We start from the raw sequence: 144,179 nt of genomic DNA on the forward strand, positions 1-144,179 counted from the left end.
CAACTCTTTGTGACCCCATGGACTATAGCCCGCCAGGCTCCTCTGTCCACGGGATTCTCCAGGCAAGAATACTGGAGTGGGTTGCCATGCCCTCCTCCAGGGGATCTTCCCAAGTCAGGGATTGGACCTGTGTCTTTTAGGTCTTCCTGCTTTGACAGGTGGGTTCTTTACCACTAGCACCACCTGGGAAACCCAATTCTCCTCCCTACATGACCTCAAATTTGTAATTGTTGATCTGGTCACACACACATACCATAATGTAAATACTATATTTGTAACCTCAAAGTTGAGAATTTATTGATATAAGAGCAAGCATGCTTCATGTGTTAAGAGTACTATAACAATAATATAATATATAATAATTTGAGGACTGAAAGTACCAAGCCCATTATATGTTATAGCTCATTTTTTTCATATAACTATATATATATATACTCTTGCTTTTTCTGTTTTGCAAATGAACAAAATCTAAGACTAAGACTGTTGAGATAAATTGTGTAAGGTCATACAACAAGAAACAGGCAAAGTTAGCATGTGAATTCATATTTTTATGACTTCAGAATCTAAGTTCTTTACCAGTATCTGCTGCAAACTTAGGCTCAATAGAATCGTGGGATGAATAGAGGTACTATTCTATCTAAGCCTGTATTCTCCTTTAAGGCCTCCAGCTAATCTTTTTTTTTTTCACCTGGAAATTACATTTTTAAAAATCAAGATCCAATCAGATTGACACTTATTCTGTGATTATGTCTTATATAGTGCCATTCTACTACTGTATCTGATGAAAGTGGGATAAGTATAAAGTCTAAAGAATCAGGACCTGTGACTTTATACGGAAATAACTGTTTTGCTTTATCTTCATGAACAAATTTAAAGATGATGTACTCCATGAGATTGAAAGGATCTCAGAGAAGAGCTGACAATCTTTCAACTCTCCGGCCTGTATATTCCTGACAAGAGAAGATCTAATAGAGCTCAGGAACTTACTGCCTATCAAAGACTATGATTTTTGCCCCTGAGTAGTAGAGGAATTCTAATTCTTACTGAACACAAACTATCCACCTAAAATTCTGCCATATGACCTTGATTATACCATCATAAGAAAGCAAGGGAATTCCAGAAAAAAATCTACTTCTGCTTCAGTGACTACACTAAAACCTTTGACTGTGTGGATCACAACAAACTGGAAAATTCTTAAAGAGATGGGAATACAAGACCACCTGACCTGCCTCCTGAGAAACCTCTATGCAGGTCCATAAGCAACAGTTAGAGTCAGACATGGAACAATGGACTGGTTCCAAATGGGGAAAGGAGTACTTCAAGGCTGTATATTGTCACCCTGCTTATTTAACTTCTATGCAGATTACATCATGCAAAATGCTGGTTTGGATAAATCAAAAGATGGAATCAAGATTTCTGGGAGAAATATCAACAACCTCAGATATGCAGGTGACACCACCCTTATGGCAGAAAGCAAAGAGGAACTGAAGAGCCTCTTGATGAAAGTGAAAGAGGAGAGTGAAAAAGCTGGCTTAAAACTATCAAACAACTAAGATCATGGCATCCAGTCCCATCACTTCATGGCAACTAGAAGGGGAAAGCATGGAAGCAGTAACAGATTTTATTTTCTTAGGTTCCAAAATCACTGTAGAGAGTGATTGCAGCCATGGAATTAAAAGGGTGCTTGCTCCTTGGAAGGAAAGCTATGACAAATCTACATAGCCTATTAAAAAGTAGATATATCACTCCTTTGACAAAGGTCCATATAGTCAAAGCTATGGTTTTTCCAGCAGTCGTGTACAGATATGAGAGTTGGGCCATAACAAAGGCTGAGTGCTGTAGAATTGATGCTTCTGAGTTGTAGCACTAGAGAAGACTCTCAAGGAGATCCAACCAGTCAATCCTAAAAGAAATCCACACTGAATATTTATTGGAAGGACTGATGCTAAAGTTGAAACTCCAATACTTTGGCCCCCCTGATGCAAAGAACTAACTCATTAGAAAATACCCTGATGCTGGAAAAGATTGAAAGCAAAAGGAGAAGGGGGCAGCAGAGGATGAGATAGTTGGATGGCATCATCGACTCGATGGACATGAGTTTGAGCAAGCTCTGAGAAATAGTTAAGGCCAGAGGAGCCTGGTGTGCTGCAGTCCATGGGGTAGCAAAGAGTCCAACATGACTCATGGACTGAGCAATAGCAATAACAATACCTTCATGAAGCCAGAGAAGAGTTTCCAACTTTTTACTACATGCAATCCTTCAAATATTTGAGACTAAGACAACAAAGTATTCTCCATGTCATTTTTTTCAAAGTAGACATGACTGGTTCCCTTATCCATTTCTCAAAATGATGCTTTTAAAATGTCCACACTATCCTAAGTGCATTTGGCTTTGGTTTTATTAAATCTCAGCAAAGTTTAATGGGTTACTAAAGACAGAACTTGGCAGCCAACTGGGAACCCCAACTTTTCTAAGTTAGTTTTTCTGTCAATTCCCAGTTTACATTGTGTGTGTGTGTGTGTGTGTGTGTGTGTGTGTGTTTTCTTTTTTCTTTCCTTTTTCGGCTATTAAATTATATGTAAGTGTAACTAAATCCACATTTAAGATGCCTAAGATGATTTCAATAGATGCTACATGCAAAGCCACATCTTCCACCTTGGCTATTTTTGCTGATTTGACAAGATGCGAGAGGAAAGGTAATTGCTAGTCTTTTGGTTCTGACTCCCCTTTGGTTCTGACTCTAATAATTGCTAGTCTTTTGGTTCTGACTCCCCTTTTGGTTCTGACTCTAATAATCCCTGATTGAAGACAATAAAAAGCCATGGCTGAGGCTTATGGGTTTTGGTACCTAACCCCAGATATGCTCCAGATACTCATTAAATAAATAATATGTAGACTTATTCCCAGGTGGCAGTTGTGGTAAAGAACCAACCTGTCAATGCAAGAGACAGAAGAGATGTGGGTTTGATCTTTGGGTCAGGCAGATCCCCTGGAGGAAATCATGGAAACCCACTCCAGTATTCTTGCCTGGAAAATCCCATGGACAGATGAGTCTGGTGGGCTACAGTCTATAGGGTCACAAAGAGACAGACACAACTGAAGCGACATAGCACACACGAATGCACACACAATTAATTGGTACAATATTAAAAAAAATAAGGTCAAGATATTCTTGCCTTTAATGAATACAATAGGGATCAAGTTTTATTAAATTATATTTAAGAAAGATGAATTGAAACTGAGGAAAAAACTTTAAAGAGAAAACTTTGAAAAGAAATCTGATTAACAAAAATTAAATTGGTATTTTAAAGTTATATGCAAAATATAGTGTATGTTTCTTCAGAAAACAATTTTATCATTTCATCTTAAAAGTACACTTTATAAAATAATTTTTTAAATGATGAAACAGAGTAAGGCATTTCAAAACAAGGAAAAAAAAGTTGTCATCTCACGACTAAACAAATCAGGCTATTTATTTTCTTGTTTTCTCTTAGTCTTGACTCAAATACATAAGTAATGTAAACATGTATTTTAAAATATTTTCTTTAATTCCTCAACTATTATCTTGCAGAGTATGACTGACATCATGTCAGGTGCATAGTTTTAGAACACTGGAAATGTAAAGCAGCATAGGAGAAAATAAAGCTTCGCCTGCCCAAATGGTTTCAGTTTTCTGAAGTTACAATTCTCAGTTTAGCTTTTCATCTTCTCCCTGTTGGCACTTTAGACTGGATACAGGAGCTGAAGCCCAGCCATCAGCACTTGAGCATCACATTTACAGAGAAAAGCAGACATCAAACTTCCAGCCTTCTGTGCGCAAATGTGCCAGGAGGGAAAACAGTTGTCTGTGTGGCCTGTCCCCAACCTTTCTTCTGCAAAACTGTGCATAGAAAAATTTTCAAGGTCTTTGGAATCCCAAGGGAGCTAGAGGAGCCTCATAACTAGGGCCATTTTGCCCATCTCTTCTTACACAGAGAGAAGGTACCATTAAGGGAAATATTCTGCTTAAATACCTCAAATGTGAAGATGGATTTTCAGCACTTCAAAGGTAAAGGTGGGGGATTGTACAGAAAATGGGATGGCCATGGATGTGATGTAGTCCAGCTCACGACTGATGTTTTCACTTGATATGTCTCTGAGTATCTAACACAGTGTACAGTGAATGATGAATAAATCTTAAAAAAAAAAAAAAAAAAAGAGGGAGAGAGAAGACTACCTTACATTTAAGGAGAGGATTTTTGCAAAACAATTCATGCTAGAGATGTTCTCTGGACTTACAAGGAGGACCTTCACAATACTCCACGGCTATAAATGATATAATGTGTGCTGAGGTCTCAAACATTCAGTCCCTATTTAAGATTTTGTATCAGTAACTTACTTCTTACAAGAATTTAAGAATTTACAGGTTAATAAAATAAACTTAGACATGAAGGAAAGAAAGCAAACTTCCAATTCTCTTTGTTGTTGTTGTTCAGCCTGCTGACTCTTTGCCACTCCGTGGACTGCTGCATGCCAGGCTTCCCTGTCCTTCACCATTTCTGGGAGTCTGTTCAAACTCATTTCCATTGAGTTGGTGATGCTTTTTAACCATCTCATCCTCTGCCATTCCCTTCTCCTTTTGCCTTCAATGTTTCCCATCATCAGGATCCTTTCCAGTGACTAGGCTCTTCGCATTAGGTTGCCAAAGTATTGGAGCTTCATCTTTAGCATCAGTCCTTCCAATGAACATTCAAGGTTGATTTCCTTTAGGATTGACTGGTTTGATCTCATTGCAGTCCAAAGGACTTCCCCAGCACCACAATTCAAAAGCATCAATTCTTTGGTTCTCTGTCTTCTTTATGGTCCAACTCTCACATCCATACATGACTAAAGGAAAAACCATACCTTTGACTATACAGTCCTCTGTCAGGAAAGTGATGTCTCTGCTTTTTAATATGCCATCCAAGTTTATCATAGCTTTCCTTCCAAAGAGCAGCAGTCACCATCCACAGTGACTTGTGAGACCAAGTAAATAAATCTGTGACTGCTTCCACTTTTCCCCCATCTATTTGCCATGAAATGATGGGACCAGATGCCATGATCTTAGTTTTTTGGATGTAGAGTTTTAAGCCAGCTTTTCACTCTCCTCTTTCACCCTCATCAAGAGGACTAAAGAGACAATTTTCTAATGATGGTGAAATGAATATATTTTCTATTTTGTTCTTCATGAGGTTCATTCTAGTAATGGGGGTAATCAGTCTTTATTTGAATGTGTACTATGAATGAGGGCTTCCCTGATGGCTCAGGGAGTGAAGAGTCTGCTTGCAATGCAATAGATGCAGATTTGATCCCTGGGTCAGGAAGAACCCCTATAGGAGTAAATGATAACCCACTCCAGTATTCTTGCCTGGAAAAGCCCATGGACAGAGGAGCCTGGGGGGGGCTAAAGTTCATGGGGTCACAGAGACTTGGACATGCCTATAGTCTCTTTCACAGCTATTACAAGTAGCTGTGAAAAGAAGAGAAGCAAAAAGCAAAGGAGAAAAGGAAAGATATTCCCATTTGAATGCAGAGTCCTAAAGAACAGCCAGGAGAGATAAGAAAGCCTTCCTCAGTGATCAATGCAAAGAAATAGAGGAAAAAAACAGAATGGGAAAGACTAGAGATCTCTTCAAGAAAATCAGAGATACCAAGGGAACATTTCAAGCAAAGATGGGCTCCATAAAGGACAGAAATGGTATGGACCTAACAGAAGCAGAAGATATTAAGAAGAGGTGGCAAGAATACACAGAAGAATGGTACAAAAAAGATCTCCATGACCCAGATAATCACAATGGTATGATCACTCACCTAGAGCCAGACATCCTGGAATGTGACGTCAAGTGGGCCTTCGAAAGCATCACTAGGAACAAAGCTCGTGGATGTGATGGAATTCCAGTTAAGCTATTTCAAATCCTGAAAGATGAGGCTGTGAAAGTGCTGCACCCTATATGCCAGCAAATTTGGAAAACTCAGCAGTGGCCACAGGACTGGAAAAGGTCCATTTTCATTCCAATCCCCAAGAAAGGCAATCCCAAAGAATGCTCAAACTACCACACAATTGCACTCATGTCACATGCTAGTAGAGTAATGCTCAAAATTCTCCAAGCCAGGCTTCAGCAATACGTGAACTGAGAACTTCCAGATGTTCAAGCTGGCTTTAGAAAAGGCAGAGGGACCAGAGATCAAATTGCCAATATCTGCTAGATCATCGAAAAAGCAAGAGAGTTCCAGAAAAACATCTATTTCTGCTTTATTGACTATGCCAAAGCCTTCGACTGTGTGGATCACAATAAGCTGTGGAAAATTCTTAAGGAGATGGGAATACCAGACCACCTGACCTGCCTCTTGAGAAACCTGTATGCAGGAAAGGAAGCAACAGTTAGAACTGGACATGCAACAACAGACTGGTTCCAAATAGGAAAAGGAGTACGTCAAGGCTGTATATTGTCTCCTTGCTTATTTAACTTCTATGCAGAGTACATCATGAGAAACACTGGGCTGGAAGAAGCACAAGCTGATATCAAGATTGCCAGGAGAAATATCAATAACCTCAGATATGCAGATGACACCACCCTTATGGCAGAAAGTGAAGAGCAACTAAAAAGCCTCTTGATGAAAGTGAAAGAGGAGAGTGAAAAATTTGGCTTAAAGCTTAACATTCAGAAAACTAAGATCATGGCATCCAGTCCCATCACTTCATGGGAAATAGATGGGGAGAGAGTGGAAACAGTGTCAGACTTTACTTTTGGGGGGCTCTAAGATCACCGCAGATGGTGACTGCAGCCATGAAATGAAAAGACGCTTACTCCTTGGAAGGAAAGTTATGACCAACCTGGATAGTGTATTAAAAAGCAGAGACATTACTTTGCCAACAAAGGTCTATCTAGTCAAGGCTATGGTTTCTCCAGTGGTCATGTATGGATGTGAGAGTTGGACTGTGAAGAAAACTGAGCACCGGAAAATTGATGCTTTTGAACTGTGGTGTTGGAGAAGACTCTTGAGAGTCCTTTGGAGACTGCAAGGAGATCCAACCAGTCCATCCTAAAGGAGATTAGTCCTGGGTGTTCACTGGAAGGACTGATGCTGAAGCTGAAACTCCAATATTTTGGCCACCTCATGCGAAGAGTTGACTCATTGGAAAAGACCCTGATGCTGGGAGGGATTAAGGGCAGGAGGAGAAGGGGACGACAGAGGATGAGATGGCTGGATGGCATCACTGACTTGATGGGCATGAGTTTGAGTAAACTCTGGGAGTTTGTGATGGACAGAGAGGCCTGGCATGCTGAGATTCATCGGGTCACAGAGTCGGACACGACTGAGCGACTGAACTGGACTGATAGTGACTGAGCACACACACTCAGTATGAATGAAGCAGTTTCTACACATTTTATTACTTATTCTTAATTATAGGTATTAAAGGTATATATATATATATATATATATATATATATATATATATATATATTCCCATTTTGAATTTAGTTTGTTTGAAACAGGTCAAATAACTTGTCAAAAAAACAAACTGCAGACAAGCTTCACAGTGGAAATTTGGATTCAGATTCATTGATACTAACTCTGAAAACATTTTTGGTTCTGATATGTGAAAAATAAATACACACACACACACACACACGCACACCTTACAAATTCAAACAGGGTTGGCACACATTTTCTATAAAATGAAAATTTCTGTCATAGCTACTCAATGTTCCAAATGTAATGTGAAAGCAGCCATGAACAATACAGAAACAAGAGTATGGCGTGTTCTAAAAGTAGTTTATTTACAGCAAAGTTTGAAGTCCAGACTTGGTCTCTGAGCAGTTTGCTTACCCTTGGCTTAAATTATCATAAAAAGTCATTAAAATGTTAACATAATTCTATAAGTAATAAGTATGTGGTAGAGAAGCAACAGAAAAGCAGTAGCTTTAGAAGGACAGAATACCAAACTATCTAAACTCTTTGTAATATTTTATCTCTGGATTATGCAGTTTTTCGTAAGAATAGATATAGTGAATTGAATTAAAAAGTAATGGAAAACCCAGTAAGGACAATATCCATAGTGAATTAAAATTAGAAGAGTTCAGAGACATGTAACCAACATGAAGAAAGGGAATCTTAAAAGTTCTTGTGGTAAAAATAAAGCTATCTAGAATCTAAAGAACCACATAATTGCAATAAATGTTTCATATTATGGTACATCCATAGGAGATACTGTCAAGCCACTAAGTATTAATATTCTTTCTCTCCAGACCAAGATGAAGTAAAAGGGACTGCACTTATACTCCAACCTGAAGCAACTGAAAACAAAAATATGAAACAATTTTTTTTTTTAGACATTAAATGCAATGTAGTGTAGTGAATAATCTCTGAGAGAGCAGAAACTAAGGAAATGGGTCAGACAACTGTTTCAGTTTATTGTCTGGAGAGAGCAAATTCCAGGCTGCAACAGAAGTGAGGGGAACTTAGGTAGAGCCTAGTGGGCTTGCTTAGTTGAGGAAGTCAGAACTAGGTGCCAAGTTCACAAGAGTTTACTTAGCAGAATGTCATAGAAGAGAAGGTTATACAGAGAGAGCTCCAGAGATTTGTCCAAAGGGCACCTTAGACCATTTAGCTGAGAGTGAACATTGTTAGGTAATGATGAGGAAACCATCTCAATCCAGTGAAAGAACAGCGGGTAAGGATTATACAGTTGAACAACACAGGTTTGAATTGTGTGGGTCCAATTGTATTCCAATTTTTTTCTTCAATAAATGTACTATTTATAGAAGCACATAAAGCCATTATCCTCCATTAAAATTATATATATATAAATACAAAATCTATTCATGATAAAAACTTTCAGCAAACTAGGAACGAAGAGGAACTTTGTTAAATTGATAAAGAACATCTATATAAAATCTACAGCTAATATCATACATAACTGTGAGAAACTCAAAGCTTTCTCACCAAGATCATGAACAAACCAAGGATCTTCTCTTTTATAAGCGCTTATAGCATCTTCCCAGAAGTCCTAGAAAATACAAGGGTCAATTTACCAAGATAACATCATGATTCTACATGAACATCAAAATACATGAAACAAGAACTAACAGAACTGAAAGGAGAAGAAAAATCAATTTAACTGGTGATTTCAACACCCTGTAAATGTTAAAGAAAATGAATTTGTAAATTAAAAACTTACAAAGAAATAAATAAACATTTGATAAAGTACCATGAGAGTTACAATGGATTGAATCCACAGAACCATGGATGGATATCGAGGGCTGAGTATAAAGTTATAAACACATTTTATTTCATTTATTTTTATTAGTTGGAGGCTAATTACTTTACAATATTTTAGTGGCTTTTCCCATACATTGACATGAATCAGCCATGGAGTTACATGTGTTCCCCACCCTGAACCCCCCTCCCACCTCCCTCCCCATCCCATCCCTCATTTTTTGACTTAACAGAAAGTTGGCACCCTTTAATATCAATGTTGTTAAAAGACCAACCTCTTTGCCACTTAATCTAAAACAAAACCAGAATCTGAAATTTTTATTTTTGTTAAAAGCCAAAATGTAAACCAACAAAGAGACCAAACTACCATCTCGTGATTTACAAGTACAGTACTTTACAGTACTCAAGTATTTTGACTCAGTAGTTTGGCAAAATTGGTCTTAAATTCACAGCTACTCTGGTCTCATGTAGTGGTTTTTGAGAAAAAAACTCCAAAGGCTCAATCTTTTTCAAAATAATTTAACAATGTCTCAGAACAAGATCAAAAAGGTCTATATGGTTGTGAAACTATCCAACATCAAGAAAACAATTCACATCAGCTGGCATCTGATAAAAAATGATCTGTATGTAAAGAAGTGTTTCCCAGGTGGCATTGTAGTAAAGGATCCCCCTGCAGTGCAGAAGAAGCAGTTTCAATCTCTGAGTTGGGAAGATCCCCTGGAGGAGGAAATGGCAACCCACTCCAGTATTCTTGCCTGGAGAATCCTATGGACAGAGGAGCATGGATGGCTTACAGTGCATGGGGTTGCTAAGAATCGGACCCAACCGAGCATGCGCACATGCACACCTGATAAAGGCACCGCGATATGCCAGTTAGAAACTTATACTAGAAAAAGTCACGTCACGAGTAAAGTAGTATCTGTCCTGCTTCAGATGACAAAGTTAGGACAGATTGGTAGCTGATTAAAAACTCAGCTTACTTTAAAACCCTCCAAGGGTTTGGTGGATTCTTTGTTTTCCTTACAGGGGACTCCATGATAGGTAGGAAATTAGGAAACAATGAATTAAAAAACTATTTTGAGTCTAAATATTTTGTTGTAATGAAGTAGTCTTCATTACTTAATATTGTCTACTTACTAAAATTCAGTATCTGATAAGAAGCTAATTCTAAAATATAGTATGATCCATGGGGTTTTTAAATCTCAATACCAGTAAAACATTTTAAAATACATAACTTATCATGTGTTTATTAGCCATCTGTATGTCTTCCTTGGAGAAATGTCTGTTGAGTTCTTTGGCCCATTTTTAGATTGGCTCATTTATTTTTCTGGAGTTGAGCTGGAGGTGTTGCTTGTATATTTTTGAGATTAATCCTTTGTCTGTTGCTTCATTTGCTATTATTTTCTCCCAATCTGAGGGCTGTCTTTTCACCTTGCTTATAGTTTCCTTTGTTGTGCAAAAGCTTTTAAGTTTCATTAGGTCCCATTTGTTTATTTTTGCTTTTATTTCTGAAATTCTGGGATGTGGGTCATAGAGGATCCTGCTGTGATTTATGTCGGAGAGTGTTTTGCCTATGTTCTCCTCTAGGAGTTTGATAGTTTCTGGTCTTACATTTAGATCTTTAATCCATTTTGAGTTTATTTTTGTGTATGGTGTTAGAAAGTGTTCTAGTTTCATTCTTTTACAGGTGGTTGACCAGTTTTCCCAGCACCACTTGTTAAAGAGGTTGTCTTTTTTCCCATTGTATATCCTTGCCTCCTTTGTCGAAGATAAGTTGACCATAGGTTCGTGGATTTATCTCTGGGCTTTCTATTCTGTTCCATTGATCTATATTTCTGTCTTTGTGCCAGTACCATACTGTCTTGATGACTGTGGCTTTGTAGTAGAGTCTGAAGTCAGGCAGATTGATTCCTCCAGTTCCATTCTTCTTTCTCAGGATTACTTTGGCTATTCGAGGTTTTTTGTATTTCCATACAAATTGTGAAATTATTTGTTCTAGTTCTGTGAAAAATACCGTTGGTAGCTTGATAGGGATTGCATTGAATCTATAGATTGCTTTGGGTAGTATAGCCATTTTGACAATATTGATTCTTCCAATCCATGAACACGGTATATTTCTCCATCTGTTTGTGTCCTCTTTGATTTCTTTCATCAGTGTTTTATAGTTTTCTATGTATAAGTCTTTTGTTTCTTTAGGTAGATATACTCCTAAGTATTTTATTCTTTTTGTTGCGATGGTGAATGGTATTGTTTCCTTAATTTCTCTTTCTGTTTTCTCATTGTTAGTGTATAGGAATGCAAGAGATTTCTGTGTGTTAATTTTATATCCTGCAACTTTACTGTATTCATTGATTAGCTCTAGTAATTTTCTGGTAGAGTCTTTCGGGTTTTCTACGTAGAGGATCATGTCATCTGCAAACAGAGAGAGTTTCACTTCTTCTTTTCCTATCTGGATTCCTTTTACTTCTTTTTCTGCCCTGATTGCTGTGGCCAAAACTTCCAAAACTATGTTGAATAGGAGTGGTGAGAGTGGGCACCCTTGTCTTGTTCCTGATTTCAGGGGAAATGCTTTCAATTTTTCACCATTGAGGGTGATGCTTGCTGTGGGTTTGTCATATATAGCTTTTATTATGTTGAGGTATGTTCCTTCTATTCCTGCTTTCTGGAGAGTTTTAATCATAAATGGATGTTGAATTTTGTCAAAGGCTTTTTCTGCATCTATTGAGATAATCATATGGTTTTTATCTTTCAATTTGTTAATGTGGTGTATTACATTGATTGACTTGCGGATATTAAAGAATCCTTGCATTCCTGGGATAAAGCCCACTTGGTCATGATGAATGATTTTTTTAATATGTTGTTCGATTCTGTTTGCTAGAATTTTGTTAAGGATTTTTGCATCTATGTTCATCAGTGATATTGGCCTGTAGTTTTCTTTTTTTGTGGCATCTTTGTCTGGTTTTGGAATTAGGGTGATGGTGGCCTCATAGAATGAGTTTGGAAATTTACCTTCTTCTGCAATTTTCTGGAAGAGTTTGAGTAAGATAGGTGTTAGCTCTTCTAGAAATGCAAATCAAAACCACAATGAGGTACCATTATATGCCAGTCAGGATGGCTGCTATCAAAAAGTCTACAAGCAATAAATGCTGGAGAGGGTGTGGAGAAAAGGGAACCCTCTTACACTGTTGGTGGGAATGCAGACTAGTACAGCCACTATGGAAAACAGTGTGGAGATTTCTTAAAAAGCTGGAAATAGAACTGCCATATGACCCAGCAATCCCACTTCTGGGCATACACACCAAGGAAACCAGATCTAAAAGAGACACGTGCACCCCAATGTTCATCGCAGCACTGTTTATAATAGCCAGGACATGGAAGCAACCCAGATGCCCATCAGCAGACGAATGGATGAGGAAGCTGTGGTACATATACACCATGGAATATTACTCAGCCATTAAAAAGAATTCATTTGAATCAGTTCTACTGAGATGGATGAAACTGGAGCCCATTATACAGAGCGAAGTAAGCCAGAAAGATAAAGACCATTACAGTATACTAACACATATATATGGACTTTAGAAATATTGTAATGATAACCCTATATGCAAAACAGAAAAAGAGACTCAGATGTATAGAACAGACTTGTGGACTCTGGGAGAAGGCGAGGGTGGGATGTTTCAAGAGAACAGCATTGAAACATGTATATTATCTAGGGTGAAACAAATAACCAGCCCAGGTTGGGTACATGAGACAAGTGCTAGGGCCTGGTGCACTGGGAAGACCCAGAGGGATCGGGTGGAGAGGGAGGTGGGAGGGGGGACTGGGATGGGGAATACATGTAAATCCATGGCTAATTCATTTCAATGTATAACAAAAACTACTGTAATGATGTAAAGTAATTAGCCTCCAACTAATAAAAAAAAAAATTTAAAAAAAAATACGTAACTTAAAATGAAACATAAAAAATATTCTTCAGTGAAACAGACTGAATGATTTTGAATTAAATTTTGAAAGCAGAATGTATGCAACTTCTTTTTAAAACTTTTTCCCCAGAGTGACTTTTATAGAATTATTAACAGCAGTTAAATCAAATATGTGTCAGTGTCATGAGATTGACATATTGTACTTCAAAGCAGTAAAACTGATTCATAGGCTTTCATAAAACCTAAATCATTGAAAATATTTCACATAATATTTTGAATATTAAAAAAATCCCACAGACACAGTTTTAGAAGTCCATTGATTCAGAAGAGTATTCATAGGATTTTCTAAACAGGTGCTTATCTTTTTAAACAGATTTTTAGTTGTCTGAAGCCAAGATCAAAGTTTCATATTTTACTTTATTAATTAGTAGAAGAAATCCTCCTATATTTGAAGAAAATATAGAATAAGAACAGATATGATCTAAATATTATAAGAAACCAAGGCCAGTATTCTAAAAAGGAAATAGGATCTTGGCTAGGCTTCATCAGATTGAAGTTTAGTAAGCTAACAAAGATTTTGAGAGGAATCTAATTTAAGGTAACACTAAAGTTGCCATTACTTAGACAATCCAAATAAAAGACTCAAAGAAAGACTTAATATACAAAAAAATTTTCAGGTGTGAAACTGGTTCAATTGAGATGGACACAATTTTTAGAGCATATTTGTTAAACTGAATGAGTGGACTGCGTGCTAAGGTGCTTCAGTCATGTCTGACTCTTTGCGACACTATGGACTGTGGTCTGTCAGCCCCCTCTGTCCATGGGATTCTCCAGACAAGAATACTGGAGTAGGTAGCCATGCCCTTCTCCAAGGGACACTTCCTACCCAGGGGCTGAAACCTCATCTCTATGGCCCCTGCACTGGCAGGCAGATTCTTTACCACTAACACCACCTGAAGGAGCAATGAGATATAAATAATATAATCTTTGTATAATGATAAGGTAGCAGTAATTACTGTGCATCAACTAGGCATTAAACATTGCTAGAACTGAATCCTGTTACTCAGTGGGATTAAACAAGTGCAGACTAAATAAAGCTTTTAGAATAAAGCTAAAATATTAAAAAAAAAAAAAAGCTCAGAATTTCAACTTGTATTCTCTTGAAAATAAGGGGGAAATGTCATCTGTACTAATGAATTACATTTGTGGAAAATACTAACTCTAAATCTAATATCATATGTTAATTATAAAGTTAAGCATTGTAATTATCATAAATCAATGTTCTAAATGTTAAATCTTTGAAATATTAATCAAAACCTGAGTAATTGTAAAGAAAAATCAAAAGGGTGAATGCTTATGAAGCAATAGGGCAAAAGATCCATGTGTGCATATATTTAAGTGCTTATAAATCAAAAAAGGAAAAAAAAAACGAGGTACTGTTGTAATATTGAAATTTCTACATTAAAACAAGTCTAAATTTTAAACATAAAAGCCCAGATTATATAGCACTATATTTTAAGGAAAATTATTCTAAATTTTATCAGTAATATAGTAGCAATTTAGTTGTTTGAGAATTGAAAATTACATAATGTAAAATGTTTCTGTCTCCATAGGGACACTTGATTTTTTGGAGACATTTTTGTGGACTATGTCAATCAAACTTTAATCTATCTAACATCTATCTAGGTCTCTGTTCATCTGTTAATATTATATATGTCATCTACTACTATATTATAAAACATAAATACAGAGACAAGGTAAAATACAAATAAATAAAAGTACTTGTTGAATTGATCTGTTGCAAAGAGCATTGCCTGGGCAATGAAGATGGGAGCGGATGGCTCTGCTGGTAACTGAAGCTGTCTTTATCTCAATGAGCTCACTAACCTTTATGGTTCTTTCAGATTCTACATTTATTTAATTCAGGAAATGACATCATCATCGTTGCCTCTTTTAAATCAAAGGTGATTTGATTTGTCAGTTCTTTTGGACACATTCCCTAAGGCAGAGATTTTTATTCAAAGTTGGCTTCATATAAAACTCTTGAAAGCTAAGACATGGATTCTTCCAGTTCAGCAAAGACAAAGGAGAAGATCCTGTACTCTTTTTCAAAGTCACTTTAATTGTCACAGCTCCATGACATATACCTGATTCCATAAGCCTCTTAAACTGCACTGATGTGTGATTAGTCTCTCAGTCGTGTCCGACCCTTTTGTGGCCCCATGAACTGTAGCTTGTCAGGCTCCTCTACCCATGGAATTTTCCAGGTAAGAATACTGGAGGTGGGTGCCATTTCCGACTCCAGGGGATCTTCCCAACCCAGAGACTGAACCTGCCTCATTGGCAGGCAGATTCTTTACAATTAGTGCCATCATGTATTTAGGTTCAAATGCCTAAAACTCAACGATCTTTGAGAGCATAACATTGGGACAATATAAAAGGATGCCATTCTTCATTTTTGGTTCAGTAAATTAATAAATAATGCATTTACATTGCATGATATTTGAGGCCAGGACTTCCATATTCTTTTCACAGGCCTAACTTCTTGCTGCTTATCATCTCAAAATAGGATTATGAATAGTTCATAATTAAGATGGTAGATTAATTTTGAAACTGTGACATCAGTTAAAAAGTTGATTCCTCTTCAAATGCTAAACTAATAAATATAAATGTGAAACAATTAATGGACTAAAGTACAAACCATGCTATTTTTTGTTCAGTTAAAGTGTCATTATTACTATGTATAGTGGTTCTCAGGAAAAGGATTGATTATCATTTCATCTTTAGTTTCTTAGAATCTATATAAAAGATGCAACCTCTAAATTGGGACAAAACAAAAAAAAAGGTAAGTAAACTTTAACCTAGATGTCACAGTAGTTGACAATCTTTCTATAAGTAGAATCTTTCTATAATATGAAAGAGGTCATCTATGTGACAAAGCTTTGCTGCTAGTACATTTCAACAAAGCTTGAATTTCCAATAGAATAAACATCATCCTTCAAGTTGGGCCATCTCTGGTTAATTCATTCTGATTCCATTATATTATGTGGTCAGTGTCAGGGGCCAGTAGTAGAGACTTGAATTACAACATGCAGTCTGTAAAAGTTGTGTTTTATTTTGAAATATTATTTTTCCTAAAGAAATATAGTTATTAATACTTTTATCACTTGGCAGAAAATGATATAACTGGGTAACTAAATGCCTGAAGCACTTTTCAGGATTCAAGACAATTAATTTGAAAACCAAACTCTTTGCCCATATCAGCATCTGTCCAACAACTTTGTTTAGGGTAAATTAAATTCTGACTCATTCCTGGTTTGTTTTTTTTTTTTAAAGAAAAGAAGAAATTCAATCTAACCCTTCTCTTTCCATATGCCTCACATAACCTGAAGCGCTTTGATAAGTTTTCACATAAAGAGAACAAATTTTAAAATCTTCACCTTAGATGGTCTAAACAGGAAACACCTATAACTATCAGTTGCACTTGTATCTAGCATTTTCTCTTCCACTGCTTCTAAAATTCAAGGTAAGAGATAGCTCAATAAGATCAGGCTTAGTATATTACAAAGTTTTCATGCAGGCATATACTGATAATCAAGACAATTTCAAATCATCTGCTCAGAGAAATTAGGTAGAACTTCATTTAAGCTATCAAAGTAGTAAGTTAGCTCCATCAGCTCATTTGCCAGTAAATCCCTAATTGCAACTAAATATGCAATCTAAATGTGATAATGTGATAGGTGAAATAACATTACAAAAATCTACACTGTGATGGATGTGAACTCTCAAATTTAGAAAATAATTGAACAGTTTTTGGAATTAATCTAAATTCTTAGCTTGATTTATATCAAGGCATTTACAACTTAACTGAGTTATTCTAATCAAAATCATTATTAAACATTTATAAATTGGCCCCATTATTATGAATAGATTCAGAGAAAATGACAATAATGCTCAAGGGCTGGGATTACATGAAGGTTTATTTTCTGCCTTTGTACTTTTCTGTATTTTCAAAAATATTTAAAGTATGTATATGTAACTTGGTATTCTGGAAATGAAGTATTTCTTTGAAAAGAAAGATCTCATTTTCTAGAGTACTGTCTGTGATCAGGCTGAATAATATAAGGTGTAGCTCCCTGGGACACACACTAGCATTAGATTCCTTAAACTGAAGAGTTTGAGTTTAACCGAAGAGTTTATTCTTCTGTTTATAAGAATAAACAGAAAGCAATATGTGTGCATAGAGAAAGAATGGCAACTCACTTCAGTATTCTTGCCTGGGAAATCCCATGGATAAAGGAACCTGGCAGGCTACAGTCCAAGGGGTCACAAGAGTCAGACATGACTTAGAAAATAAACAACAATGAAACATGTGCAAGCATATGACAGACTCACTCTATAACTGATTTTGACTGAAAGCAGGTCAGGGTAAGACTTCTTAGGGTCATGGGATGATCTGACTTGAAAGATGGAGTATGACAGGTAGAGAGGAGTAGGAAGGAAGATGTTTCAGGTTAAGATTATTATGTGGATGAATGATTCAAGGTTGGAATAGTCTGAATGTTAGTGTGGATGAGAATGCCCGTGTGTGTGTGTGACAGAGAGAGAAAAACATTGTTGTACAGAAGCAGAATATACTGGAGAGAAATGAGGTGATCCTTAGATGCAGTAGTTATAAGTCAGCAGAGGACATTTTTTAAAGTGATTCTTTACTCCTTGAGGTCAGACATCTTGTAGAGTTTTACTATGTTGATTTTTTTTTAAAATTTTCATAATTATGAGAATAGAACTAAAACTAGAAATATAACTGAAAATCCCAATGAGTATCTTCTTATCAAAAAGTATGATCATGGGACTTGTGGAATTTGATTTATTGCACCTTCTCCCACTTTAATATATAAACATCCAAAGACATAGCATCTTAGAAGCAGGAAGTATTTAAAAATCACCTGAGGATACAGAAAACCTGACTGCTTCCTCAGATAAATATGCATGTAGCACATATGCTGGACTCTTGAAAATGATCCTTCCAGGGCCTTAAGAATCCTCAGATTCAGGCCCTGCCCTCAAAAGAACTTCAATCCACAGGAGGAGTTTCTACTTACACAAGTGTATTTGCTTAGACATATAGTTTACTTTGGAGTGATAGTTACAAATATCTTCAGGTCACATGATTGGATGCACATATGAGACTTCTGTTTCATTTGACAAAACATCCAACAATTTGACATAGACACTTGACAAGGAGTTTCCAGCATTAAGCTTACAAAATATGCTAATATGCATGCCAAAGTCCATATTTTCTTACATAAGTTGATCTTTGTCTTCACACAGTTTAAAGGCAGGTAAACTGAAGATAATATGCCTGCTTTGATGACATTGTGGAGAGCAAGGTGATTCTATGGTTTTCTCCATTGCACATACTTCCATGTCAGACTTTTCCAGGGAAATTATAAACTTTTTATTAAATCATACTATTTTTCATCAAAGACAAAAACAAAACAAAAAACTACACTAGTTATTAGCTACTCAAGTGATTATGTAAATCTAATTCACTTCCACTTTTTTCTTAACACAATACAATATTCTAAGCACTTCAGTTTGAAGAAATAATGGATTAGTGGCAACACAAAATGGGACATTACCAGAAACATTTTAAACATTCTTTTTTCCATAAAAGTAAAAACAGCAGCAACTAAAACACTGGCATATTAATATCTTCTAAATTATAGGAAGAATAAATTTCTATTCTAAACATGACTATTCAAAATAGTATCAACTGATCACAAATAAATGTATATAGAATCATATGAAGTGATATGTGAAAGTCTTCTTTTGTGAATAAAGATAGGGAAAACTAGCTCTAATTCCTTGAGAGTATTTCAGAGAAGTTAAATTAGAACAGGCTCCAACATCAGAATTTATTTCCTTGATTCTAAGATTAGACCAAGGGACAAAGGGGGTGCCTGGAGCATCGCCAATATATGACATTCTTTAAAACAGACTACAAATAATAATGTGGTGTGACTGCTAAAGGTCAGAGGATCCAGGAGAGATCCCCAAAGGTGACTCCTGCTGGAAGGATGTGCATCAACCACCTATTTCAGGCATTTGCTTGATGCAAAACTCACTAAAATTAATAGAATTTCTACTCTTCTCCTGTGATGTCTCTCTCCCTACTAAGTCATTTAAAACTTAAAAAACCAAAGGAAACAATAGCAGAATCACAGCAAAAAGAGACAGAAAGGCTCCGCAGAATAAAATACAAGCCTTGTCAAGGTCCCCATGGGTCCTTTTCCACCAAGACCTAAAGAGGAATGCTTCATGTTACTTTTTCTTTTAATATCTAAACTCTTCTTTTCTGAAATAAACTACTGGCTGCCTTGTAATAGCAATGTAATACTTCTACAGAATTAAGCTATTTAAAATGTACAGTCATAAAAAAATAAAAATAAAAAAATAAAATGTACAGTCATTCTGAGCTGCCTCTGTTTAAATAGACACATGTTTACTCTCTTTGACCACCGTTATTTGTGTATACCTTAAATAAGTTTCTATATTGGTTACATTATTTGTGCCATTAAATTGCATTTTACTGAGTTTACCTGCCTTCTCCTGAGAGGAAGAACCAATTGTAAGATTAAATAGCTTTCTTTATGCGATTTGACAGTTTAAAAAAGCAAAATGCTTGCCTTTTGCTGAAGGCTGAGTATTGAGATTTCTTGGAGGACTACAAACTCAATCTAATCAGGGCCCTAATGCACATTCACTATGGGAAAATTATGAACTAGTAAGTGCAATAGTGCTTCAGTTGCTAAGTTTGCTAATGGCAAGATGACAGAGTCAAACTAACAAAAAAAAATTATAAGATTTCATACTTAATTTGGGAGGCTTTATCTCTATAGGTCTATCATTATATACTAACAAATTTTTAAATTGCAGTTCACACATTTCTTTCCTTTAAAACAATGCTGAATCTTTTGACCTACCAAAGGAAAAATAGCAACTTTCAAGTAATATATAATGCTTAATCAAGAAGCTCAACCTCATGATCCCCAAATTTGATGGGAGTAGGGAATAGCAGCTAATTATGAATATTGCTAGTCTTGAGCGGGGGCTTTCATTGTGGTCCAGTGGTTAGGAATCTGCCTGCAATGCAGGGGACACCAGTTCAGTCCCTGGTCCGAAAATCCTGCATGCCACGGCAGCTGAGCCCATACACTGCAACTGTTGAGTCCACAGTCTGCAACTACTGAAGCCCACAGCCCTGGAGTCTGCAGTCCACAAAGAGAAACAGCCACAGTGAGGAGCCTGAACTCCACAGCTAGAGGAAAGCCCATGCAGTTATGAAGACCCAGCGCAGTCAAAAATAAATAAATATATGTCTTGAGCTAAAAAAACTTCCTACCATTGGTCACCACTGATAAACCAAGCAGTTTTTTTTTTTTTTTTTTTCCCAGCAGAGAAACGAACTTATCACTACTGCTTCTTGTACACAGGTCTTTTATTTTTAACTCTTATGCACACTAAGGAACCTGTATCTTAGTTATATGTATTCAAGAACTCCTGAAGGAAAGGAGGGAAGCAGAAGGAAGAAGAGGAAAAAAAAATTAAAAAGAAGGTAAAGAAGAGGAAGAAAAAGTGAGATAAAGAGACAAGGAGAAGAGAATAGCCTTCTGTTAGAAGCATAATTAAAGCATAATTTCCTCTTGAAAAATGAAGCTCTAAATAGCACCATATTCACTTTCAAATTTGTTCCCAATGATAGTTTGCTATGGGTGTCCAGCAGTATAAATAAACTAATCACACTAGACTAAAAGGTATGCTTTGATTCTTTGTGTTTTGCATTTTCAAGACCTATTCTTTTGGTTTTTCTTGTTATTGTTGATGATGATGAATTGTCAGTAAAAGGATAATTTAAGGAAGAATCTATCACAGTCTGCATACTCAATTTAAATTTAACAAGCTTCCTATGCAAATTAACTGTTAGGAAAAAGCCATTCAAATTTTTGTGCTAATATGTACATTTTTAAATTAAAAACTATCCTTTGTCATAAAAAAATACAGTTAAAAAAAAAAAGGTATTTTTCTTCACCTAATTTAACCATTGGTAAATATTCTGGTAGCCAAGAACTGTAATGTTTTCTGAGACAGTCAAATTATAGCATGTTCAAAAGGCAAACATACCTTTGTAAGTCTAGAAATTTTCTGTTTTGTATATTATTACATTATCAGGTTTACAAAATATATTTTTATAATAATTTTATCATATGTTGACAAGCATCTGCCTAAGGGTACAATTTTGAATATTTCTTTTCTCTAGAAGAATAATACTGTGATTATTAAATTTCAGCTCTAGAGATAAAGGAAAAATATTTCAAAGAATTACTATGATTCAAAATTTTTGTGGCTCCCTAAAGAGCTCACTGAAAAATAATTATATACCAACAAATGGTACAAGTTATAATGATATCGAAGAACAATATATTTTGAAAACAATATATATTTCATTAACTTCATAGGAAAACAAACAAAAGAGTAAATAATATATGTTAGTGAAATTCAATTTTGTGAATGTCATCTATATTTTACACGCAGATAAAGACAAATTAGAAAATTAAGGTTAAGCAAGCAATCTCAATGCCGAAAAGAAAGCCTCAGATTGGTGTGCAGGGATAGAAAACATTTTTCCTTCTTCTCTTCTATGTTTTTTGGTTGTCTTAATATTTAAATAGAAAAAGATAGAATACCAGAAGAAAAACAAGTTTAATTTTCTCCAATGTAGGTTCATAAAATATGACACTCCTAGGCAGCCAGGTAATTGAGGTTTACACAACATTCCTGAGCTAAGAAGAAAGGGTGGGGCTCCAAAGGGGAAGACAATTCCCAGGAAGATAAGAAGAGCAAATGCTTGGTAAACAAGTATTCACCTGCTGTGCAGATAAATCTTTCACCTAAAAAAAGTTATTTCTGATAATGCGTCCCTTCCTTATAAGAGAAGGGAAGTTAGACACCCTAACTAAATTTCTCTAGGCAATTAAGGAAGAGGCAAAAAGCTTTCCTGAGCGTGTTGTTGATATTACTCTGTCCGGAAGGTGTGTCCAATTCTTCGCAACCCCATGGACTGTAGCCCACCAGGCTCCTCTGTTCTCCACTAGTCCTGAGTCTCCTGGGTTTTAATTGCCTTCAGCTCAAAACAATCCACATGCCAACATGATACATTTCAGGGAGGCATAGTCTGCTCCCTCTCAGCTTATAGGAAAAAATTAAATACTCGTAAATTCCCATTTCTTATGACAGTTTCCTCTATAGCTGTCATTTTCTTTTCTGCCTCCCTTCAGTGCACAAGTAGATAATGTTTCTATTCATGAAAGTTCTATCATTTAAGATTATTTTGTTTCAAATTAGCACCAAATAAAAACAAAACAAAACAAAAAAGATATCTGTTAAAAACAGGGTATACAGAAACAAAGGTATCCCAGACGGCTCCGTGGTAAAGAATTCACCTGCAATGCAGGAGGTGCAGGTTTGATCCCTGGATCAGGATGATCCCCTGGAGAAGGAAATGGCAACCCACTCCAGTATTCTTGCCTGGGAAACCCTATGTCCAGAGGGGCCTGGTGGTCTACAGTCCATGGGATCACTAGTCGGATACAACTTAGTGACTAAACAAGAATATATTGAAGTAATATTGTTGATGTGGGATTAAATATAGTGTTAATATTATCTTCACTCATACTTTTTTACAATTTTAGTGGCTATTATAAAATTTTAAGTTACCTATGTGCCTGCATGTGTGACTTAACATTATATTTCCAATGTACAACATTGCTCCCAAAGATGTGGAAACTAGGTCCTGGAAAGGAAATATGATCTGTCCACAATTACTGGGAAAGATGGGACAAGAGCTAATATCAGATTTAAGTTATGTGACTCCATATCCACTCCGAGAGTTCTCTTGATCCTGTTCTTCAGTAAGTATTTTCAATTGAAGGATGCACACACACACACACACACACTGTATATTGAAACATACAGTTACAAAGAACATGAAATAAAAGGGCTTGAATACACTTTCCTTGGTAGAAACTGCTCCCTATGTAATTATTATTGTAATTTTCCAATTTGTTTTATTTTTAATGTGTATGGAGTTTCCCAGGTGGCTCAGTGGTAAAGAATCTGCCCGCCGATGCAGGAGACGTGGGTTTGATCCCTGGTCTAGGAAGATCCCCTGGAGAAGGAAATGGCAACCCACTCCAGTATTCTGGCCTGAAAATCCCCATGGACAGAGGACCCTGGCAGGCTACAGTCCATGGGGTCACAAAAATGTCAGACATGACTTAGTGAGTAAACCACAACAAAATCTATAGTGTGAGATAATTATGGCCTTATTAAAAACCTCTTTTGCTCAAATACATTTTAAATCTTTCATAAGAGAAAATAAAGCTAATTGAGGCTGTAAAACCTGTAGCATAAATAGAAGCAACAAAAATTTTGGTGAGTAAGCATTTTTACTGGATTTGTGAAAATAAGTTATCAGTGAGTAACACCACTGCAAAGTGGCTAGAGTTACATGTTTGGATTGAAAGAAATAGTCCACAGGAGTCACATTTGCAGATTTAAGATGTTCTTCAAGTGTGCCCTTTTCTTAGCTAGGAAAGTCAGAAGTCCTCTAGAGAAAGATAGTATCTCCTACCTAGAAAAATGTACACTTGCAAAATCTTTGAGATTGCAAACGATACCAAAGGACTCATTCCAGCCTCTGTCTTCTGACTTTCAGATTCCTGGGGTACAGGTTAAGAACCTCTTCATCCTACCCTAGTGCCCCTAGTCACCAAGTCTAAGCAATAAGTGTCTACTTAAAGGTGAATTATGTGACTTTTTTCTGTTTGATGCCTAGATGATTGAAAGGAATACATACAGAAAGTAACTACTACAGAAAGAATAGTCTCTGTCCAAATATTATCAGTAAGAGAAACTGAAAATACAGTTTTATTGATTTGAAAAAAAAAAAACAGCAAGTTGCAAGGGTATAGAAAAATCAGATAGAGTAGACTTCAAAAGAAGGAATATTATCAGTTGTATAAGGGAACTTCATAGTGATAAAGCGAATAATTCATCAAGAAAACAAACCTAAGAATGTATAATCCTCAAAAAGTCACTTCAAAAACAAGGAAAAAAATGACAGTACGAAGCCCTCAAGCCATAGTTGCAGAAGTTTTTATTTTAAATTAAATAAAAGCTTTGATTTATACTATCACAGAAATTGATCTAATTTACATTTATGGAGCACTTAAATAAAAAACACACTCATACATAAACACACTGTTTTTTTAAGAATATACACCGAGATAAAAAAAATACTGGACATATGTATATTTACAGCTGATTCATTTTGATATACACCTGAGGGCTTCCCGGGTAGTTCAGCTGGTAAAGAATCCATCTGCAATGCAGGAGATCCTGGTTTGATTCCTGGGTGGGGAAATTCCCCTGGAGAAGGGTCAGACTACCCACTCCACTATTCTTGCCTGGAGAATCCCTATGGACAGAGGAGCCTGGAGGGCAACAGTCCATGGGGCCACAAACAGTCAAACACGACTGAACGACTAAGCATAGCACACAGATACCTGAAACTAATACAACATTGTAAATTAACTATCAGTTCAGTTCAGTAACTCAGTCATTTCCAGTTCTTTGTGACCCCATGGACTGCAGCATACCAGGCATCCCTGTCCATCACCAACTCCCGGAGGTTGCTCAAACTCATGTACTTTGAGTCAGTGATGCCATCCTACCATCTCATCTTCTGTCATCCCCTTCTCCTCCCACCTTCAATCATTCCCAGCATCAGGGTCTTTTCCATGAGTCAGTTCCTCTCATCAGGTCGTCAAAGTATTGCAGGTTCAGCTTCAGCATCAGTCCTTCCATGAAATTAACTATTGTCCAATAAATTTCTTTTTAAACTAGAAGGGGTAAGAGGTACAAATGAGTATGTATAAAAATAAATAAGCTACAGGGATAAATTGTATAACACAGACATATAACCAAAATTTTATAGTAAGTTTATATGGAGTAAAATCTATAAAAGTTTGAGTTTCTATGTTTATACCTAGACCTAATATAATTATGTAAATCAACTATTCTTCAATAGAAATGGCCATAAAATGAAAAAAATGCAATCTTAAAAATTATCATAAGAATATATAAATAAAAGGGCAACAAACAAAATCATAATTCCAGATACAGACCCTCACATTTATGGTCAAACGTTTTTCCAAAAAGTCCCAGTTCAATTCAGGTCAGTCACTCAGTCATGTCCGACTCTTTGTGACCCCATGACTGCAGCACGCCAGGCTTCTCTGTTCATCCCCAACTCCCAGAGCTTGCTCAAACTCATGTCCATCGAGTCAGTGATGCCATCCAACCATCTCATCCTCTGTCACCCCCTTCTCCCCCTGCCTTCAATATTTCCCAGCATCAGGGTCTTTTCAAATGAGTCAATTCTTTGCATAAGGTGGCCAAAGTACTGGAGTTTCAGCTTCAGAATCAGTCCTTTCAAGGAATATTCAGCACTGATTCCCTTTAGGATGGACTTGTTGGATCTCCTTGCAGTCCAAGTGACTCTCAAGACTCTTCTCTAAAACCACAGTTTAAAAGCATCAGTTCTTCAGTGCTCAGCTTGCTTTATGGTCCAGCTCTCACATCTACTGACTTCCCTGGTGGCTGAGATGGTAAAGCGTCTGCCTACATTGCAGGAGACCTGGGTTCAATCCCTGGGTTGGGAAGATCTCCTGGAGCAGGAAATGGCAACTCACTCCAGTATTCTTGCCTGGGAAATCCCGTACACAGATGGGCCTGGTAGGCTATAGTCCATGGGGTCACAAAGAGTCAGACATGACTGAGCGACTTCTTTCTTTCTCACATCCCTACATGACTACTGGAAAAACCATAGCTTTGACTAAACGGACCTTTGTTGGTGGCAAAGTACTGTTTCTGCTTTTTAATATGCTGTCTAGGTTGGTCGTAACTTTTCTTACAAGAGCAAGCATCTTTTAATTTCATGGCTGCAGTCACCATCTGCAGTGATTTTGGAGCCCAAAAAATAAAGTCTCTCCCTAGTTCCCCATCTATTTGCCATGAAGTGAGGGGACCAGATGCCATGATCTTAGTTTTCTGAATGTTGAGTTTTAAGCCAACTTTTCACTCTCCTCTTTCACTTTCATCAAGAGGCGCTTTAGTTCTTCTTCACTTTCTGCATAAGGGTGGTTTCATCTGCTTATCTGAGGTTATTGATATTTCTCTCAGCAATCTTGATTCCAGCTTGTGTTTCATCCAGCCCAGCATTTAGCATGATGGACTCTGCATATACATTAAATAAGCAGGGTGACAATACAAAGCCTTGACATACTCCTTTTCCTATTTGGAACCAGTTTGTTGTTCCATGTCTAGTTCTAACTGTTGCTTCTTCACTCGCATACAGATTTCTCAGGAGGCAGGTTAGGTGGTCTGATATTCCCATCTCTTGAAGAATTTTCCAGTTCATTGCGATCCACACAGTCAAAGGCTTTGGCATAGTCAGTAAAGCAGAAGTCTGAGTTTTTCTGGAACTCTCTTGCTTTTTCGATGATCCAACCAATGTTGGACAATTTGATCTATGGTTCCTCTGCCTTTTCTAAATCCAGCTTGAACGTCTGGAAGTTTATGGTTCATGTACTGTTGAAGCCTGGCTTGGAGAATTTTGAGCATTACTTTGCTAGCGTGTGAGATGAGTGCAATTGTGCAGTAGTTTGAACATTTTTGGCATTGCCTATCTTTCACATTAGAATGAAAACTTACCTTTTCCAGTCCTGTGACCACTGCTGACTTTTCCAAATTTGCTGGCATATAGAGTGTAGCACTTTCACAGCATCATCTTTTAGGATTTGAAACAGTTCAACTGGAATTCGATCACCTCCACTAGTTTTGTTCATAGTGATGCTTCCTAAGGTCCACTTGACTTCGCATTTCAAGATGTCTGGCTCTAGGTGAGTGATCACATCATCGTGATTATCTGGGTCATGAAGATCTTTTTTGTACAGTTCTTCTGTGTGTTCTTGCCACCTCTTCTTAACATCTTCTGCTTCACTTAGGTCCATACCATTACTATTCTTTATTGTGTCCATCTTTGCATGAAAATTTCACTTGGTATCTCTAATTTTCTTGAAGAGAAATCTAGTCTTTCCCATTCTATTGTTTTCCTCTATTTCTTTGCATTGATCACTGAGGAAGGCTTTCTTATCTCCTCCTTGCTATTCTTTGGAACTCTGCATTCTAATGGATATATCTTTCCTTTTCTCCTTTGCCTTTCACTTCTCTTCTTTTCATAGCTGTTTGCAAGGTATTCTCAGACAAGCATTTTGCCTTTTTGCATTTTTTTTCTTGGAAAAACCATAGCTTTGACTAGATGGACCGTAGTTAGCAAAGTTATGTCTCTGCTTTTTAATATGCTGTCTAGTTTGATCATAGCTTTTCTTCCAAGGAGAACGTGTCATTTAATTTCATTGCTGCAGTCAGTCACCATCTACAGTAATTTTGGAGGCCAAGAAAATAAAGTATCGCACAGTTCCATTGTTTCCCCATCTATTTGCCATGAGCTGATGGAACAGATACCATGATCTTCATTTTAGGAATGTTAGTTTTAAGCCAGCTTTTTCACTCTCCTCTTTCACTTTTATCGAGAGGGTCTTTAGTTCCTCTTTGCTTTCTGCCATAAGAGTGGTGTTATCTGCATATCTGAGGTTATTGATATTTCTCCAGGCAATCTTGACTCTAGCTTGTGCTTCATCCAGCCTAATATTTCACATGACGTCCTCTGCATATAAGTTAAATAAACAGGGTGACAATATACAGCCTGTGTACACCTCAAAATTCCAATTCAATGCAATTAAAAAAGAATAATTATTTAGCAAATCATGTTGCAATTACTTACTGGATATCCAAATAAAAACAAAACAAATACTCCAAACACCTGATCCCTATTTCTATCAAAATACAAAGAAACTAATTCAGTTGAAACATAGACCTAAATATAAATGCTAAAACAATGACATTTCTAGTGGTGAATGTACAAGACAGTTTTATGACCATAAGATATGCAAAAATGTATTAGATAAGGAAGGTAAAAGCAGTGTTTAAAGATACTATTTCTGTTAGACTTCATCAAAATGGAAAAAATATCTGCTTTGCAAAGGATACAATAGGTAAAGTAAAAAGGCAAGCTATTTTTTATTTAGCAAACTAGAGTTGCTAAAATTGAAAAGACTGAAATATTAAGTGTTGTCAAGAATGTGAAACAGTTAGATAACACATACATTGCTAAACAGAGTTGAAAATGGTCCAACCTCTTTCAAAAACGCATGGTCTGTGTTTCAAAAGGTGGCATTAGTGATAAAGAACACACCTGCCAACATGGGAGACATAAGAGATCCAGGTTCGATCCCTCAGTTGGGACGATCCCCTGGAGGAGGGGATGTAAAACCCACTCCAATATTCTTTCCTGGAGAATCCCCATGAACAAAGGAGCTGGGTTACAGTCCATAAAGTCAGCCATGGCTGAAGCAACTTAGCATGTACATGTGCACATATGTGTGTGCAGATGGGTAGATAGATGCATATATATTTATTAACTTGAGAGAATTAAAGACAAATATCCAAAACAAGATTTACAAGATTATTCTGAGCAATCTTATTATATAAAAGGCAATGGCTAGAAACAATTCAAATGCTATGAACCACTAAAAGAATAAAACAAATCATGGCTTATTCTTACAGTGTAATACCACTCAGCACTAAAAAAGAGAAAACTATTGATTCCAAAAATATAGATAAACCTGAGACATTTCACAAAGTGAAAGAAGCTGGACACAATACAAATGTACTGTATGATTCCATTTATGAAAATTTAAAGCACAAATGAACTTAATCTGTAGTGAAAGTGTTAAGTTGGTCAGTGCGTCCAACTCTTTGCTACCACATGGACTTGTAGCCCGCCAGGTTCCTCTGTCTATGGGATTCTTCAGGCAAGAATACTGGAGTAGGTGGCCATTCCATTCTCCAGGGAGATCTTCCTGACCCCGGGTTTGAACCTGGATCTCCTGCATTGCAGGCAGATTGTTTACTGTCTGAGTTACCAGGGGATATGTTTACTGTTGAGAGAATGTTGCCTGAAAAGGGGCAGTGAGGGAATTTCTGGAGTGATGTAATATTTTATATCTAAAATTTACATATATTTGCCCAAATAATTGAGCTTGAACATTTAAAATTTGCCTATTTAACATGTAAATAGTTAAAAAGGGCTCGAAAAAGTCCTATCTGGAGTTAGCAAAGGAGCATCTCAGTGTGTTTCTAACCATAAGTGGTCTTGTTTGCTGTTTGTTTAGTTCACCACTTAGCAAAGGGTAAAACATGTCATTTCAGGGATCCAGGATCCAGGGACATTTGGGGGGGTGGGGGGTAGAAGATTTCAGGTATCCCAGAACCTTTCTGCTTTCTCTAGCTCCCTGTGTGCATGCATGCTGTCATTTCAGTCGTTTCTGGCTCTTTGTGACCCCTGACTGTAGCCTGCCAGGCTCCTCTGTCCATGGAATTCTCCAGGCAAGAATACTGGAATGGGTTACCATGCCCTCCTCCAGGGGATCTTCTGACCCAGGATAGAACCTGGATCTCCTGTATCTCCTGCATTGCAGGCAGATTCTTTATCCCCTGATCCACCGGGAAGCCCTCTCTAGCTCCCTAAATACTACTATTTGACACTTGTGTTGGGAGGCCTTTGTAGGGGCATTTCCTGGGAATAATTTCCTTCTTGTATGTTGATTACAATGGCAAATAGATGGAAAAACTGTGAAAACAGTGGCAGAGTTTATTTTTTGAGGCTGCAAAATCACTACAGATGGTGACTGCAGTCATGAAGTTAAAAGACGCTTACTCCTTGGAAGAAAAGTTATGACCAACCTAGACAGCATATTAAAAAGCCAAGACATTATTTTGCCAAGAAAAGTCCGTCTAGTCAAGGCTATGGTTTTTCCAGTAGTCATGTATGGATATGAGAGTTCAACTATAAAGAAAGCTGAACATAGAAGAATTGATGCTTTTGAACTGTGGTGTTGGAAGACTCTTGAGAGTCCCTTGGACTGCAAGGAGATCCAGCCAGTCCATCCTAAAGGAAATCAGTCTTGAATATTCATTGGAAGGAATGATGTTGAAGCTGAAACTCCGATGCTTTGGCCACCTAATGTGAAAAGCTGAATCATTTGAAAAAACCCTGATGCTGGGAAAGATTGAAGGCAGGAGGAGAAGGGGACAACAGAGGATGAGATGGTAGAATGGGTGTCACCAGCTCAGTGGACATGAGCTTGAGTAAACTCCAGGAATTGGTGATGGACAGGGAGGCCTGGGCTGCTGCAGTCCATGGGGTTGCAAAGAGTCAGAGGACTGAGCCACTGAACTGAACTGAACTGAACTGATGTTGATTCCATTCCACTTCTTTGGTCTCGGTGTTACCTGCAGACTGCCTGCTCACCACTATTAGGGCTGCATAAAAGGGGTCTTTTCTTTGGGGCTTTCCTGGTGGCTCAGATGGTAAAGAATCTGCCTGCAATGCAGGAGACAATAAGAGACGTGTTCTCAATCCCTGGGTGGGGAAGGTCCCCTGGAAAAAGGAATGGCTATCCTCTCCAGTATTCTTGCCTGGAGAAGTCCATGGACAGAGGAGCCTGGCGGGCTACAGTCCATGGAGTCACAGAGTCCAGTCGACTGGATTGAGTGACAACACTTTCCGTACAGAGGGAGTCCTGTGATTTCCTGCAAAAACTTTAGCTGCTGCAGATCAAATCCTCATCACAGAAAACCTCTAAGAGAGGAAGAAGATGATAATGCTGCACTGCGTGTTTTTGGTCCCCGTAAGTGGCCTGCGGCGGGACCAGCCTCGCACTCGCAGCCACCTCCACTCGAGTCACTCAGGTCACTCATAGTCCTGCGCTGCCTGGAGACTACGACCAGCGCTGGCAGGGGCAGCACGTGGTGTTCCCGGCTCAGCTGCGCGCTGCCTTCCGGGGCCTTGCCTGCCCCACTGCCTTGTCTGTCCTGCCTCCTTCGAGTGTCCTGTCGCTCCTTGCAGCGCTAGAACCGGCCAGCGCTGCACCCTCTCCAGCGGCTGGCAGACAGGGACTAAGCAACACAATGCCTCTGGGAGCCAGGAATCTGCTTCTGGAGTGAAGTCTCCCGAGTCCTAGGACAGCCTTGCAGGCAAGTCCCCGGGTTTTTGGAGTTGCTGCTCCTAAATCCAGAGGGTTCCGGTGTCTCTTGCGCAGGAGATGGATGTGGTCCCGCGCGAAGATGCCCAGGGCGCAGGGCTGCACTCCGGGTAGGTGGTTGTCCACTTGCCCGAGGCTGATCATTTATGCCTGCTGGTCAGAAGGATGCAGAGAGCAGGAGTGGAGGGAAGGGATGGGGGTCAGGAGAGATCTAACCTGCCGGAAGTTGAAGCATGGTATCTGAGCAGGCCAGAGACGGAATTCACTGGGAGACTGTCAGACGCTCAGAGCTGCAGGCAATTGTCTCTCATCAGATTACATGGTGTTTGGAAAGCAGTGCTCTAGAAAGAGTATTTTAAATGTTGTTTGGAACAAATGCATATTGAATTGCATGAGGCAGGTGCTAAAGGGGTGAGGGAATTGGGGAGCAGTAGTGAATAGCATCCAGGATTATAAACTGAGGCAAGATGATGTTTGCCAGCTCCATAACTTGGGGTCTTTTCCCCAGGTGAGACTCATGACGTAGCAATAATTGAACAAAATACATCAGTAATTAACTCAGAGAAAGGCGATTGCAGAATTGGAGTTATGTTTTGCACATTTTTTAATCTGTTCCAAACTTCCTATAAGAATACAGCACTCAATGACCTTTATTTTGAATGAGTGAATAAAAATAACCTAGAGAAAATATATGTCATCTCAAATATACCTCAAATAACAACACGTTGTTACTTGTTGGAGCAAATGTACATCTCCTTTTCAAAGTTTTATTCTGAAAGGGAGCAGTTTTGTCAACTATTGTTTTCTGTCTTTCAGTGAGGTTTCAATTTAAAACATAAATACAGAGCAGACATATGCTGTTAATAACCTAGACCATTAAAATTCTATGACTCTTTTTACAAGCTGGAAACCTGCTTTTGGGAAACTGTAGACTTCACAAGAGACACAAACTAGGCATATACAAATAAACTCACATGTGAATTGCTTGTTATTTGGGTAGAAAAATGGTACCACACTTTCTTAAAAACAAACTCTTGAGACTTCTGCTTCCAGAAGATGGAGCCTTTCATCTTCATATATGTTTACATTTAAAGTTACACTTAGATGTAATTTTCTCACTAAATACAAATGAAAATCCTGTACATTATACATAAGAGAAACATAAGAATTTGAAAGGCAGAGACTAAAAAGCAATTATCATGAGGGAGATCTTTGCTGTGATGAAATATTCTGTATCTTGATTGCAGTTGTAGTTACACCAATCTCTCCATGTGACTAAACTAATATGGAAATTGTATTTGTTTCCTGTGGCTGCAGAAACAAATGATCACACATGGGGAGGCTTAAAACAAGCCTGTTCTTTCCCAGTTCTGAAGGACAGAAGTCCAAATTCAGTGTTGCTGGGCTGAAACGAAGGGGTTGACAAGGCTTCAGTCACTCTAAGTTCAAGGGGAGAATCCATCACTTGTCTCTTCCAGTTTCTGGTGGCTGTCAGCTTTCGTTGGCTTGTGATCATGTCTCTTTCACTTCTTTTTCATCATTGTTTTCTCCTCTTTATTTGTAGATATCACCCTTGGCCTTTCTTCTACTCTGATGGCATGGGTAGAAGAAAGGAACGGGTAGCCATTCCTTTCTCCACTCTTCTACTGTGATGGCATTAACGGCCCACCTGGCTAATCCAAGATAAGTTCCTTCCTTCAAGATCCTCAATGTAATTACATTGTTTGTATAGATTAATATTCAACTCTTACTACATAGTAATATTTTCACATTCTGGGGATTAGGCATTAAATATATCTTTAGGAGGTAATTTTTTTTAAAAAACCTATCACAAAACCACACACACTCATTCCACCAATGTCAAGTTCCTCGTCTTGATAGTATAAGACAATTATGTAAGATGAAGCCATTAAGAAAAATTGGGTGATAGGTACCCAGGACCTCTTTGTAATATCTTTGGAGTTGATGTAAAAATATCATTATTTTAAAATAAAAAGGTAAAAATAAAGCAACAGATAAAATAGAACTTTGTCTCTAAGGTTAAAAAATACATTTTTTAATGATAGCTTTTTCAAATAAAAAGGTTTAGTTTAGAAGGTAATCACTTGATATGCATTCTCTACAAAGATATAAGACCACTATTTAAGATGAAAATGTATACAACATAAAATAACACTAAAACTATACATTTTGTTTGTATAACAAATTTATGTTGTTATCCTATGTTCTCAGTCCAGTCCTATCTTTTTCTACATATCACATTTCTTCTAGTAAACTGACTCTTTCTATGTATACTACTCACTATACATATATGCATATACATGTACACACACATATACACATGCATGTACATATATTCAAATATATGTATATAAAGCATATATATATATACATGTTAATACATGTTTATATTAATATAAACCAAATAGTGAGCAAAACTTATTACATTAAGCCTTTTAATTATAATAATCCTCAGCAAATATTTTAAGTGGGTAGTATTAAAACTAATAAAGCTATACAATTAATACCTTATCTAATTTAATGACACTTAGCAACGGTCATGTCAGACTCTTTGTGATCCTATGAACAGTAGCCCACAAGGCTCCTCTATCCATGGAGTTTTCCAGGCAAGAATACTGGAGCAGGTTGCCATTTCCTCCTCCAGGGAATCTTCCTGTTCTCTTAAGCTTTTCTGTTTCAACATTTTTGAAATAAACTATGGTATTTCACCAGTTTCTTCATCTTTAATACTGCCTATTTCCATGTTTTATAGAAGCTAGTTAGTTAGAATTAGTTGTTCAGTTGTGTCCAACTCTTTGCAACCCCGTGGACTGTGGCCTGCCAGACTCCTCTGTCCATGTAATTCTCCAGGCAAGAATTCTGGAGTGGGTTGCTATTCCATTCTCCAAGAGATATACCCAACCCAGGGATTGAACCCGTGTCTCCTGCATTGCAGGCATATTCTTTACTGTCTGAGTCAGTAAGGAAGCTTTTATTGAAGATACTACTTGATTTTTGTTCTTGTTTTGTTTTGTTTTAAACCAATTTACTCAGAAAAACCTACAGTATGAGAACAGTATTTAAAAAGGCATTAATACATGCTATGTGTGCTTACTTAGTCACTCAGTCTTGTCCGACTCTGCCACCCTAGAGACTGTAGACTGCCAGGCTCTTCGGTCCATGGGATTCTTCAAGCAAGAATACTAGAGTGGGTAGCCATTCCTTTCTCCAGAGGATCTTCCCAACCCACGGATCAAACCCAGGTCTCCTGTATTGCAGGCAGATTCTTTACCAGCTGAGACACTAGAGAAGCCCAATACTTGCTATATCAATTCTCTATTTATAGACTGAGTCATTCAATTGCTTTAACATCTCTTGTTACACATTCTCAAGGCCTAGAAAGAAAATAATGTGTGTTACAGATATTTGTGGGCTTTACTCCACAGGTCCATATAAGATATGCAAGGGATCTGAGCCACACAGTGATAGTTATATGGCTCATGAAATCAGATCATCCAAATATTTCTATACATACTATTAAAGTGAAAACTGAAGCCTCAAGCAAAGTGCCACCCAAAGGTACCTTCACAAAAAGCATCATTGTCAGCAAATACCTGATCCCCAAATTGTTTTAGCTGAGTAAGAAAGTGAGCTAGTTACTGTGTGTGTGTTTACATCAATATATGTGTATATTAATATATTTTTATTTTAATATATGCATATTTATGTGTTTTATATATACCTAATATATACATATTCATACGCTATATGAACTAAACATAAGTATAAAGTATATATATAATGGTCACCTAAAATATTTTGTTCTTTTGCTGGCCCAGTGTCTGTTATCTTACTTCTAAAATAAAAACCGATTTTAGCTTTGAAGAAAAATTATCCTCATCTTTCTCAGTCCTTGTGTTTTTTGTTTGTCTTTATTGTTTATTTATTTCATTGTTTTTTGTTGTTGTTAGTTGTTCTCATGGCTTTAATCGAAGCACGATTTACAAATAAATTTCATATATGTTTAGGTTGTAAAATATAATTATTTAAAGGCATATGATGTTATGATTTAATATACAGAAACACTGTGAAATGATTACCATAATTAATTTAATTAGCATTTCTGTTACCTTGGAAGGTTACCATTTTTGTGTGTATGTGTGGTAAGAATACTCAAGAACAACATTCATAGCAAAGAAATCACCAGGCTGTACATTAGATCCTCTTGTGTTTTAAATGGATTAAAATCACTGCCAATTTTTAGAGGTACATGTGTATCTCAAGCCTAGTCAATCGGCCTATATTCTCCCAAACAACAAAGATAAGGAAAGGCACAGACTTTTATGAGGATCTAAAGAGATATATGTAGAGTTATAGTATGAAGATCCACATAAAATATCCTATAAACCTTTGAAGATTTTCCAGACCACATTGAATATTTCATTTTATTCTATTCTTTTGGGCTTCTGTGAAATTTGAAAGTAATGTCTAATTCATTTCACTTTTTCTCCACTCTATAACTTGTGATTTCACTGCCACGGCAAACCTTGTGTTCATTCAATTAGAGCCCTCAAAATTCAATTACCATACTAAGTCTTACCTAGCATTTCAGTTTTTATTTTTACGATCTTTAGTTTGAGACTATAAACATTGGGTTTTCTTATGTTTCCATGCATTGCTTCATTGCATTATTAAGCACACATTCCCCTTTATTGTATTTTAGCCTATCAAGTGGTTGTAAAATCTGTGTAACATTTAAGCCCGTATCTAAATCAGGTCTTTATTTTTTATTTGGTTATATGTCTTACATTTACATCCACTGTATTTCATTTCCATGCTGTCTAAGGAAATCAGGCTGACTGTAAATAGCTAGCTGGGGTTATGCTGCAATATCAGCCAATTCACAGAAAAATCAGAAGGTTCAAATAAGGAAAGTATTGTAGAGAATGTATAGAGAATACTTCTATGAAAAGAAATGACTGAACAAGCTTCTGTACTAACATTGAATACAAATGTTATTGAAAATAAAATTTGGTCGTTATGACACTCCAAGTATGCAGGACAGAAAATCAAGTAATATACTGTATGGAAAATGAAGCACAAGAAGTTAAAGTAATATGGAAAAGTCACAGTGAATCATGTTCAGTGAGCTGGGATTGTGACACAGAACAATGGCATCCAATTTACTGGTCTAACTGTTGTAACCCCTCTGTAAGCATTCTTTATACTGAGTGCTTTTGAGTTCTCACTCCTATGTGTTAAGCACTGAACAAGGTGTTGTGATACAAGAATCAATAAAATGTAGCAACTCACAAAATGTGGCTACCTGGAATATTTTGTTTTCCCCTCTTTCTTTGTTTATTGGAGCATGGCCTAATTGTTCGTTTTTGTTTGTTTAGCTATAAATGAACTTTTGAAAGTAGGTTTAAGTTTCCTCTTGATTTAATGTCTATTTGAGAAACACTATGGGCTTCTCTAGTGGCTCAGACAGTAAAGAATTCACCTGCAATGCAGGAGACCTGGGTTCGATCCCTGGGTCAGAAAGATCCCCTGGAGAAGGACATGGCAACCCATTCCAGTATTCTTGCCTGAAAGAGGAGCCTGGTAGGCTGCAGTCCATCGTATCACACAGAGTCAGACACAACTGAAGTGACTTAGCAGGCAGAAGCACTACAATCTTTTTGGGGGAGAGAATGGCAAACCATTCTAGTATACTTGCTGTGAGGATCCCATGAACAGTATGAAAAGATATAACACTGGAAGATGAGCCCACTCCAGGTCAGAAGGAAATCAGCCCCGAGGATTCATTGGAAAGACCAACGAAGCTGAAGCTGAGGCTCCAATCCTTTGGCCACCTGATGCAAAGATCTAGCTCCTTGGAAAAGACCCTGATGCTGGGAAAGATTGAAGGCGAAAGGAGAAGGGGATGGGAGAGGATGAGATGGGTTAGCACCATGGACTCAGTGGACACGAATTTAAGCAGGCTGTGGGATATAATGGAAAGGGTATCCTGACATGCTGCAATCCATGGGGTCACAAAGAGTTGGACCCAACTTAGTGACTTAACAAATAGCAATAACAGTCCTTTTTATGGTCTTCCCAGGTAGTTTGGTGGTGAAGAATTCATCTGTCTGTGCTGAAGAGATGGACTCAATCCCTGGGTCAAGAAGATCCCCTGGAGGAGGCAATGGAACCCATTCCAGTATTCTTGCCTGGACAATTCCATGGACAGAGGAGACTGGAGGGCTGCAGTCCACGAGATCACAAAGAGCACACATGCAGAATTATTTTTTACAGCTGACTTCAAAGCAGTGTGCTAGTAATATAGATATCTCTTTTCTAGAGAGACTACAAAAGCTCTAGAAGGATTATACAGAGTGAAATTGGGTTCAGAGTCCCATTGTCTACAGGCTCAGCTAATATAAATGCTTCAGTATTATGGATGATGGGGAGTTGTTTGCTTTTTCCTCTTAATTTTCTTCCTGAATCCTTTCTTAGATATTAACACAAAGCATGAATAAATCATTCCCTCAAAAAAGGATGTATTAGTGAGATTAATTAGTTTTATTTTAATTTTATAATATTCTGATAGGGTGTTGTATCTTAGGAAAGCATAAATGCTCAGCATGTCTGAAAATATCTTGTGTTAGAGGGAAAGGACCTTGAATCAGCAAATATGGGTTCTACTCTGTGGTAAAGAGTGTCCCAAATCCCCCACATTGCCTCAGTATCTTAAAGGTAATTTAAGCCTCCTGACTTTTGTGAAACTTCAGAGACGTTTCAGCACTTCAAAGCTTTACCCGGTTGGTGTAACTAAAATTTGAATTCAGAGAGAGAGTAAATTAAAATGATTGAGTGAATGAAGTGACAATTATCAGCATTGCATTGGATTAGGTATTTCCATCGTCTGCAAAGTGAGGTTGACAACTGCTCTTAATCCGTACGGTTGCTGTGAGGACTAAATTTGACAAGGGTTGCAAACTTCTAAGTAAAGTGCTAATACAAGTGTCACTGTGCTGTCACTCAGTCATGTCCAACTCTTTGCAACCCCATGGACTGCAGCCTTCCAAACTCCTCTGTCCATGGAATTTTCTCAGCATCACACTGGAGTGAGTTGCCATTTCCTCCTCCAGGGGATCGTGCCAACCTAGGGATGGAAACTACGTCTCCAGCATTGGCAGACAGATTCTTTACCGCTGAGCCACCTGGGAAGCCAAGCACCTTGCTAGTATATGCACACTAGTTATTCATGCATGTACGCTAGTAATCTTTACTGTTAATTTTGTTGAATACAGTAGGTGGGGACAGTCATGTTCACATAAGCCTCTAAAATTCCTTCTTTACCCACTACTCCATAGAGACCTGTATTTGGGTTTGGCTCTATCACTCAATAGTGAGAAGAAAAGCGGCTTCTGACATCCAGGACGTGGTCCAGCACACAAGCGGGGATTTGGACTGCTGTTGAACATAAAAATGTCAAAGACAGCACATCAGTCACGATCACTTGTGACCATGATGAAGAAAGACACAAGTAAGACTACATAATAATCATGAGTGAATACAAACATAAACAGGAACATTGTCTAAAACAAACAACAAAAAATGACCAAACCTCCATAATTCATTACAAATATGAGTAACTGCTACTTCTTTATAACTTACTATGCTTCTTTATACCTAGGTCAGAATTCCAAAGAGATCAATTCATAGACTCATCTCTGTTTCCTGGAAGCATAAATACACAGAATTGTTTAAAGGGTAAGTTCAAATCCAGTCTTGTCTGATTTATTCTTAGGAAGACCTCCCACAGTTCTTCAAGGTGTGAGTTTGCCCTCATTGTATGCATGAGCAGTCAGTCGCTCAGTCGGGTCTGACTCTTTGCAACCCCATGGAGTGTAGCCTGCCAGGCTCCTCTGTCCATGGGATTCTCCAGGCAAGAATACTGGAGTGGGTTGCCATTTCCTCCTGCCGGGGGTCTTCCTTTCCACAGATAAAACCCACCTCTCCTGGGTCTCCTGCATTGCAGGCTGATTCTTTACCCACTGAGCCACCCAGGAAGTCCTCTCCCTCATTGAACTAACCAATAAACCCAATTTTATGCTACCCTTAACTGACTAAAAGAATTTAGATAGGGGGCCCGGTCCAAAAAGAGACCTATCACCAACAATAACTAAAAAGAGTGTGAGGTGGCTATGTGAGCTTGGAGGAGCTTAAGAGGACCTGTTTGCTCAAAGTCTTCTCTGTGGCCCCTTGCCTCTGCATGGCATGATGGACATCTGTTTACCAAATATTTGCTCTTCCCATCTTCCTGTGAATTGTCTTTCTTCCCTTTGTAGCCCCAGATCCCTAATGCTTTCTTCTTAGCCCAAGGTGGCATATAAGCCTCAAATCTGACTTTCTGGAAGCCTTTTGTGTGTATGTAAAGCCCTCATATGCATGAAATTAATTTTTTTTCTCCTGTTAATCTGTCTGATGTCAATTCAATTATTAGATCAGCCATAAGAACCTAAAAGAGCAGAAGAAAAAATTTCCTTTCCAAGAGTTCTGTTAATTCATTTATGAAAAACTCATTGTACACTTCCTAAAGTATCAGGCCGATGGAATTCAGTGTTAACCTGATTTATTGATGGCTATGATCTTTAAAGATGCAATAAAATAGAAGCAATTGTTCATCTGTACATTAGTTAATTACTAGAGGACTTTGTTCCTAATACTATACACTTTCCATGACTATTTTATGTGACTTTTGCTGGTTGTTTTCCATTTAACCATTAATATGTTTTATCTACTTTCCCTACCTTGCTCTGTGCTCCAGGAGTCTGACATTTCAGGACAATATCATACCTCCTTGCCATCTAACTTCTGGTAAAGTTCAGACAGTTAGGTAATAGCTTCAATTAGGGACAAGAAGACAGTGAGATTGGGCTATTTATTCCCCTTATTCTTTCCTTCCAAGTTCTCCTTTGTCCCACTGTACATGTAGCTCCACTTCTGAATTCAGGTAACTGCTTTCTACCCATGTTCCTAGCCTGGGAGCAATGGTTTCATTCTATGATTACTTCCATCACCTCCCAAACCTTTGAAAATCACATTTTAAAAATTTACCACAATAATCCACCTTGAATTTGTCATTTGTTTTTTTCTGGGACCCAGACTCTACTGGTTTAGAATTTGTGCATGTTTTTCAACAGAGTCTAAGTTTTTATTATGTAGGTCTGAACTATTACTCTTGACTGCTCTGTTTGTTTTTTTTAATGTTTTAAAATTTTATGTCTGTTTCTTCTTACTTCAAGTTATGTGTGATGGATGACGGTATATAGGTTAAGGGTACATAATTAGAATGATATCCATCAACTCTTAAATGACTATTCTAATAGTCTCAATAGTCTTCAGTCTTTAAACCTCTAGATACCCTAATTTAATATACCTTCAACAGTAACTCCAGAGTAACTTTTTCAAAATATGAATAATTGCAAATCATGAAAATCTAAGTTCCACTCAGCTTTCTTCAAGGGAAAGTTTTATTTTATTCTGTAAGCCTCCTTATGCAATTCTGAACATAATAAATATGTATCTAAGTATTATTATCAATTCTAGAAATTCATATGTAATCACAACTGAAAAAGAATCAAATCTACTCATTATATTCTCACCAATGAAGATAATAATGTTATAAAAATAATAAAACATTGTGCACTCCTTACTATAGCACTGGAATTTTTTCAAATCTGAAATGCTAATGTAGCATTCATAGAAAATATTACCTCATTAGTTCTTTTTCTTCATCCTAATAAAAACCTACTTTGTAAAGGCTAATCATTCTAAGGCTATTACATAAAAGTAATTAGAAATTCACTCAGATTAATGATTATTTCTTTGGGTTATATAACACAAATTATATGTTGATACAGTATCTATATGATGAAGATCATAATTTTGCATACTTTGAAAAAATTTATTATTACATTGCCAATTTAATTGTAGATTTATTTGATTTTTGCAAAAGTATTCAATGATATTTTCAGGAATAATTCTTTAACAAAGTCTGTCAGTATAATTTTACTTGGTGCTTTGGCTATTTTAATAGTTGTAGGTATTACCTACTTCTATGGAGAGCTTCTTTATTACTATTTGTTACTTCAAATATATTGTTTATGCACTAGACACCATATATAAAAGTTTGAGATATGAGATGTTCCTGTATATGCTGCATTTTGATGGTAAAACACAAGAATCATGACTTGGGAGCCTTAACATCTACATATTGATTTGTTGTTAATATGGTATATGCACAAAATCTTATTACCATTCTGAGTCAATTTTTTAGCAATGCTGTAGCATCAATATCTATAAAATTTCTATTTGAAAGCTGAATGAGAAATTATAAAAAGTGAGCAGGTAATATGTTATAGAAGTTATTGTTTCTAATAAAATTGTGTTGATTCAAAGAAAAATAAAAAAGCAAAGGAGGAAATATGGGAAATATATTTCATAATTTATTTGCTACACATGGTCTTTAAGAGCCTATATCTTTAATTTCAAATGTTATTTTGTCCGGGGTTTTGTTGTCACTGCTTGTCCCAGTAGATCTGTACCTACCAAGCAATTGCTTTTTCATCTTATATGAATTGCCTTTCCTCCTTTTGAAGTCCCGAATCACTACCACCAAATTCTTGTGTGTGTGTGTGTGTGTGTGTGTGTGTGGTTTAGATGAAGATGGTATTTAAAGTGAAGTTTTCAGCTGTTTTGGCAAGTGGCTCAGTTTTCTTGGGTCTCTCCCATTTATGCATGTTATTCAACTTTGCTTTGATTTTTTTCCTGTTAATCGGCTTAATTCTTAGATCATCCAGAAGAACCTAGAAAAGTAGAGAAAAGATTCCTCCTTGAAAGCGATCTATCAGAGAGGGTCTAAGCTTTAACAGGGCAACAAAAAAGTGTTTCTTTGCTCCATCTCTCTCAGTATAAGTGTTCAGTAAATGTGTGAATTGTTAACAGTATTGGTGATAGTGAGAAAACAAAAATTCATGGTCCTTCCAGGTTTAAAATTCAATGGTTTTAGAGTATAAATATAAGAAAAAACAAAATAGAAAGCTAGAACACATTACAGTTCCTTTTCCATAGTTTTCTTCTTCCCTATGTTAGAAATTTGGAACTAGCTCATAATTATAGTGCCAGTGAATATGTGATGCCAAATAGAATAAGATAGTATATTGTCTTTCTTGACCCTCATTATTCTGGGTTTTGTGAATATAGATTAGCACAGATTCTGATCTTTTAGATGTGTTATTAATAGCCAGAGAGACAACAATCAAACTATAATCATATTATTTGTTAAAAGATTTATTCTAAGAATTAAAGAATGATATTTCTATTATTTTATTTAAAAAAAAAACTACTTAGAATGTAGTAAATGGCACTTCTTATCACTGAGAATATAGCAAAGAACAAAACAGAGTCCCCACTCTTGGGATTTTATGGGATATTGAGATAATATATCTGAAAAAAAATGTAGCAAATATAATTTTAATTAGTGATGAAAACTTTTAAGAAAACTTAAAAGGTAAATTAAAAATTTAAGAGATTAAAGAGTGAAGATGGGTGGGAGTTTTTTTTTTTTTAAAAACAATTCCCAAGCATAGACTAGATAAAAAGCAATCAGCTAAGTTTTTCAGATTCTTTTTCTAATTTAATCACTGGGCTTCCCTGGTGGTTCAGGCAGTAAAAAATCTGTCTGCAGTGGAGGAGACCTGGGTTCTATCCCTGGGTCAGGAAGATCCCCTGGAGATATCATGGACGGAGGATCACCATATCCTCAAATGGAAATTTAAAAAATTTTCATTTTAAAAATAACTTTGAGACTCAGAGACAGCAAGTGATTGGTTTACGGGCACTACAGAGGTGGTGCAGGCATGCTCAGTTTTGGCCAACTCTTTGAGATCCCATGAACTCTATTCTGCCAGGCTCCTCTGTCCATGGGATTCTCCAGGCAAGAATATTGGAGTGGGTTGCCATTTTCTACTCCAGGAGATCTTCCCAACCCAGGGATTGAACCTGCGTCTCCTACAAGGCAGGCAGATTCTTTACCACTGTGCTACCTGGATTTGCATTAAACATTACAACTTTTCTTGAGACTAACATCAAGGGACATATCAAGAGATCCTCCAAACTCTATGCACACTTTACTGTATAAGCTTCCAACCCATTTTACTTTCACCAGCAAAGTCAAGCCTGCACAAGCTGCACCAGCCCAGGACATCAGATCAATTGTAAAATTGAACACTAATCAAATGTCACTTGGAATGGAGTTATAATGGGTATGGATGGAAAGTTTTTCAAAGACCGCACATAAAGGGTGTCTCTAGTCAGCAAGGAAATCACCTGAAAACAAAGAATGATGGCTCTTTATTGCAGCGCAAGACTGCAGCATAGCAATAAGTGTAGGAGGATGTGAACCAGAAGAAAAGAGACCAAAATCCCAAGGGAGAAATTCAGTTTCTAGTTTTCAGACTTCATTTCAGGAAAAATATGCTAATGTTCTTATCTATTCTAGGAAAGATACTCATGAGCTAGTTATTCTCTTTTTATTGTGTATAAATATAGAGCAAGATATAAAACAGGTGGCCAGATATTATAGTAGTTGCATGAATGTTATCAACACTGCATTAAACATATCTGCTTTGCATTTATATATTACTTGATAATTTGAAGAACACATTTTTAAGCATGCTTGAGTATGCCACCTATGTTAGTTTGCTAGGGTTGCCATAGCAAAATACCACAGACTAGGAGGCTTAAAGAATAGGGATTTATTTTCTTACTGTTCTGAAAGCTAGAAGTACAAAATCAAGTGTTGGGCAGGTTGATTTCCTCTGAGACTTTGTTAATGACCATCTTTTCTTTGTGTCTTCACATGATCTTCCCTCTGTATATGTCTATGCTTAAATTTTCTCTTCTTATAAGGATGGGAGTCAGATTCGGACCCACCTTAATAACCTCATTTTAAGTTAGTTATTACCCTGTTAAAGATCCTATGTGCAAATATTGTCACATTCTGAGATCCTGAAATTTGGAACTACATAAAAGGATTGGGATTAAGGAAAAGATAACATTAACAGAAATAAAGTCTAGCCAGTAATGACATTGAGAAAACTAGCTATTCAAATACATGTAAATAAAAATTGTAAAATGAGTTCTTAGCACCAGTAACAGACAAAATCACTACTGATTGAAAAGCTGATAGAATAATTTGATTTCTGAATACTGACAGAAAGCTCTTGATGACTTTGTATGACATAAATCCTCCAGGGCAATACTGGGATATTTGTTTCTTATGCATTTCAGTTGACTGGACTCACCATTCACCCAAGTGCATCCTAGTTGCCTAGGAAGTCCTCAAGAAGCACACTGGGGCAGTGGCCAGAGGACCTACCCCATGCCCAAGGTCAGGGGTGGCTGCCGAGAGTAGCTACCCCACGTTCAAGGTCAGGAGGGGCGGCCGTGAGGAGACACCCCTCCTCCAAGGTAAGGAGCAGCGGCTGCACTTTGCTGGAGCAGCCGTGAAGTGATACCCCACATCCAAGGTAAGGGAAACCCAAGAAAGACGGGAGGTGTTGTGAGAGGGCATCAAAGGGCAGACACTGAAATCATAATCACAGAAAACTAGCCATTCTGATCACTCGGACCATAACCTTGTCTAACTCAATGAAACTAAGCCATGCCGTGTGGAGCCACCCAAGACGGACGGGTTATGGTGGACAGGTCTGACAGAATGTGGTCCACTGGAGAAGGGAATGGCAAACCACTTCAGTATTCTTGCCTTGAGAACCCCATGAACAGTATGAAAAGGCAAAATGACAGGATACTGAAAGAGCAACTCCCCAGGTCAGTAGGTGCCCAATATGCTACTGGAGATCAGTGGAGAAATAACTCCAGAAAGAACGAAGGGATGGAGCCAAAGCAAAAACAATACCCAGTTGTGGATGGGACTGGTGATAGAAGCAAGGTCCGATGCTGTAAAGAGCAATATTGCATAGGAACCTGGAATGTTAGGTCCATGAATCAAGGCAAGTTGGAAGTGGTCAAACAGGAGATGGCAAGAGTGAATGTCAACATTCTAGGAATCAGTGAAGTAAAAATGGACTGGAATGGGTGAATTTAACTCAGATGACCATTATATCTACTACTGTGGGCAGGAATCCCTTAGAAGAAATGGAGTAGCCATCATGGTCAACAAAAGAGTCCAAAATTCAGTTCTTGGATGCAATCTCAAAAATGACAGAATGACCTCTGTTTATTTCCAAGGCAAATCATTCAATATCACGGTAATCCAAGTCTATGCCCTGATCAGTAACCTGAAGAAGCTGAAGTTGAATGGTTCTATGAAGACCTACAAGACCTTTTAGAACTAACACTGAAAAAAGACTTCCTTTTCAGTATAGGGGACTGGAATGGAAAGTAGGAAGTCAAGAAACACCTGGATTAACAGGCAAATTTGGCCTCAGAGTACGGAATGAAGCAGGGCAAAGGCTAATAGAGTTTTGCCAATAGAACGCACTGGTCATAGCAAACACCCTCTTCCAACAACACAAGAGAAGACTCTACACATGGACATCACCAGATGGCCAACACTGAAATCAGATTGATTATAGTCTTTGCAGCCAAAGATGGAGAAGCTCTATACAGTCAGCAAAAACAAGACCAGGAGCTGACTGTGGCTCAGATCATGAACTCCTCATGGCCAAATTCAGACTTAAACTGAAGAAAGTAGGGAAAACGGCTAGACCATTCAGGTATGACCAAAATCAAATCCCTTATGACTATACAGTGGAAGTGAGAAATAGATTTAAGGGACTAGATCTGATAGACAGAGTGCCTTATGAACTATGGACAGAGGATCGTGACATTGTACAGGAGACAGGGATCAAGACCATCCCCATGGAAAAGAAATGTAAAAAGGCAAAATGGTTGTCTGAGGAGGCCTTACAAATAGCTGTGAAAAGAAGACAAGCCAAAAGCAAAGGAGAAAAGGAAAGATATTCCCATTTGAATGCATAGTTCCAAAGAATAGCCAGGAGAAATAAGAAAGCCTTCCTCAGCGATCAATGCAAAGAAATAGAAGAAAACAACAGAATGGGAAAGACTAGAGATCTCTTCAAGAAAATTAGAGATACCAAGGGAACATTTCATGCAAAGATGGGCTCAATAAAGGACAGAAATGGTATGGACCTAACAGAAGCAGAAAATACTAAGAAGAGGTGGCAAGAATACACAGAACAACTGTACAAAAAACATCTTCATGACCCAGATAATCACGATAATGTGATCACTCACCTAGAGCCAGACATCCTGGAATATGAAGTCAGGTGGGCCTTAGGAAGCATCACTATGAACAAAGCTAGTGGAGGTGATAGAATTCCAGTTGAGCTATTTCACATCCTGAAAGATGATGCTGTGAAAGTGCTGCATGCAATATGCCAGCAAATTTGGAAAACTCATCAGTGCCACAGGACTGGAAAAGGTCAGTATTCATCCAATCCCAAAGAAAGGCAATGCCAAAGAATGCTCAAACTACTGTACAATTGCACTCATCTCACACGCTAGTAAAGTAATGCTCAAAATTGTCCAAGCCAGGCTTCAACAGTACATGAACCATAAACTTCCAGATGTTCAAGCTGGTTTTAGAAAAGGCAGAGGAACCAGAGATCAAATTGCCAACATCCGCTAGATCATCAAAAAAGCAAGGGAGTTCCAGAAAACAACATCAATTTCTGCTTTATTGACTATGCCAAAGCCTTTGACTGTGTGGATCACAATAAACTGTGGAAAATTCTAAAAGAGATGGGAATACCAGACCACCTGACCCACCTCGACAAACCTATATGCATGTCAGGAAGCAACAGTTAGAAGTGGACATGGAACAACAGACTGGTTCCAAATAGCAAAAGGAGTACATCAAGGCTGTATATTGTCACCCTGCTTATTTAATTTATATGCAGAGTACATCATGAGAAATGCTGGGCTGGAAGAAGCACAAGCTGGATTCAAGGTTGCTGGGAGAAATATCAATAACCTCAGATATGCAGATGATACCACCCTTATGGCAGAAAGTGAAGAGGAACTAAAAAGCCTCTTGATGAAATTGAAAGAGGAGAGTGAAAAGTTGGCTTAAAGCTTAACATTCAGAAAACTAAGATCATGGCATCTGGTCCCATCACCTCATGGGAAATAGATGGGGAGACAGTGGAAACAGTGTCAGACTTTATATTTTTGGACTCCAAAATCACTGCAGATGGTGATTGCAGCCATGGAATTAAAAGACGCTACTCCTTGGAAGGAAAGTTATGACCCACCTAAATAGCATATTAAAAAGCAAAGACATTACTTTGTCAACAAAGGTCTGTCTAGTCAAGGCTATGGTTTTTCCAGTGGTCATGTATGGATGAGAGAGTTGCACTGTGAAGACAGCTGAGCACTGAAAAATTGATGCTTTTGAACTGTGATGTTGGAGAAGACTCTTGAGAGTCCCTTGGACTGCAAGGAGATCCAATCAGTCCATCCTAAAGGAGATTAGTCCTGGGTGTTCATTGGAAGGACTGATGCTGAAGCTGAAACTCCAATACTTTGGCCACCTCATGTGAAGAGTTGACTCATTGGAAAAGACCCTGATGCTGGGAGGGATTGGGGGCAGGAGGAGAAGAGGTCGACAGAGGATGAGATGGCTGGATGGCCTCACCGACTAGATGAGCATGTTTGAGTAAACTCCGGGAGTTGGTGATGGACAGGGAGGCCTGGCGTGCTGTGATTCATGGAGTCACAAAGAGTCGGACATGACTGAACAACTGAAATGTACTGAGCTGAACTGAAGGAAGATAGCATTCAGCTCCTAAATAGATCTTAATATCTTATTTGATATTTACAAAACATTTTGAATTTAATTTACTTATATATTTCCATTTCACATATGATAAATTGAAACTCAAAGTGAGAACTGATATTTTCTCAGAGCTATGCAGTGACTGAAACTGAAATGAGTGACTTAGAATAATTCAATAATTGAAAGTCTTAGCTAAGCATCTCATTTTAAACTACAGTCTAAATTTTAATCTTGATGTATTTTAGTATTTTACAGTTCCAAAATTGTTATCAAATCCTTTTCTGTAAGTTAATTAATTTCACTCTGAAATCCCAAAATCATGATCTTTCGCTTCTGAAGAGTAGCAAGCATGTTGACAGGTTTGGAAAAATAAAAAGCATTTCAGCTTTGTTGAAAGTCACATAACTATTATTCAATCCAGTTAGCACCAAACATAAATTGCCTCATCTTGTCACCCTAAGTGCTTCAACTCCAATACATAAAGTCTTCAAGGTACAATTTTTCTTAATAGTTTGCTATATTCATGAGACAGATCTTTGCCTGATTTCACTGAAGTACGAATCTATCAACTGTTCTTTAAACTTATTTCTTTTTAGCCTTCTGAATAGCAAAGGAAGTGAAATGTAGTACATATGACTCTTCTTAAATAAGACACACTAAATATTTTGTGGATATTTAGCAGAACACAACAATCCCTTTATATTGTTTTTTTTTTTTTTTTTTTTTTTTCCTGTAAGTAAAACTGACTATTTTTTTCTTGTTCAGGAGTTAATCAGTCACAGAAGTCTTTCAACTGTCTTGCTCTGTGTTGTTGAAGTAAAATTTATCAGCTCATCTTGCCAACATTAATTTCTCTAAATAACACGCCTCAATTATGGGTCTGTGCAAACTCTCAGATTGTGAGTTTCTTGAGAAAAAATGGTTTTCTTCTATCATTTTGCAAACTTCTCATGGACTCACATGGCCCTAATGATTCAAATGTAGAACTGATTTTCCAGATACCAAGGAAAAGTAGCTTAAAGTGTAGATGATTTCTTCAAATAATTTTATTATGTCCCCCAGGACATGGAAGCAACCTAGATGCCCATCAGCAGACGAATGGATAAGGAAGCTGTGGTACATATACACCATGGAATATTACTCAGCCATTAAAAAGAATTCATTTGAATCAGTTCTAATGAGATGGATGAAACTGGAGCCCATTATACACAGTGAAATAAGCCAGAAAGATAAAGACCATTACAGTATACTAACACATATATATGGAATTTAGAAAGATGGTAATGATAACCCTATATGCAAAACAGAAAAAGAGACTCAGATGTATAGAACAGACTTTTGGACTCTGTGGGAGAAGGCGAGGGTGAGACGTTTCAAGAGAACAGCATTGAAACCTGTATATTATCTAGGATGAAACAGATCACCAGCCCAGGCTGGATGCATGAGACAAGTGCTCGGGCCTGGTGCACTGGGAAGATCCAGAGGGATCGGGTGGAGAGGGAGGTGGGAGGGGGGATCGGGATGGGGAACACATGTAACTCCATGGCTGATTCATGTCAATGCATGACAAAAACCACTGCAATAGTGTAAAGTAATTCGCCTCCAACTAATAAAAATAAATGGAAAAAAAAAGACTTAACTCTTATTTGTATGTATTGACAGATTAAAATAGTGATTGCAATTTATTGAAACCTCTACTAAGTATGGGAACTTGCTCTATGGAATTTGTATACATCGTGTTATTGAATATTTGTGAAATCCCTGTAGAGTCAATCTTACTATTTTCACTTTAGAGTCAAGGAAACGATAGTTCAGAAAGGGTAATAAATGTGCCAGATTCGAATAGCTAAAATAGTTAGCATAGGGATTCAAATCTATTCATTGCTCAGAGGCAGTGCGTACTTAATCAGCTTGCCTACAAAGACTGAGTCTATGTACATGGTGTACTCATGTTTACTGCATCGTATACATGTCATTTTAAAGGATGTTTAATTCAGATAAGACAAATGAGTACATTCAGTCCTTTGACATCTTTCTACCTAGTGTGATATATTTGAATGTAGTGTTGTTTCCTGTAATATTTAAGCATGGTATTTTACTGTATCCAGAGACTTCAGCAATTAAAGACAGAGTTGAAACTCTTCATGTTAATCTGACATCACAGGCAAAAGAAAGCACTAATCCCTTCCATATCATGTAGCAAATGAAACCTGTTTATAATATTTTTAGTCTTTCCAGGTTTATTCCTAGAGATTGGTCTTCAAAGCTGTTGTAAAATTAAATTTTGATAGCATAATTTGAATAGCAGATATGCATACTTATATAAATTTTATGAACAATGTATTCTTTTTTCTCCAAGAAAATCAATATTTTCAGATAAACCATGAATAAGTGTTCAATAAACCAGTTGTTTGTTCTGAGGTATCATGATTTATATGCAGAAAAATTTTATTTTCATTGTTTGGAGGAAAAGCATAGGTTTGGGAGAGGATAAAAGATCAGATTATGAGAATATATTATCTACAAAAGGTAAAGTTAAAGAACTATAAATTTGCTAGAGATTAATTCTGCTATTCAATTGCTAATTTGCTAAGATAAATTCAACATGCTTCCACATACAACTGCATGTGTGCATGCACGCACGCATGCCTGCGCGCGCACTCACACACACACACATAGACTTCAAGGTTTAATAGGATTGCTATGTGTATCAGGATGTTGATCTCTTCTCAACTATTTCTTTAAGGTACAAATTCAAAACTAAAAAGGTATTTGAATTAACCAAAAATGCTAATTTCAATGATGACTAACCTATCCTTCTTAGATTTTAAATTTCAGATTAGTTTGTTTTTATTCAGTATCTAGAAATGAAGAACTTTAAGTTATTTTAATATAACTATAGGAACTAACAAGAAACATTAAAAAAAAAATTGATGGGCCAATTATTTGATCCAATGTACTTCTCCACAATTATTCACTTAAACCACTATGATAAAAAAATTAAATTATATAAATAATGAATAAGATAAATTATCATCATGATAAATTTAATGGGTTACAGCAGCAAAATAGAGGAATATGAATTCTCAGTATATTTTTAAGTATAAAACTGTCACAAGAGGAAAGGAATGATACTATATAATGATAAAAGGGGTCAAAACAATGATAAAGGAAATTAAAGCAGATTAATGGAAAGACAACCAATGTTCATAAATTGGAAGGATTAGTATTTTAAAAATGTCCTTTATACCCAAAGTGACTTATAGAGTCAATGTAATTTCTATCAAAACCCCAATTTCATTCTTTATAGAAAGAGGAAAAAACAATTCTGAAATTCATATGAACATTGAATAGCCAAAATAATATTCAAAAGGAATAAAAAATAAACTGAGTGTATCACACTTCCTGATTTCAAAATATATTATAAAGCTATAGTATTTAAAACATTGTGGCACTCACAGAAAAGCAGTCATATGTATTTATAGTTTGATGGAACAACTACAGTTCAGAAATAAATGCATGTATTTATGCTAACTGACCTCTCACAAGAGTACCAAAAACATATAATAGGGAGAGGACAATCCCTTCAATAAATGGTGTTGGAAAAACTGGATATCCACATGCAAGAGAAAGAAATTGGACTCATTTCATACCGTAGACAAAAATCAATTTAATGTGAATTAAAGATTTCAACATAAGACCAATGTGAAACCATAAAACTACTAAAAGAAAACACAGAAAAAAGGATTCTTGACATTGGTCTTGGCAATAATTTTTTTTTTATATGACTCTGAAATCAGAGACAACAGAGGTAATTAAAAGAGAAGGATAGGGGAAAGGAGGATATGTGCTATTGTACTGCTTCTGTATCATATGTTTTAGCCCTATTTCTAAACATTTCACAACTCATGTATAAATGTGGGACTATACCAAGATGTTACTCCTCTCCAGAGATTCACTTCATGTCTTTTTGTCCATGCTTTCATTGAACATTATATTTTTAAAGTTTTATTGTATTTATAGTTTCATCACAGTCAGTTCAGTTCAGCCACTCAGTTATGTCTGACTCTTTGCAACTCCATGGACTGCAGCACGCCAGGCTTCCCTGTCCATCACCAACTCCCAGAGTTTACTCAAACTCATGTCCATTAAGTTGGTGATGCCATCCAACCATCTCATCCTCTGTCGTCCCCATTCTTCTCCGGCCTTCAATCTTTCCCAGTGTCAGGGTCTTTTCAAATGAGTCAGCTCTACGCATCAGGTGGCCAAAGTATCGGAGTTTCATCTTCAACATCAGTCCTTCCAATGAATATTTAAGAATGATCTTTAGGATGGACTGACTAGATCTCCTTGCAGTCCAAGGGACTCTCAAGAGTCTTCTCCAATGCCATAGTTCCAAAGTATCAATTCTTAGGTGCTCAGCTTTCTTTATAGTCCAAATCTCACATCCATACTTGACTATTGGAAAAACCATAGCTTTGACTAGACAGACCTTTGTTGACAAAATAATGTCTCTGCTTTTTAATATGCTATCTAGGTTGGTCATAACTTTTCTTCCAAGGAGTAAGCATCTTTTAATTTCATGGCTGCAGTCACCATCTGCAGACAGTGTGTTATCATTATTTTTTTTTGCATGTTTTTCTCCCCTGGGAGACTGATGGGTAGTAGGAAGGATGTTTTATTCATTAATCCCCACTAGGTATGGATATCATAAGTGCTCAAAAATGAATAAATGAGTTCTATGGGTATGGAGTTAGTCCTGTGGTTATGTATTGATTGCATTGTTTATAGAAGAGGCATAATAGTCACCATGATTTTAAAAGTGGTGTGTGTAATTTATTGGGATTATTGTATGATGGACAGTACTAGTTTCTTTTCATGTATTATTCTATTTAATTCTCATGACCTAATAGAATATATTGTATTATTTCTATCCATACTTTTCTCCTCCTACTCCTTAATTTTTCAAATACAAAAACTTATAATTAAAAGGTCAAGTGATTTCCTTCTAGTACCAAATTAAAAGGAGTCAAAGTCAAGATTCTGGAATATTTTCCAGTATTTTATGTATCTGAATGTCACATAATTCACCTAGAGAAATATATAGATATAAAGGGGTGTATGTGGCTAGAGATTTCATTGTTAAACATTATCTGTAGTTTGTTGATCTGCAAGTATTCTTCCTTGGGATGGGTTTGCTAGATGTCTGAAGGCTAAGGCGATTGTGGTTCCTTTGATATATCTCTCACTTATTCTTATTTTTTTTAACTGAAACATACATGCTTATGAAAGTGCTTTTCTTTTGATTCTTCAGTTATTTCCTAAGAAGCATTTTAAAACTTGTGTCTTGTAATCTGTCTTGAAGTATTTATCTTAGAGTCCTTGCAAACCAACACTATCCTTTATTGTGGTTAGAAGAGAGGAAAGCCAGCCTGGAGAGCAGAATCTCTGCCAATCACTGATAATAAGTTTGAATTTCTTAAGTTAGTTTTTTCTTCTCTGATTCAGAATGGAAATTCCAGTTGAGCCTGTTATACTCAGATTCAAAGAAAATCCAGAATGTCTTCATCAGTGAATATTTCCTCCTAATATAAGCGGAACTTCAAGTACTTACTCTTGTCCAGAGATTCCAGATCTCTCCTTCCTTGCTGTTGATTTAGAGTATTCAAAAACTTGTCACCGCCCCTCATGCAGGAGCTTGCCACAAGATATGGTAGATCTTGGAGGCCCCAGGAAGAGATTATCTTCCCTCTCAAGCTAATTTACCAAAAACTAAACTCAGTTCCCAGTATTACCACCATGTAGATTCATTCACTCGACTACTTTCACAAGGCACAAACCTGTCAGGAGAATGGTTAGTTAACAACAGGGCCCCTGACATTAGATCCTGGTGGGCAGAACATCAGATAACCTAAGAAAGGTTATTCTGGAGCCTTAAGATTTGATGGTGTTTACCCTACTGGGTTGTAGACCTGTCACACCTTTTTAAAAATTTCTGCCTCTTGAAACAGGAATTCTGTCCTATGTTGTCCCACTATTGCATTTTGGAAGCACAGAACTTGTTTAATTTCAAAGATTAAGAGCTGGAGAGGAATTCTTCTCACAGAGAACTGTAACAAGTCTCACTTATATCTGATTAGAAGATTTTTAGCTGATATCTCAGCTTTGGATTTACGGCACTTGAGTGGATGCTGGAATGAGTTAAGACTTTTGGGGCCATTAGGATGGAATGTATTTTGCATGTTGAAATCTTACTGCCCAATGTGATAATATAAGGAGATGGGGCCTTTGGAGGTAGTTAGGAGATTAATGTCTTTATAAGAGACACCCTAAAAGAGCTCCCTTGCTCCTTCCACCAGGTAAGGACACAATGAAAAATCTGTGACACACAAGAGTCCTTACCCAACCATACTGGCACCTTGACTTTGGATTTCTAGACTCCAGAGTAGTGAGAAATACATTTCTGTTGTGGAAGCTACCCCATCTATGGCATTTTGTTATAACTGCCTGAATTAAGACAGACCTCATACCTTCTTGGGCTTCCCAGGTGGCTGGCTCTGTGGTAAAGAACTCGCCTGCTAATGCAGGAGACACAGGAGACTCAAATTTGATCCCTGGTTAGGGAAGATCCCCTGGAGGAGGAAATGGCAACCCACTCCAGTATTCGGGCTGGGAAAATCCCATGGACAGAGGAGCGTGGCGGGCCGCAGTCCAGGGGGTCACAAACAGTCGACATGACTGAGCATGCACATGCACACACGCATATCTTCTCTCCACTAATCTATTATGGCCCATAGTCATTGAGAGATGAAGCAACAGTGAAAAAATAAATGACTAAAATCTAAGCAAAACTATAAGAGTACAAAGAGAGCTATCTTGGGGCTGAAAAAAAGAGAATATAACAAAATGGGATGGGGAGAAGAGATTTTCTTTTCCCTATACCATCTGAAAAAGACACAGATACTATGTTGTAGTCAGAATTGCATATGAAAACACAGGAAGATGCTGTCTTATATTACCCACTGGGCCAATAATTTCCAAGCAAGTGTGGCATGTGAATTCTCAAATGTGATCTTGCTACCCCATAATCTTTTTCACTTCTACAGCTATTGGCACTAATTATTCTTATACATTTTCTTATTTTTCTGTGAGGGAGTTTGAATGCCTTTTTGAATACCATAAATGCTACAGCATCCTTTCCAACCCCAGGGCTGGGAGGCACAGGATACACTATAATAAGAGGCTATTTATTCAACTCAAGAGATATGATGGTTTTATCCATAAAATGCATTGAGTGGAGTTCAGCTGGAAGCGGGTATGGATATTCTTGAGTGTCTGAAGGGTTGGACTCCAAATTGAGCACATACTCAGCTCATCTAGTTTCATAATGATGGCAATAGAGTTAAGATTTTGAGCTTATTTCTCATTAATTATGTACTAAATATGGATCTTATATATATACTCATCGACATTTTTTCCCATAAATGTATGTCTTTATCCCCACAAGGGAATGGAATCATGTGCAGGAGTGAAAGAGCATGAGCTGTGAAGTTAGCCTGAATTAGAATCATGACCTTTCCACTCACCTTTTTCATCACAGGCAACTTATTAACTTCTCTGAACATATTTCCTTGTGCATACTAAGTCATATACTTCTTTTGTTTTTTTTACTCAAAAAGGCAGAAAATATTAATTTAAGCAAGTGATAAATTCTGAAAAAAGTTAAGAACAGCAGAAAAGGATCTTTGTCCACTACATGAATATCTGTCATGTTTTAGCCACAACTTCAGTTTCTTTTTATATTTAGGAAGTATTTATCCTGTGAGGTGAAGTCTGTTTCCCACTTAAGAAGCAGAAAATATCAGGTATTCACTTTCCCGGCCTCTCTTGACACGAAGGCTCAAAAATAAAATCCAGATTCCTCCAATCACACGGATTGCAAAATTTGAATCAAGAGCTAGTGTCACTCTTTGGAGTGACATTTAATGTTCACAACAACACTCAAGTTCCAGAGGCAACTCCATGGATCAGTGTTGAGGTGTCTGCCATCTGTGCTTATGCCCAGGGTAATAATGTCTCCTCTGAAAACTAGTATAGTGGTTGCAACATTGCTTCTGGCTACACAGGCACTGAGTAAATATACAAGTCTAGGAAAATCTTAAAAATTTCATAAATGGTTAGGAAATAAATCATAGTTTATGTCAAAGTGAAGATTCCTCTTATCCGCTTTGGGGAGGCTAATCAACCCACGTATTGATGTTTTCTACCCCCAAAAGAAAACAGATGTTTGTTTCATGATGCATTAGATAAACAGACACTGGATGGGAGATCATGATTGCTTTAAAGGGAAATAGCTTTTCTCCACAGCCTCTTCAGGATTTATTGTTTGCAGATTTTTTGATGATGGCCATTCTGACTGGTGTGAGGTGATACCTCATTGTAATTTGATTTGCATCTCTTTAATAATGAGCGATGTTGAACATTTTCTCCTGTGTTTATTAGCCATGTGTATGTCTTCTTTGGAGAATCTTCTGTTTAGGTCTTCTGCCCATTTTTTGATTGGGCTGTTTGTTTTCCTGATGTTGAGCTGTATGAGGTGCTTATATATTCTGGAGATTAATCCTTTGTCACTTGCAATTATTTTCTCCCATTCTGAGGGTTGTCTTTTAATCTTGTTTATTACTTCCTTTGCTGTGCAAAAACTAAAGAGAGGGCAGGAAGAATAGAGAGAGTCACATGGAAACATATACCTTATTATATGTAAAATAGATAGCCAGTGAAAGTTTGCTGTATGATGCAGGGAGCTCAGATCAGGTGCTCTTCAACAGCCTAGAGGGGTGGGATGGGGTGGGAGGTGGGAGGGAGGTTCAAGGGAGGCGACATATGTATACCTATGGCTGATTCCTGTTGATGTGTGGCAGAAACCAATACAAGACTGTTTAGCAATTATCCACCAATTAAATGTTTAAAAAGGAAATGGCTAGCTCAAAGAAACAGAATGTCTTTTGTTTTATTTTTGTGTGGATCTACTCCCAAGTTACTTTAATTGGATGGAGTTCATTCAATATGGCAATAGAAATGAGGTCCCTGGTTTGTTTGTTTTGGTAACTCTTAGCTGGGGGCTTCCCTCAGGTCCTAGAAGCCGCCACAGTTTTCTCCCAAGTAGTTCACAACATGACTCTTTGCTTATTCAAGGCCAGTGGGAGAATTTTCTCTTACATGCTAAGGTGGACTTATATAATAGAATGAAACTATGGAAGTGATATTCCATCACCTTGGCCATATTCTGTTTCCTAGAGCTGCTGTGCTGTGCCTAGGCTCACAGTTGTGTCCGACTCTTTGTGACCCCACAGACTGTAGTCCGCCAGGTTCTTCTCTCTATGGGATTCTTCAGGCAAGAGTACTGGAATTGCCATGCCCTCCTCCAGGGGATCCTCCCAACCCGAGGCACAAAACCAGGTCTCCCGCATTACGGGCCAATTCTTTACTGTCTGAACCACCAGGGAAACCCTGTTTACTAGTAGTAAGTCACAAATACTAACCTCCTTCAATGAGTGAGAAAAACACAGGGACATAACCCATCTATGAGGATGACTCATTAGGGTTCAGCTTGGGGTGTGTCTGCCTCAGAAGTGCAACTAGCATCTCCGGTGCTGTTTCTTTCATCACATTTGCAGGAGTGATGGCGGCAGCAGCAGAGCTGGGACATGCACATGAAGGGGGTAAATTACACTGGTATATTTTCCTGTAGCTTCCTGGATTACAGCAGGTGAAGGATGAACAGTGCATGTGGGATCAGGTGATCCACAGGCAGATGCAAAGCTTATCTTGTGTACACTACTGTTCTAACTGCACTACAGAAGGTGTTACTGGGACTATCTGCTAAAATGAAAGACTTCAGGTTAGACATCTAAACCAGAATTTATCACAGTGCTAAAAGTCTTCAGTCAACATCTGTGCCCACAATAGTTTGTGATTGCCTGTGGGATCAGAACAGGCTGGGTTGAAATAATCCCTACAAGCAGAAACTTCTCTGTGCTTTTTTTCACTGTGTAGTCATAACATCTGTTATAGAAAACAATCTTGAACCTGATTAGTTTCATCTTTAACAGATGCATTTGAAAAAATTTCAGTTTATAAAGATAAAGGCAAAAAAGTGAAAGTGTTAGTTGTTCAGTCATGACCAACTGTTTGCAACCCCATGGACTGTAGCCCGCCAGGCTCCTCTGTCCATGGGGTTCTCCAGGCAAGAGTACTAGAGCGGGTAGCCCTTTTCTTCTCCAGGGAATCTTTGTGATCCAAGGATCAAACCCAGGTCTCCTGCATTGCAGGCAGATTCTTTACTATCTGAGGCACCAGGGAAGCTCAATAAAGGCAAAGTTAGTACCAAGTATTAAAACACATAATGATAGCCGTAGTAATAGTATACAGGAAAAGATACTGAACTTCTTTCACCAGAGTTGATGAAATAGCTATTAGTACAAAGTTTGCCATTTATCCTTAAAATGTTGACCTCCTAGGAGCTAAAAAATGTGAATGTCATATATCCAAAGGCTAATAAAAGTAAAACTCTATGTCATTTTCCCAAGGTTATGCAACCAGGAGGAAATAAAACTGGTCTTTAAATCAGTTTTTGCCAGTATACTTATTGTATTTTGGACCAATGATAAAATAGATGTTTTCTTCTGAGAATGCTAAATACAAGGGAGAAGAAAGGGAGAATTGTAACAAAGAATAATTACAAGTCTTATCCTGATAGGAGCAAAGTGAAAAACAGCCAGAGAGCTGAAAAAAAGTCTGTTTCCACAGCACAGGAAATAACAGTTAAAAAAAAAAGATGAGCTGAGTAGCAGGGAAATGTAAACTAAGATAAATTAAAATTGCAACATCTTTGCTTCTGAATCTTAATTTTGGCAGGATCAATAAAGCAAACACATTACATAGAATGTTATAGATTTTCCTCAATCGAGTTAAATTACAAAGGTGTGTCAAAGAATATTAATTTATTTACTTAACTATTTGTCAAACTTCTAATAAATGTACCCCAAAATATGTCAAACTCTACATAAAATGATACAAAAAGACAATCCCTGTCCTCTAGTGGCTTACAGTCTAAGTGGACCTGGGAAAAATTCTTGTAAACAAATAAATGAGGATGCAAATAATCCCAGCTTCTTTTTCACTGTTAGCTTCAAGTTCAACCTGGAATTTAATCAATATTGTCTTTTGGTTTGGTGAAGAGCAGGTGTATATTCCATTTCAACTTTTACGGGAATATCTGCTTACAGTTTACAGATAATTTCTCACCAACAATTGTAATATTTACAAAGGTTTTCTGATGATTAATGTTAACTCTTTGCAAATGCATAGGATGTGCATTAGGAGTATGAGAAATATAAGCCACAATGATGTAAACAAATAATTTAATGGAGCTTTTCTAGTAATTGTGTACTTACATAAAGCAATTGGATAGACAAATGACAAATAGGCACTGAACAAAAATTTGAATATGACTTTGCTTTGTGGATTTAAAACTACCATTAGTTCATTATTCACAGGAAAATTGAGAAAGGCCTGGGTTTTTGATTGAGCCGAGTCTGTAAAGTTGAAACTGTGACTTTGAGAGAACTACTCATATTTCAGAGAACTAACCCTGTGTTTTAATAAATCATATCAAGCAATGCTAAGAGCTATTATAAGAACTAAAGGTGACAAGTGCTCAGTAAGGGTCACCTCTCGGTATTTACATGTCATTGAAAGCTTGCAAGGACACAGAAGAGCTGTTGCCTCAAAGTTACAAGAAACTACCAACCTTGTTTTTGCATCCCATTTCCTTTGCTTTGGCTTATGGATTATCAGCAAATATGAAAATAAAGTGATTTCCAGACCCTTCTCCTACCACCACACGCTCTCACACATCTTAGCAGTATATGCTATTGATTTCTGTTTTTAAATCCATTACCAAAAATAACTTGAGATTTCATCATGCCCTACTCGCAGTTCAAGGGGGAAGAGGCACTCGGAAAAAGTCAATTGGAAAAAGGCTTATGTTAACAAGTATGGATTAGTAAGTTCTTCTCTGCCCAAATCTAACTCCTATATCTTCTAGTTATTAACAGTATAATCTCAGTAAATTTACTTAACTTCTCTGTATTGCACTTTCCTCTTGTGTAAAGTGGAGGTACTAGTACCCACTTCATAAGATTGTTAAAAAGATTAAAGAAATTCATACGTGTACAACCTCTAGACTGGAACTTGACATAAGATAAGTGTTTAAGGAAAAATAGATGTTGCTTTTGTCTTAGAGTCTTCTTTATAATCATTTTTTTAAAAATTGTGGAACCCTTTCTTCAAATGAACTTTTACAGAGTTTAACATATAAACAGATAAAAGCAATGCTGCAATGATTGAAGTGGTTCAGAGTTTTGGACCTGGTTCACTTAGGCTCACCTGTTCTTTTCAGTCACTCTCAAGAAATCATATAGCTACAGTTTTTCTAACTTTAATACGTGCCATGTTGTGTGTTTATTGTTTGCCTTAATCCTTTTATTAATCATTGCAATGTCTCCTTGAGATGGGTATTATTTCACTATTTTAGAAGTGAAATTACTAAAGATCCTCAAGATTCAGCAACTTACCAAAGATTCCAACATAGCCAGAAACTGGCAAAGCAAGACTGAAGAAAACTCTGCCTAACTGTAACCCATAACTTTCATTCATTCGCATATGTGTGTATATCTTTAAAATTTTCCATCTTTGTTGAGCTAGTTGTTGACACATAGTATTGCATATATTTAAGGTATATATGATGATTTGATACACCTATATTGCAAAATAATTACTGCAATATAGTTAACCCCTCTATTACCTCACATAAAAAACTTATAGTGAGAACATTTAAGATTCACAGTCTCTGGCTTCCCTGGTGCTCCAGGGGTTGGGAATCTGCCTGCCAATGCAGGGAACATGAGTTCAATCCCTGGTCCGGGAAGATCCCACATGCCATGGGGCAACTAAGTCCATTCTCCCCAAATACTGAGCCTAGACACCCTTGAGCTCGTGCTCTGCACCAAGAGGAGCCATCCCAGTGAGAAGCCTGTACACTGCAGGGAAGAGTAGGCCCCACTCTCTGCACCTAGAGAAAGCCCGTGCATAGCCACAAAGACACAGCACAGCCAAAAGTAAGTAAATAAATAAAATTGATTATAAAAAAAGATTCGCAGTCTCAGCAATTTTCAAATATATAAAACAGTATTACTATGGTTAACATGCTGTACAAATTCATTAATCTATAACCTGAAATTTGGGCCCTTTGCCCAATCTCTTTTCACTTCCCCTCTTTCCCCAGTCCCTGGCAAATGCCATTCTACTCTGTTTCTGAGTTTGGCATTTTTAGATTCCACATGTGAGTAGGATCATACCGTATTTGTCATTTTCTGCCTGACTTATTTCACTTAGCATAAAGCCCTTAAGTTTCATCCATGTTGTCACAAATATCAGAATTTCTTCTTTTTATGGGGAATAATATTCTGCTGTATACATACCACATTTTCTTTTTCATCTGTCAGTGGTTGTTTCCATGTCTTGGGGAGAGTGGTACCTAGAGAGACTTGGAGGCTCCAAACTCTTTCACCATTACTTGGCCTAGACCTCTCTCACAACTGGCTATTCCTGAGCTATATCTTTTATCATCAACTAGTAAACAAAATGTGTCTCTGAGTTTTGTGTGAGTGACTGAAGCAATTTAATCAAACCCAAGGAGCAGGTAATTGGAACTTCTGATCTATAGCTGATTGGCCAGAAACATTGATGACCACGTGGACTTGTGACTGAAATGGGGTCAATCTTGTTGAACGGAGACTTTAACCTGTGCAATCTGAGGCTATCTCCAGGTAGACATTATCAGAATTGAGTTGAATTGTAGGAAGCTACCCAGTGGGTGTCCGAGAATTGCTCACTGGTGTGGGAAAAAAATACAAAAAAACTTCCACACAATGGAATAGGGAATGGAATTATTAGCCCCTAAAATGAAGAAAACAATGCAGGATTATAAAAACAGTTAATTAACAAGCATGCAATAAAAAACCCTGATTACTGATGAGTACAAAACTTTTGCATATTACTTCTCATCTTGGGTCTATGAATAGCGTTGTAAAAATTTCCAGGACATCAATGAAAACTAAGTGGGGAGATTTCTACTCTCCCCCAAACCAGAACTCTTTAAGGTTTGAGGCTTGAGGTTCCAAGCTCCTAGTAGGTGACATCCTTGAAATTCCCTTGGTAATCACCCATTTCCTCTCCTTTGTAGATCCATTGGCTTAAAGGAATTGCATCAGTCTCTTTACTACTAACAACTGGGAAATTGTTATAAATTGTAAGGTACTCACTTTTTCTTATTCTTTCCTCCCACTGCAGCTTCTACGTGGCAATGAAGAAACTTCCAGATATCACGCTATCTTAAAAATCCTATTTTTATAGCCATCATTCTCTTCCATGACACTGGAATGCTTGAAGACCTTTATCATTTTTGTCTTGCCCCATTATCTTTACTTTTCTACAGTTTTCATGATTTCTCTTTTTTGCAAGTGAACTATTTTATACCAAATACATATATTTTATACTAAACTGTCAGCCATAAGAATACAGTATTTTATCTGAGACTTAACAAATAAAATAAATGTATCTGATTCAATATAAATGTAAAGTAACTATATTCTTTTGCAAATGGTATCTGACAAAATAAGAAGAAAATTCTGAGTTACCATATATTTTCTTCTTTCTGTCTGAAAATAGGATGACAAAATTGTGCTGATATTCATAGATTTTTCTTCTCTAGGATCCCAAATGAGGAAAATTTGTATAATATTTTCAATGTAGTTGCCCCAACCTGAATTCTCATATGATTACATCTAACCCATGTATTCAGGGGTTAGATGACACTTCATCACTTCTTCTCGCAACCAACCTTGTTAGCTAAGGACATCACATTGTGCCTGGTAAGTGATACTGAACAAATTTTTATTATTGTGGACCATGAGCTGCAAGATGGAACCACTTAAGTCAAAGAGATCAAAAATGAAGCTGGGAAGCCATTTGGGAAGTGAAACCTCTACAGGTCCACACCCTAATGCAATATAAACTTTGGACTCAGCCATTCTGAGGCCACCTGGAACTTGCTTTTTTATTCTCTAGAGAATGCAGCTTAGCAACAAATCTGCTACCCACAAATGACTGAATGCCTGCCTGCTGGCACCAATTGTAGTTTTGTAAAAAATAACCTATAAAACTTCTCTGGAATGTCTTTGTCTGTTGCATTTATAAGCCCCACCATTTTCTATCTCCCTTGGAGCACATTTCAGTTGCTACTTGAATCAGCTCTCCTGACTGACAATTCCCGCAACCCCCAAGCTCCCCAAAAGAAACTCTTTTTCATTATTTGCAGCCTTCTGCATTTCTTGATCAACATTGTACACATTTATAGTTTAATGGCTTTAGGTCACTCCCTGCCAAACTATCACACTAGGACATTTTCTAGGACATTGTTACTGTATGTAAAAATGAGATGATTTCTAAACTATTTGCTCTGTATAAAATCAAATTATAAATTATAAACTCTTTTCTGACCAGCTTTCTGGTTACAAGTAAGACTGGATGTGAATCTTTCCTTCTAGGAGCTTGGAATTTCAATAAAAAGGAAAGAAAATAACTTGTGTATTGTTAACCAGATGAGATTTATACAACTGGATGTTTAAGTAAAGAGGAAAGAAAAAGGAAATTCAAAACAAGAGCAAAACCAGGGGATATATTTTAGTGTACTGATAAGAAATTAGTGAATCAAATTGGTGAGAATAGGTTTCTCAAATGCAATTTTGTAAAATAAAGATGGAAAAATTATGAAGGTCAGACTGAGGACAGGTTTGTTTGTAAGGTTAGGGAGATTTGATTGCATTTACTAGATGAATATGAATTAATAAAGGTTTTTTTTTTAAATTTATAAAAGTCTTTTAAAAATAAAGAAATATAAATCCAGGAAATAGTAAAGGATAGGGAAGTCTGGTGTACTGTAGTCCATGGTGTTGCAAAGTCAGACACAACTTAGTGACTGAACAACAACAAAGCATTATTACATTTATTTTGGAAGTAGACTATTTGTTTTCTGAATTCAGTAAATTGTTAAGAACAAGTATAGTAGCTTAGAATGCCACCGTGTTTGGCTATCAGGAAAAAATTGCAAGGCATACCAAAAAGCAAAAAACAGAATTTGAAGAGACAGAGCAAGCATCAGAACCAGATATGGCAGAGATGTTGAAGAATACCAATCTCACCAATTTTGTTTAAGAAATTACAAATAGAATTATATGCACATTTATAATACTTCAACATATTAAATTGTTGTGTATCAGTAGAATTGTGTGATTTTATTTTCTTTACTGCACCCTATTATGAAAGCACATTTCTTTTTCTGTGAGAAGAAACTATAATATAGTATAATAGCCTAATAGAAAACTTCTTGACATTAAAAAAGAATAGATATGTCAATAAAATTCCTATTTTATTAACTACTATAACATTGTACTTGTAATATTTCAGCACATTAACAAACTCACCAAGATACTCAAAACTAACAAAACGAGAATGAAAAATTGCAATTGTGTGACTTTGCTCATGTTTCTGAAATGAATCAGTTATGATATGTTTGTTACGACATTTAGAACAAGAAAAAATGTGCTAAAACAACTTATAGATGTGAGGCTGTGCCATGACAGGCAGCCTAGATTAGGAGTAGGCCTGGTTTTCCAGGGTAACATGATTATCAGGCCACCTGGAACCAGCCAATCAACATGCGCCTAGCAAGAAAAAAGGAACGTATCAGGGGAAAGCTGAAAAGCCCGCGAACGCCCAAGTTTGAAAAAAGCCCACAAAGGTTCAGGCCAATAAGATTACTTTGCAAACATGTAACCAATCTGCTTAAGTCAGCTACCAACTGTTTATGCACACCTTATAAATTGGGTAACAGCTTGGGCTCAGCGCTCTCCGACCCCGCCCGTACCACTGTGTTGGACGCGCGGCAGGAGCCCTGACTTGAGTCAGCAATAAACTTCCCCTTTTTTGCGAGTTGCGTTTTGTCTTGGAAGCCTTCTCTCTTCCTGCTCAGGGATTCAGGACATCGGGCATAACAATAGACTGACGATTCCACTAACAATATAAAGAGAATAAATACCAGTATTTCTAACTAAGATATTTTACTAAAGGAGAGAAAAAGAGAGAGGATTATTAATAAATATTCTTTTATGAGATATTATGAACATTATTTATTTAGAGGTAGGTAAAAATGGAAATCCACTCCAGTATTCTTGCCTGGAAAATTCCATGGACGGAGGAGTCTGGTAGGCTACATACAGTCCATGGGGTTTGCAAAGAGTCAGACACAACTGAGCAACTTCGCTTTCACTTTCAAGTTTTTGTAAGACTGAGTAATCATTGCCAGATATTTTTCATTTGGGGGGATTTCTTTCATTAGAATTTACTTTGAAAAACATAATGTTGGCCAAAAATAATTTTTAGTTCTAATACAAAATGAGAAACATGGTACATTATTCACAAAGGAAAAGACAAAAATGTGTTCACTGACAACCCCTGCTTTTCTAAAAAAATATTCTCCTGTCTTCTAAACTGCATTTTCAATATATCAGTTTATATAGGAACCTTTCTTTAAGATTGCTTGGATATCATAACAATGTGACAGAGCCTTCCTTTGGAAAGAGTAAAATATGAGATGGTTTTCTTAAAACTCTGTAAAACAACAAAATACATGATTTAAGTGTAGAAACTTTAACAAACTAGCTGGGAACCTGAAAGTTTGGTTTCTAACAAATCTATTATTTTAATCCTTGGACTGTAGCCTGCCAGGTTCCTCTGTCCATAGAATGTCTGGCAAGAATACTAGAATAATTTCCTTCTCCAGAGGATCTTCCAGTCCTAGCTATCAAACCTGCATCTCCTGCATTGCAGGCAAATCCTTAAGCACTAAGCAACCTGGGAAACCCACTACGTCTCCATATGCAGTGATAATTTTCATGGATTGTTCTCATTATTGTCAAAATTGTGGTAAAGCCATAACAGTCTTAGTGATACTCTAATGGAGAGACAAAGAAAATTCCATTTTAAGAGACATTTTATGACTATGTATTGGTTTGTAGAGTTAGGTCCTGCATTCTCCTACATTCAAAGATTTTTCTGATGATCAATTTTCCTAAGTGATGCTCACTAGTTTGTTTTACTCATTTGTCTATTTGTTCACTCACCAAACATTTGCTTTAATTGAAGAACTTTGAAAAAATTAACAAGCTTATCATTTAAAACAACAACAAAAAATCTATGTGAGGATTTTCATAAACCCCAAAGGGCCACCTCTACTAACTCATAAACTAATAAACCACCTAAATTCACAAGCTTTGCTGTAGATTGTTTTGTTGCCCATAAATAATTCCTCACTCCACCTGCTCCAACTAGTGAATGCTTTTTGAGGTAAAAAATTTATATTACACTATTATGTTCCATTATTGTTAAAAACAAACAAAAACACTAAAAGTGTTCATTTTTTAGATTTAGCTTCGTGCTGAGTTTTAAAGTCTAGATGAAGACAAATGTTCACAAAATGCTAACATATAGCTAGGAAGGTAATTATAGTGGGCCCATGATTTTCCTCACCCATAATTTTGGATGTGTTTTAACTAGCTTACATGTGCCAAATACATGACTTATTTTGATTGATTTTGCTATTCCGATTCTGTACACTCATTGTCCTTTAAGGTACTTTTTCTTTATGATTTGTGTTTTCCTACTGTGACTAGCAATACCTATGTGTATTGGTTAGCTATTTACATTAGCACTAGGTAATGAGTGACTCCCCACAGACTCATTGACTTAATAATAACTGCAATTTGTACTCACTCATATTTGTTTGCTAGGGCAACTCTGTTAATCTCAGGATCAGGCTTACTCTGTTCTCTGTTGGTTTGCATGAGGACTGGATGATGTTGGATGGGTTAAAGTAGGAGAGTGTTTTAAGTTTCAGATAGATGACTAGGGTCGAAGGATCGGCTTCACATGACTGTCATTCTCTTGGCTGCTATATGCCATGCATGACATGCTCTTCAAAGAAATGGAAGAAACATAAAAAAGTAAGTGGAAATATGCAAGGCCCTTTAAGGACCTAGGCTCAGAATTAGCACCTTGTTACTTCTACTTCTTTCCGTTGTCCAAAGTAACTGTTACGGTCAAGGCCAAAATTAAGAGCTTTGAATGTTCTCTCTTGAAGCTTTTTAAAAGGTAAAATATTACCATAATATAAATTACCCAATATAGAAATAGCCCTGTATGCACACAATTTTGTAAATCATTTGTAACTGCTTTAAATTGAAGTTCCAAAGTTGAACGATTATTCAATGGTGTGCTTTTGTTTTAATTGTCAAGAATAAAATAAAGCAACATTAAAGAATATTGTGAGAAGAGAAATGCACATAATTTTCTCATTCTATTACAGTTATTCTCACACATTGTTATGTTTCTGCTTTTTAAACTACATTGCAAACATTTCTTCTGTACCGTAAGGGCATAACGGCCATCACCATATTATATGCCATCATGCTATATACTGAAGGTTGGAGAAGGAAATGGCAAATCATTCCAGGATTCTTGCCTAGAGAATCCCATGGACAGAGAGGAGCCCGGTGGGCTATAGTCCATGGGGTCGCAAAGAGTCGGACATGACTTAGTGACTAAACCACCACCAAAGGTACTGTGGACTTGATCTGACACCAGCCATGGGGAACCCTAGAGAGTCAGAGAAGAGATCACCAAGAACTTTGGCTTTGGTTTCCTAATAGGTCCTTAGTGTTGATATTGGTGTATCAGAATTGGACAAGGAAAAACCGGTGCCTCTAATCTTCTGGATACATTTCTATTTGCATGCTGTCTGTGTGAAAAAAAATAATTCTGGTCGTAAAGTAATATGAACTCAAAATGTATGTAAATTGTTATTAAAAATCTTCTATTTAACTGTGGTAACATAGCTGCAGGTCTTTCAGTAGCAAAAGACAATATGGCAAAGAAGCACTCTAATGACACTACTTGAACAAGTTAAACCCTAAAATATTAACAAGTTGGAGAAGATAATTTGTTGCCCAAAAGAACCTATAAGAAAATTAACTTACACAATATTTACAAATTCCTCAATTCAATTTTTTTTTTTTATTAATTCTCAACCTTTACCAGAATGATCCTCTTACTTTTTCTCTCTCCCCAGGAATTATATTTTGGGGGCATATGTTCACTTATCAAGAGAAACATCTTAGCATTTACTATTTCTTCATTTAGAAATAAATTTCATCACATTATGTACTTTAGAGTGAGCTGGATAAGTACTGGACGAGAAAGCTTTTTTGAGTTGCTGTTGCCATGCAGTTGTCTAGGCTTCCTGGGTATTAGATGACAATTTTCAATAAACATTTTACCTGAATTACAACTGTCAACAAGTTAAAATTTGTTTAAAAATAATTAAATCGCTCTCTGTACATACTTTCCCTCTTTTCCTAGAATGACCCTTTAAGTCATCACTGAATACACACCCTTTGACTTGCAGGGGAGGAAAACTTTTTTCATTCCTCCCTTCTAGGTTCTTTGGCTTGAAAGGTCTGTCTAGTCAAGGCTATGGTTTTCCAGTGGTCATGTATGGATGTGAGAGTTGGACTGTGAAGAAAGCTGAGCCCCGAAAAATTGATGCTTTTGAACTGTGGTGTTGGAGAAGACTCTTGAGAGTCCCTTGGACTGCAAGGAGATCAAACAAGTCATTCCTAAAGGAGATCAGTCCTGGATTTTCATTGGAAGGACTGATGCTGAAGCTGAAACTCCAATAGTTTGGCCACCTGATGCGAGGAGCTGACTCATTGGAAAAGACCCTGATGCTGGGAGGGATTAGGGGCAGGAGGAGAAGGGGACGACAGAGGATGAGATGGCTGGATGGCACCACCGACTCAGTGGACATGAGTTTGAGTAAACTCTGGGAGTTTGTGATGGACAGGGAGGCCTGGTGTGCTGCGATTCATGAGGTCGCAAAGAGTCGAACACAACTGAGTGACTGAACTGAACTGAACTGAATAATTAAATTGCCATGATACGGATTAACAGAAGAAAATTTTAATTATCTATGTGTAGGAGCCCTGTAGGAATATGAAACCCAAAGAAATGACCAAAGCATTTATATCTTTTAGACAAAGAAACAATGCATTTGTGCTGAATTGACAAAACAAAGAAATTTGGACTTGGGGCAATAAATCATTAAAGAAGAAATAAGCTTTGTTTATATAGTCTTCTAGCTCTAAATTCTTAATTTCTGATGATAAGTATGTCTCTCTACCTCCTGGTGCAGGGAGGATATTTTTCACATGGGACATTTATTTCTTCCTTTCAGGCAGATAAAGGAGAGTCAAAGTGTTTTGTATTGGCTGCTTCGTAAGTCACTTTAATTTCAAAAAATCAATCTGCCAAAGTGACATACTTTGGAGTTACCTACCCTGAACCTCCTTGGCCTTTTACACCAGTTTCTGCCTCTAACTTGCACTTGGTCCTTCAGATTTAACTTAAGTTTTCTTGAATGTCCTGAGCTTGCTTTAGAAGGTCCCTTTACTGATTCTATTACATTCTCTGTTTACATTTAAATAGATCTAATTATCCTTTGTTTCTAGGTTTGTCTTCCTCTCTCCCACTAGATTATACTCTCTGTGAAGGAGGAGAATGTATATTTGTTGGGGTGCCCTCACTGCTCAGTACAAAGGCTGGTCTTGTATAGGTTCTCAATAAATAGTTTTTGAGGGAATAAATTAAATGAATTATGAAGAAACTAATTATCCTAAAATAGAAGAGACTTTATCTGTAAAAATGAAGACTCATAGCAAGATATATCTCTTGGGGTTATTAAAATATTAGATGATTGTTTATGTTTAAAGTGCTTAGAGTAGTGTGTGTGCTTAGAGTACATACTAAACATCATGTATTTGTGCTTGCTTTAACGAATACTAGTAAATTTAAAGATAGGGGACATTAGGATAGTTTCAGTTCTTAAATTTAGACACAAGAACCCAAACACTAGACATGAAGATATCTGAGGGTCAGTTCAGTTCAGTTCAGTTCAGTCGCTCAGTCGTGTCTGACTCTTTGCAACCCCATGAACCACAGCACACCAGGCCTCCCTGTCCATCACAAACTCCCGGAGTCCACCCAAACTCATGTCTATTGAGTCAGTGATGCCATCTAACCATCTTATCCTCTGTCATTCCCTTCTCCTCCTGCCCTCAATCTTTCCCAGCATCAGGGTCTTTTCAAATGAGTCAGCTCTTAGCATCAGGTGGCCAAATTATTGGAGTTTCAGCTTCAACATTAGTGCTTCCAATGAACACCCAGGACTGATTTCCTTTAAGATGGACTGGTTGGATCTCCTTGCAGTCCAAGGGACTCTCAAGAGTCTTCTCCAACACCACAGTTCAAAAGCATCAATTCTTCGGTGCTCAGCTTTCTTTATAGTCCAACGCTCACATCCATACATGACCACCAGAAAAACCATAGCCTTAACTAGACGGCCTTTTGTTGACAAAATAATGTCTCTTCTTTTTAATATGCTGTCTAGGTTGATCATAACTTTCCTCCAAGGAGTAAGCATCTTTTAATTTCATGGCTGCAATCACCATCTGCAGTGATTTTGGAGCCCAAAAAAATAAAGTTAGCTACTGTTTCCACTGTTTCCCCATCTATTTCCCATGAGGTGATGGGACCGGATGCCATGATCTTAGTTTTCTGAATGTTGAGCTTTAAGCCAACTTTTTCACTATCCTCTTTCACTTTCATCAAGGGGCTCTTTAGTTCTCCTTCACTTTCTTCCATAAGGGTAGTGTCATCTGCATATCTGAGGTTATTGATATTTCTCATGGCAATCTTGATTCCAGCTTGTGCTTCATCTAGCCCAGTGTTTCTCTTGATGTACTCTGCATATAAGTTAAATAAGCAGGGTGACAATATACAGCCTTGACATACTCCTTTTCCTATTTGGAACCAGTGTGTTGTTCCACATGCAGTTCTAACTGTTGCTTCCTGATCTGCATACAGGTTTCTCAAGAGGCAGGTCAGGTGGTCTGGTATTCCTATCTCTTTCAGTTTTCCACAGTTTATCTGAGGGTAAACTGAAGAAATAAAGGTACAAACAAAAACTGTGTCTCACTTTAACATATAGTCATATTCATTACTGTCAAAACATTATATATATGGATATATGTGTATACAGATATATAGATGCATAGATATATAAGCATCAATAGGTTCAACCCAAATACAACCCTTTAACCCACAACCAGGAATTTGCCTATGAAACAGTGATGATCTGGGGATAATATTCTGTGCCCTGTATTTTTTTTAAGTAACTAAATGATTGTATTAAAATATATAAATCATAAATTCAAAAGCAAGGACGGTATCTCATTTATTGTTATATTTGGAATCCAGCCATTAATGCACATAAGCATCATTGGAATTGTAATGTTAATATGACATTATTTCTGAGAGGGTGATTGTTATTAGTTTAGTTCTTAGTAAGCTACATGTTCAAGTACATCTGAATTTATTCTTATTTATTTCATTTGCCATTTAGAAGTGACACGACCATGTGCTCAAAGATTTGTTGAAATGTGTCACTGGCAAAGAACAAGGAGACAAAAATAAGTTACAAGGTCATTAATTGTTCTTTCTTCACTGTGGATCCTAGCAGACCTGACTTTTGCCATTCATGTTTGTCCATGACAGTCCCAGGTGTAAAATTTCACACTACAAGTACCATTGAGTTAATAACAATTTCCTCTATTATCTTTTGAGTATCGTTTATCCACCAGCAATTTAGCATTGCTGTAAAATGATATTTGTTAGTTCCCAAATTGATTAATTCAGGGGAAATTAGCCAAAATATCTAAAATTTATATGGATTTTTTACTTTTAAAATGATTAACCATAATAGAACTCAGAAGTTTTCAGAGACTTGGAATTTTTTTAGAGATTATGCCACGTTTCTAGCACCATCTGTTTTCCTAAATGTTAATTAGGTAACAAAATTATTTTTGCTATTTACACCACATGTGTAGTTTTCTTTTCTCCTTGGTCAATATTTTCATAATATGCGACGGAAAGATGTATATCATCTTAAACTTGTCTAAAGCTACAGATTCCAATGACAATACAAATATGCCATCTAAATAATGGCTACATTTGCCCCTTTCTCCTACAGATGCTGTGTTTGACCAGACAGGCATTTGTTAATTATGTCTTTTTTTGTTTGTTTGTTTTTGGTGGCCCAGTGGTAAGGAATCTGCCTACAATGCAGGAGCCACAGGAGATGCAGATTTGATCCCTGGGTTGGGAAGATCCCCTGGAGACGGGCATGGCTACCCAGTCCAGTATTCTTGCCTGGAGAATCCCATGGACAGAGGAGCCTGGACAGCTACAGTCCATAGGCTTGCAAAGAGTCAGACACAACTGAAGTGACTTAGCACGTTAAATATCAAGAAATACTCATGTCAAAAATAGTAAGAGTTGGTTTTGGAATGTGAACTTTGAAATGTATATCATTACATAATATATAGAAAGATGAAAGATGTCTCCTCCTGCAAAGACTGAGATTTATAGTAAAAAAAAGTTATATTCCCATATCATTCCAATAGGTTTTAACTTGATAATGAAATGGGTGGGACCTAGCATTAGCAGCATGTTGGAGACAAGACTTTAGGGGAAGAAAAAGTGGAAATCTAATTACACATTCTGCTTTGACCTCCTGCTATAAAATTGAGAATAATTTTAAGAAACCTAGATAGAAGCAGCCTTTCCATTTAGCGTCATAAAAATCACAATCTTGTAGTAGAAGGGGCTATTAAAAATGATCAGAGAGAAGACTTTTTAGTGGAATAGGAAGCATTTCTGAGCATTTTCTGTGTTAATACTTTCTTTCTAAAAGCTTACGATTTCCTTCTGTAGGATTTGGCAATGGGTTTCTATTCATGTATAACTTTGGTTTCAAAGAACATTTTTCAAAGTGGAGGTACATTAACTTTTAGTGAAAATATTTTTTCTTGGTTAGGTGCTCTCTACTTATTAAGAAAATTTGCCTTTGCCTAAATGTCTTTTCTTTTTTATTCTCCTGGCTGTTCTTGCTATGTTTGTTTTCAATTCTTCATAAATCCTTGCTAACCACAGAGCTTATGTAATATTGATTTTTCAAAATTGTGTTTTGCTGGAAATTGGAAGCATTTTTCAGAGTAGCCATGTACTAATTTTTAAACTGCAAGGTTTTGAGCAAGATGAATTTTCAGCATGATGGAATATCTAGAAAAACTTCTGATATCTGATAAAATACAGAATTTCATAGGTATGGTTGCTAAATTTCACAAATAATATTTCAAACACAAGTTACTAAATGGAAATCACTGAATTGATTCATCAGCAGCAGCTGCACAGGCCACACCCCAGCAGTGCCACCACTGTTTCAGAAACAATAAAGCATGATAGGCATGGAAAAAATAATAATAGTCATTTAAAATAGTGATGATGCAGAAAAACTTAGTGTTTGTAGAATAGCTAGTAGTTCCAGAAATATCTGAGATGGACTCCATTTTAGGACATCATTCTCAAAGATACCACTGATGAGCTCAAAAAAATGATTCCCTCATACATACTTTCATACTGTCCTCAGAACTCTATTCTTGGACTTTACAGAGTCCCTTTATTCCATCACTTATGGTGAACACTTACAATTTACAAAGACTTGTCCAACAGATGATGAATAAAACACAGTTGGAGGAGGAGATTGTTTTTCCCTTTAATACAGGAATGCCAGATTTGGTGCTTGCTTGGCTATTTTCATCAAAACATGTTTGTGTGTGTGTGTGTGTGTGTGTGTGTGTGTGTGTAAATTTAAAGAGACTCAGCACAAAGATTAGAAATTTGTATTTTCTGAAGTTAGATAAGTTCACTACTTTTCCACCATTTGTCATAATATTTGAAGCATATAAAGTAAGATAACAAATTGTTGATTAAAATACAGCCTATTCTCCTATATTAAGATATAATCTTTCATAGCCATACATGAAGACTACATTCAAATTTAGAATTCTTGAATTTAGAGATCTGCATTAGGAATGGCCACAAGAGGAATTCTAACTGCCATCCTCTGGCCTGTGGACCACTAATTTTCCTTCTGCATGTTCTGTCCTTCATCAAAAAGACCTCTTTCACATGTGTATAGGTATCCTAGCTTGCAATCCCAGCTGCACATCCAGACTCTATCTAAAGAACCTCATAAAGCTTCACTTAGCCCCAAAGTTGTACATGATACCATATGTTCAGACATAAACCTGAGGTGGAAGCTCAGGTAGGTTCCAGAAGCAGGAGCAAGCCCATTTGGGCTGAGAATCGTGGTTATCTGTCTCTTCAGTGCTGTTCAAAAGTGAAGCATGGGATGCCACATCCCCGAATCTCTTGGGCTTCTTGTACCATGGGAAGATGCATGGTCAGAGGAGAATTAAGCCAAGACCCTCTAAAGTTCAGAAACCAGGGAAGGGCTCTTTCTTGTTTAAGTCTAAAAACACTACTGCAAAAGGTTTGGTTTAAGTACATTTTACATCTCTCTAAGTCCTGTATCTACAACAGAGCTCTATCTTCCCTTAAAGGTACAAAAATTGATTCCTAGGGAGGTGAACAAAATTTTACTCCTTTGTATATAAAGAATAGATAAACTTACAGTACATAAAAATATATCTGTGTTATTTGAATTTCATGACGACAATAGGTAGCCTGTTTGGAAAGCTCCACTACCCTCTCACCATCGAGAAGGCATCCATTCACATAGAATCCTTGGTAAACAGTAAATGTATCACATGGTGTGAGGGTGCTGGGCCTTTCACTTTACAGATATTTGCAAGGGTTAATAAGTTATTAATAGTGAGATGAAAAAGGTCAGTTTATTTCGGAGTCTTCCTTCCAGGATAAAAAAGTACCCAATATACAATTGTAACACATGTTACTAGTAAATTTTCAATATAATTAACAATTCTTTATAGCATTGTTTTATACAACAGTTTGTTACTTCAGCAAAGCAAATCAACTTGAGGTAATTCCCTCCAAAAATATAAAAACAGCAAAAGACTGTAAGTGTGGGCAAGAAAGTAAAATAAACATACTGGATTTAGTTTGCATATTGACTTGGCATTTTTACTGTTTGTTTTAAAGGTTGAATTCATTCAAAATTACTTTGCATGTCAGAATGTTTGTAAGCTTTCAGAATGAGAAAGAGGTCATTTCTTCAATGTTCCATTATTGAGCTATTGAATTTTGTCAATAGGAAGATTTTCAAATTCAAATGTTTGAAGGCTTCATTTTATACTTGCAATAAATACTGAGATATTATGAGCAATTCTCTGATTACTTTTAGCTTAACAGTAAATAATATCCCCCAGTTAGTGACTGAAAGTTCCTGAAGTAAATCGCAGCCCACACAAGCAGAGTCCTTGAGAGCCTGGATCTGGTGGTCAGGCTGGGTTTATACTTCTGAGCCCCACAGGACATCTGCATAAGGTCACTCCATCAAGACTGGGAGAGGCAGCTGACTTTATAAAAGGGGTAGCTCACAGGAACAAATATAGAGAATGAGGCAAAGTGAGGAGACAGAGCAATATGTCTGAGTCAAAAGAGTAAGACTAAACTTCAGAAAAAGAAATGGAGATATGCAATCTTTCTAATGCGCTGATGCGTCATCACTATAGAATAAGCCTCTGTGATAAAACATAAGTTTGAAATTTGTTTTGATTGAAGACAATTAGTCATGGATATTGTGCATCATTTCCAAGGTTTATGTGGGTGTGCGTGTGTACATGAATATTGTGAAATCTTGTTAAATTGACATTTTACTTTTAATTCACAAATTTTAAGATGTTTAGAATTTCCAAATAAGACTCATTTTTATTGTCCCAAAGTCCCAAAAGAAATTAAATAACTGAAAATTGAATGCCTATCTCTCATATATTTTGATACCTCTAGCAAGGATTACAAGATGGAGCATTGCACTCAGGTAAGTCTGGGTTAGTGGCAGCCTGTTGCTTCTAAAACAGAAAATATCAAGTGGAGGTGAAGGCTATTTGGCTGGATACTTTTGGTGACAAAGAGAATATAAGTTGGAAGTATTAAGTATAAATTGTTGACAACATGTTTATACTGATGGTTCTTGCTATTTGAGCAGCAAATTAAATGTGTAAGAACATGGTTCAAAATGACCAATGCAGATTCTTTGTTTTTGTCTCTGCACGTTTAGACTGGAGATGAAGGCTTTGTCTATGGTTGTTATCCAGTCACTAAGCCATGTCCAACCCTTTGTGACTTTATAAACTGCAACACACTTCCTTCTCTATCTCCTGGAATTTGCTCAGATTCATACCCACTGAGTTGGTGATGCCATCCAACCTTCTCATCCTCTGCTGCCCCCTTCTCCTCCTTCCCTCAATCTTTCCCAGCACCAGGGTCTTTTCCAAAGAGTCAGCTTTTCGCATCAGGTAGCCAAAGTATTGGAGCTTCAGCTTCAGCATTGGTCCTTCCAGTGAACACCCAGGACTGATTTCCTTTAGGATGGACTGGTTGGATCTCCTTGCAGTCCAAGGGACTCTCAAAAGTTTTCTCCAGCGCCACAGTTCGAAAGCATTAATTCTTAGGCACTCAGACTTCTTTATGGTCCATTTCTCACATTCATACATGACAACTGGAAAACCATAGCTTTGACTATAGAGACATTTGTCAGTAAAGTGATGTCTTTGATTTTGTCTAGGTTTGTCATAGCTTTTCTTCCAAGGAGCAATCATCTTTTAATTTTGTGGCTACAGTTATTGTCCGTAGTGATTTTGAAGCCCAAGAAAATAAAGTTTGTCATTGTCTCTGCTTTTTCCCTATCTATTTGCTGTGAAGTATTGGGAATAGATGCCATGATCTTAGTTTTGTGAATGTTCACTTTTAAGCCAACTTTTTCACTGTCATCTTTCACCCTCATCAAGAGGCTCTTTAGTTACTCTTCACTTTCTGCCATTAAGGTGGTGTCATCTGCATATTTGAAGTTGTTGATATTTCTCCCTGCAGTCTTGATTCCAGCTTGTGAGTCTTCCAACCCAACATGTCACATGATGTACTCTACATATAAGTTAAATAAGCAGTATGACAATGTTCAGCCTTGTAATACTCCTTTCTCAATTTTGAAACAGTCCATTGTTCCACATTTCCATGTCTAGTTCTGACTTCCTTCTTGACCTGCATACAGGTTTCTCAGGCAGCAGGTAAGGTAGTCTGGTATTCTCATCTCTTTAAGAATTTTCCAGTTTTTTGTGATCCACACAGTCAAAGGATTTAGCATAATCAATGAAGCAGAAGTCGATTTGTTTTTAAATTTCTTTGCTTTTTCGATGATCCAGCAGATGTTGACAATTTGATCTCCGGCTCCTCTGCCTTTGCTAGATCAAGCTTTGGCTATAAATGAATGTAGTAGCAATACCTATCTCACAGGTTGTTGTTAAAACTAAATGTGAAGTACATAGGACAATGTGAAGTATAATATGTACTGAATAAATGTTAGTTATAATTAGAGAAAGAATGAAAGCTCATTAAACTCTTTAAAGAACCTCTTTTTCCCTGAATAATTCCATCAAATTACCTATAACCTGAATTGCCTTATTACTCTTTTTTCTTTTTTTATAATAGTGACATCTGAATGCTAAAATAATCTGGTGACAGAGCATTTAAAGAAGAAATTAAGTTAAACAGTGTCCTTAGGGTGGTCTGTCATCCAAGGTGATTAGCATCCTTAAAGAAGAGGAAATTTGATGCAGATAAAGGGAATATCATGTGAAGACAGAGGAATAAGATAGCCATCAACAGGCCAAGAAGTAAGGACTCAGAACAAAAGATTAACTTGATCTCAGACTTCTATTCTCTAGTATTGGACAAATTTAAAATTCTGTTGTTTAGGCCACCCAGTCTGGAATTTTTATGGCAGTCTTACCAAACTAATACAGTAGATAATTTTTTAAACTACTACTGAATGAGACACATTTATAAGCCATTGTGTTTGTTTGTTTAATTTTTACTGGAGTATAGTTGATTTACATTGTTGTGTTAATTTCAGATATGCAGCAAAGTGAATCAGTTATACATACACATCTATCCACTCTTTTTCTTATTCTTTTCCCATACAGGCCACTACACAGTATTTAGTAGATTTACCTGTGCTATATAGTAGGTCCTTATTAGTTTTGTGTTTTATATATGCACTTACTCAGTTGCTCAGTCATGTCCAACCCTTTGTGACTCCATATACGGTAGCCCACCAGGATCCTCCATGAGATTTCCCAGGTAAGAATACTGGAGTGGGATGCCATTTCCTATCCAGAGGATCTTCCCAACCCACACTGAACCCATATCTCCTGCACCTCCTGCCTTGGTAGGTGGATTCTTTACCACTGAGCCACCTTGGAAATTTTATATATGGTAGTGACTAAAAGAATGAGTAAACTATATACAAAGCCTAAGCGGGTGCATTGTTTGACATATACAAAAAATTATTTATAAGACAGACATCTTCTCTTGCTCATTCAACACCTTTCAAAGTAGAAGCTCTAATTAAGGGGGGACAAGATGGCAGAGTAGGAAGACCTTGGGCTTGCCTCCTCCCACATACAGACCAAAACAACTACATGTAGAACAATTATCTCTGAGAATGACCTGAATGCTCGCAGAAAAAAATAAGATAAAAAAGAAGAAACCACATTAAAGTTAGTGGGAGGGGCTGAGACATGATCGGGCAAGACCCACATGGCTTGTGTGGTGACCTGCAGGAGAAGGGCAACTGTTTCTAGGTACAATCACACACGAGATACTAGGGTTAGGTTTTCATCATGTAAATTTGTTGGGAAGGCACCATTCTGCCCAAAACATCTTGCTTAGAAAATCATTATCTGTTTGTTTTGCATGCCCTTTTAGTTTGCTGAGGCTTGTTCCCAGCTCATAAAATTAGAAATGCCAGATATCAATTGGATGTACCTATAGTTACTTGGTTAGATTAACTTGGTAGCATGCTTCTGTTTCCTAAACTACGATAAGACCACAATCACTTTTAAATTTTTGCATTATTTAACATGGACATTTCTTTTCCAGAAAATAATTAATTTACTTAAAAGATTTTTATACAGGAAACAAGTAAACAAGAGCCAGTAGCTTCCCACAAATATACTATATAATGTGATATAATTCTGTGGCAGAAATCATGCCTCCCTTTTAATTCCTATTCCATCTATCCTATCCTAGGCACTATTTATAACCCTCCTGATCAATACTCAGTCTTTTCGCTCACTCATTCAGCCTGTAAAGAAGAGAGACAGTATTTCTGCCGTTAGTCCCTTGCAACTCACAGACTGTAAAGGTCGGGTGTAGCAGCAGAGGACTGGAGGCATATTTAGGAGGTAAACTCAATAAGACTTGTCGATTGAAGAGATGCAGTGGGCACAGATAAGGAAAAGATTAAGGGTAACTCCAGCTTTAAAGGTGAAAACATTTATTGGATCATTTTCCATTCTCTGAAAGGAGCCTCTTTTTTCCCTAAATGAACTGGAAGTTGCTTTTGCACAAAGACTATAGCATAGATTTATTTAATCCCCTAAAGCTCTCTACTTATAATAGACACTCAACTAATGTTTAATTAATGAATAATGCATTCAATGGGCTTCTCTGGTGGCTCAGTCTGCAAAGAATCTGCCTGCAATGCAGGAGACCCAAGTTCTATCTGGTTTTAATCCCTAGAACCTATAAATATGTTACCTTACATGCAGAAAAGCTTTTGTAGATAATAAGGAACTTGAGATGGGAAAATTATCCTGGATGATAATCACCACAGTCCTTAAAAGTAGAGAAGCAGGCAGAAGGGATAGAAGATGTTGTGATTACAGAAGAGGTCAGAGTGATGTGATTTGAGAACTCAACTACATAGTTAATATCTTTGAAGATGGAGGAAGAGGACCATGAACAAGGAATGTAAGCAGCTTCAAAAACCAGAAAGGACAAGGAAACAGATTTTCACCTCCAGCATTCAGAAAAGAATTAAAGGAATTCCTTTAGTTTCAGAGTTCTGAGCTACAGAACTACAAGAAAATGCATTTGTGGGTCTTAGGTCATCAAGTTTGCAGTAATTTAGCTGTAGAAAACTAAGGCAGGGACAGATGAAGTCTTCCAGTGATCCAAGCATTCTCCCTACAATTAGTCATTTCAATCTCATTGATAGTACTGAGATTTAAGTCCTTACCTTTCTGGCTTGTAGAACTATTATGATGAATGTCCAAGCAATCACATCTTAGTTTTAGTCTGTTTTAGGTTCCAGAGTTTTTAGGAAGTTTTAAGAAGTTGACAGATATACATTTTACATTTATTATTCTTTCCCATGGCAACACAGTGGAAAAAATAAAAATGTCTAATTAATGAGAAAAACTCAAGAAAATAAATTTATGTGCTTTAAAAATGTAAGTTGCATTCTGAATTAACTGAATAATATTCCATGTTACATATTGTAAATACATAGTTTAGGATCACAATTCTTTTATAGCTAAGTACCTATATTTTGTTTGCATTTATTTATTCATATATCATTTTCAAAATTATTTGACTCCTGGAAATTTGAAGATTTGAAATTTATAAAAATAAAATAAAATAACTTTTAATATATTGACTGTAAACATCCAAAGAAACTTACTGTTACAAGTTGATGCTCCAAAAACTGGAAATACAGATGTACATATTACTTATTGCTTTGGAATTCATAAGAGATCATTTAAGATATTGAATGTTAGGCCAGCCTAATTCCAATGGTATTTTTAGTAATTGGTTATGGAGATTTGCAAGACCTTAGCTAGTGAAGAAATAGAAATCTGACCACCACCATGTTCCTTACCTCTTTGTGATGAAGGTTTCTGGGGAGTAAAGAAGGATTATTATACACAATGACTGAGTCGCAGTGGTCACTTTGTTGTCAGTCATTATACATCAGTGAATAAAGTTTGATTACTGTTCTGTATTAACTGATCTGGCCTCCTTTGCAATGTCATGAACCTCCATCCATAGTCCTTCAGGCACTCTGTCTTTCAGATCTAATCCCTCGAATCTATTTGTCACTTCCACTGTATAATCGTAAGGGATCTGACTTAGGTCATACCTGAATGGTCTAGTGGTTTTCCCTACTTTCTTCAATGTAAGTCTGAATTTGGCAATAAGGAGTTCATGATCTGAGCCACAGTCAGCTCCTGGTCTTGTTTTTGCTGACTCTATAGAGCTTCTCCATCTTTGGCTGCAAAGAATATAATCAATCTGATTACAGTGTTGGCCATCTGGTGATGTCCATGTGCAGGGTCTTCTCTTGTGTTGTTGGAAGAGGGTGTTTGCTATGACCAGTGTGTTCTCTTGGCAAAGCTCTGTTAGCCTTTGACCTACTTCATTTTGTACCCCAAGGTGAAATTTGCTTGTTACTCCAGGTATCTCTTGACTTCCTACTTTTGCATTCCAACCCCCTATAATGAAAAGGACATCTTTTTTGGATGTTAGTTCTAGGAAGCCCTGTAGGTGTTCATAGAACCGTTCAACTTCAGCTTCTTCAGCATTACTGGTTGAGGTGTAGGCTTGGATTACCGTGATATTGAATGGTTTGCCTTGGAAATGAACAGAGATCATTCTCTCATTTTTGAGATTGCATCCAAGTACTGCATTTCGGACTCTTTTGTTGACTATGATGGCTACTCCGTTTCTTCTAAGGGATTCTTGCCTACAGTAATAGAGGTAATGGTAATCTGAGTTAAATTCACCAATTCCAGTCCATTTTAGTTCACTGATTCTTAAAATGTTGATGTTCACTCTTGCCATCTGCTGTTTGACCACTTCCAACTTACCTTCATTCATGGACCTAATATTCAAGATTCCTATGCAATTTTGTTCTTTACAGCATCAGACTTTACTTCCATCATCAGTCAAATCCACAACTGTAAGTCTTCGTAAGTCACATCCTTACAAAATAGCTGAGAAAAGAAGAGAAGCTGACGTCAAAGGAGAAAAGGAAAGATAAAACCATCTGAATGCAGAGTTCCAAAGAATAGCAAGGAGAGATAAGAAAGCCTTCCTCAGTGATCAATGCAAAGAAATAGAGGAAAACAATAGAATGGGAAAGACTAGAGATCTCGTCAAGAAAGTTAGAGATACCAAGGGAACATCTCATGCGAAGATGGGCACAGTAAAGACAGAAATTGTGTGGACCTAAAAACAGAAGCAGAAGAGATTAAGAAGAGGTGGCAAGAATACACAGAAGAACTACACAAAAAAAGATCTTCATGACTCAGATAACCATGATGGTGTGATCACTCATCCTGAGCCTGACATCCTGGAATGCGAAGTCAAGTGGGCATTAGGGAGCATCACTATGAACAAAGCGCCTGGAGGTGATAGAATTCCATTGAGCTATTTCAAATCCTAAAAGGTGATGCTGTGAAAGTGTTGTACTCAATATGCCAGCAAATTTAGAAAACTCAGCAGTGGCCACAGGATTGGAAAAGGTCAGTCTTCATTCCAATTCCTAAAAAGGGCAATGCCAAATAATGTTCGAAGTACCACATGATTGCATTCATCTCACATGCTAGCAAAGTAATGCTCAAAATTCTCCAAACCAGGCTTCAACAATACGTGAACAGCGAACTTCCAGATGTTCAAGCTGGATTTAGAAAAGGCAGAAGAATCAGAGATCAATTTGCCAACATCCACTGGATCATTGGAAAAGCAAGAAAGTTCCAGAAAAATAGCTATTTCTGCATTATTGACTACGTCAAAGCATTTGACTGTGTGGATCACAACAAACTGGAAAATTCTTCAAGAGATGAAATATCAGATCATCTTATCTGCTGCTTGAGGAATCTGTATGCAGGTCAAGAAGCAACATTTAGAGCTGAACATGGAACAGACTGGTTCCAAATTGGGAAGGAGTAAGTCAAGGCTGTATATTGTCACCCTGCTTATTTAACTTATATGCAGAGTACATCATGAGAAACGTTGGACTGGATGAAACACAAGCTGGAATGAAGATTGTTGGGAGAAATGACAATAACCTCAGATATGCAGATGACACCACCCTTATGGCAGAAAGTGAAGAAGAAGTAAAGAGCCTCTTGATGAAAGTGAAGGAGGAGAGTGAAAAAGTTGGCTTAAAACTCAACATTCAGAAAACTGAAATCATGGCATCTGGTCCCATCACTTCATGGCAAATAGATAGGGAAACAATGGAAACAGTGAGAGACTTTATTTTCTTGGGATCCAAAATCATTGCAGATGGTGACTGCATCCATGAAATTAAAAGACACTTGCTCCTTGGAAGAAAAGCTATGACCCACATAGACAGAATATTAAAAAGCAGAGACTATACCTTGCCAACAAAGGTCTGTCTAGTTAAAGCTATGATTTTTCCACTAGTCATGTATGGATGTGGGAGTTGGACCATAAAGCAAGCTGAGCACCAAAGAATTGATGCTTTTGAACTGTGGTGTTGCAGCCCAGGTTGGGTGCATGAGACAAGTGCTCGGGCCTGGTGCACTGGGAAGACCCAGAGGGATCGGGTGGAGAAGGAGGTGGGAGGGGGGACCGGTATGGGGAATACATGTAAATCCATGGCTAATTCATTTTAAAGTATGACAAAAACTACAGTAATGATGTAAACTAATTAGCCTCCAACTAATAAAAATAAATGAAAAAAAAATAATGAACTGTGGTGTTGGAAAAGACTCTTGAGACCCTTGTTACTGCAAGGAGATCAAACTAGTCAATCCTAAAGGAAATTACTCCTGAATATTCATTGGAAGAACTGATGCTGAAGCTGAAACTCCAATACTTTGGCCACCTGATGTGAAGAACTGACTCATTTGAAAAGACTCTTATGCTGGGCAAGATTGCAGGTAGGAGGAGAAGAGGATGACAGAGGATGTGATAGTTGGATGGTATCACTGACTCGATGGACATGAGCTTGAGCAAGCTCCAGGAGCTGGTGATGGACAGGGGGGCCTGGCATGCTGCAGTCCATGGGGCCACAAAGAGTTGAACACAACGGAGTGGCTGAACTGAACTGGTCTGGCATGTAAATTGAACTCTATAATCTAATAACAAGTAAGTTTTATTATAGATGTTAAACTGATATTGTGGAAGCCTTGTATGCTGTTATCATTAGAGGAAACAACATAAAGTGCACATAATATTTCTAGCTTATTTCTTAAATCACATGTGAATCTACAAAATCTATAATTTAAGAAAAATAGTTCATGGAAAAAGGAATTGGAGAAACACAGAGGCTTTATGGGATCTTGTGTAGGTATGACACTTCAAACTATCTAAATCTGACCTCTTATCCTCCCATTTCACAAGTTGTGTGCTGATGGAATGAAAAAAGCTGGAATCCAGTGGCAGCCTATGCAGAAACCCCACAAGGATAGCTTCTTGTAAATGGAGTAAAATCTTTTGTAAATGCATGTTTTGACTCAGCAAGTTAGCACACAGATGGCTAAATGAGAAGTTACTATATTTACAGAGGGGCATCTGCTAAATTACATTTACGTGAATCTATAGAGTCAAGTTTTTTCTTTTCTCACAACCTGTACCAAATTATTGCCAATGCTCTTCACTACATTTAGCATCTCTGTGTGTTTCACATGTTACTGAGTTTTCATCATGAAGAGACTTGTTGTTAAATATGTAGAAACGATCTTCACAGATTCATTAAACTGAGGTAGATAAAGTACTGAGCCAGGACTGAGAGTGGTCACTGTCCCCATGGTGTTGTTGACTGTACAATAGCCCAGACAGGGTCCAGGCTTCACAGCATGTTTGGAGACGTGTGCCTGCCTGTGTGTGATGTGCCTGCCTCCTCAAATTTTATTGTCACTGAAAGTAGAAATTTAGAGTCAGCAGAATTTTGAGTGGCTGAATGCCTGAAGATTTGAGGCATATAGATCTGATTTTTTTTTTTTTTTTGAGCAATGATTCTAGATTATCAGAGAGTTAGAGAGAGGAATGCCTGGTGTGCTATTGTTTTTCATATATTTTATTGGATGCATGAAAGAAGCACAGCTGCAACTTGAACCCAAATCAAGAACTTTCTTCTCAAGGCAGTGGAAACTGTATCTCTGGCTAGACAAGAAGTGATAGATTTGAAATGGAAAAAGAATGATACTTTTGTGTTAATATTAGCAATGCAGATTCCATAACCAAGCAAAAGGTCCTGAAATTTCCCTTATTTGCTATAAATATTTAGCTAAAAAGTTGATATCTTTTTGTAGGTTGAGTTTTTTTTTTATTCTTAAATAAGTGAAGAGAAAATCTAATTCAATGGTTTGAATTACTACTTAAAGACTCTATACCAAAACTACCTTGATGAGCATTTTGATACTTCATTTTCCCCAGTGATTATCTTTTAAATGTTTGGATTTATTCAATTTGGGTTGGACCAATTTAGCTGTGTTCTAAAATACTCATCAGGTAATTCCAATGTGATATGAGGTTTGGGGATCATTGATTTAGTTCCATTAATACTTTCAAATGTATTTGTTATTTCAGTGGCTTTGAATGTCATTCGATTATATCATACAAAGTGATCTTGTGACAAAATCCTACAAAATACATTTTTTTGGTTTGGTCCTGTTATGGAGCTATCATGAATGGAACATGATTCATGTAATTCTGTTTAGTGTGGAGAAAGATAGTGACTATCTCCAGGTGCATAAGACAACCATAGTAGAATTTCCTACAAAGTAATAAAAAATATTACTATGCATTTCTTTTTCTAAACAAAATTTCTGTTTTTACTAGCATAGTGATGAGTTTCTTTAAGCGGGTAATGAACAACAACAAAAAAAACCTGATTTATTTCTCTTGTTTCTGGTAGAGTCCAGGTCTAGTTCAGTTCAGTTTTGTTACTCAGTCATCTCCAACTCATTTTGACCCCATGGACTGCACGCCAGGCTTCCCTGTCCATCACCAACCCCCGGAGCTTGCTCAAACTTGTGTCCATCAAGTCAGTGATGCCATCCAATCATCTCATTCTCTGACATCCCCTTCTCCTCCTACCTTCAGTCTTTCCCAGAATCAGGGTCTTTCCCAATGAGTTGGTTCTTCACATTCAGGTGGCCAAAGGATTGGAGCTTCAGCTTCAGCATCAGTCCTTCCAATGAATATTCAGGGCTGATTTCCTTTAAGGTTGACCAGTCTGATCTTGCAGTCCAAGGGACTCTCAAGAGTCTTCTCCAGTACTGAAGTTCAAAGGTATCAATTCATTGTCACTCAGCTTTCTTTATGGTCCAACTCTCACATCCACACATGACCACTGGAAAAACCACAGCTTTGACTAGATGGACTTTGTTGGCAAAGTAAAATCTCTACTTTTTAATATGCTGCCTAGGTTGGTCATAGCTTTTCTTCCAAGGAGCAAACGTCTTTTCATTTCATGGCTGCAGTCACCATCTGCAATGATTTTGGAACCCAAGAAAATAAAGTCTGTCACTGTTTCCATTGCTTCCCCAACTATAGAAATCACTCTAGTCTTCTCAAGAGAGAAAGTGGAATTAGGTGCTTACAGTTACTATAAGTTGCAGACTTGGTCAGGAAAGGCTAATAGTAGGTTAACTTATAGGTCAATAGAGAATCAAAAAGTTGCTACTACTACCCCAGACCAAGAGATTGCAACAGTGGCTGACCACAGTATACTGCTGCGCAGAAGTAGGCAACTCACAGAGAAATAGCCAGATGTCTGACCAAAGGCTGTGCAGCTGCCTGCTTTAGCCTGAAAAGGTGAATGGTTTATCCCTCCCTTCAACACTGCAAATCTTATGTGAGTCCCTTTCATTGGTGGCATCTAATCAGAATTCTTCTGACAAGAGATGCTGGGAAATGAAGTTTACAATTTTCTGTTCCTGTGAAGGAAGAAACTGCTAAAGCAAAAATTGCATCAGGCAAGACGTTATTCAAGTCTATTTTAGGAAAGGAAAGAAACTAGAGCTCCGTCTGAATTCACCTCCACTGAAAACAAGGGTGGGAGTATCTGTTATGAACTTAACTACATGGAGGGCTTCCCTTGTGACTCAGCTGGCAAAGAATCCACCTGCAATGCTGGAGACCTGGGTTCTACCCCTAGGTTGGGAAGATCCCCTGGAGAAGGGAAAGGCTACCCACTCCAGTATTCTGGCCTGGAGAATTCTGTGGACTACAGTCCATAGGGTCACAAAGAGTTGAACATGACTTAGCGACTTTCATTTTCACTTTAACTACATGGAACACATTGTTTACTGTATGTTGGAATAGATATAGCCAAGGCAAAGTAATTATCAACCTTTTTTGAATACTATTACAAGCAATTACTGTCAGATTCCACTTTAAAGAGGGAAGTGTTTTGAGAACACATAATTAAAATCTTTTCATTTCAAAGGTGGCACTAGGCCTAGGTTTGAATTCTAACTCCATTATTTACTAACTTGTGTTAAGACACTTAACATTTTTGAATCTGTGTTTTTTTTTTTTTTAATATACACGTTGTCAATAAGATTAAATAAAAATATATGGAAAAGTGTCTGGAACATAGTTGGTCCCCGCTAAAAATGACTTTTTATTCTTTTTTTCTTTTCTCATAGAAAATGCCAGTTATAATGGTTTTGAAGGGTAAATATAATTTTAAAGTGAGTTATGTTGAGTTTTTTATGTAAATAATTGTTTAGATTCTACTTTCTTCAGTTGAAGTTTAATCAATGAAAGAAGGATCTGTTCAAAATTTGGTAATTTTGGTTGCATTCTCCTTTTTATGGTTTTTTATCACCCTTTGTAGATTTAGAGTATTAATTTGTATGGTACCATATGTTCAAAAGTTGAATTTGTTAAGTGTGGAATATTAATAGGTTATTATTCTCCACAAGAGAAATAAAGCATCTAGATATTGAGTGCCTTTTCATTGGGATAACAAATGCTGAAATTTTTAAATAAAAATACTTAAATTTAACCTACTCTAGTTCTTTGAGTTAAATCCAATATAATTCCATCAGGGAAAAACTGTCACTTACCCCAAATATGTGCTTTCTTTAATTATAAGTAATAGATGCAGGGTGCAAATACAAAATAAAATTCTTTTCAAACAATATTAACTTTGATAAACTATCTAGTTTTAAGTTTATCTGCAATGCAGATACCAGGAGTTTTGCAAAGGGTGGATTGAAAAGACTGAGGCATATTTGTGGAATGGTGGATGATGCAGTATAGTCTGAAGAGGGAGTGTTGGCAGTGGGTTGAGGGGTTTGGCTGCAAGAGTAGAGATGAGCTGAATATGGGGATCCTACAGTGTCTCGTTAGGAGTTTACACAGAAACACTTACAATATGTTAGATATTTCAGGAGATCTCAGGCTTAAAATAAGCAGAGGTGGGAAATACCAGATTTGAGGGGAAAGATACCTACTAGGAACCTGTTCCTTCCCAGATCCTGTGCCTCCTTCTGCATTACTATTTTCCTTTTGCTACTGTTGCATTTAATGCAGTTCTGAAGCTATAACTCCTGCCTCACCCCTGAATTTTATCCTTTCTTGCTTCAGTCTATTTCTGTTCTGTTGATGCTCTCTTCCTGGCTATTCTGAAGAGAGTTGAGGGACTAAATTTCTCAAAGGAAATATTTTGCATGAAAGGAGAAAATTACTGTCATCCCGGTAGAATAATATGAGAGTGGTCCCACAGGAAGTAGGGCATACACTGTAGTGGCCGTTCAGTATGTTCTCTGTCCTTACCTTAAAGTACTATTCAGGAAAAGCAAGCTTTACATTTATTAATTAGAAATCACAGAAGTTGAGACTTTAAATCTTAACTGATTTTATGTTGGCTCTACAGAAAAGACCCTAATACTGGGAAAGATTGAGGGCAGGAGGAGAAGGGTTGGACAGAGGATGAGATGGTTGGATGGCATCATCGACTCCATGGATATGAGTTTGAGCAAGCTCTGGGAGATGGTGAAGGACAGGGAAGCCTGGCATGCTGAAGTCCATGGGCTTGCAAAGAATTGGACACAACTGAGCAACGGAACAACAGCTACAACAATACAGTAATCCTAGAAGATGAATTCAAAATTACATGGTCAAGTAACATAACTATATCTCAAAACAGTACATGTGATTAAGGTACATGAATTAGAAATTTCAAAAAAATAATTCTCATTTCTCTGTTTTTCCTGAATGCTTTTTTTCCCTCTGTAATATTTATTGGCAACATCAGCAACTCGAAGAGGATTCATACATCAATAGTATAAAAGAAGAAGTGAAGGGACATAAATTTGTTTATACTAAGGGTGTGTTTAGCCAAAAGTTTTCACTTTCATCTTAGGTTTGAAGGATTTGTTAACAAAAGAAACCACTCACTATACACAACTAAATAATTTCATATTTAATTAGAAAATAATCATTAAAAGGAAAGAGAAATAAAATAGCAGATACATCACCAAATTGGGTTTTGACCAACATCCAGACTCAAACAGAGCTAGGAAGTCCTGTTTCACAGCAAGTCTGGAGTCCCAACTGGGAAAAGGCCCCAGATGGTGCATCTGCTCTCTGGGTGCGACTTTAGAATTTCAGTTTGAGGGTTCCCACTTAACATCCCAGGCCACAAACTGATATCGTCATCCATCTGCAAGCAAAGTACAGCTCTGGTTTCATGTTTAATGCTGTTTCTTTTAGCTTGTGGATGTTGATATTCTCCAGGCTCAGGAGATTGGTCAGATCTCCAGGGCTCAGGAGAGTTCCCAGACTCACTCTCTATCTTATCTATGATAACACACAACTGGCTGGTAACAGTCAGTGCCCATGCAGCCAGGCACATAGCCAGGCAGATCAGAAGCATGGTCAGAGACCTGCTCTGCTTTCTTTGTCTACTGAAGCCTGAACAAGACTTCAATTCTAATTACCCTAAAAAGGAGAAAAAAAGAAACGATGAGATAATGCTTTTAGTTGCTGTTGGTGGTGGTGGTGGTGTTTAGTCGCTAAGGCATGTCCAGCTGTTTGCAACCCCACGCCCTGTAGGACATCAGGCTCCTCTTTCCTCTACTACCTCCTGGAGTTTGCTCAAATTAATGTCCACTGAGTCAGTGATGCCATCTAACCACCTCATTATTTGTTTTTTAGGAATGTCAAAAATAGGGCCTGGAAAGCATTTGACTTTCATCTCAGAAAGTTTCTATACACGAAAGACTGGGAAACCATCCTAGAAAAGTATACTTGGAGTAGGTAGAATTCTAAGACTACTTCCAATGAATATCATCCCCGCCCCTTGCGAGTGGGTGAGTGACTTCCTTCAAGCCGGTAGAATATGGCAAAGATGATGGGGTAGTCCCTCTGTGATTTTAGGTGACTAGAAGGAGAGAGTCTCCCATTGGCCTTGGACAAGCAAGATAATGTTTGTTCTCAGAACCACACCAAGCATTGAGTAAGTGCTATTTGTGTTTGTTAAATAAAGACAGAATAGATTACTCAAAATATATTTCAAAAGCTTTAGGTTTCCTTCTATTTTTAGTTCTTGTCTGCTCATAAGTTAGTTTCTTTGATCACAAAGAAGTATGAACTTCCATAGATTATTTAGGCATTTTTCCCTTCAAGTTTTCTGTTTTTCATATTATGTTCACGGCTATTCTTGTTCAGGTTATTGTGGAATATGATGCATGGGACTGGACAATACATTGTGTCTTCATTTTAGAAGACTTTTAAGCTCTGGATTACTCATAATGATTAGTGGCACTACCAACATTTATTAGATAATTGGCAGCAGCAATTAATTTTGTATCAATGACTTTTTTAACCAGAAAAAGATGATTTTTCAGAATTCCATTGTGTGCTGCCATTTGATGAAAACTGTCATAGATTCTTTATCTGATTAACCCACTTTTTCAAAACAAATCTCACTAGAGGAATTTAGCATTGGCAGTTTTAAGGGATATGCTTGTCAGCCCCTTTGTGCTCACATTTCAAAGCCATGGAAAGGTGTGTTCTGAAACATTAAACATTTGACAATAGTCAGGCGATTGTAAAGGGGGTAGAAACACTTCCATCCCGATTCTTCCTTGCTATTTGTTTTGTCTCTACTGAGCTTTAGAAAAGTAAGCTGAGAGCTGGCTCTGGGCAAAATGTCAAGTTCAAAATCTGCAATCTGTCATTCAGAGCCTCCACATTTTGTCCATTCTCTACCTTTCGATCCCAAGTCTGATTATACTCTCATGCCCCAGGTTTTTTTTCTTAGTCTTAGTCCCTTTCAGGTTATCCTCTGAAAGCTTGTTCCCATTTTTTGCCTCTGGCTCTTTGCTCAAATTGTTACTTCTGTCTAGAATATTTCTTTGCCTCTGTGTGAGTTAATGCATTTTCTCCCATATCATCTCACATTTATACTCTGTAAGATGCCTTCCCATGTACACCAAGAATTTTCATATGTCTCTCTTACTTTTCCATAATATAGTTTCCATTTATATTATAACCTTTATCATGATCTTTGAGTCAAATAATTTATTTACATAGAGTTATTTATTTTATTGTGAACTCCTGAGGTTCTCTACCTATTACTATCATCTACTATAATGCTGTATACAACATTTTGTAAAAATCATATATTACACCATGTTTGTTGAATTGAACCATATTGAAATTACTAAGGTATCTTGGTTTGAAGTCTTGAAATCATGTATTATTTTGATCTTTATTTTGGACATGTTAACCTCGATTGAATTTGCTTCACCTGTAAGAAGCAAATAAATCAATTACATTAAAGAGATAATGATGTGAAAGTAGACAATAAACTAGAAAAGCAATATAAGCACCAGTTTTTGAAATTTCATTTTTTTCTCCATTTTTAGGCACTTTCTCTCTTTTTGTCCACTCTTCTGGCCAGATTCCACATCTTGAATTTTTTCTTACTTTATTTACTCTACTGTTAACATTTGCCTTAGCTGTTTCTTAATATGATAATGTAACCTTTACTTGGAAATCTATGTCTATATTTTTAATTTAAATAACTTATTTAACATTTAGGAGTCCACTGGTATTTCAACACATACTTGCTTCTGTTAAACAAAAGGGTAACAGCACTGTAATAATCAAAATAAAAGAATAATATATGATATTTGAGAAGTGCAGAAGTGCTTAAAGGGCAGGAATTTGTGGTAATAGCTATTGGAATGTGAGCTTTATGATCAGAGTATGAGATAAGCTGTGATTTTTAAAAATATAAGAGATGAAGCTGAGTGAAAGTCATTGAACAATTTTTTAATCTATTTTTCTCTAGGTTTTTGCTGATTTTCTACCTCTTTTATAGGGTTTGTGAGATTGTATTCTCAAGTGTGCCTACAGCATTTAAGTTTTAGCTTCATAACTATATCCTACATACATGTTACCCCTGTGACCTAAACCCAAATTCCCATCACTTTGAAATGATAATACATAACTACTTCATAGACTTGTTGAAAGGCTCAAATAAAATAGACTGCTTAAAGTCCTTAGCCCACAACAAACACAATATATATGTTTTTAAATGTTTATAAAAATATGATTATATTTTTAATCATTGCATTGGGCATCTTCTATATGTTATCAAAGTTACTTCTCTAGATTCTAAAGTAGGGGAAAAATGGTTATTTAGGCAAACTATCCTTTATCATTCTAGGGAGCAAGTGAAGCCTTTAACATGTGGCTATAATTTCCTGTATTTTACCAGATATAATTTAGGGATTTCCAGGCAAAATCTTTTTTAATTTTTAATTTATATTGGAGACTAGTTGATTAACACTGCTGTGTTAGTTTCAGTTCTACAGAAGAGTGATTTAGCTATAATAGAAAAATGTATGCATTTTACTACAGGTTAAATAATTTAGACTACTTTATTTTTCTCTTCTTTCACCTCACATTATTTTTGCATTTTATTTGTTTTTTATAATGGTTGCAATCAGTGTACAAAGCTGAAGAAATAGAGTGGAAATGTAGACCAATCCCTCACTGCCTCTTATATAATTTATTTTAGCAAAACGTTCGGGCAGAGTGAAAATGGGAACTAGAGAATAAACCACATTTGGATTCCTTATCAATTTATTTCGTATATATATATGAAATGTTTTCTTCACCATTACTTAAGTTTTTTGTGACTCCACAAATTGACAAGTTAAAAAATACTATCTTCAACAGTTACTAGATTTAGGATTTTGACCTCTGTGAACTTCAGATGCAGAGCCATCCTGATTGTGATGAGTATAGAAATTATACTTCCTTCACAGACTTGTTGAAATGCTTAAATATGATACTGATGTGAAAAACATGCATGATCTCAGAGAAGCCACTGTATATGTTTTCCCTGTAATTGTTGTTGTTGTTATACAAAAGAGATATGCAAGTCCCCCAAAAATGGATGGAGAAAAATAGTTTCCTTAAAAATGTATTTTTATAAGAATTGTAGGTAAAAATATTTCTTTGGGAGCTAAGTTCCGGGAAAGAAACTTCTCTAGGAACATACATGTCTTTTCTAATGTTTTTCTTTTTACTTAACCATTAAAAAACTTCCAAATAAAAGCCACATCTGTGTTGGCAGCTATGTGAAGTTTTAGGACCAGTTTATTCTTGTTATAGCCTCTCATTCCTCTATTCTAAATATAAATTTGTAGTTCCAGAAGTCCTGGATTTTTTTAGCTCTTACAAAAAGTTTACTGTTATAAGCATTCATACTGTTTATAGTCATTCATTTGTCAAATATATACTGAATACTGCTGTATACAGCATTTTGTGCTAGGTATTTGGTGGTTCAATCCAATGATTTAAAAAAATTACCAAAAAATCAGACAAAACAAAATTTCTACACTCAGAGATTATGGTCTTATCAAGGAAATGAACATTAATGAAAAATCAGATAAATCTATGTAAAATTTCATTAAATTACCAAAGACAGATACAGGGTGCTATAGGATCATACACCTGGATAAATGACCTATGTAAGGAATCAAAGAAATGGTGTGGTATAAACATTCCAGTAGACACAACTCTCTGTTATGGTTTTATTTTTCTTTCCAAATCTGAAGAGTTGGCTGCTCCAAGGAAATGAAGAGAGAATAAAAACTACTCCTTTCCTGAGAGACAGGAAAAAAAAGAAAATAAATGATGACTGAGCTAAAAATTTGTAGGAAAAAAAATGAGTCAGCAAAGCAAACATGTGTGTGTGTGTATGTGTGTGTGTGTGTGTGTTTGGCCATTAAAGGGTTGGTTATGTGAGCTGTAAGTAAGGTGTGGGTAGACATGTCAGGTTCACACTCTGAAAGTCATTTTGAGGGAAACCATAAAAACAAAGAATTCCCCTCAGTAGAGGAATAATCAGAAAAATTCCTAGATATTTCTAGGTATAGAAATTCCTAGGTATAGCCTAGTTGTGGAATATAATATAGCTTATAAGAATATGAAGTAGATACCATTAACTTATATATAGGAACACTATTATTATTTTAGTGAGAATCAAAAATGCAGCAAAATATCTACGATATAATCACAATTATATAAAACAGTAGAAAATCGTATGTGTTTATATATGGATACACGGATAGGTATGAGCTTTCCAGGTGGCAGAGTGGTACAGAATATGCCTGCCAATGCAGGAGATTCACAAAATGCGGGTTTGATCCTTGGGTCTGGGAGATCTCATGGAGAAGGAAATGGCAGTCCACTCCAGGATTTCTGCCTGGAAAGTTCCACAAACAGAGGAGCCTGGTGAGCTCTGGGGTGGCAGAGTCAGACACGACTGAGTGACTAAGTACACACACACACACAAATATGTGCATACTGTTTGTAAGTGATCATATGAACATGGAAAATAAGAAAATTTGATACATAATAGCAGATTTCAATGGGTTACCTGAGGGCATACACAACTGATGTGTGTGTGGAAAGGAATAAGAGGATGAGGGAAGAAGTTCACAAGAGCGATAAAGAAAAATGTGGCTTCCTAGTTGGCATTAAAGGTAAAGAACCTGCTTGCCAGTGCAGGAGATGCAGGAGGTGAGGGTTCGATCCCTGGCTTGGAAGATCCCCTGTAGGAGGGCATGGCATCCCGCTCCAGTCTTCTTGCCTGGAGAATCCATTGGACAGAGGAACCCTGTGGGCTACAGTCCATAGGATTGCAAAGAGTTGGACATGACTGAAGCGACTTAGCAGGCATGCACGTAAAAAGACTTTGTTACAAAAAATTTTTTGTACTTCAGTTTCTTTATACTTTAGTACACGTGTGTGTGTGTGTGTATGCATAAAGAAACTAATAGGTTTTTAAAGAAAGGAAAAAGAAATAATCTGGTAAGCATGTAGGATACTCATTTGAAAGGTTAGAATGATTAACAGGAAAATTACTTAAGAAGTTATTATAGTAATCCAGGCTGGAGATGGTGTTTACTTTAATTAGGAATTTGGTGGTACAGTTGGAAAGAAGTGGGCAAAACAATTAAAGTGTACAAAGTAAAATCAGTAAGACTCAGTACTGGCCTATATAAGATAGGTGTCAAAGGCAAGTCAAATTTCTTGATTGTGTAGTTTTACTAAGGAAGGATAGAATATTAGAAAGAAAGAGGCAGTCAAGATGGGAACTCAATTTAAGATGTGTTTCTTTTACAGTGTTTTTGAGACTTTCAAGTGGAAATATCAAGTGGCCAATTGAATGAATCTTTCTAGAGTTCAAAAGTCAGCTCTGACATAAAAATTTACATTCATGAGTGATCTGTATGTAAGTGATAATTTCAGTCATGGACAGAAATGAGATTGCTTAGGGATATAATATATAATGAGAAGAGAATATTATCAAATGAACTTAAATAATACTTCATAACAGGTAGGGAACACCTGAAAAAGAAATAAAAAGAACTAGCTAGAGAGTTTAGATAAAATAAAGAGGAAATTTATGACAATGGACTAAGTAAGAAAGTATTTCAAGCAGAAAAAAAATCTTATGATGTTAATTACCACTAAAAATAATGAAGACTTTAAACATCTATTACATTTATCAACATGTACGAAGGATACTGATAATCTTGGCAGAACTCATTCAGTGGAACTGGAAGTGTGGACATAGACTCTGAGTGGATTCTGTGCAATCACAGGGTTAGGGAATGAAAGTATCACTGCTCATAATTATTTCCAGTTGTGTAGTGGAGGACAGATAGTCCAGCAGCTGATGGGGGTCAGGAAACTATCAGTGGGTTTCTTCTAAGAAGGACTTACCACTTTCTGTAAGTTTGCCTGCTCATTTAGATTTGTGTCCTCAGCTCTTTTATGAGTTAAAAATATGATGCTACAACTAAATACTTGGCAGTAAACACAGATCTGAAAGAATTCTGCCCAGAGGAACAAAGGCCTTCATTGGACCTCAAGGGCCTTGGAAAGCCTGGAGAAGAGCTGTAGAGTGCAGAGATATTTCCCAAGATGCAGAACACAGGATGGTTTGCAGAGCAAATATAAATCTACAGGGAACACCCCTCCAAAAAAAAAAAAAAAGAAAACAGTCAACATAGCTCAAAAATCAGAGAGAGATCTCATACAATTTGGAAAGTTGGTGACTGAGACATAAAAAATAAAATATAGGAAAGGTATGCACTCCTGCTAGTCTTGAGAGCCTAGCGAGAGACATGTATATATTCTGCTTTAAAAAATTTACACAATGCCTGGCTCTCAAGATATACAAATAAGCAGGAAACTGTGACACAATCAAGGAGAAAATCTTCATGTAATCAGATCTACAGGTGGTCAGATATTAAAATTATCAGAAAAGAACTTTAAAATAACTCTGTTAAGAGTTCTGTTTACAATTCAGGAACAGAGAGTCACAAACAAGAATTACTCTCTCCAAAACACTAGAAAAAATTGGATAGGCTACCAAGTCAAGTCATAGTTTTTAAACACTAACCCATGAGCTGAGGAAACAGAGATTCTTATTGAATCAAAATTCAGAAACTAACAAGCCATACACCCGAGAGAAGAGACATTTCCTGTCTTCCGTAACAGAGTGGTTTGAAGAAGAATATTCCATAGACAGGGATAAGTAAAATCCAGACAAACATTTAGCCAACTTTTATGACCCCTTGGGTCATATACCCCATGGGAGCTGTTATAAAGTTTAGAATTCTGTCACAGAGAAACTCTGCACCCACGTACCTACTCTTTTCATTGGACTTTAACTGAAAATGAGTGTCATGCATCAAATATTATCACAGTATAAACTTACTATTGCTTTCTCATTCTTTTACAACCAGTGTGGTTGTAATCACTGTGTACCCTAATAATAATTAGCTTGAAGTTAAATATTAAAACCCCAAGTAGCAGACAAATGTGAGTTTAATGATGCTTCAAGGTGTCCATGACTGCCTATCTGAGGATCATTTCCAACTCCTATCCAAGCTGGGAGTTGTTCTTATTTCTGCAATGAGCCAACTATAAACCATCATTCCCTCTACCCACCATGGTGCCTTCAAAGTCTCTTTTGGAAAGACACAGGCATCTGGATACAGACAAAGACGCAGATCAGAAGGCATCTTTCAGGGAAAGATGAGCAGACATGAACAGAAATGAAAGATATCATTCGCAAGTGATATTGTCAGGATTTTTTCTTCCTAGGCATGTTGAACAACAACAAAAAATAGTCTTAAACTTGAGTTGGTGATTAGGCTGCAATCAAAGATTGAGGAATTACTGACAATGGTGTAATTTTTAATACACTTCTTGGTAAACAACTTGGTGCAGAGGGCTGTCATTTAATCAAAATAAGGTGTGGGACGAGAACAGCAGAGAGTCCAAAGTGGATAATCAGACAGGCAAGACGCACATCCCTCAGGCATTCTATTTGCCACATTAATTTCCTCTAGGGAAGAAAGTATAAAGTAAAGTTAGAAATTATACAGTTAAGTTTGTAGTGTGCAATTAGGTTTAAATTAACTCCATGTTAACTGTGTGTCTAATATATCATGCTCAGACAGGATAAAAGCTCATTATAATATACATTTATAAATACGAAGCTTATATTCTTTTCTCATATTCTATAATTTGCTGTAAGTGTTTAGTGGAGCTTATACAATATAGGTCCCTTTATATAAAGCATCCATTCTACATTAAGCTATCAATTTTTTTTCTTTTTAGAATGAACTAGATATAAATGCATGATGGTAAAGCAGTAGCAGCTTACTTTACTTACTTTGGCAGCTTGTTTCTCTTGAAACTTTCTGATGAAAATAAAAATTTTGCTATAACAGTTGAATCCACATTTCATAATGCACACTGCTTAGTGCTTATACATCAATATATCATGGCTCAAAGCAGATATGCTGTTTGTTTTGAGACTGACTTCTATTTCCAATTCACTGGAAAACAAGTGAAATTTCTTAACCAGTTTGGCCAAGGGAAGATGTTCTGATTTATGCTTCACCTCACATTTGCATTTGAAGTTTTTGCCTTGTACTTTTATTGCTAGGATGTTGTCTACTGGTATCCCACTATTTTTGTTAATAGTGGAATATCTTCAGTCTATGCTTAGCACTTTCACCCTGTGTTTGAGAGACATTTACTATAATATTATCCACTGTTTTATTTGCTTGTTGTGAGATGAATTGGGTGGGATAGGGACTTTGGTGCCTTCACTCTCATTCTAGTTTTCAGATCAATTTAAAATACAATGCATGATGTTTACATGGCCCAGCTTAGTTATTTGTTCCAGGGACTCAACATTTGTCTCCTAGTACCAGTACCTTATTGCAAAATTCAAACTTTTGAAGAAAGTAGGGAAAACAACTAGATCATTCAGGTATGACCTAAATAAAATCCCTTATGATTATATAGTGGAAATGACAAATAGATTCCAGGATTTAACTCTGATAGACAGAGTGGCTGAAGAACTATGGACAAAGGTTCATGTCATTGTACAGGAGGCAATGATCAAGACCATCCCCCCAGAAAAGAAATGCAAAAGGCCAACTGGTTGTCTGAGGAGGCCTACAAACAGCTGACAAAAGAAGAGAAGCTACAGCCAAAGGAGAAAAGAAAGATATACCCATTTGAATACAGAATTCCAAAGAATAGCAAGGAGAGATAAGAAAGCATTGCTCAGTGATCAATGCAAAGAAATAGAAGAAAGCAATAGAATGGGAAAGTCTAGAGATCTCTTCAAGAAAATTAGAAATATCAAGGGAAGATTTCATGCAAAGATGAGCTCAATAAAGGATAGAAATGATATGGACCTAACAGAAGCAGATGATATTAAGAAGAGGTGGCAAGAATACACAGAAGAACTACACAAAAGAGATCTTCATGATCCAGATAACCACGATGGTGTGATCACTCATTTTGAGCCAGATATCCTGGAATGGGAAGTCAAGTGGGCCTTAGGAAGCATCACTACAAGCAAAGCTAGTGGAGGTGATAGAATTCCAGTTGAGCTTTTTCAAATCCTAAGAGATGATGCTGTGAAAATGCTGCACTCAATATGCCAGCAAATCTGGAAAATTTAGCAGTGGCCATAGGACTGGAAAAGGTAAGTCTTCATTCCAATCCCAAAGAAGGAAAATGCCAAAAATGTTCAAACTCCTGCACACTAGCACACTCCTGCACACTCATCTCACACACTAGCAAAGTAAAGCTCAAAATTATTCAAACCAGGCTTCAACAGTAAGTGAACCATGAACTTCCAGATGTTCAAGTTGGATTTAGAAAAGGCAGAGGAAAGAGAGATAAAATTGCTAACATCCGCTGGATCATCAAAAAAGCAAGAGAGTTCCAGAAAAACTTCCACTTTTGCTTTATTGACTATGCCAAAGGCTTTGACTGTGTGGATCACAACAGACTTTGGAAAATTCTTAAAGAGATGGGAATACCAGACCACCTCACCTGCCTCCTGAGAAATCTGTGAAATCTGTTTGCAAGTCAAGAAGCATCAGTTAGAACTGGACATGGAACAAGAGACTGGCTCCAAATCAGGAAAGGAGTACATCAAGGCTGTATATTGTCACCCTACTTATTTAACTTATATGCAGAATACATCATATGAAATTCTGGGCTGGATGAAGCACAAGCTGGAATCAATGTTTTCGGGAGAAATATCAATAACCCCAGAAACACAGATAACACCTCGTTTATGGCAGAAAGTGAAGAAGAACTAAACAGCCTCTTGATGAAAGTGAAAGAGGAAAGTGAAAAAGCTGGCTTAAAACTCAACACTCAGAAAACAAAGATCATGGCATCCGGTCCCATCACTTCATGGCAAATACATGTGGAAACAGTGGCATACTTTATTTTGGGGGGGCTCCAAAATCACTGCAAATGGTGACTGCAGCTATGAAACTAAAAGATGCTTGCTCCTTGTTAGAAAAGCTATGGCCAAGCTAGACAGGATATTAAAAAACAGACATATTTTTCCAACAAAGGTCCATCTAGTCAAAGTGAAGATTTGTGAGCCTATGGACTATCCTAGTTTATGGGATTCTCCAGGTCACAATACAGGAGTGGGTAGCCATTCCCTTCTCACATGGATGTGAGAGTTGGACTATAAAGAAAGCTGAGTGCCAAAGAATTGGTGCTTTTGAACTGTGGTGTTGGAGGAGACTATGGAGAGTCCCTTGGACTGCAAGGAGTTCCAACCAGTCAATCCTAAAGGAAATCAGTCCTGAATATTCATTGGCAGGACTGATGCTGAAGCTGAAGCTCCAATACTTGGGCCACATGATGTGAGGAACTGACTCATTTTAAAGACCCTGATTCTGGGAAAGTTTGAAGGCAGGAGAAGAAGGGGAAGATAGAGGATGAGATGGTTGGATGGCGTCACCGACTCAATGGACATGAGTTTGAACATGTTCTGGGAACTGGTGATGGACAGGGAAGCCTGGTGTGCTGTAGTCCATGAGGTTCAAAGATTCGGACACAACTGAACAACTGAACTGAACCAAACTGATCAGTATTTAGGGACTTCTTTGGTGGCTCAGAGAGTAAAGAATCCACCTGCAGTGTGGTAGACCTTGTTTCTATCCCTGTGTTGGGAAGATCCCCTGGAGAAGGGAACAGTATTGTGACCTGGAGAATTGCATAGAATAGGATAGTCCATAGTCTATGGGCTCACAAAGAACTGGACACGACTAATCAACTTTCACTGGTGGCTCAGTGGTAAAGAATCTGCCTGCCATTGCAGGAGACCCAGGTTCAATCCGTGTATTGGGAAAATCCCCTGGAGAAGAAAGTGGCAACCCACTCTAGTATTCTTGCCTGGGAAATCCCATGGACAGAGGAACTGGCGGACTACAGTCCATAGGGTTGCAGTCAGACACATCTTAGTGGCTAAACAGCAGCAACCAGTAATTAGATGAGCCTGGTGATTCTGGAGGTTGGCTCCTTTCAAGTTTTCAATGTGATGACAGACCCGAAGCCCTTCTGGAGATCCTCTGTTCTCAGTTGCTATGACCCCATCTTACATCGATAAATGTTTCTCCTTAAGGAAACCTAAGATCCCATACTGAGTGGCCCTTCCGCTTTCCTGGAAACTTGTCTTGACCTTAGATAGTATGTGCAGTCTGTGAGGATGACATTTCCTCCAGGCCCTAAATCTTCCTCAGCCTTATCCCAGAGCCTAGCTCTCACCAGTTGCCTGAAGAATCATCCTGCTTGATGTTTTCTCTTTATACTTTCTCCTTATTCAAATAACTTTCTCTACTCTGATTACCCAAATCTCAATTGTGCATCAGTAAATATCCAGAGGGTAGATACAACAATATCTTTATGTCAGTCAGTTTCCTCTGCTTGGGAAACAATACTTCAGAATGTGTACTTCTAGTATATTTTTCTGATCTATACAAACTTCCATTTTTTTTGTTCCCCAACCATAATTCTATCCTCATAACCTCGGTCTCTGTGTATGCTATGAATATTCAATATTGTGTCAATATACAGGCTGTTAACTATTAGAAGTAACTAATTAGAAATAACAAGGCAAAGTTGCGGTTTCTTGGCTGAGCCAATAAGACATAGCATGAAAGGAGCCCCAGGGGTTTTCATTAGTGCCAACAAAATGTCCTTTAAAACAGTGGCATCTGGGAGTATTTACATAGTTTTCCAAAATAAACATTTACTAAACATCTAATAATTTACTGATTTGAATCTCTGCAGCAACATTTTGTATAGAACCAGTTTATTTCAGCATATATATTCCTTGCAAGTTATCAACAGGAAGGAGAAGGATCAAGTCCCATTATTTCTATAGAGCTTTTTCATTACAGCAGTTCTGAGTGGATCGAAACTCTGATATTGAGGGATTACTGAGCGATTTAGAATTAAGGTACAGGTCTTGAGAGACTAACTGAATTCAAGAGGGAAATTGAGAAAACAGGATTCCACTAAATCTATTAGTTTCTCTACCTCAGGGCAGAGGAGAGAGATGTGAAGCTATTATCTAGCAGCGTGCTGGTTACAGAGGTCTTGTAGAAGGTAAAGAGAATGAAATCAGATTTAAAAGAATTCCTGCAGGATAAATATGTTTACAAAGCAAGACAACAGCAACATCAAGTGCTATTCTTCCCGACTCTCCCCGATGTTTAGTCAGGAAACATTAAACCATCCTGGATTGTGATCCTCAGAAAGCATATTATCTTATATTAGTTACTTGTAGTAGTGTTTTTTTGTTTGTTTGTTTGTTTTTAAACAATAAACACAGTGCCTGTCATGATTGTGTGTTGTTCTCAGCGGGCACATTTATTTTGAAGAGCTCTTGAGTGCTCACTGATACCACAAGAAAATTTTATTTTCACATTTTTCAACTTACAGATCTTGTGGGAAATAAGAGACTATAGGATCATAATGATACATAATTTATCTGGAGAGGAATGCCCCTGATTTTTCAAGTAAGTTTTGTGTTTTGGGGGGAGAAAGAGCTGAAAACTGTTTTCTTATATTCACAAATGTCTTATCTTGTAGAGATAAAATGAATATCCAGTTTTGATTCACCAACAGGAAAAAAATAAAAAAGAGGAAAAACACATTTTTTCCTTTTTAATTAAATTCCATATTATTATTTAATTATACAAAAATTTCCTCTTACTTCTAATAACCAAGGGTAGGACACCAGACCATTTTCTAATAAAATATCTGCTCTAAAATGAAGATATTTTCTCAAAGCTTAGTCCTTTGATTTTGGCAAACTCTTAGCATCTTTTTAGTTTCTGGATAACATTGAATATGTATTTTAACTAAAAATGGTTTTTTAGGCAAAGAAGTAAATGGTTGCATACTCTTAAAAAATAAAGACTGTATTAATAAAAGGAGAGTTACACAAAATGGAATATTTTTAACTAATACATAGTTTTAATTCCTTTCAATCATTCTGTGACATTTCACATAAAAATTCTAGATCATGCCTTTTTAGGTGTAGTGTACAACTAAGTACTTGTGTCTGTAGAAGTATAAAGACTTGGTCATTTTAGCCCAGTGCTAAATAAGTCAGATGACCTATTTCAATATCAGAGCTGCTTCTATGATTAGCTACAATACAGTTCTTTCTATGCCCAATCTTTCCTCTTCACCATTCCTTCTAAAATTTTGGTCTCTAAAGAGTTCCTTAATAAGCATCCACAGTCTATACTCAACTCTGAGAGACTGCTTTTTGGAGAACCCAGACGGTGACAGCACCTGATCCTAACTGCTCAAGATATAGATGACATTTATCTCTAGCAGGGACATGGGGCATGAGCTGTGACTGTTTATTGTTTCATATACTTTTATTTCACTCATCCACCTCTTGGGAAGTGGCTCCAATTAGAAGCCAAACATCAGAAACCAAAGAAACAAATGACTTAAAAATTAAACAGCTAAATAAATTTGGAAATATAAAAAATCATTTAAACTATACCTTATTTAAATGGGTTGAGAATTGTTTTTCTCAAAGCTCTTGAAATGATGAAAAACTGCATTAAAAGTCATGCCTTTTGTCAGGCCAAACTTTGCTAAAATGCTTTATAAGGCGGTCACTGATTTTTGTTTAACACAAGACTATTTGTGGGGTGGATCCATGATAAGGTCTTTCTTTTTTTTTTAACCAAATCTTTTATTTGATGCAGAAAGTCTAGAGTACAAAAGCAGCATTTTGCAAATGTCACCTGTGGACAACTGTTACTTATTTGCAGTTATGTACAAATCAAATAAGACGATAACATCTTCAATGTAAAACCATAGCACACTGCTACAGTCTGCCGGTCAGTGCTCACTATTCCACCAAACAGCACAAAGGAAAAACTTAAAGATGAAATGAAGACAATGGCAATAACCACAGGCTTTCCCCCCAGAGCATAGTAATAATGACCTTCTGTAGTGGAAAACAAAACAATGAAAATAAAAGTTACCCACTCTCTAAATGAATACATTTGGTTTTTACAAAAGTTTTTCCTATCTTCAGACTCACTATATCTTCTTCTTGAGACAGAAAAGAACCACCTATTAAAAATAATATATGATTACACATTAGCATCATCAAATCGTAATTTTGTTGGCTAAGGTCTGGAGTGGCCAAATTTGTCTTTGTCACATACAAATAGCTTCTTTGAATCTTCTCCAGTGAAATCTTCTTTGATAAAAACACCATATGTACAGTCATAATGATTTATTTTTGTCAGACTTCTGCTTGTGCAAACCACAGTGCTTAGTCAATTCAGAGCCATAGCTCCAGCCCTTTAGAACATGGACATATTTCTTGAGGAGGCTGTGGTCCTCATTGAATTTTGGAGAGGAGGGAAGTAGCTGCCCAAAATTTCTAAGAGGTCCTCACTTGACCTCTTAGGATTTTTAGCAAATTATCCCTTAGCAACTGAGGTTTTCTCTTTTAAAGACTTTGTGAATATGAAATCTACAGAGATATAATAACAATGTTGATAACAATAATTACAGTGATAAAGTGGATTGGTATAAATTTTTATTTTTAATACTTGAGTAACATTTTATCCATGGGGAGCTCTTCTTAGAAATGACCTATGGGATAGTTGTTCTTGGAATTAACAAGTTGAGACAACTTTAGAATGGAGGATGATGGTGGTTGCTGGGCAACGAGATCCATGACTGATAGTATTGGGGCATTTTGTCTTGAACACCTTCCTTGGGGAGAATGAGGGAAAACCTACTTATAAATCATGTGGCTCTAGGGCTAAGAAGAAACACTGAGAATGTAACTTAACATGCTAGAAGTTTATGAAAGAGAAAAACTATGTAGCATAAAATGTCTATGTTTTATTATCAGGCTATAGGTGATTTCCAAAAAAAACAAAGTGCATATCCATGCAGTCTTTTGTTATATTTCAAATATCTAGTTTTATTAAGACCCTAATATATGAATTTAGATAATAACATTTTGGAGCTTCCCTGGAGGCTCAGATGGTAAAGAGTCCGCCTGCAGTGCAGGAGACCCAGGGTCAATCCCTGGCTTGGGAAGATCCCCTGGAGAAGGAAAGCAACCCACTCCAGTATCCTTGCCTGGAAAACTCCATGGACAGAGGAGCCTGGCAGGCTACAGTCCATGGGATGGCTTATTTTGGGGGGGGGGGGGGGGAAAGAAAGGCTTCAAAATGAATTTTGAGAAATATTACTCTTCTAGTTTTTGGTTGAATCAATGTAATGGTTATTTTTATAGGCTCTATACTGACCACAATTCCATAATACTAGAAGAGATAGAGTCAGAAAATGTGGAGTTAGAGAGGTAGTAAATGTTGGCACCTGGTCAGTAGCCATATCTCTGACTCATATTCTGTAAACAAAAGTATTTTCTTTGGGGGTAGATGTGTGAGGGCACTTTGCTTTGCCACTGAAAATTCCATGTCCATATAATATCATCTCAAAATATGAGGATCAGAAATATAAAGCAGGTTGTTAAATGAGGTTTGCACTCAAAATCAGTGAGGGTGCTATTGGAGCAATTCTGTTTTTTAGCTTGTTTTCCTGGAATTGAGGAGCTGATGAGTGAGGAGATATGATGTGGCAAGTAGTGGAAAGTAGCTGGCAACAGTTACTGAGCATTACCCTTCAAGAGTATTCTCCAGAGTATCTATTTGTAAGGAGTATTAGGCAAACATTACAGTTCGTGTTTTGTTGGGCTCTCATTTATTTTCATCCTCAGATAAACTTAAATGTGAATTAGTTATGCTCTTAGGTATTTAAAAGTCTCATTACAAAGCCAGATCCTTTGTTTATAATGGAGTAGTTCTATGTTGACATTAGAAGGGAAAATTGCCAGAAGGAATTATTAGCACATTAATTAGGAAAAAAAACTACATTGCCAGAGAATCTTTCTGAATATATGTTTTCCACTTAGCAGAAGAGGTCTAAACAGAGAATTTATTTACATAAACAGACAGTTTAGAAGGCCATGGCATTAGTTACGTAGGTAGCACACAGCACAGCCTAGCACTTAGGCAGCACCAACCTTTATTTCTAACCCTTAAGAAGATCAGTGTGATATGGGGAGAGTGATTTTACTTTGACAGCCGCATGGTTGTCTGGTCTAACAATTCGCTACGACATCAGAATTTCAAATGCTCTTGGTAGCCTTTTCCAATGTAATATGTAGTATTGTACTCAACACTGCTATAGAAGAGGTTCAGTCTCCAAGGAAGTAGCTTAGATAGGCAATGTTGAAAGTAAATTATTTTTATTTCTGGAGGGAAAAGTAATTCTAAGTAGACAGTCAGCACGCAGCTTCCTTGGCTCAATCTGTTATACAGAAAGCAGAGGAAGATCTAGGAAAAATCCGTTTGAATATGACATTGTCATGAATTGTAGCTACATACAGGAAGTTAGAATCCTTCTATATGAAATATTGTGAATACACACAAGTATCAACACATATTCATAGAAAATCATACTCCAAGAAGATGCCAGCTAATATTTTTTTAAATATAATTGCATCTGAATTTCTAATGCGAAGATGTATATCTTTGTTTTGACAGTTTATCTTCAGACTGGGGGCTGCTTGTGTTGGCAATAGCTCCTACCATGAAAAGATTGTCTAGGAAACTGTCCTTTCTAATAAAACTTGAGAAGAATAAAACATTCAGTGGAGAAAGCAAGGTAATAATACCTAAGAGGGCTGTTGTTCAGTTGCTAAGTCATGTCTCAGTCTTTCCGACCCTGTGGACTGCAGCACGCCCGGCTTCCCTGTCCTTTACTATCTCTCAGAGTTTGCTCAAATATAAAAGGGTACAGAGCCTAATATGTAGGACCTTACCTTTTCACAATCTTGTTTCTATTGTGGGTTTATATTTTTGTAGTTGGTGTCCCTAGGAAAAATTCCCATTTTTATAAGATGAGCCTGCCAAGCAAATGCGTCTTTCCTAGAATTTTATCAGTTTGATCATCAGAATGTGCCAAAAATTTGTTGAAATATATGGATCTTATTAGTAACTGGATGATGTGCTTTATTCACAATAGATTAGTTCAAGTTTAGTTTCAAATGCTATGTTTGCATTGTTAATATGTGCTAGGCTTTTAGCCATATAATTTGAAAGGTAGAGAGAATTATTGTTCATTGGAAACTCAAGTTATAAATACCTGATTACTACTGATAGAAACTACAAATGTATACATGTGCTTCCATAAAATATGTGTCTTTATAAAATATTTTGTATACAATAATACCTTTAAGTCTAGGGGCATGGGGACCTTGCAGATGCAGAGCATCGAATATAAGATTTGAGCATCCACAGATTTTGGTATCTGCACAAATCCTGGAACCAGCCCCCCATGGATACTGAGGGACTCTGAATACATCGAATCTATCAGTGAAGAGGCTCTTGAAGAGGGTCTTTGCTTAACTTCTAAAATTTAATGGAAAAACTGTGAATTTTTTTTTTCCAATCTAGGAACTATAACTGGAAGAAGAGACCTAATTACAACATGTTGAGATAAGGTAAATTGCTTAAGGCCATAGTCCAGTTAGTGGTAAGACAAGAATGGGGACCCAAGCCTGACTGATATGCTGCCTGAGCCTTATTCACTTCTAAATTTGTTGTTAAAATATGTTGAATATGTAAATAATTCAAATATTATTCAAAATATTCAATATATTCAAATTTTCATTTTTTTAGTAATTTATCATTTTTTTTAGATGGCAGGAAAACTTTTTATTATTTTTAAAAACTGAGATATAATTGACATGCAACATATGAGTTTGGGGAATACAACATAATGATTTGATATTTGTGTACATTGTGAAATGATGGCAATAGTTAAGTTTAATTAACATCTATCACCACACATAGTGACACAGTTTTTTCTTGTGATGAGAACTTTCAAGATCTCTTAACTTTTAAATATGTAATAATAGTATTGTTAACTATTTTATATTTTAATAACTTTAATAATATTCAAATATTATTACCTTTAATAAGCAAATATTTGTTTTGTCTATTAATTACTGGAGTTTCCCTGATGACTTGGTGGTAAAGAATCCGCTTATAATGCAGGAGACATGGGTTCAGTCCCTTGGTGGGGAAGATCCCCTGGAGAAGGAAATGACAACCCACTCCAGGATTCTTGCCTGGAGAATCCCATGGACAGAGGAGCCTAGCAGTCTACAGTCTAAGGGGGTCACAAAACAGTCAGACAGGAGTTAGTGACTAAACAACAGCAGCAGCAACATTAATTATTTTACTGCTAGTCCTTCAGCAGTTACTCCTGTATTTGTAACATATTTTAATTAATTTTTCTAGAACGTCTAAAATTATTCATCCTGAGACAAAAACACTATCATTCTATACTTCTATACTAAACCACTTGACCATCCCTACTTACAACTTTTTATTTTTTTAATTTTATTATTCTGCTTGTATAGAGTTGATGTGTCATGATACATTGGGGTGACATAGTATACTAGTATGTCATAGAATACTTATCACAAATCAAGGGCTAAAAGGTCCTTTGACCCACTAAGATATTTTCATATCATGTAATAATGGACAAGTGGCAATACTAATCTAGCTTTCTGTTTGGTTTGTTTATATCTATATACTTATCTATGCTCTAAATTGCTAATGTTCATTATCTGAAAAAATATATGTGTAGATAGATGATGGTTTTATTCGTTAAGTCCAAATAATGTTTCAATACTTTGGGAAGTTAACACTTTATCCTATGAATGACATACTTTGTTAACACTTAGTATTTAACATGTTAACATCCATTTTGCATTATCCATCTGCTGTAGAGTAGCTAAGAACTATATTAAAGAGAAAGCAGTCATATTTCTGATAAATATTTAAAGTTAATACATTCACTGGTTTCCTGTTCCACTTGCTACTCTCTTTCCATTACACACCCCCTCTTCTCTTAGGTGATTTGCATATTTAGTTTCAGTTTGACTGCAGGTGTATAAACACTTCAACATTCATTTAAAAAACCATCAGGAAAACTAAACACATTTTACTTCATATCTGATTTAATTTCAAAACAGATTGATTTAATTCATTGAAGGGAAATTTGAGGAGGTGCATATTTAGATCATTGGGTATTGACTACTAGGTCAGATTATTTAACTAAAGGATTGTGTTGAGGGAGGGAAGTTTTGAATCCTTAAATGACTAGGAATTCATGTCATTGACTATTATTATATTATACATATGAATGCAATTCTAAGAACATAAGGTTTGTTTTAAACGTCAAAATAAAAGTGACAGTGGTGAAACTCTGACTTACAGTCTGTCATGAACTATTCTTTGTGAATTCTCTCAATACATGTCCATATAATATGCTGGCATGCTTTTGACTAATATAATGGGAATAATTTGAATGGGATAAATTTTGAGGAGCTACATTGAATCCCTAAATGTTTATAGCCTCTGAGCATTATACTTAATGCTGAGGAAGTTGTACTGAAGAAAAAGTATTAAAAGGTTTGCAGATTAAAAACATGGAACAGACTGGTAAATTTCTTGCTTTCAAATCAGTTCCATCACTCACCAGCTGTGAAATTACAGATAGATGAATTCGAGTTCATTAACTCTTTTTCTTTGTCTGTAAAATGGTGTCAACTACAGATTGGCGCTTGCCATTCCTCTTCTACAAGGATCAAATCGTGTTCTGCTCCAGTGCTGACTTTCAACATCCCCTGAAAGGAATTCAGGGTGGGGGGCAAAAGTGAGGCCTTCTGTGCTCCAGGAAAAACCGACAGGACAGGTCTTCGGATAGTTAGACATAAACTGACAGGACTGGTCTTCAAATAGACATTTTCAGGGGCCAATTTATGAGCCCAGTTCATGTATCCCCTCGTATCTGGAAAAGCACTAAAATCTTCATTGTGACCACGGTTCCCCTTGACTAACAAAAGCTCCACGAGACTAGTAAAAACATTCTGGAGTACTTGGTTGCATGTACTCCACCTTCACCAAAACCACATACATACTGATCTATCCCCCTTTTCTCTTTGGAGCAGTTTCTCAGTGCTATCTGAGGTGTTGTATTCTGGGTTGTAGTCCTCATTTTCCCCAAATAAAACAATTCATAATTCTCACGTTGTGCCTTTTTTTTTAAGTCAGTAATGGATGTAATAATAAGCTGTCTATTGTCACCTGCTTATTTAACTTTTTTTTTTTTTTGAACAATAAAGTGGATTTATTTTAAAAGACTACAAAATTTGACACAGAGACAACATAAGGCCCACAGGAATTATTAAATATAAAAATGATTGGCTATAAACAATGTAAAAATACCTTCCCTGGCCCCCATACAGAACATAATTTAAGTATAGCAGTTATAAATCTCTGTACTGTATGTCCTTTTCCCTTTTAAAAGAACCGTTCTCAAAGGTCTGCTTATGTAACAGTGGCTTTGGTCTCACGTTCTCCTTGAAATTTTTATTGACCACAAGGATCTTTTTACTCCTAACTCCTACCATAGCAGATGGAGGCTAATTAGTCGTGGGTCCTGTTTTTAAAAAAAAAATGGTGAAGGTTCTAGGATGCCCTGAAATACCAGTGAAGGTCGTATCTTTGGGTGGCCGGCCAGGAGCTCCCCTCTGCACCAATGAAACGAGTGAAGTGAAACCTGGGGACAAGGAGCGCTTCCGCTGAGCACCGGCCTGCTGGGGCCATTCCCTCAGCCTCCCGTGTGGGGACCCCGAGCGGGCACCCCAAGGGGGCCCAGGCGGCCTGCTGGGCGGAGACAATACTTCAAAGGACAGCGGAGCCTGCCAACCAGCCTGTGGTAATCTCTGAACCCAGGGTAGACCTAAGCCCCCTCTCCTCCCTTACTTAGCACACCCTGCGAACACACACACACATCCTTGGCTGGTTCCATGACTGAGCAGCGGTCGTGACCATTTGCAACTTTAGCAACAAAACTAGATCTACAAAGAAGCAGATTTCTGATATATTAAGGATACATCACGGTTGTGTTCCATCTGTATCTCTTCCATTACCAACCCTATTCAGGTGATGATAGTTAGTTTCAGTGACTGCGGTCATTAACCTTTACTCTTAAAACCTGGAAAACAAACGATCTACTCTTGCGTCTTAAGTGAAAACATTATTAACAGAAGGAAATTGAAGGTCATATTAGCATTGGTTGAAGCAGATTATTAAAAAGTGTGTTAAAAGTGACTCCTTTAAAGAACAGATTCATGTCCGGTTGCTCTTAAAATGATCATACTATATGCTAATTCTTGAAGAACATAGGATTTGTCTTTGAACCAAAATAAACGTGACACTGCTATGAATCATCTGCATTACAGCAGTCCGGGAATATTTTTTGTAGAAGTCTGCTCAACACCAGTGCCCATATACACTCGCTGGCATGTTATGATAAGCAACTGGTCATTCTGAATGGGATAATTTTGAGGGTGAAGCCCAAATGTAAAGCCTTGAGCTTATAAACTAGAATGCTCTAAAAAAAGTGTACAAAGGTTTCAAGAAATTAAATCTGGAAAAGGAATGAAATTTTTGCTTCATAGTTCCATCCTCACCAGTGGTGAAATTACAAGATAATGAATGTGAGTGATCTAATCTTTGTCTTTTTATGGTAGTCAAAGTTTCTTGCCATTTCTTCTACGTGATTTACATGTGGTTGCTCCAGTGCTGTTTTTAAACATGTGAAAAATTCAGGTGGGCCAAAATTTCTGTGTAGGCAAAATGCTTATTTAACTTGTATTCAGAGTACATAATGAGAAACGCTGGGCTGGAAGAAGCACAAGCTGGAATCAAGGTTGCCGGGAGAAATATCAATAAACTCAGCTATGCAGATGACACCACCCTTATGGCAGAAAGTGAAGATGAACTAAAAAGCCTCCTGATGAAAGTGAAAGAAGAGAGTGAAAAAGTTGGCTTAAAGCTCAACATTCAGAAAACTATGATCATGGCATCTGGTCCCATCACCTCATGGGAAATAGATAGGGAAACAGCGGAAGCAGTCTCAAACTTTACTTTTTTGGGCTCCAAAATCACTGCAGATGGTGCTTTCAGCCATAAAATTAAAAGACGTTTACTCCTTGGAAGGAAAGTTATGACCAACCTAGACAGCATATTAAAAAGCAAAGACATTACTTTGCCAACAAATGTCCATCTAGTTAAGACTATGGTTTTTCCAGTAGTCATGTATGGATGTGAGAGTTGCACTGTGAGGAAAGCTGAGCACTGCAAAATCAATGCTTTTGAACTATGGTGTTGAAGACTCTTGAGAGTCCCTTGGACTGCAAGGAGATCCAACCAGTCCATCGTAAAGGAAATCAGTCCTGGCTGTTCATTGGAAGGACTGATGCTGAAGCTGAAACTCCAGTACTTTGGCCACCTCATGCGAAGAGTTGACTCATTGGAAAAGACCCTGATGCTGGGAGGGTTTGAGGGCAGGAGGAGAAGGGGACCACAGAGGATGAGATGGTTGGATGGCATCACCGACTCGATGGACATAAGTTTGAGTAAACTCTGGGAGTTGGTGATGAACAGGGAGGCCTAGCGTGCTGCAATTCATGGGGTCACAAAGAGTCGGACACGACTGAGCGACTGAACTGAACTGAACTTAACAGAGTAGGTATAAAGAACAGATAATTAAAAATATTTAAAGCCTTTATAGGTTAAGTAAGTAAAGTTGCTCAGTCATGTCCAACTCTTTGTGACCCCATGGACTGTATTTACCAGGCTCCTCTGTCCATGGGATTTTCCAGGCAAGATTACTGGAGCATTATAGCTTAGGTAGGTGTAAAGAGGAGATCAACAACACTAAGAGACAACATTCACAGTGAGTGTTAGGATTAGTGACATGACATAGTATAGATATGAAATGATGACCTTCAAAGTTACTCAGCAGACATAAACAAGGTAAACAAGAAGAAATTATAGCTGCTACTACCACTGGGATTAAAATAAGTAAAATGATATGTCCTGGTTTGCTCCGGACAAAGCTGATTTGTGCTTATCATCATGGCATAGTTGCCATCCTAATTTGGACCTTAAATTGTAGAGTCATCATATTCAAGGGAGCATATTTATGGTGAACTTTTCATTTGGAAGAACTTACTTGAACTTTTTTGAACTTTAATGAAGAGAATATTATATCTGTCCAAATTCTCATATATATAAACACACACACACACACACACACACACACACACACACATGCACACATGACATCACTGCTGTTTTTTAGTCACTAAGTCATGTCTGATTCTTCTGTGACCCCATGTACTTCTAGACTGGGGGGACGGGGTGAAGCATTCATGTAAGAGAAAATTGTAACCCAAAGGTTTTAAAGATCAGTTTAAAAATATAAACATTACACTGATTTCCGGACTAGCTAGAGGCTTTAGATTCTGCCTCCCTGAGACTGTTCCCTCCTATATTAAATGATGATTCTAATTTTTTGTCTGTGTCACAGTATTACTATGTGACTCAAATCAGACAATCATGTAATGATGTTCTAAAAATATGTTTATGGTGGCATAAGATCAAAAACTATGGTAATGCTTTTGAAAGCACAATTTGTTCAATTCTGAGACTTAATAACCTGACTTCAATAATACGTCCAAATTAATCCCATCAATAGTGGTCTGTGTGCATGAGTAATTCATTCTGCAAAAGAATCTGAAAGGTTTGGGTGGTACTTCCCACAGTATAAACTCCATGGTAAATAATAGGAAGGGTTCCAGTTTTCGACCACATATTAAGATAATAAGGGTTTTGAATTCAAACAGATCTTTGTGTAAAGGTCAAATCCATCACTTACTTCCTAGGTGTGAGATATTAGGGAATTTTTTGAACTCTACTAGCTTTCTGTTATTTTAATATCTATAAATGAGGATAATGCAAATTTTTCAGGGCTATTCTGAGTATAAAGTATAAAATTAACATGGGAAATGACTAACATTATATCCTCAGTAAATTGTAGCTGCAAATTTTTGCCTAAGTGTTATTTTTGTACTCTATCTTTGCAAATGAACAATCCCAACTCTATAGCAATTCTGTAAGCATTTGGCATGTGTCACATTGAATCTAGTTGATTTTTTTTGTTCCTGGGTGCAGAAATATTGTATTAATTGGAAGTATTTATATTCAATTGTAACAGACTTCAAAAATAATTTCAGTGTTTCCAAGCTTCCTACTAGATGCCATTATCTTCCCATTAAACATTCAGGAAGCAATTAAACATAAAAAAATATAATAAAAGCCTGACAGAGACTCAGTAGTAGAATTAGTGTTAAATCTAGTACAGTATCATATATTAAGACAGAATGCAAATAATCTACCCCCTTGTGTAATTCTTTACATAATAATTAGATTACTTCTACATATGGAAAGCACTTAGTCTTTACACCACAAGTAAAAAGACCAAATAAAATTTTGGTGACATGAAATTTGATTCAATGAATATATTCCTCTAGTCTACATTTTTTGAGTCATGCAATATAATACCCGGGCTTCCCTCATTGGCTGAGTGGTAAAGAATACACCTGCAATGCAAGAACTTCAGGTTGAATCCCTGGGTCAGGAAGATCCCCTGGTGAAGGAAATGGCAACCAACTCCCGTCTTCTTGTCTGGGAAATCCCATGGACAGAGGAGCCTGGTGGGTTATAGTCCATGGGGTTGCAAAAGAGTCAGACCCAACTCAGTGTGTAAAACAGCAAAGAATGTACTATATTCTTTTCCAAAGAACTTTGGTGTCACTTGTCCACTTTAAGGGCTTGCCTGTTAGCTCAGCCGGTAAAGAATCCACCTACAATGGGGGAGGCTGAGGTTCAATTTCTAGGTTGGGAAGATCCCCTGGAGAAGAGAACGGCTGCCCACTCCAGTGTTCTGACCTGGAGAATTCCACTTAAGGTGTGCCATTGAGATCCAAATTGTCTTGGGAAAAGAGTCAAAAAGTCAATCAACCCAATAGAATTATCACATGATATCTAACTCATTTTTCTCTCTTATTTTATTAAGCTTCTTTCTAGTATTACCATATTCAGAATATTCTCAACCCATGTTTTCAAAGTTATTTACCTTTTATCTTTGAGTTCCCTTTCTCCAAACAGCACTACATTTATAAATAAATAAAATATGCCCAATATACATATTTCTATAGGGCTAATTTTAAAAGTTATCATTTATTACATAAAAGTCTGATATTTCACATCATGTATTTTTTAATCTTTAGTAATGTAGGTTCCAGGGCCATTTTAATGTGTTTATGAGTTAATATAATTCCTTTATAATTTTCCAGGGCTTGGCCTATAGTTTTTGTGTGCCTTGTACATTGCAGACTTTCAGATATGTCTTATTAAAATTAATCAACATTGTACATAAAATTTTAGCCAACTTTTCCTTTTAGGTATATAAAACTCTAGAACATACCAATAAGGGCTGGAAGGAAATAGAAAAATAAGAAAGTTGATTGTCAAAGAGACAGAATTTAGTACCATATTCTTCTTTTTGATTTTTGCTGTAACAATGTTGCCTACACAATGTATATTTTTAATAGAAGGCTATCAGTGTAAAACATGTAGTATACTCTATTGTTTCTCTGCTTTCTGGAGTTTGTCTAATATGAGATTGCTGTAAGCCCTGGGGAGATGGAGAATTAAATGATGAGATCAGTAGGGGACATATAAGCAATCAGCAAAAGATTTTTGAGTAGCTAGCTGCTCACTGAGCAAGGCACAGTGGGGGATACAGAATGGTAGTAAAATTATTTCCCTCCCTCAAGACAGTTGAGTACATAGAATAATAACAGTCTTGATTACTTTTAAAGCCATTATATAGGTCACTTGCAGATAATAATTATCAATAGATTGTTGCTATAGCATTTGATTTCCCTGAAAGATTAGATAGCAATGGTCATGCAGAGCTCATGTTACCAAAACATGATATAATAATAAAAATGCAAACATTTTCCACATGTTATATAAAAAATCATATTAATAATCTAGAATTTTGTCAACTTTCTGGGATATAATACCTGGCAATAATAAAATATATGAAAGTCCTAGAAGAAGAGAAAAGAGAAATTGGAGCAGAAAAAATAACTCCATTAGATTTTCATACAAGAAATGTTATAGCAAATTCTTCATTCTCAAGAGATATATTGGCAGAGGGAAAATCAGAATCATAAAATGAACAATGCTGGCAATGGCTTGTGTGAAAGAGAATTAATATTGATAGTAATGGGAGACAAGTTTCTCATTGTTGGAGAAGAGAGTTACAAATATCAGAAGGAAGAAATCTAGAATGTACTCTGTTGTATTGATTTATAATTGAGATATAAGTATGCATTCGAGATATTTAATATCTAGATATGTAGATATAGATATAAAACATAGATATGCAGATAAAGATATAGGTATAAATATATATATATATATGTTTATAAATACTTGTAAATAGATGTGAGTATATGCATATGCTTATGGAATGTGTATATATGTTTCCTCCATATCTATTTACTGAGACAGCTCAAAATCCATGACACCGTAGTGTGAATAAGCACACCTATTATTCAAATATTTGTTTCTAAACCCACTCTTTACTAAAGAAAACCAAGAATTCTCATAGCAAAGGCATATTTCAAAATTAGGATAAAAAATATATATATGTATATATATATATAAGATTAGAGCCTGAAACATCTTTTTGTGTAATAAAGTACTCAAAGAATAGTAAAAATATATCAACATGCAAGGGAATAAGACTGAAAATGTTTACACTGGCTAAGTACAGGTCAATTTAAGCATCAAAACAGAATTAAAAAGTGTTAAGAAATTTACAGTGTCAAAACACTCTCACAGATTACTTTTCAATAACAAAGAGGAAAATGTAATTTACAGTGAAGACTCTTGGAAGATACCACTATGACCTGTTGATGAAACATTATCAATGCTGAGACAAATTTATCTCTGTGCTATTTCCTACCAAAACGTATTCAACTTGAATCTAATTAAGGGAAAACATGAGACAAATTCTAATTAAGGGTCATTCTAAAAATGATTCATACAATTGGCCTGGACTTTTCAAATTTATCAGTGTTAAGAAAGACTGAACAAAGCTAAAGGTTTTTCCAGATTAAAGGTGATTAAAGGAATATAGCAGTTAATTACCATATATGAGTCTGGGTTGGATTCTGGTTTGGAGGATGGGAGAGGTCATTTCTGGGATTAATGAGGAAATCTGAATATAGACTATGGATGCTTGTTGGAGATAAAAGTACTGTATCAATGTCAGATTTCCTATTTTGAAAATTGTTCTGAAGAATGTAAGAAAGTATATTTGGTGCATAGTAAATATAATATACTTAAGGCTATTGGAACTGAATCCATTAGAGTTACTTTCAAATGGGAGAGACGAAGAAAGAGATACTCATAAGAAATGAGGCAAATGTAAAAAGCTTTATGACTTTGATAAAGTGTATAGCAGAGTTCCTTGTATTAGTCAATAATTTGATTGCATACAAAAGAGACAGAAAGAAAATAAAGAGAAAAACAGAAATTAGATAAAATGCAAAATCATACCCCTAGTTAATATATTAAAACACTTTTCTGTGAAAATATAACAAAGAAGCTGCCATTAGCTAACTTAATCAAAAAAGGAGAGAAAGTAAAAATATACAAAATAAGAAATTATGTGTAAATTATCACTGACACAGAAAAATTCTTAAAATTCATGAGGCTATTTTACAATTCTTTATGAAAACCTAGATGAAATAGAATCCCTAAGCTAAAAATCATTTTTGAAACTGAAAGTGAAGTCGCTCAGTCGTGTCTGACTCTTTGCGACCCCATGGACTGTAGCCTACCAGGCTTCTCCATCCATGGGATTTTCCAGGCAAGAGTATTGGAGTGGGTTGCCATTTCCTTCTCCAGGAGATCTTCCTGACCCAGGGATTGAACCCGGGTCTCCCGCATTGTAGGCAGACGCTTTACCATCTGAGCCACCATCATTTTTAAATCCAATATAAAATTTAAACTACTAGGGGAAGAATGTCTAGGCAAGGTGATATTAGTAAAAGTAGACAATGTCATCAAAAGACTTCCATGCCCAAATAATTTAAAAGTGAATGCTTCTAAATCTTCAAACACCAGATTGTCTCAAGGTTGCAAAAACTCTTCCAGATCCTAGGAAATAAAGGACAACTTTCTTTTTTGGAAACAAATAAACAGTGATATTTAAACCTAATAAATGCACTACAGAAAACTATAGGCTATTACTTAAAGATATCAATAAACAAAAGGTAAACAAAGTTTTAGCAATCACAATCCAAAACCCCATCAAAAATAACACCACTGCAGGACTTCCCTGGCAGTCCAGTGGTTAAGGCCTTCCAGTGTGGGGTATGTGGGTTTGATCCCTGGTTTGAGATCTATCAATATGATTCCTATCTGCCTCATGGCCAAAACAAACCCAAACATAAAACAAAAGAAATATTGTAACAGATTTCATACTTAAAAATGGTACAATTAATTAATTAAATGTTAATTAATACCAATGCCACATTGGATTTATTTCAGAAAGAAAATAGCTCATTTTAGAAACCTGTACTATAAATCCCTTTATTAATAGATCTGAGGATAAAAGTCATATGATTATCTTTGGACATGAAGAAAAAGCCTTCATATAATTTGTTGAATTAGCAAATTTCAACATCTATAGCTGGTAAAAACATGTATGAGAGTGGCAGTTGTCAGCACAGTTTTTAATGCAAATTTAGATATGTACACCTTTGAACTATTGTAGCATCATGCTCAATGAGAAACACTACAACCACAGAAGAGCATATGATTTGTCGCTATCTCCTTTATATAATTTAACACTGTAATAGATGAAAAAGGAAATGCAATGAAACAAAAGACATCATTCAAGGTATAAACTGAAAGTCACGCAGTCACATCTGACTGTTTGCAACCCTATGGACTATACAGTCCATGGAATTCTCCAGGTCAGAATACTGGAGTGGGTATCCTTTCCCTTCTCCAGGATATCTTCCCAACCCAGGGATTGAACCCAGGTCTCTTGCATTGCAGTTAGATTCTTTACCAGCTGAGCCACAGGGAAGCCCATAAACTGAAAAGAAAAAGCAATCTTTATTTGTATATATTAAGGTAGTATATCTGGAAAGCATTAAGTCATCAATGAAAGAAAGAAACAAAACTACTTAGTAAGATTTCAGGATATTAAATTAGCATACAGGAATCAATTGTTTTCATAAACTTAATAATTTATTGAGTATTATGCTTGATTAGACAGAGACCTGTGGAATCAGATGGATATAAAAATACTGACACCAATAGAAAACACGTATACAATACTCTGATAAGATAAAGGTAGCCTCTGAAATTACTTGGCTTATCTGCATCTAGTTTCTGAATCTATGAAATGATAAAAAAATACTACTTACCCTGCCCATCCCAGATTGATGTGAGAATTAAATGGTATATTCTAGAGCATCATCTGTAAATAATAAATTACTTTCATAATTATTATTATGAATTGGAAAACCTCAGCAGGCAGTTGGCTTGCATTTTCTGCCTTTCACAAACTTATTGGACATCACAAGATTTTCTTCAGTAAAGATTAGCTAATAGATTATAATAAAGCATCATTGATGATCCTGGATGAGTCTTACATTGCAGTGTCTTCTAGATTATTGGATCTATTATTTTTACTAAGATGGATAAACCTTTTAGTGAAAGTGCCTTTGTTTACCATGAAACTGAGTGGAATATACTTTTTTCCTCATATGTAGTCTATATTAGTCAGCTCAGGCTGCCATAACAAAACATCACACACTGAATGGCTTAAACAACAAAAATTCATTTCCTAACAGTTCTGAAAGCTGAAAATTTGAGATTGAGGTGCCAGCACAGTTGAGTTCTGGTGAGAGCTCTCTTTCTGGCTGGCAGATAGCCAACTTCCATATGTTTCCTCACATGGCACATAGAGGGGACAAGCTCTCTAGTGTCTTTTCTTAGAAGGAAACACCCATGCCATCATGAGGACCCCAACTTCATGACTTCGTCTAAACCTAATTACTTTCCAAAGACCCCATATCCTAATGTCTTCACATTGGTCATTAAGGTTTCAACAGATAAATTGGGAGAGAAATAATGTCTTCCCTGGCATAGCAAAATTGGTAAAATCACTAAGACAGAAAGTATGAGCATAAGTGTATCCTATCAATTTTTTCATCAATCAAGATTTAAAGAGTATTTTTTCTTTGATAAATAGAAGAAAATGGATATCTTTTCCCCTAAAGTTCAATTTTAATATAGTGTATTTTAATACCATATTATCAACTGTTTTATATTACTTTTGACCCTTTAAATACATTGTTTTTGAAAATATTTTTTTAATTTACAGTATGGGTATCTCAGAATGTTAAACACATATTGTAAAATAGTATTTGTCTTCTTATTTTGATTATATTTGTCCTCCTATGGTTAATCCAAAAAAGAAAATCACACCACAATAAATCCTCAATATATACAAAAGTTCTTTCCTCTTCATGTCATTAGAGAAATCCATTTTTTAAACTCTCCAACCAAATATTCATTTTCTTATTAACAAAACTTCTCACATAACTTTAAGAAATATGCTAACCTAATCCTTTGATTTATTATCAACATTTTAGAAATCTCATATGCATATAAATTAACTTCTATTTTTTCTCTTTTTTTAAATTGAGAATAATAGGAGAAATTGAAATTTAGTTAATTTTAATGTCAGAAAAGGGCTTTCCTGGTGGCTCAGTGGTAAAGAATCTGCCTGCCAATGCAGGAGATGTGGGTTGGCTCCCTAGATTGAGAAAATTCACTGGAGAAGGAAGTGGCAACCCATTCCATTGTTCTTACCTTGGAAATCCCATGGACAGAAGAGCCTGGTAGGCTACAGCCCATGGGGTCACAAAAGAGTTGAGTAGGGCTTACAGACTGAACAATAACAACAATGTCAGAAAAAGAGCATGAAGCAAACCCAAGCTTCACAGAGCCAAATCTTTTCAAAATTATGCTACATTCTAAGCCTGCTCATATTTACATGGATAAATTAGTTTCACTATAATGATTAAATATAAAACTGGAAGATTTGTCATTTTATACTAAAATATATATTACTTATCACCTTGGGTGTACTTTTTGCTTTTTTTAGTACAGATAAAATAATTCTCACGAAACATTCCTTTCACTGCATAAAATATATTTAAAATTCAATTTTGCTTAATAAAAAAAATTTTGTTTTTCTGGAAAAAAAGGTATTTGCACAAAGAGTGAGCAAGTTGGACTTCTATTATGAACTACATAACCTCTAATAAAAGTGAATACAAATATTTATTTAGAACATTTATTAATAGTTCATATATTTTTGCAATTCAGTAAGAATATTGAATATCTTAAAGCCTTTCAGTTAAATCTACTTTTAAAATGTTATAGAAGATTGTAATATAACTTGTCTTTAAAGTATCAATTTTATTTATCTTGCTTAAACAGAACCAAATGAAGAGTTTTTTTTTAATATCATTAATATAAGTTCATTGCAGGCTACCACCAAAGATGGATTTAGAACTAGCTTAAATAAATCAAAAAGCAAAAAGTAAAATATCTTAGAAAACAGGATAGGTTTACATTTATACAATATAAAGTTGTTTCACCACATTTTATGTATATTTATAAAGGAAAGGATCTCTTTTGAGACTATATTTATGCACTATATTTGAGTATCTTTCCTGAAGGATAATAACTCTGTAAGAGAATCAAGCACCTATTAATAGTTTCCTATTTGACCTTGAAGTTATTCGAGCTCTCTTGAAGTCATTACTCAGGTGGCCAGAAGATCTAATTATATTCAGACATTAGTCATATCCCAGTCCATAACTGTCACCCTCAAACCTTTATTGAGGAGCATTCCTCTGTCTTTTGTGACATCCCATCCAATAATTTAATGAAAAAGGATGTTCAAAGCAGATGAAATTACTAAATTAAATGTTCTTCTGCTGTTTCTTTTCTTCCTTCAAATGCTCTTCAGCTGTGTTTTTTCCTTGACAACTCTAAGGACTCCCATTTATGAGGATATTAGATCATTTAAACATAGGCTTACTGATACCTTTATAAATTGAGCAAAAATTGGAGATCACAAAGATCAGGAGCACAACAATGTTACAATACTGTTGACAACCCTTAGGGATATTTTGGCTGAAAATAGACAGATGGGTGATGCCCAATGACTAGTAAATGCTAGTATTAGATCTGTGGCTCAACAGTGTAATTGCTACTACCTGGAAATTATACAGGGATTTGTTATTTTGGTAAATTTAGTTCACTCAGTGTCCTATTTGACCTATCAATTTTCCTTCTTTGATGAAAGGAATCACTGAATAAATTAATTCAAGGAGAAAAACTGAGCCTCAATTGGGAACCAGAAGTCTAACACTCATGAGAGGGAATTCTGAAATAGGGTGTTCTCGAGTCTCTTATGAGAAGGGCATGGCAATCCACTCCAGTATTCTTGCCTGGAGAACCTACATGGACAGAGGAGCATGGCAGGCTACAGTCCATGGGGTCGCAAAGTGTTGGGCATGACTGAACGACTTAGCACAGCAAGTGTCTTCTAATTCATGCTTTACAACATGCCACATAAGGAAGATGACATGCAATGGCTTAGAGAATAGCATTAGAGCCTGAGAATGCTACCTATACTATGGATCCTATTGCCCAATAGGATCAAAAATTGGATGGGCTCAGAATAGAGACACTTTCAGTATAGTGTGAACCTTTGAAAAGATCATGTGCTATTTTAGGGAAAGAGAAGGCTGTGGTGACATTCATGAACACCTTTCTGGGTTCTTGCTTACTGCTACTCTGAAATATTACTAAAAACATCTGAGAAGTAAACAAACAATAAAATTAGAAAATTGAGCTACTTACCCATATCTGGTTCTGCAGACACGTTAGACTGACTTGATACCTTGTTAGGTGGCTTACTGTGGGTAAGTTGGCTATTGATTGAGAAATGTACTACAAACTCTGATTATAATCTTCCTTGTATTATTTGTCCACAGTGCAGTGTCCAGGTATGTTACCTCAGTTCAGTTCAGTCACTCAGTCGTGTTTGACTCTGCAACCCCATGGACTGCAGTATGCCAGGCCTCCCTGTCCATCACCAGCTATCGATTTGCTAAAACTCATATCCATTGAGTCAGCGATGCCATCCAACCATCTGGTCCCCTTCTCCTCCTGCCCTCAGTCGTTGCCAGCATCAGGGTCTTTTCAAATGAGTCAGATCTTTGCATCAGGTAGCCAAATTATTTGAGTTTCAGGTTTAACATCAGTCCTTCCAATGAATATTCAGGACTCCTTTCTTTTAAGATGGGCTGGCTGGATCTCCTTGCTGTCCAATGAACTCTCAAGAGTCTTCCCCAACACCATAGTTCAAACCCATTAGTTCTTGGGCGCTCAGCTTTCTTTAGTCCAACTCTCACATTGATACCTTACTACTGGAAAAACAATAGCTTTGACTAGACAGACCTTTGTTGGAAAAGTAATGTCTCTGATTTTCAATATGCTCTCTAGGTGGTCATAACATTTCTTCCAAGGAGTAAGCATCTTTTAATTTCACGGCTGGCCCCCGTGATCTTTGTTTGTTTTCTGAATGTTGAGCTTTAAGCCAATTTTTCACTCTCCTCTTTCACTTTCATCAAGAGGCTCTTTAGTTCTCCTTCACTTTCTGCCATAAGGGTGGTGTCATCTGCGTATCTGAGGTTATTGATATTTCTCCTGATTCTAGCTTGTCTTCCTCCAGCCCTGCGTTACTCATGATGTACTCTGCATAGAAGTTATATAAGCAGGGTAACAATATACAGCCTTGACATACTCCTTTTCCTATTTGGAACCAGTCTGTTGTTCCATATCCATTTCTAACTGTTTCTTCCTGACCTGCATACAGGTTTCTCAAGAGGTAGGTCAGGTGGTCTGGTATTCCCATCTCTTTCAGAATTTTCCACAGTTTACTGTGATCCACACAGTCAAAGGCTTAAGCCTTTGTGTGGATCACAATAGAGCAGAGATAAATGTTTTTCTGGAACTCTCTTGCTTTTTTGATGATCCAGTGGATGTTGGCAATCTGATCTCTGATTCCTCTGCCTTTTCTAAAACCAGCTTGATCATCTGGAAGTTCATGGTTCACATACTATTGAAGCCTGGTTGGACAATTTTGAGCATTACTTTACTAGCGTGTGAGATGAGTGCAATTGTGCAGTAGTTTGAGCATTCTTTGGCCTTGCCTTTCTTAGGAATTGGAGTGAAAACTGACCTTTTCCAGTCCTGTGGCCACTGCTGAGTTTTCTAAATTTGCTGGCATATTGAGTGCAGCACTTTCACAGCATCATCTTTTAGGATTTGCAATAGCTCAACTGGAATTCCATCACCTCCACCAGCTTTGTTCATAGTGATGCTTCCTAAGGCCCACTTGACTTCACATTCCAGGTTGACATCCACATTCTGGCTCTAGGTGAGTGATCACACCATTCTGATTATCTGGGTTGTGAAGACCTTTTTTGTACAGTTCTGTGTATTCTTGCCACCTCTTGTTAATATTTTCTGCTTCTGTTAGGTCCATACCATTTCTGTCCTTTATTGAGCCCATCTTTGCATGAAATGTTTCCTTGGTATCTCTAATTTTCTTGAAGAGATCTCTAGTCTTTCCCATTCTATTGTTTTCCTCTATTTCCTTGCACTGATCACTCAGGAAGGCTTTCTTATCTCCCCTTGCTATTCTTTGGAACTCTACATTCAAATGGATATGACTTTTCTTTTCTCCCTTGTTTTTTGCTTCTCTTCTTCTCACAAATATTTGTAAGCCCTCCTCAGACAGCCATTTTGCTGTTTTGAATTTCTTTTTCTTGGGGATGGTCTTTCTCCCTGTTTCCTGTCATGAACCCCTGTCATCAGTTCATCAGGCACTCTATCAGAACTAGGGACCCAGAGACCACAGAGAGACTGAGACAGAACTGTGTTTGAGTGTCTCCTGTGGAGGTATGGGTCGGCAGTGGTCTGCTGCAGGGACAGAGGCTCTGGGTGCAACAGACCTGGGTGTGGCGTAAGCCCTCTTGGAGGAGGTTTCCATTAACCCCACCATAGAGCTGACAGACTTACACAGGACCAGTAATAGACCCTTGGAGGGCACAACAGGACCTTGTGCATTAGGACTCAGGAGAAAGGAGCAGTGACCACACAGGAGACTTCCCCGGACTTGCCTGTGGGTATCCGAGAGTCTCTGATGGAGGTGTGGGTCAGTGGTGACCTGCTGCAGGGTTGGGGGCACTGAATGTAGCAGTATATGCATGGGATCTTGTGAGGAAAGACACCATTATCTTCATTACCTCCACCATTGCTTCGCCCTAGGTAATCAAAGCTGGTGGATGTGATGGAATTCCAGTTGAGCTATTGCAAATCCTGAAAGATGATGCTGCGAGAGTGCTGCACTCAATATGCCAGCAAATTTAGAAAACTCAGCAGTGGCCACAGGACTGGAAAAGTTCAGTTTTCACTCCAATCCCTAAGAAAGGCAATCCCAAAGAGTGCTCAAACTACCGCAAAATTGCACTCATCTCACACGTTAGTAAAGTAATGCTCAAAATTCTCCAAGCCAGGCTTCAGCAATACGTGAACCAAGAACTTCCAGATGATCAAGCTGGTTTTAGAAAAGGCGGACAACCAGAGATTAAATTGCCAACATCTGCTGGCTCATCGAAAAAGCAAGAGAGTTCCAGAACAACATATATTTCTGCTTTATTGACTACGCCAAAGCCTTCGACTGTGTGGATCACAATAAACTGTGGAAAATTCTGAAAGAGATGGGAATACCAGACCACCTGACCTGCCTCTTGAGAAACCTGTAGGCAGGTCAGGAAGCAACAGTTAGAACTGGACATGCAACAACAGACTGGTTCCAAATAGGGAAAGGAGTATGTCAAGGCTGTATATTGTCACCCTGCTTATATAAATTCTATGCAGAGTACATCATGACAAACCCTGGGTTGGAAGAAGCACAAGCTGGAATCAAGATTCTTGGGAGAAATATCAATAACCTCAGATATGCAGATGACACCACCCTTATGGCAGAAGGTGAAGATGAACTAAAAAGCCTCTTGATGAAAGTGAAAGAGGAGAGTGAAAAAGTTGGCTTAAAGCTTAACATTCAGAAAACTAAGATCATGGCATCTGGTCCCATCACCTCATGGGAAATAGATGGGTAGACAGTGGAAACAGTGTCAGACTTCATTTTTTTGGGCTCCAAAATCACTGCAGATGGTGATTGCAGCCATGAAATTAAAAGACGCTTACTCCTTGGAAGGAAAATTATGAGCAACTTAGATAGCATATTAAAAGCAGAGACATTACTTTGCCAACAAAGGTCCGTCTGGTCAAGGCTATGGTTTTTCCAGTGGTCAGGTATGGATGTGAGAGTTGGACTGTGAAGAAAGCTGAGTGCCGAAAAATTGATGCTTTTGAACTGTGGTGTTGGAGAAGACTCTTGAGAGTCCCTTGGACTGCAAGGCCTTCCAACCAGTCCATCCTAAAGGAGATCAGTCCTGGGTGTTCATTGGAAGGACTGATGCTGAAGCTGAAACTCCAGTACTTTGGCTACCTCATGCGAAGAGTTGACTCATTGGAAAAGACCCTGATGCTGGAAAGGACTGGGGGCAGGAGGAGAAGAGGGCAACAGAGGATGAGATGGCTGGATGGCATCACCGACTCAATGGACATGGGTTGAGTAAACTCCAAGAGTTGGTGATGGACAGGGAGGCCTGGCGTGCTGTGATTCATGGGGTTGCAAAGAGTTGGATATGATTGAGTGACTGAACTGAACTAATAGCAGGGAGGGAACACAGCTCCACCTATCAACAGAAAATTGGATTAGTGATTTACTGAGTATGCCCGCCCATCAGAACAGGACCCAGTTTCCCCCTCAGGAAACTTCCTCCTATCAGGAAGCCTCCATAAGCCTCTTATCCTTCTCCATCAGAGGGCAGACTGACTGAAAACTACAGCCACAGAAAACCAAACAATCTAATCACATGGACCACAGCCTTATCTAACTCAATGAAACTATGAGCATGCTGTGTAGGGCCATCCAAGATGGACGGGTCTGACATCGTGGAGAGTTCTGACAAAATATGGTCCACTGGAGAAAGAAATGGGAAACGACTTCAGTATTCTTGCCTTGAGAACACCATGAACAGTATGAAAAGTTAAAAAGATAGGGCAATGAAAGATGAACTCTCCAGGTTGGTAGGTGCCCAATATGCTACTGGAGATCAGTGGAGAAATAACTCTGGAAAGAATCAAGAGATGGAGCCAAAGTGAAAACAATACCCAGCTGTGGATGTGACTGGTGATGGAAGTAAAGTCTGATGCTGTAAAGAGCAATATTGCATAGGAACCTGGAATGTTAGGTCCATGAATCAAGGCAAATTGGAAGTAGTCAAACAGGAGATGGCAAGAGTGAACATCGACATTTTAGGAATCAGAGAACTAAAATGGACTGGAAGGGGTGAATTTAACTCAGATGACCATTATATATACTACTGTGGGCAGGAATCCCTTAGAAGAAATGGAATAGCCCTCATAGTCAACAAAAGAGTCTGAAATGAAGTACTTGGATGCAATCTCAAAAACGACTGAATGACCTCTGTTCATTTCCAAGGCAAACCATTCAATATCATGGTAATCCAAGCCTATGCCCCAACCAGTAATGCTGAAGAAGCTGAAGTTGAATGGTTCTATGAAGACCTACAAGACCTTTTAGAACTAACACCCAAAAAAGATGTCCTTTTCATTATAGGGGACTGGAATGCAAAAGTAGGAAGTCAAGAAACACCTGGAGTAACAGGCAAATTTGACCTTGGAGTACAGAATGAAGTAGGGCAAAGGCTAATAGAGTTTTGCCAAGAGAACGCACTGGTCATAGCAAACACTCTCTTCCAACAACACAAGAGAAGACTCTACACATGAACATCACCAGATGGTCAACACTGAAATCAGACTGATTATATTCTTTGCAGCCAAAGATGGAGATGTTACCTCAAGAGTCTTAAATTTTGTTGTGAAACTACCACTGTACCATCACTTGATCCATCAAATGGTCTTCAAACAAACAGAAAAAAAAAAAAAAAAAAAACTGGGATTTTACAAATATCTCTAGAAAATGTACACATGTAGATATCATTCAACAAATATCTGTGAAAATCTGATTTGATCAATTTCTCAGCTATTAATGGGCTTCCCTGGTGGCTAAGTGCTAAAGAATCTGCCTGCAATGTGAAAAACCCAGGTTCAGTACCTGGGTTAGGAAGATCCCCTGGAGAAGGAAATGGCAGCCCACTAAAGTACTTTTGCCTGGAGAATCTCATGGCAGAGGAGCCTGGTGGGCTACAGTCCATGGGGTCGCAAAGAGTTGGATATCATTGAGCAACTGACACTTTCAGCTATTAATGGTCTATCCTTTAGATCAGGATGAATAATGATCATGGGAGGAGTTGGGGGTGAAAATTGTGGGTAGGGGGTTGGAAACAAGGAGATATTAAAAACTTAAATCATCTACCCCTATATATTTTGCTTCCCAGGTGGCACTAGTGATAAAGAACCTGCCTGCCAATAATGTAGGAGACAAAAGAGACACAGGTTCAGTCCCTGAGCCGGGAAGATCCCCTGGAGGAGGAAATGGCAACCCACGCCAGTAGTCCTGCCTGGAGAATCCCATGGACAGAGCAGCCTGGTGGGCTAGAGACCATAGGGTCACATAGTCAGACGTGACTGACTATATATTTTGCTATACACATTAACACAACTTTAGTGATCTAATAAATCCTTGCCCTTTATCTGGCAAGAGCAACAATGGAAATTACTATTATTTTAGCAAACCTATTTAAACAAACACTAAACAACTCTACTTTTCAATAAATAGCATCAAATAACAATCTCTCAGACTTGCTGAAAAATATCACCTTGGAAGTCTCAACACACTGAGTATATCAATTCAAAATTATTATACCAGGAGTCTTAAAATCCTGATCAAGTCCTTACATGAATGGCACCTAACAAAAGCTTCATAAATATACAAACTTGCCCTCACCATTCTGAGATGCTACTAAGACTCTTAAAAGAAGTGACCTCCTTTACGGCTTTAAGAGATGGACTGAGGTTTACTTACCAAAAGATTATATTGATGGTAAATTTGAGACATTTGGCAAATTCTAAGACATTTGACATATTCCAAGATGGATCATTTATGGGAAACTAAAGGAACATAAATTTTAAAATATACAGTTTAAATATGTTTTTAACAATAGATTGATGCTTCTTTATGAATATATAGCAAGAAAAAGTTAAGAAATGTTGGATAAAATATCTTTTGAAAAAGATTTCACTTTGGCAAAATTTTGAATAAAACTTGATCCACCTCAGGGAAATATATTTAGTGTTTGTTTTACATATTTACATAATTAAAGCCATTTAAGTCTACTAATGGACTTTCCAAAGCCAACTTATCCTCATATATTTGAGTCTTGCAAAGACAAGAAAATGGTTTTGTTAAATGGTGATGAGAGTTAGCTCATTTTAGAGGTAATAAAAGGGAGAGTCTATAAAATTTTAAATGTATGAATAGAAGCAGAAAGGAATTTTTGTGCCTATTCAAAAATTACTTAATTGAAATGAAAGAATTAAAATGAAAACTAAGCATTTTAAACACAAAATGCTATAAAAATAAATTTCAAAGATGCAAGATAGCTATTGCTATTTCTCAAATTACTTTACAAATTTTTGTTTCAACATCATACTAGGTCCTAAGACTGTAGCAATAGATAATAATGTGTTAGAATGAAGGAAAAGGGATTGATAGCAAAATAAATTGTCCTCGCAACAGTGAAAGGACATCAAACTTAATTTAGTCATTTGTTTTGAGCCTAGAAACTGTTCTGTTTCAAGATCTGTGGAAAAAAAATATTGAGGGTAGTGTGACCACACTAACTCCAAATATATACACAAGTCTATGTTGACTTGTTTGGTCATTAGAAACTACTAAAGTTTCTAAGCCACTGAAGGAAAATTATTTCAAAGGTTTCATTTTCCTCAAAATGTTTGTTTTAGAGATTATATAGTCTATATATTCTGTACATTCTCATGTGACTATACTTTATATATCTTTCATTTTAAATAATATTGTGTATAATTAAAACTGTACAAAAGGAGACTTGAATATGTTGTGAATAAATAAAATTATTCCAGGATATTACACTCATGATTTTGTAAAGAAACTGAGCTAATTTTGTCATTAAAATGATTAAGCCATTGTCTTCATTTTATGAAAAGTTTAATGAGTTCCTAGTAAAAAAAAAAAAAAAGGTGTTATCTCATGAAATGAGCTGATTTAGTTCACTTGCACAATGCAGTGAATATCACTAAAGTTGAGCATTTTTATGGCCTTTATTGAATGAAAATAATTTTATAAGGCAAATTGTACAAATTATGAACTAAAATTTTCCCCTAGATTGGCTGATCAAGTTTAATTCACACAAGGGAAATACCAGCAAACATAAGCATTTCATAATTCTTTTGAAATCCCCTTTAGCTACTTAATTAAAGAAAAGTTGAACTATGTGGAGATAAACACAATGACATTATATGCCTCTGCTTTTCCTGAGGGTACTGAAGCCTTATCTTTAGAACTTAAATTGTAGCCATTAGAATTCTATGAAAATTGAAACAATAGTAACTAAAAGTTCAGATGTGACAGACGTGAGAAATGAGTGAATTGAACAATATTTAACCAGGCCAACAAATCCCAGTGCTTAATTGCCAGTGTATTGTTCTATTAACAATGAGTCAAAGATTCATCATGCAAATAAAGCCCCGTAAAATGAGGCCACATCTGTAAATGATGATTTGATAACCTGCCATATTAAAACCATTTTCTCTAATTTTAAGTTATTTCAGGGAGCCTAAATTTAATGGAAGGAAAAATTGGTATCTCACACATGCTCCTCATCTCTAAACTATTGAAATTACACACACAAGCATTTACAAAGTTTGGTTTTAAATGTGCAAAATGACAAAGTAAAGAAATTGCACTCTTTTTAAAGACATGACTAGGGCTTGTAAAATAGAAAACAAAGAGACAGCCTGGTGCTCTATTTTTCAGATGCACAAAAAGGAATATAGAAAAGAACATATATTTTTCAAGTCACCTAATGAACCCATTAGGGAGGCCTGGCATGCTGCTGTCCACGGGGGTCACAAAAAGTCGGACGTTACTGGGCGACTGAAAACAACAAAAGAAGTCAGTCACTTCCTTTTACACATGTTCTCACTGAGGCTCCTAGATTCACAAAACCACAAAGATATCAGCAATCTAATGGCACTCTTGGGGTTAATCACAGCCTCTGAGAACTTTACAGATATGTTTCCACTAGGTCATGTAACCTCAAAAGCTGAGAAAGATCTACATATGCTATTGTCAATATCTGTACTTCCTTTTTCAGTAGATTTCATGATATATCATGTTCACCTTCCTTCAGACCCCCTAGGTTGGTTTCCAGTACTTCAATTCAGTACAGTTCAGTCGCTCAATCGTGTCTGACTCTTCGTAACCCTGTGGACTGCAGCACACCAGGCCTCCCTGTCCATCACCAACTCCCGGAGTCCACCCAAACCCATGTCCATTGAGTCAGTGATGCCATCCAACCATGTCATCCTCTGTCGTTCCCTTCTCCTCCTGCCCTCAATCTTTCCCAGCATCAGGGTTTTTTTCAAATGAGTCAGCTGTTTGCATCAGGTGGCCAAAATACTGGAGTTTCAGCTTCAGCATCAATCCTTCCATGAACACCCAGGAATGATCTCCTTTAGGATGGACCAGTTGGATCTCCTTGCAGTCCAAGGGACTCTCAAGACTCTTCTCCAACACCACAGTTCAAAAGCATCAATTTTTTGCCACTCAGCTTTCTTTATAGTCCAATGCTCACATCCATACATGGCCACTGGAAAAACCATAGCCTTGACTAGAGAGACCTTTGTTGGCAAAGTAATGTCTCTGGTTTTTAATATGCTATCTAAGTTGCTCATAACTTTCCTCCCAAGAAGTCAGCATCTTTTAATTTCATGGCTGCAGTCACCATCTGCAGTGATTTTGGAGCCCAGAAAAATAAAGTCTGCTATGTTTCCATTGTTTCTCCATCTATTTGCCATGAAGTGATGGGACCAGGTGCCATGATCTTAGTTTTCTGAATGTTGAGCTTTAAGCCAACTTGTTCACTCTCCTCTTTCACTTTCATCAAGAGGCTCTTTAGTTCTCCTTCATTTTCTGCCATAAGGGTGGTGCCATCTGCATATCTGAGGTTATTGATATTTGTCCCGGAAATCTTGATTTCAGCTTGTGCTTCATCCAGCCCAGCATTTCTCATGATGTACTCTGCATAGAAGTTAAATAAGCAGGGTGACAATATACAGCCTTGATGTACTCCTTTTCCTATTTGGAACCAGTCTCTTGTTCCATGTCCAGTTCTAACTGTTGCTTCCTGACCTGCATACAGGTTTCTCAAGAGGCAAGTCAGGTGGTCTGGTATTCCCATGTCTTTCAGAATTTTCCACAGCTTATTGTGATCCACACAATCGAAGGCTTTGGTAGTCAATAAAGCAGAAATAGATGTTTTTCTGGAACTCTTGCTTTTTCGATGATCCAGCGGATGTTGGCAATTTGATCCCTTGTTTTTCTTTCTTTTCTAAAACCAGCTTGAACATCTGGAGGTTCACAATTCATGTATTGCTGAAGCCTGGCTTGGAGAATTTTGAGCATTACTTTACTAGTGTGTGAGATGAGTGCAATTGTACAGTAGTTTGAGCATTCTTTGGGATTGCCTTCCTTAGGGATTGGAATGAAAACTGACCTTTTCCAGTCTGGTGACCACTCCTGAGTTTTCCAAATTTACTGGCATATTGAGTGCAGCACTCTCACAGCATCATCTTTCAGGATTTGAAATAGCTCAACTGGAATTCCATCACCTCCACTAGCTTTGTTCTTAGTGATGCTTCCTAAGGCCCACTTGACCACATTCCAGGATGTCTGGCTCTAGGTGTGTGATCACACCATCGTGATTATCTGAGTCGTGAAGATCTTTTGAAGCAATTAATGAGAACTTCATCCTCATGAAGAACAATATCACAAAGTGTAAACTTCTAATTCTGTTATTTAAACTCTGACATGTCTGTGAAAATTATATAATTAATACTTCCTTTAGTGGTTTCAAAAATAGTTTTCAATAACATGTTAATTTTAATCATTGTATGATTAACAAATATCCAAAAATATTGATGATGCAAGACAAAGGGTTAACATGGCAAGATGCAAAAGTATCAAATAAGTGAAATTATTTCATTTATCTGGGTTGTTATGTTTAAAATCACTAAGGTGGACTGGATGTTTTCTAACATTCCCTTGGCACATCAGTTGGTTCACAAGTTATCCTCTACATTAGATGTTTAATGACAGCAGCACTAACTTTATTTACCAGGTTTGCTGACATTGAGCTGTCATATATTTCATAATACCACATGTTCTTCCTGCTGTTTATTTCCATTTCCTTTATAATTCCAAGTAAAGTAAGAAAAAAGTGAAATAAAAATAGATTCAGTTTACTGTTAAACTGGATTACCAAGCAATGAAAATCAATTTAGCTTCTATTACAAATAGCAACAAACATCCACACATTTCTCTCGATTTAAATTTTCTGAGAGAAAATCAGCTTTTCAGAAAATTGCTGCTGCCACAGATATAATCCATTTTTTAATTTGACTATCACATATATATTCGCGGGGAGCAAAGTTTACCCCTTGGAAAAATACAAGTTATATTCATGCATGTGTTGCTTTGGAAACCCAAGAGTTTGATGCAAAAACCTATTGTAACAAAAGTTAAGTTTTTGCATAAACACTCAGTGTCTTATTCATTGCTCAGCATAAATGAAAAACTAAATCATTATTTATGACAAAAGTAGAAAATCATCCTCAGTAAAAGTACCAAGTTACTCATTAGATGACATGCGGTGGTGGTGGATTAGTCACTAAGTTGTGTCCGACCCATGGACTGTAGCCCGCAAGGCTCCTCTGCCCATGGGATTCTCCCGGCAAGAGTACTGGAGTGGGCTGCCATTTCCTCCTCCAATTAGATGACATGCTTCAGATATAATTGGATGGTTCTGTATTTCTGACTACTGTGTAGTTTTCGTAAAGGTCCTATTGCATACTTTAGAATTACTTTAAAAGACAGAAACATTTTGAATATCTTGGTAGAACAGTAGTACATTTTGAAGATTTTAATTTAATCTTCTAAAATACTTGGTCAGCATTATTAATATCATAGATTTTGTTAAAGCCAATCATATTAATGATAGCACTTAATGCACTAGTGCATCAGATGGCAGTTACATTATCAGGTAAACGAGATTATTGCACAATTAATGTGTTAAAAAAGACTAATATTTTCTTAAATTTCCCCCCAATAAAACTATTCCTTGTCCAAATTCCAAATGCTGTATATGTGTGTGTTATGCATATATATATATATGTATATATATGTATACATATATATGTATTCATACTATATATGTGTGTGTATATATATGCTTTTTTATTAGATTATGACATTTGCCTAAACTTTTAGCTTTATTGAGATACAATTGAAATATGACATTATATAATTTTAAGATGGATTATATAAAGATTTGATTTATGTATATATTGTGAAATGATGACCAGAAAAGGCTTAGTTAACACATCAATCAGTTCACATAATTACAAGGTTTTTTTGGAAGTGAAAACCTTTAAGATCTATTTCTTATAAGAATTTCCAAATTTACAATACAGTATTGTTAACTATGGTCATCTTGTTGTACATTATATCCTAATGACAAATATATATTAAAAATGGAAGTTTGTAACCTTTGGCCATCTTCATTTATTTCCCCCACTGGAGGAGTGAATTATTATCTTAAGAACAGGGAAGTAGATTAAACAGGTTTACCTAGACTAGAAATTTTCAAGAGAATCAATTTTGTATTCTCATTCTTCCTGCTCAAAATTTTTTTAAGCTAATTTTGACTAGAAAAATTCAAGTCTTTCTTAGTAAGATTATGGGATCTATAGTTATATTACAACAAGAAAAATAAACATATTGCTAGATCTAGCCAGTTTGAGGAGATAATAAAGTTAAGAAAATAAAGACCTGTAGAAAACACTTCCACTATTCCAAACTAGATTTACTATCATGTTAGTCATAATTTCCAGTTCACAAACAATCTTTTTATAAAGTATCTTCTGTTCATTTTTCAACTACTCCCAGATACCTGATATGCTCTTTATAATTACTTTATTGGCTTTCTCATAGGGATTAAACTAAGTTTTCATTGTTTATTGCTTTTTAAGAATTTGAAAAGTTTCACTCGAATCACTCAGTCATTTTTGACTCTGTGACCCTATGAACTGTAGCCTGCCAGGCTCCTCTGTCCATGGGATTTCCCAGGCAAGAACACTGGAGTGGGTTGCATGACTTTCTCCAGGGGATCTTCCCGACCCAGGGAACTCACATCTCTTGCTTCTCCTGCATTGGCAGACGGATTCTTTGCATTAGTGCCACCTGGGAAGCTTCATGACGTTAGTTCAGTGGTTCTCAAAGTGTGATTCCCCCAAGGAGGTAGGAACAAAATTAGAAACCCAAATTCTTAGGGTCTACCCAGAGAAACTGAATTGGAAACTCTGGGAGAGGGCCCAGCAATATGTAGTTTAGCAAACTCTCCAGGTGAGTCTGATGTATGTTAACATTTAAGAACCAGTACAAATAATTCATCCATACACACCAAAAGTACTTTGACAAAAAATATGGGAGTGTTTATGAAATTTAAAACTGATTTAGCTTAATGCTTTGATAAAATTAGGGGAAAAGGAAAACAATAATTTGTGCTGACACTTATGTTGAGAAACAAAGCTTATTCAAGCTCAAGAGCACCTCAAAAATAATTTAATGATAATAAGGTCATCAGTAGACAAAATAAGTAAATTGAATTGTAAAAGACCCACAATTTATGAAGGAGCGAGGAAAGATTAAGCAAGGAAATGGAAAAGACTTTATGTTAGTGAAGTTCTACAGGAGGAGAAGGCAATCCACCCCACTCCAGTACTCTTGCCTGGAAAATCCCATGGAAGGAGGAGCCTGGTAGGCTGTAGTCCATGAGGTCGCTAAGAGTTGGACATGACTGGGCGATTTCACTTTCACTTTTCATTTTCATGCGCTGGAGAAGGAAATGGCAACCCACTCCAGTGTTCTTGCCTGGAGAATCCCAGGGATGGGGGAGCCTGGTGGGCTGCCGTCTATGGGGTCGCACACAGTCGGATACGACTGCAGCGACTTAGCAGCAGCAGCAGTTCTACAGGAAAATAGATGTGAGAGGGAAGTCAGGTAGAACTCCCTCCAGTCCTGGTTGGAGTTCATGCTTAAATAATTCATAGGACAAGAGCAAGACTTGGATTTGAAAGAGGGAGCCATTTAAAGATCTTCATATAAAATGATGGACTTTCAATCCATTTTCCCCATTGTTTAGCCCAGAAAGCTAGTAGCAAGGCATCCCTCACCAAATGTGTCATATGGATCTATTCATTTAAATACTAAGCTAATGCCACATTTGATAAACATACTATAATTCTTCCTGAACTCGTGTATCATTTTATTATGTTCCTATTATAACTTTTCCATAGTCCAGTAATTATCTTCTTCCATGCTTCTTTCCCCTTATACTCCAAAAGTACAAAATATATATTTTAATCATCTATTTCCTCCAATCCTAGCACAGTGTTTGAGATCTTATTGTTCAGTTACTTAATTGTGTCTGACTCTGCAACCCCATGGTCTGCATCATGCCAGGCTTCCCTGTCCTTCACCATCTCCCGGAGCTTGCTCAAACTCATGTCCATTGAATTCGTGATGCCATCCAACCATTTTGCCCTCTGTTATCCCCCTTCTCCTCCTGCCTTCAATCTTTCCCAGCATCAGGGTCTTTTCCAATGAGTTGGCTCTTTGCATCAGGTGACCAAAGTATTGGAGCTTCAGCTTCATCATCAGTCCTTCCAATGAATATTTATGGTTGATTTCCTCTGGGATTCACTGGTTTGATCTCCTTGCAGATTTATGTGGTCTTTAATATTTCTTCCCACTTATGAAAGTGGAAAGAGCAAAGTGAATGTAAAGTAGGCATTTACAAACCAGATGATTCAGAGCCTGTGTCTCTACTGCTCTCAAGTGAGGACAAAAAATATGCAAATAGCCATTATCAATTCAAGATCTGTAAATTTATAGGATTTGGTCCATTTAATAGTGACCATATAACTTAGATTTACAAGTCAAAAGAGTGAGCCCTGGTAGACAATGCAAGCAACATAGGATTAGGTATAGATACTTAAATGTATGCATATGTGTATTAAAAACACATACATGCACATACTTATGCATATTTCTAGCTCTCCTTTCTTCTTACGACTACTCTAATTGAAGTCATAATCATGTCTATAGTCATTAACTATGAAATATAAATTAAAGACCATAGTCAGCAGTTACAGATATGAATACAATAAACATAAGCTAACTGTAATGTAAATATCCTTGCAAAGGCTGGAGAATAATAGATGGAAACATGATCTCAAGGATTTATTTCTACTGAAAAGCAAATCCTAACACTGCTTCCTAATATTTGATTATGTTAAAGACTTTGACTGTGTGGATCACAACAAACTGTGGAAAATTCTTCAAGAGATGGGAATACCAGACCACCTGACCTGCCTTCTGAGAAATCTATATGCAAGTCAAGAAGCAACAGTTTGAACTAGACATGGAATAACAGACTGGTTCTAGACTGGGAAAGGAGTATGTCAAGGCAGTATATTGTCACCCTGCTTATTTAACTTATATGCAGAGTACATCATGAGAAATGCCAGGCTGGATGAAGCACAAGCTGGAGTCAAGATTGCCGGGAGAAATATCAATAACCTCAGATACACAGATGACACCACCCTTATGGGAGAAAGCGAAGATGAACTAAAGAGTTTCTTTATGAAGGTGAAAGAGGAGAGTGAAAAAGCTGGCACAAAATTCAATATTCAGAAAACTAAGATTATGGCATCCAGTCCCATCACTTCATGGCAAATAGATGGGGTAACAATGGAAACAATGAGAGACTTTATATTTTGGGCCTCCAAAATCACTGCAGATGGTTGGTGACTGTAGTCATGAAACTAAGATGCTTACTCCTTGGAAGGAAAGTTATGACCAACCTAGACAGCATATTAAAAAGCAGAGACATTACTTTGCCAACAAAGGTCCGTCTAGTCAAGACTATGGTTTTTCCAGTAGTCATGTATGGATATGAGAGTTGGACTGTGAAGAAAGCTGAGCACCTAAAAATTGATGCTTTTGAACTGTGGTATTGGAGAATACTCTTGAGAGTCACTTGGACTGCAAGGAGATCCAACCAGTCCATCCTAAAGGAGATCAGTCCTGGGTGTTCATTGGAAGGACTAATGCTGAAGCTGAAACTCCAATCCTTTGGCCACCTGATGCAAAGAACTGACTCATTTGAAAAGACCCTGATGCTGGGAAAGATTGAAGGCAGGAGGAGAAGGGGACAACAGAGGATGAGATGGTTGTATGACAACACTGACTAGATGGACAAGTGTTTGACCAAGCTCTGCAAGCTGGTGATGGACAAGGAGGCCTGGTATGCTTCAGTCCGTGGGGTTACAAAGAGTCAGTACAAATGAGTTACTGAGCTGAACTGAACACTACTTCTCCTGGACATCTTCTTTTATTGTCGTAAATGAGTTCAAGCAAATTTCATTAGCTGATTCTGTGTGTATATATGTGCTTAGTTTCACAGTCATGCCCAACTCTTTGCAAACCCATGGACTGTAGGGGTCTTCTGTCCTTGGGGATTCTCCAGGCAAAAATACTGGGACGGGTTGCCTTGCCCTCCCCCAGGGGAATCTTCCCAACCCAGAGATCGAACCCAGGTCTTCGGCCCTGCAGGCAGATTCTTTACTGACTGAACCACCAGGGAAGCCCAAGTATACTGTAGTGGTTAACCTATCCCTTCTCCAGGGGAATTTCCCGACCCAGGAATGGAACTGGGGTCTCCTGCATTGCAGGCAGATTCTTTACCAGCTGAGTTATCTGGGAAGCCCCAGCTGACTTTATCAGTCTTTAAAAATAAAAAGAAAGGATAAGAATGTACTTTATACATTTTTTAATGAACTTTGATTTGAACACTTCATTCATAAACAAATTGCAGCTGTACTTGTGTTTTAGAACTGATGTATGGGTATCTATCCTAATCCATCCTATTTTTTTATCCAATTAAATTGCTTAGCTGGGAGTGAAAGAATTCGAAGCTTTTTTGTGGATCGTTAATCACTTTTCTATTAATGATAATATGATAACATAAAAATCAAAGAAAAGTATGTCATTAATTTTTCTATCTTTTTCATTTAATAATAAAAACCACTTTAAAATTTCCTATAACTCAAAAAATTTCCAAAATTGAAAATCTATGTAAATTATACATGTATAGCCTAATAAAATATGTATATTTAGTTTCTTTCTACCTCTATGTGTATATATACATAGGTAGGTAGATAGATTTCTCTCTGCCTCTAAATGTGTACACCTACAGAGAAACATACATACAAATGAAGAAGGAAGGAAGAAATAAAGCCTGATGGGAAAAGAGAAAGAAAAGGAGAGAGGGAGGAGAAGAAAGAAAAGTGGAAAAGAGATCTCTTAATAATACTGCAGGATGGGAGAATTTGGTTACTGGCAGAGATTCTACAGTGTATCTTCTCTTTTGTACAGAAAAAAAAAAGTTTAAACTCTGAAGCTTAAATAGTTTGTCCAAGGACATGCAGAGACTCAGTGGCAGGCCATATGCAGGAAGTTTATTTTTAGCTTCCATTCTGCAGTCATGAAGATAAAGTTACATTTTTGTGTGTGTCCATCAGTTTGTTTTTTTGGAACAGTGCTATTTAATTACTACCCACTCAGTCTGTATTTATCATTTTTTTTGTCTTGACATAGTATCATTTTGACACATTCCATCAAGTCTGTTAGTTGCATCACTGTATGAGCCACATTCTGACTTGAATTGGAAAAAAATACTTAATTTCTGTAATTTTTAAAAAAGGCTTTATTAGCCATTCTCAAAATATAAAGCTGATCTTTTAAAAAAATGTCATGAATGATCAAACCTGTCATTTTGAATGTTTTCTTTTTTAGAATCACACTTTAGTTTTAAAATGTTTATTTTAAAGCTCTCTCTTTTCATAATTGCTCCTTTCATTTTATTTTGAAAGAGATATTAGGTCTCAAAGTATTGGGCTCTTCTCAACTAGAGAACATTTTCGAGGTCTCCTGAAACTGTATCTCCTGGATAAAATTATTATTATTGAATATATTTGTATATAATAAGGGGAAATAGATGTACATGGCATCTAGACAGTGGTAATTCCTTGAACTCAAAATTATGTCATTTTCCAGATTTAAATTATAGGAAGGCGAGATGGACAGCCAATTAATAAATGATCTGTTCTTAATTTTTTTGTCCTACAAATTGCCTCATAAATAATTTAAAATTTTGGAACAATAGTTAAAAGTAACATTGAGTTGCCCATTTGTTACAAATACAGTTGTTATCTACATTATACAAGTCATACAAGAACAAAAATGGGTAAAATACAAAAGTAGTGCAGGTTCAAAAGAATTGCAGTGTTAATGTATCTTATGCATGAAATAGAATGATAAATAAGTTGATTACAATTGTGTGTACCTATGACATAAAATATAACTTGCTTTATAAAAACATCCTTGTATATCTAAAGAATTCACATCTGAAAAACATATTACTAGTCTCTATTTTTCTGCCCCAGGAGATTTGTCTTTTATTATTAGCTAATTAAAGAGAAATGTGTATAGTATATAGTATTTATAGTAAAAGAAAAAGTAAACAGTTCGAAGGATGTATTAACAATCTCAAACTTCAATTATAAGATCTGTTTGTATCAACCACTTAAAATTTATATCTTCTTTTTCTTAATCTTTATCTCTTTGCCTTTCAATTTTTGTGAAAATAACATGTGCTAAATAATGACTGTATGATAGCGGATAGTTTCTTTATTAGAGTTCTATGGCCTTTTGGGGCTTCCTAAGTGGCTCAGTGGTAAAGAATTCGCCTGCCAACGCAGGAGACGTGGGTTCCATTCCTGGGTGGGGAAGATCCCCTGGAGGAGGAAGTGGCAATCTACTCCAGTATTCGTGCCTGGGAAATCCCATGGACAGATGAGTCTGGTGGGCTACAATCCATAGTGTAACAGAGTCAGATAAGACTTAGCGACTCAGCATGACAATGATGGCCTCTTTAAATTCATTAAGATAATATTTTCACATAGACAGCAATTATTACATTTTTTGTATGTCCAACTACATCAAATTCATATAGAATTACCCATAATGAAGTCATTATAATGTCTTGGTGTTGGTCTGTTTGGTTTCATCTTGTTTTGGATTCTCTGTTCTTCCTGTTCCTAGGTATCTGTTGACTTCTTTAGGTTTAGGAAGTTTTCAGTCATAATTTTCTCAAATACATATTTGATCCTTTTTCTCTTTTCTCCATCTAGAACCCCTCTAATGTATTAAATGTTGGCATGCTTAGTGTTATCTCATAGATCTAAGCTGTATTCATTTTTTAAAAATTTCTTTTGTGTTTTGCTATTCTGATCGGGTGATTTCCATTATTCTATTTTCCAGATCACTTACACATTCTTCTGTGTTGCTTAGTCTACTATTCATTCCTTCTAATGGTTTTTAATATCAGTTCTTGAATTCTTCATTTCTGAACTTTAAAAAATATATTCTACTTCCTTGTAAAATTTTCACTGTGTTCATCTATTACTTTCTTAATTCAATGAAAATTTTTATTATCAAAGCTTTGAATTCTTTAATGTGGTAAATTGTTGACTTTTGATTATTTTTGTAGAGGTTTCTTCTTGCTCTTTCAATTTAGAGCAGTTCTTCTGCATTTTAATTTTGCTTAACTTTCTCTGCTTCTGTACATTTAAGTGCAACCTTTGCCTATTACAGTCTTGAAAGGTGTTTCTTGGGAGAGCATCCCTGTGCTGACTGCATGTGCCCCGTGGTTTTGGTGGACTTGACATGCATTCAAGGCATGCCTTTCCTCAGGTTGTGCTGGCTGCTATTACCTTGGTAGAAGACGAGGCTGGAGATGAAGTTACCAGAGCTGGAACTGGGTGTGACTCAGGACTCAGTGGCCATGATGGCCATCTTGGGTGCATGACTGACCCCAAGTTGCTGGGTCAGAAGCCCCGAGGGTTGGCCTGAGTTGGCACTATTCCCTTTAAGTGCGTGCCTTCCCCTCTCCAAGTACCTGAATCCTTGCCCCAGAGGGGAGGCAAGGGGGGCCCATGCAGGCTCTTGTCTTGTGCTGGCCCCAGATAGAATTCTGATCTGTCTTCAATGTGCTATCTGTCTGGGCACCCACAATTTTTTCCTGCACTCTGCTCAGATGGAACCTTGGGTGCAAATCCCCCTTGTCTCTCAGCCTATCACTGCCCCTAGCATCCACCACCCCCTTCCTGCCCTGGAGCTTCACCAGAGGGCAGGTAGGGCCTTTGTGGACTTGCAGAATAATTCAGGGTATGAGCTGTGGGGAAGCAGCCACCATCAGCCACCTTGGGCTGCTTCTGAGGGGCTGCTTCTGAGGTGCTGCTTGAATAAGTGCCGGCAAAGGCAACCACCGCCCCACCTCCTCCCCAGTCGTGACAGCCCTAGACCCTGTGTTACTATGTCACATGGACTAAGCAGGGCTGAAGCCTTTGCTTAGCCATGACTGGGGCTTGTGCCAAGGCAGTTATGAGAAATCTGGCAACCACCTGAGCAATTCTCGAACCACACTCTCTACCCTGCCTCTGGGGCAAGCCTATGTGTATGTGCGTCTCACAAGCAAATCCAGGCTTCCCACAGCCCTCTTGTTACTGCCAATCATCCTCCAAGCAGTCAAGGGGGCTCATCTCCCCCGTAGGGCCCCATGACGGGGGTGCCCAATC

Source organism: Odocoileus virginianus, chromosome 28 (assembly GCF_023699985.2).
Source record: "Odocoileus virginianus isolate 20LAN1187 ecotype Illinois chromosome 28, Ovbor_1.2, whole genome shotgun sequence".
In the NCBI taxonomy this organism is placed as follows: Eukaryota; Metazoa; Chordata; class Mammalia; order Artiodactyla; family Cervidae; genus Odocoileus; species Odocoileus virginianus.